Here is a 136,753-nt window from a genome sequence, read left to right as displayed (position 1 = left end):
TCCGTAACACACCTCATGGGTAATGACCCCAGCCACCCCCACGTTCCCGCCCTGGCCTCCCGGGTCCTCAGAGGGCCAAGCGTACGCCCAGATGTTCACACCCACTCCCCGGCCTACCCGTCACCACCGGCCCCACCGGCCCCCTTCCCCACAGGCCTCTTTGAGCCAGGAGACACGAAATACGAGGTCCACCGAAACCACACCCGGGACCCATCCCTGATGGAGATGACGGAGGCGGCCCTGCACCTGCTGAGGAGGAACCCCCGGGGCTTCTACCTGTTTGTGGAGGGTGCGTGGCAGGCAGCCCCTTGCGGAGCACGGAAGTGGGAATGGCCAGGGCGGGCCGGGCATCGTCCACCTTCCACGCGCCCTGCCCGCAGGAGGCCGCATCGACCACGGTCATCACGACGGCAGGGCTTATCTGGCACTGACGGAGGCCGTGATGTTCGATTCTGCCATCGACAAGGCCAGCCAGCTCACGAGCGAGAAGGACACTCTGACCCTTGTCACCGCTGACCACTCCCACGTCTTCTCTTTTGGTGGCTACACGCTTCGAGGCAGCTCCATTTTCGGTAGGCCCAGGAGGGTGGCAGGGTTTCCTCAGTTATGTGGCAGAAATTGCTCCGACTCTCCCTTTCCTCATCTGTCAAACGGGGCAACACAGCAACCGCCTTGGAGGGTTCTTGTGAGGATGAAGCCGGCGAGGCCCGAAGTGCCTCGGTTTGCTAGGTGTAGCCCGCGGAGGCCCCCTGGCTGCGGTCAGGCCGATCACCGGGTCCCTCCTCCCTGCAGGCCTAGCCCCCCGCAAAGCCCACGACAACAAGACCTACACCTCCATCCTCTACGGCAACGGGCCCGGCGGCTTCGCGCTCAAGGACGGCCCCCGGCCCAACGTCAGCGACAGCCAGAGCGGTGAGTGCAGCGGCGGGCGGTCTGGGGGGAACTCGAGGGAGGGAGCCGCCGGCCGCCCGGCGGGCCCTGACCCACCGCCCCCCCCCCCGCCCTCCGCCCAGGGGACCCCTCGTACCAGCAGCAGGCCGCGGTGCCCCTGCAGTCCGAGACCCACGGCGGCGAGGACGTGGCGGTGTTCGCGCGCGGCCCGCAGGCGCACCTGGTGCACGGCGTGCAGGAGCAGAGCTTCGTGGCGCACGTCATGGCCTTCGCCGCCTGCCTGGAGCCCTACACCGACTGCGGCCTGCCGCCCTCTGCCGGCCCCAACGACGCCGCGCCCCCGGGCCCGGCCGCCGGCCCGCCGTCGCTGCCCCTGCTGGCCGGGGCGCTGTTGCTGGTGCTGGCGGGCGCCGCGCCCTGACCGTGACCCGCCCCACCCGCCCCCGGGCGCCGCCGCACCCCGCCCCGGGCCCCCGGCCCCAGGCCCCGGCCCCCCCGGAGCCCCCGCCGCGGGCCCCTCCCCCCAGACCTTCGCCTGCCGGCAATAAACTCCTCTCGGCCCCGGGGCGCCTCGATGGGGCGCCCCGGAGCCCGGGGTCGCGGCCTTCCTGGGCACCCACGGTGCCCCTGGGCTGTTCGCAACTCCGCCTCGACCTCCGTGTCAGGGTAAGGACGGGGCTCTGAAGGCCAGGTGCTGCCCGGCAGATAGCCCTGCGTGAGGACCAGGGGGGCACCATCCTAGAGGCGGCCCCCACCCCCCCCCTCCCCCCGCAGGCCACAACTTTGCCCAGACCCCTCGCCACGCCTGCTTCTTCACTTCGGTCTTCACAGCACCAAGGATTCAGGCACGTCGGGGCTCCCGGAAAAGGGTGGTTTCCTGTCACCCCGCACCTGGGCCTGCAGGCACCTTGCTGGCTGAGGAGGCTGCTGGGGCCAGGAGGCGGTACAGTCAGTCCTCCAGGGGCACCTCCTAGGGAGCCCAGCGGTCCTGCTACACAGAGAGGAGATGGTGACACAGAATGGAGAGACTTGTCCCAAGTCACTTAGGTACTGATGTTCACCCCCTCAGTGACCATCCCAGACTGGGAGACCCAAGGATCGGTTGAGGCAGGCGGCCCCAGAGCAACCCTTGCCCCCTCCAGGAGGCCATCTGGGTGATGGGCCTAGATCTGTGAAGAGATGAGATCCCATTTCCCCCGCCCGGGGGCCTCTAGTCTACTGACAGAGACAAAGCAATAATCAAATAAACCGTTATAATACAGTATAATGCTGGTAGTGATGTGTTCTAGAGAGAAAAATCATTAGTATGTCTGTGAGTGAGGGGACGTGGTGGATAATCCAGATCAGTAGGTCAGGGAGGGGCTGGCTGCCTGAGGAGCAGACAGTGGAGCCAAGACAAGGAAGTGAGGGCTTGAGCAATGCAGAAGGAACAGCCGTGCAAGGGCCCTGAGGCAGCAATCAGCAAGTGCTATTCCAGCACTAGCTGGACCAGAGTTGGGGTGAGTGGGGTAGGGGGTAAAACCTGAGGGATAAGAGATGGGAGCAGGTAGGTGGGGAGTTTGAACTTTATCCAAGGTGTGGTATGTAAATTGGAAGGCTTTTAGCAGGGGCATAATGTGACCTGACTCTTGGAAAATGACACTCTGATTATTTCAGGGATAAGAATCTTATTTGGGGCTCCTGGGTGGCTCAGTCAGTTGAACGTTTGACTCTTGATTTCGGCTCAGGTCATGATCTTGCGGTTCATGAGTTCGAGGCCCCCACCAGGCTCTGTGCTGACAGTGCAGAGCCTGCTGGGGATTCTCTCTCCCTTTCTCTCTGCCCTTCCCTTGCTTGCGTACACATGTGCACTCTCTTGCTCCCTCGCTCTCTCTCTAAAAAATAAATAAACATGAAAACAACTTAATCGAAGAGTAACTGACATACAAAATTGTATTCATTTCAGGTATACAACGCAGTGATTAGATATAGATGTACAATAAGAAATGGTCACCACAGTAAGTCTAGCTACCGTCTGTCATCACACTGAATTGTTATAATTCTTATTTACTAAAATCTTGATCTCACACTGTAAAACATCAGTTTGAAGGCATGGCCCTCAGGGCAGTTTATTTCAATTTTGGATTTTAGTGGCTGTCACAAAAATATGGGAGCTGAATGGGAAAAGGGCATCATTAGCTAGGCTTCCTAAACCATCATATTCATGGTTGTTTTTTTTTTTAATCTTTATTTGTTTTTGAGAGAGAGAGAGAGAGAGAGAGAGAGAGACAGAGCTCGAGCAGGGGAGGAACAGAGAGAGAGGGAGACACAGAATCCGAAGCAGGCTCCAGGCTCCGAGCTGTCAGCACAGAGCCCGACGCGGGGCTCGAACCCACGAACCACGAGATCATGACCTGAGCCGATGTCGGACGCTCGACCGACTGAGCCACCCAGGCGCCCCAATCATGTTCATCTTTAAACTCCATCCACCAATTGGGCAAAGACTTAATAAAAATCCAGCTGCTCTATTTCTGTCTTCCCTGTTATCAATTAGTTGGTTTTACAAGCCAATGGAGAGGTGCTGCGTGTTTATACTTCATAAATGGGTTCCAAACCCAAGGAAACTCTACATTTTAAAACTCTGCAGGTTTAGAGGCACCTGGCTGGCTCGGTCAGTAGAATGTGTGACTCTTGATTTCGGGGTCAAGAGTTCAAACCCCATGTTAGGGGTAGAGTTGACTTAAAAAAATAAATAAGATTAAAAAATTTAAAACTCTACGGGTTTAAAAAACAGGTTATTCTGGATTGAGTGGTAATTGTTGCACCATTTTGGGTATTCTAGAAACCACTGAATCACACACTTGAAAAGAATGAATTTTACGGTGGGTAAATTACATTTAAATTTTTTAAAAACAGACAACTTCCAAGTTCTTTTTTTTTTTTTAATGTGTAGGTTTTGTGGGTCAAACACATTGTTAGCCACAAAATCACGTGTGCATGGAAACATTTTCAAACATTTGTTTTAACGTCTTTCCCTGGAGGATGTTCACCAGGGAAGGTGAATCTGTTTTTTCAATAATTTACTGGGTGCCTAAAACGGATAGCTCTCGTCTCCTCAAGAAATGTCAGCACCCCAGTCTTTAAGAAGGAGGGAAAGGGAGGAGGAAAGAGAGGGGGAATTCACAACAGCCCTTTCCCATTGTTTGTGTGGCCTGGAAACTTTCCTGGTCACACCCGATTTTATTACCAAGTATCATAAAGATTCTGCTTTACTAGAACAACCTTGGTTTTTGTTTAACTTTTTAAAAATATTTATTTATTTTTGAGAGAGAGAGAGAGAGAGAGAGAGAGACAGAGCATGAGTGAGGGAGGGGGACACAGAATCAGAAGCAGGCTCCGGGCTCTGAGCTGTCAGCATAGAGCCCGACGAGGGGCTCGAACCTATGGACCGTGAGATCATGACCTGAGCTGAAGTCAGAGGCTTAACTGACTGAGCCACCCAGGTGCCCCGAAAATCTTGATTTTTTTAAAGTTAACACCACGGAGGGCTCCTGTGCCCTTGGGCTTCTAGTTCTTTCCTGCAGTGGTTTGACAAGGTAGGCCAGTGAGTGTTGTAGGTACAGCTCCCTCTACACTTTTTCCTCATCCAGAATCCTTTTTAAAAAATCCCTTCTCAGTAGCTGTTCCATCAGCGGGTGCCTGACAGTTTTCCCTGTGTGCAATTGTTCTTATGAAACAAGGCATTCATATATCTTCTCTACTCTGTCTTTCCTTTCCTGACTCTCTCTCTCTCTCTCTCTCTCACACACACACACACACACACACACACACACAAAGTGGTTTGTGTATTTCATTATTGAAACAGAACCCAAGCAAATACCTTAAGCTGAGATGTATAAAAAACCACACGGTAAACCTCCCACACTGGGTAATTTGCGCTAACACCTCCTTCCAATCTGTGGTAGTGTTTTCTCTACATCTTCCGACAGTATTTGCTGACAAAGAAATGCCTTTCGGTTTGTCGACAGATCATTTTCTGTTCATTGTTTCTGCCATTTTTACTGCGGCAGAAAAAAAATAAGTGTTTGCCTGGTGGTAGGTGTTTTTTGTCTCGTGCTATTATGCAAGAAACTTTAAAAGAGCTTTCCAAATATTTATCATTGCTTAGGGAAATATCAAAAAAGTACTGAGTTGAAAAGCACATAACTTTAAACGTCGCTGGGAAAAGCATTGCGGAGGTTTGTCTCCGCGTTCTGAAAGCTTAGTTGTTAGATACCTTGCTTGTCCATAAGGATTTCGTGCTCTATTGAGTCGTGTCTCAGGGCGCCAGTCGCTTGGGGCAAAGCTTCACCAGTAACGACGGGGGCAGAGTTGTTTCAAACAGTTTGGTTTTGTTTAGTTTTTATATTTGGGGCTGATTTCCCATCAGGTGTGCACCGTGGGTGAAGATGAGCACCTATCAGGAGAGAGGACGGTCGCGTCTGCGGTCCCTTACCTCGTGTGGATTATTGGTGTTACTGGCTGTGTCTTTACAGGGCTCTTTCGGAAGCTACTTGGTTGTTGTGGGAGATTCGTTTGTTTAAAACTAGATCATATTATCCCTAAATCCACTTGGGCAGACACACTAAACTCTCACACATCACCATCCACTGGAAGTGAGCAAACGGGGAGAGGGTGTCCCTCACTGGGCACCCTCGTTCTCTTCCATGTCGGGGGTGTTCGCCCCGCTGACGGGGGAAAGGTGCCAGCACGGAGCTGGATATTAAATATGAACATCCAGACTCCCGTTTAGGGTGCCCCCTGCCCAGGGTCATGGCAAGTCCCCAAAGGAGATAAAGCATATTAAGGCCCAACATACCGTAGACACTCAGGAGGACTCAGTGTCCCTTTAACCTGATGCCCTGAGATCCAGATGGGGGGCCAGGCAGGCTGGGACCCCGGATAGGACTCAGGCTAAACAGCTCCCTTTGCCGTGGGTGTGTCAGCATTTCCGGGGCTCAGACAGGGTCTGGAGGGCACCACAGGTCCAGTCTCCTCTAGACCCAGGGCCCCCAGCTCATGGAGTCCCCTTGAGCCCCTGTCCCTGCGCCTGGCCCAACCCAGCTCAGGGGGCTGATACGGGATGTGTCACGATGGGGAAAAACAGGCATGCTGTCTCTCGGGAGGCCTCAGACGGGATGCCAGATGCGCCCTCGTCCTGCCCTTGAGGCTGACATTACCATCTGATGCGGTTAGCCAGCCCCCACCGCCCCCCATTCCAGAAGCAGGTCTCCCCACCTGGTCAGCATCTACATGACAGGCTGTTGCCCTGTGAGGCTGACACCCCCGATTCCTGCCTCCCGGCGGGGCCTCCGGAGGCCTCCAGGAAGCTGTGCAGGATTTTAAATTGCACCCTCGGATCTAAAGTGGCCCCAGGGCCTGCTTACTCCGGCTGAACAGAACTTCGGCATTTGCTACCAGCACACACGCCGGGCCAGAGCACTGACGACAGGCAGCCGAAGCTCCCCTTGGTGTAACCTTGTCGCTGGGGGAGCCCGGTCTGTGCCAACGTGCTGGGCACAGTGCCTAGGGACCAACTGTGTCTCCTCCGCTGCCCCTCCGGGAGGAGACGGCCGCCCTCCTCCCGGCTCCCAAAGGGTGAGGCCGCCCACCGTCCACCCTCCGCCGGGAGGCATCCAGGCCCCGGGCACCCTGACCTTGCCCTTTCTTCGCTCACCAGCGTTGCAAGTTCCGTCCGGCACGCCCCTCCCTCCCTGCCCTGGGCTCCTCGGGTGAGAGAGAAGTGGCCACGTTCAGACCTCCCCATGCAGATCCCCGTCAGCAGCCCCGGCGACGTTTCGGTCCCGCAGGAAGGTGGGAGGGATTTTTTTTATTATTTATGCAAACTACAGACAAGGAGAGATGCGGCTTAACGGCACCATGTGACAGTGGCTCCGGGACTTGAGCTGCCTGCCGCCCAATGAATCAGCCTGAGCCACCGCCAGAGGCTCCCAGGCGGGCGGCCGCTGAGGTGGGAGAACGGGCACCGCCTCACTCCCCTCCGTCCGACCTGATGAGCTCATGCCGGGCTGCTCCAAGGGCCTGGGGCCTGGGGGCTGAGCCGTGTGCCCAGGCGGCCCTCTGGGCACCTCCAGCCCGGCGTGGGGTGACAGGGAGGGCAAGAGGGGAGCCCTGTGGCCAGAGCAGTCCCAGAACAGGGACCCTGCCAGGACACGGGCGGGGGGGGGGTGGGGTGGAGTCCAGTTCATTAGAAGGACTCTGCAGGAAAGGCCAGGCCAGTGCCCAGCTAGTTTTCCCCAAAGGGAAGGGGGCTTGGGATCTGGCGGTCCCCATCCCTGGCAGCTTTGCGGGCGACGCCAGTGACCGGGTGAAGGCTGCACAGGAGACGCTCTGCTCAGATCCGGACAGACTTGGCTCAGTGATGTGCCGTCCAAATTCGGGTCGTCCAGGCTCGCGCAGAAACTGCGGGATGGAGGCGGGGGTAGGTCAGTGGGACTGGTGCGCCCTGCCCTCCCCCCACCACCCTGTCCTGCTGCTGGGTGGCCGGAGGGGACAGTCACAGGGCTACAGACTGTGCTGGGCCTCTAGGCCAGCCTGGAGCCAGCAGAGGGAAGGGGAAAATGCTCTTTTTAATCAATCAAGAGGAAGTAGGTTTCTCAGGTCACTTGGAGGGAGGGCGGAGACATCCAGAAGGGGAGAAAAGAGAGGAGGCACAGAGAGGGACCCTCTGCCCTCCCCCCAAACCTTCAGTAAAGTCTGTGACTCTACCCAGTTCCATGTGGGAGGTCCCTGGGGAAGGAAGGGATAGGGGGCAGCCCGGCATAGGGGGCGTCGGGGTGGGAAAGGAGGCATGAGGAGAGGCCTAATCCCCCTGAGAACATATCCCCAGAGCTATTTGCATATGGAAGACCCTGGGCTTTCCAAACATTTTTGGCATAGGAGCTCAAGCCATTTAAAAATATTGCATCTAGGGGCGTCGGAGTGGCTCAGTCGGTTGGGCGCCCGACTTCGGCTCAGGTCATGATCTCGCGGTTCGTGAGTTCGGCCCCTGCGTCGGGCTCTGTGCTGACAGCTCGGAGCCCGGAGGCTGCTTCGGATTCTGTGTCTCCCTCTCTGTGCCCCTCCCCAGCTTGCACTCTGTCTCCCAAAAATAAATAAAACATTACAATTTTTTTTAATTTTTTTTTTCAACGTTTATTTATTTTTGGGACAGAGAGAGACAGAGCATGAACGGGGGAGGGGCAGAGAGAGAGGGAGACACAGAATCGGAAACAGGCTCCAGGCTCTGAGCCATCAGCCCAGAGCCCGACGCGGGGCTCGAACTCACGGACCGCGAGATCGTGACCTGGCTGAAGTCGGACGCTTAACCGACTGCGCCACCCAGGTGCCCCTACAATTTTTTTTTAAATATTGCATCCAGCAGCGCCGAGGTGGCTCAGTCGGTTGTGTCCGACTCTCGGTGTCAGCTCAGGACACGGTCTGGCAGTTTGTGGGATCAAGCCCCACGTCGGGCTGTGCGCTGGCAGCATGGGGCCTGCTTGGGATTCTCTGTCTCTTTCTCTCTCTGCTCCTCCCCCACTCGTGCTCTCTCTCTCACGGTCTCTCTCTCTCATGCTCTCTCTTTCTCTCTCATGGTCTCTCGCTCTCTTTCTCATGGTCTCTGTCTCTCTCAAAATAAACATTTACAAATAAATTAAAAAATATCGCATCTAGGATACTTCACAAGCGGGGGCCCCAAGGCCCCCAGAGCACCAGGCATCTGGAGTCGGCACAGAAGCAGCCACAGGAATGGCAGAAACTTGAATCTGGTCCCACTGAGCTGTTTAGAAAGGCCCGGGGCTTCTGGCTGGTCAGTGGCACCAGGCACCCTGTGGCCCCTCCTGGGTGCCACAGAAATCCCGGGGCTGCCGACCCCCCCCATTCTCTCTGAGACCGTAGGCAGGGAGGCTCAGGCACACCTCTCCAGCTGGCTCCCAGTCCTCCCCGGATCTGTACCGAGCTGGCACCCAGGGAGCCCCAGACGGAGGGTGCTCCTGGCATCCTTGACCTGAGGTCTCAGAGTCGGGCCGAGCCTGCTGGGGCAGCAGCCGTGCAGGCCTCGGCTCGGGGGGAGAGGAGGGGCAGGGTGGCTCACATCAGTCCATCGCAGGCAGGCCAGCCCCTGGCACACACACCCCCCCCCGGGGCTGCCGGTGATGGCCCCGGGACCCAGAGAGGGTGAGTCACTTGCCAAGGTCACCCAGCAGTGACCCCTGGGCTCAAGGTCTCAACGCCACGGATGGCAGAACCAGAGCCGCACCAGGAACCACGAGGCGCTCTGCACGCGGGCGCGAGGTGGACGCCTGGAAGCTCTTTCCCTGCTATTAACTGCTTGGCTGAAGACTGCTTTCCGTCATCCCAGCGAGCGGTGCTCAGAGGACGCCCTCACCCCCCGGGGGACGGCTGGGGCCAGCCCTACCACAACCCGTCCCATGGCTGCCCAAGGGGCCTTCTCTGCACTCACGGCCTTCACTTAAGACGGGGAAACTGAGGCTGGGTGGGCAGCTGTGCTGACCTTGCCGGCCTCCTCAGTGGAGCCGCTGGCACAGGGGCCGGCAGACCACGAGTGGCCAGCGTCTGCACCACGTGCGTGGTTCCCTAACAGGGCGCTCAGACAGCTGGCACCGAGTATAGGACGGACGCCCAGAGCTCAAGAGGACGCGGCGGCTGAGTGGCGCCCATCAGCTAACGTGTGCGGCGTGACCTTAGGCAGGGCCCGTGGCTCCCCTCGGTTTCCCTGTCCCTGTCACCCTGGCACCTCAGTGGGCTGCAGTGAGGATGCTCTTAGGGTGTGTCTGGAAAAGCAGTTTGGGAAGCAGCGGGTGACACACAGTGTCACGTTTGTGCCAGGCTGGGCCACACCGTGGCCCTGGGTTTCGTGGCTGTGTCTGGAGTTCACGGGCCCCGTCCAAGCACCAGGACTCTGTCCTTGGGGTGCCCGTGGCTCCAGCTCCCTCTGACCTGATGATCTCCCTCAGTTCTCCCTGAAGGGCTGTGAAGCCCCGAAGCCCCAGGTAGCAGCGACGTCTCCGCAGGTAGCCCAGCAAGGAGCTTCACGGCCTGGCGGCCCACGGTCCTGCCCGCAGGGTGGGCGCACCCTGGCTAGAATGCACACTGGGTTTGAGGCCCCCCGGCCAGCAGCCAAGTCCCACAGGCTTCCCGCTGGACCAGCCTCCAGGCCAGGAAACTCGACTTCCCCCGGGGGCCCACCATCCCCGCCCCGCCCCCCGCCCCCGCCACGCCCAAGTCCCTCTGGCTCCCTCAGCAGGGCACAGACAGAATGGGGAGGTCTCACTCCCTAGGCTCTGTCCACCCCAGACCTCCCCTGAGCTGGATGGGAGACAGGAAGGCTTGATCTTGGGTGGAGGTGGGGAACTAAAGAGCCACCGGGGCACAGGGGGCAAAAGCGCTGGGCCTGGGGACTCCGATTCCAGCCAGGATCCCAGGTCAGATGGATGGGCTGGTCACGGGGTGTGGAGGGTCCCAGACACCAGGCCCCACCCAAGCGGGTGGCAAGGAGAGAACTGGCTGGCTGTGCCAGCCACCAGAGGCACATTGTAGCGTGCCAGCTGCTGAGGGATATGGTATACACATGCCCAGGCCAGGGGGCGAGGGGCTTGGAGGGGATTTGGAGGTAGGTCCATAATCACGGCTCCTCTACCCGACCCCTACTCCCTGCACACCCCACCTCCACCTTCGAAGGGTGCTCTGCCCTGCTCATCTCCTGAAGAGTCCCTGCCCCTTGGGGGAACTTGGCTCTTCCTATGGGGTCCTTCTAAGTTCCTGCCACTTCTCCGCAGAGCCCTCCCCAGGGCCACACAACGCCCGCCCTTGTACTCTGCCTCCGTCAGCTGTGGCACGTGTGTTTTCTGTCTCTCATTCCCCAAGGGTGGTGTGCCCGAGGCTCAGATAACAGGAACTTTTTAAATGTCACTCAAGGCCGAGATGGGGAGGCTGTCCTCTGAGCATGACAGGAGCTGGGCTGGCAAGAGATTCTCCACTGTGGTGGGAGATGGGGACAGGCCACGCGGGGCACAGCCAGGGAGGGGCGCCCCCTCTAGGCTGTCCCAAAGTGAGAGAAACAGACGAGAGGAGGAAAGGCAGGAGGCCCACGGTCCCCCACTCACTGCAGACACCTGGATCCCCCAGTGGGGCTGCCCCATGCGACATTCTCCCCGCACCCCACCATCCTGTGCATGATGGGGCAGCCCTCCCTCCTCCCCCTCCCACCATGGGCGGGGCCTAGAGCCTCACGGCCAAGTCACAGGCCAGCCCCTGACATCTTTTCTCTTTCTCTCATCCCTGGAGCGTCCACTCCAGACCGGAGAGCACGACTCAGTGTTGTACAGAGTGGCCCCGACCTCCATGTAAGCGTGTCTCATAGCTCCCCTCTCTTGGACACACTGAGCCCAAGGCCTGGCCTGTGATAGCTACACTTTGAGGGGAAGTGAGTCCCAGTGTCATGCTGGAGCACAGACCAGCGGGCTTGGTGTTCTGGCCCCCACGAGCCTGGTCTGGAGCTGGACAGGAGCCTAGGCGGGACTCTGGGGGAGGGAGGTGCAGGTGGTTGGTGGGAAAGACAGAAGAGCCAGGGATGGGGGACAGGAAGGGACGAGAAGTTCTTCTCTAGGGTCCCCGCGGTGCTGAGGGCCTGAGCTTCCCCACAAAGGGACCCCTTCAGCCCAACCTGCTCCGGAGGCCCCTGAAGAAACCAAGACAACGGTACAGCAGTTTATTGACCAGACTTAGCAGCAAGAACAGATTGAAGGTGGGGCCTGTACAATCCACCCTGGCCAGGGGGTCTGGCTCCTTAGAGCCAAGACTGGGGACCCCAGCATCTCACCCCCATGGCCTCCTGGAGCCCAGCCCCATCCCTGCTCCGGGCCCCTCCGGAAGTGAGGGATAGCAAGAAGGCCAGGTCCTGGAGGCCTTAAGGTAGGTGGCGCCCAGAGCAGACCAGTGCCGGGTCCATGCCTGCCCCGGCAGCTGGCAGGGAGGCAATTCGTGCAGGGCGGGTGGCGAGGGCGTGCGGGCCGATGGCCAGGCTCACCACACAGAGCACTTGTGGGCAGGGTTCATGGGTGAGTCCTTGGGGCAATGGAAGGCCCGGCCAAACTCCTCGAACTGGGACACGCTGCCCAGCACCCTGGGGCAGGCAGGAGGAGAGACCCAGCAGGTGTGGGTTCCAACGGCCACTACCCCCCAGCTTCCCCTCCCCATCCCCACCTGCTCCCACCCCAGACACAAGAGGATGAGGCCCAGGCAGGCAGGCCCACCTGTAGTGCTCAGGTGCGTGCTTGTCGGTCAGCACCTGCAGGTAGATGGACTGTGACCGCCGCTTGATGCACCAGTTCTGGGCCCCATGGCGGGGAGGGGAGGGGAAGAGAGGGGGAATTGAAGCCAAGGAGTCCATTGAGCAAGCCTGGCAAACCTCCCCCCACCCCAGCACACTAGGCCTTGAGCCCTCATCAGAACCCATGGGACCATTGCCTCTGAGAGTGGCTGATGAGAGGCAGGCCGAGAGCTATGTCCCCACCCCTGCCCACCCCCCACCTGGCCCCCACCTGGCCCACCTGGGCAAAGGCAATGAAGAAGAGCTGGTTGTGCGTGTACTTGAGCCGGTGCAGCGGGTGCTCCGGGCCGTGCTCCCGCACCCACTTCTGATAGGCCTGGGGGTGACAGTGTGGAGCTGCGGTGCCCCCAGTGCGGTGACCTGACTCACCCTCCACCCAGTCAGCCCCCTCACTGGCCCCTGTTCTGCACACCACCCGCCATGCCGAGCCCCAGGCTCCCTGCCTTCCGCCTTTCCTGAGCTGTGCTCCCTCCTGGGAAGGCTAACCCCAGGCAGTCCTCCTTGCTCTCCCCAAAGCAGCCTGGGAGTCCCTCCTTTTCCAGTGGACCCTGCGCCAGTCACAGGCCCCGCTCCCCCAGGCCAAAGCGCCATGTGATGGGGAGGCTGGGGCGCCCACGTCCCTCGTGGAGTCCTCATCAGCCCCCATCCTTCCCCCCACAGGAACGAAGGGCCAGGCGGGGGCAGCTCACATAATAGGCCAGCTTGAGGCCGCCCATGTCCGCGATGTTCTCACCAAGTGTGTGCTTCCCATTCACCTGCCGAGAAGGGAAGGGGCCGGGGTCTGTCTGCCGCCCACTGGCCTTCCTCAGGCCTTGCCACCCTGGGCCCCCACCCACACTCCCCTTCCCTCTCCCAGAGGATTTAGATGCGGCCCCGACCCCTTCGTGCCCCATATGAGTCTGCGTGAACTCCTCCACGCACCCACGTGAGTGCGCATGCACACCCTGGGCATGTGAGCTGGGCCCTGGGCACATGTGTGAACACGTGGGCACGCATGCTCCTCGTCCACGCCCAGCCGGGCCTGAGGGGCAGCAAGGGCATCTTACGCGCTGGTTGTAGACGGTGAAGTTGTCATACAGGTGCACGATGCACTCCGCCTTGCGCAAGAAGCGGCTGTAGGAGGCCTCCGTCCACCAGTGCAGCAGGTTGCCTGAGCGATCATACTGGCCCCCTGTGGGCAGCGGGCAGAGTGGTGGAGACGGACTCTCGTGCCCAAAGCCCCCTCTCCCACCCACCCACCGGCCAATGGGGACAGAGGGGCTGTGGGGTCTCAATCCACCCAGCATCGCCTTGCCCCCCCGCTGTCTGCCTTTCCCTTCCCCCGACACCCCCTCTGGCCACCCTCGGGCCTCACCCCAGTCGTCATAGCCGTGGGTCAGCTCATGTCCAATGATGGTGCCGATGCCCCCGTAGTTCAAAGACCTGGGCCCACGGCAGCAGCGTCAGGCCCCAGCCTCACCCGCCCTCCGAGAGCTCCACGCTGCTGCCTGGGCCCTGGAAGGCCCCGGTCAAGCCAGAGGTGGCCTAGGGAGGCCACAGTGGTGTCCCCACGGTCTTGGGGCACTCGTGCCTTAGAGTCCTCATACAACATGTAAAAGGGGCCAACGATACCTTTGCAGCTGCTCTGTAGGAAATAACCTCTAACAGAGCTGGGACAGGGGAAGAGACCAGGTTGGAGGAAGACATGAGGGAAACTGAGGCACCCCACCTTGGATTTGGCCTGTTTCCTCATCACTAAGCCACTTTTGAAACCCCTAAAGAAGCCTCAAACCAGGTAAGGGGGAACTCAGGACATTTAAAAGAAAGAAAGAAAGAAAGAAAGAAAAAAAACCTACACATTTTTCTAAATAACCAAGGATGAGGTAAGACTATGGGGACCCAGGATCTGCCACTGTCATGACCCCTGGGCCCAGCCCGGATCGGGACAGTCCCGGCAGCTTTCATGCACCCAGCAGACAGGGCTGCAGAGCTGGCTCTGGCTCATGCTGGGTTGGGTACTCACTGTGGAAAGTCAGGGTCATAGAGCGTGGGCTGCAGAATACCTGCCGGGAACACTACAGAGAGGGCGTGGTCAGCAGGAGACTGGCCCCGCCTCCAGGCCCCGCCCCTCGCGGGGCACGCCCCCTTACCCATCTGGTTCTTGTTGGGTAGATAGTAGGCATTGAGGGCCTGTGGTGGGAGCAGCCACCTGTGGAGGGAGGTGGGGGTCAGCTAGGGAGGCCCACGCTCCCCCCCCCACCTCCCAGCCCCCTCCTTCTTAAAAGCTACCCTAGTGACCCAGCCTGTGGCCACGCCCCGCGCCTCCTCCAGGCTGAGCCTCCACCCTCACGGCCCCCACCACCACCCGCCCCGGCCCCATGACCTCTGCACCAGCATGACTTTGAGGCGGTTTGCCCCCCCCCCCCCAAAACCACCACCCGCCCGCTCCCAGCCTCCTGGCCTTGGCTAAGGAGCCTCTCCCCATGGAACCTCCCTCCCTGACTCGCCAGGCTCTGGGCCAGGCACCCACGTGGATTTGTCCACCTCCTGCCGGATCTTCTTGACTGAGAGCTGGATGCTGAAGCGGATGCTGTTCAAGATGTTCTTGAAGTAGGTCTTCTCGTGGACCTCAAACTGCACAGGGGATGGGCAGCGCTCAGTGGCAGGCGACGGGCATGGCCAGACCAGCGCTGGGCGGGCCCCACGTCCCCCCAGGGGCCATCAGCCGAGGGTCATGGTTCCTTCTCTTCGGTCGTGGTGGGCCTCCCTGGGGGTCTTGGCCAAAGGCCGGGAGAAGCCCAGCTGGTTAGGCAGGGGGGGCCAGAGGCAGACCCACCTCGTACTCCTTGTCCACAGCCTCGGGTTTGAGCAGGAAGTCGGGGTAGCCTACCATCACCATCATGTACTGGAGCTGTGGGCGAGAGGGCAGCCAGGGCCTCAGGAGACAGCCCCCACCCCCCAAGGGAGAGGCTGTAGTCTAGAGGCAGGGCTCAAGGACAGGGGAGACCAGACCAGTGAGGCCAGCTCCACAAGGGGCATCTCTGCCTCTTCTGTCACTCCAGCCTGGCATGCAGTAGGCACTCCATAAGTGTTCGTGGAATCTACAGATGGGAAAGGGTCCACTTCACCTTGGCCCGAGCAGCTGCCTTGGTCTCAGCATCCATCCAGTCCAACTCCTCCAGGCGCCGGCCCAAGATGTACTTGATGTCTTCCACAAGCTGCTGCACCTATAGGGCCAGGGGTCAGGGATCAAGGGTCAACCCAGGAGGCCTTAACTCTGGGCCCCCAGCACCTGGCACGAGGGATACTACTGATTCAGTACCACTTCCCAGGCCTAAGGCTTGGTCCTGAGCGCCAAGTGGGACCTTGGAGGTGGGGATCCAGGCCTGGCCCCCCTTACAAAAAGCCCACAGTCTGGAAGCACAAACTGCCCCAGCAACAATCTACCGAGCATGGCAGAGAAGGGGGGGCAGGAGCCTGAGGGGCTAGCCCTCCTGTGGCTGATAGATGAGGTAGGCTTCCTGGGGGAGGTGGCCTGGCAAGAAGTCTGGAGCTTCAGAGCGCCCCTATCTGCAAGGGAATATGTGGGCTCCCCATTCTCGGAGCAAGGCCATGGGAGGACTCTACGCCCTGCCCAGCACCTGCACCCACACCCAACCCCCAAGCCCAGGGCAGCCTGACCTTGGCCTTGCTGGCAGCTGAGAAGTGCTCATGTACAAAGAGAGCTCCAAGCGCCATGCCAAAGTGCCGGTTGGCCTGGCCCAGGCAGACACGGGCCAGCTCCTGTGGCTTGTCACTGCCCTCCATCTCCCGTGCCAGCTCGTGCAGCGCCTCTCGGAACGGTGGTGACAGGTGCTCACTCAGGACCACCACTACGCGCCACACCAGGTAGTTGTGCAGGATCCTGAGGGCCAGGGGAAACGGCTGGGTGTCCACACAGGCTCATACGCAAGGGCCACCCACGGGCTCCGTGCCACGCCACTCCAGACCCCTCAGCCTGGGGCTACACCCGGCACCCGCACAGGAGCGGGGCTCACTCCAGATCCATGGAGCCGGAACCTGGAGTGGCCTGAGCCCCAGTCAGGGAAAAGGGCCCACACGAAGCAGGACACATCTCTGGCCCCTGAGACGAGTGCCCGATGCTGACCTGCTATGCAGTAGGAGGGTGGGCACTCGGGGTGACTGTCTGCCTCAGGACTGGCCTTGGGGGGCTTCTGGGCAGAGACCAGGGAGGCGCTCCCCAAGGTGGCCCTGGGGCAGCAGAACTGCACCCACACCTTCCGTTTCTGGAGTCCGGACTCAGTCGGCCTCACTCTCCCCAGATGAGGAAACCGCAGCTCAGGGAGCTCACAAGCCCTGCCCAGGGTCCCAGAGAGAAGGTGGGAGAGCCACCTCTGCACCTAGGGATCTGGACTCCTATTCCAGTGCTCTTCACATGCCTCCCCAGTGTGGCTACCGGACGGAGGTGAAACGGGAATTCAAACCTTACCAAGCAGACACATCTGGGGTGCGGGTGAGGGACGTGGAGGGGCAGGTGGGGAGGGGGGGTGATCAGCAGCTGTACCTGCGGGGTGTGGAGCGGATGAGCTGGGACACCTGCTGCATGTAGTCTGTGGCCAACAGCACCACCTCCTCATCCTCCGAGAAGTCCTCCTGGAAGATCTGGTCCAGCAGCCACTTCCACTGCAGCTGTGGGGCCGAGGGTGGGGGACAGTAGGGCTGGGTGTTGCAGGGAGCACAGAGGACGGGGAGGGAGTCCGGGAGACGCACGGGAGGACACAGGAATCCATGGCCGTGGAAGGCCTCGCCCCACCCTGGGGAACAACGGCCCTGGAGTCCCAGCATCAATGCCTCCGCCCCGCGGCGGGCCGCACTCACGTGAGGGGTGATCTTCTGCAACTGCCCCAGCGTCACCTTGTTGTACATGGAGCTGACATCCCGCCGGAGGTCATCGTACTCTGACACTGTGATCTGGAGGCGGAGATCGGAGTTGACAGGGCCCTGCGTAAGGGCGCCGTCCCCTCGGCCCATGGCAGTCCCCCCCCCCACTCACGTGGGCCCATGGCAGCCCTCCCCCGCCCCCGCTCACGTTGGCCAGCCGCTGCTCCAGCTGCAGGATCTCCTGTGCCTTCTGCTCCACGGCATCGGCCCCCAGCAGGCTGAGCAGGCGCTCCATGAACACCCGGTATGCTGCCAGGATCTGCACCAAGATGGGACATTTTGCAGGGGGGAGGGGGAGGGGGGGTCCGTGTCAGGCCCTAGTCCATCCCTCCTGGAGCCCCAGGCCTTCCCTGCAGTCCCACCCCATGCCCCCACACCTTCTCACTCTCCTCATCCTGCGCTAAGTACAGGGTCCTCTCCGGCAGAGTGAGCCCATCCTGGTCAATCTGGGGAGAGTGACGGGGGTCAGAGGTCAGAGATCAGCGGGCAACATGTCAGGTTCTTGCACACAGACTGAAGTTCCATCCAAATGCCCAAACAGAGGACGTAGCAGACACCTACTGTCGCCAGCCCCAGGAGCAGCACAAAAGCGCATTAGCCCTCCTTCCACCCAGAGAAGTTGGTGGAAACCTCCACCCCTAATCAGTCTCGCCTGGAGATTCGGGGAGCGGAGGAGGACCCAGTCCCCCCACCCTTCCTTCTGTAAGCCTTCAACCTTCCCCACCTGTACGGGGCACTCTCGGAGCCCACACCGAGAAAGCCGAGGCCCCTGGCATTCTGGCCCGCCCGAGCCCACTGGCACACCCCTCCTTGCGAGCTCTCACAGCCTGCCACGGGACTGGGAAATTGCGGCTCCCGCGGCTCCGCTAAGCACGGCAATTACTCGAGGGAAATTACTTGCGCCCTCCTCCCGCGCTGTGCGGGTGCGCGCTCCCCTCCCCTTGCCCTCCCTCCCTTTACGCATAGGTCGCCTTGCGCTGGGGGCGCTCGTGCGGGGCCGTGGCGCCCCCGGTCCCAGGCTGCTGCTGGGGGGCGCGGGGAGGGGGACGCACTCACGCGGATGACGTAGCGCGAGGAATTCCTGTCGTCCAGGCTGACGGTGAGCGAGAAGAGCGCGGCGGCGCTGTACACGCCTTGGGCCTTGTACAGCAGCCGGTTGAGGTCCCAGAGCGCGGCGGCCCCCGGGAGCTCGGCGGCACCGCCCAGGTCCCAGCCCCCGCAGTCCTCGATGACTTCCAGCATGGGCCGTGGGCCGAGCCGCTCGATCTCACGCATGTCGAGGCACGAGCGGAAGAAGGCGCGCACCTTGCGCTGGGCCGCACCCCCCGGCCCACCCCCGGGCCGCGCCAGCAGGCGCCGCAGTCGCTCCTCGTTCTGCTCGCCGATGGCAGCGATGGTACCGTAGGTGAGCTTGTCGTCGGGGATGGCGTGGCGCCGCAGCCAGCCACCGCACGCGAAGGAGTAGAAATCCTGGCACGGGTCTATGCTGGCGTCCAGGTTGGCGGCCAGGAAGCGGGCGGCGCGCGCGAAGGCCTTGCGCTCCGGGCAGCCCTCGGAGCAGGCGCCGCCGCCGCCGCCCGCGGCGCCGGGACCCAGGTACTTGAGCGCCAGCATGGCGGCCAGGATGGCGCAGAGGCCGGCGGCGAACACCAGTCCCGACAGCAAGCACACCTCGCGCCGGTTCCAGCGCGGCAGCCCCGCCCGGGCCCCGGTGGCGCTGCGCCCCGCGCCCAGCGGGAAGCCGGGGGGCAGCGAGGCCCCGCGCGCTCCTCCCGTGCCGCACCGGCTCACGTATTTGACCTCCTGGAACTCGTCGTAGTGAGCCGTCATCGAATATGGGGTCTCCATGGTGCCGCTGACCCCGCCACGCAGCCCTTGGCGATCTCAGCTACAGGATGCGCGGACCGTCGGCCTCCCGGCGAACCTCCGCATGGCTCACGGGCTGCAGCTGCGGGAAGGGTAGACGCAGGTTCAGAGAGGCACTGGGCCCCCGACGGGGCCCACAAGCACGACTGGAGGGGCGCAGGCCTAGGTCCAGAGGCTGGAGGCCACCCCGTGTCTCCAACCGCTAGCGGGTCTGGGGCCTGGCCTCCCCCAGCTACTCAAGAATGAGTCAGGGGAAGGCTCAGAGTGGCCACCACCTCCCACACGCACAGTGTCGTCCTTTTTTTTAACCTAACTCCTCTCCCACTGCAAACACATGCCTGCCGCGTATTTGGGGGGTCCCTGATATAAAGTAGGGGAGCAGCGTGCACGGGGCCTCGCACACAGTAGGCCTTCAATGAAGGACTGTTTCTCTTCCCTTTGCCTTTCTCGTCTGCGACCTGCTACAGCGAAGGCCGGGTGGGGGAGGGGGAAAACGGAGACTGGAGAAAGGAGGTGCGGTCAAGGGCGCGTCTACGCGGCCCCAGAAGCTGCACTGGAACTAGACGTTCAAGAAAGCGGCTAAAGAACCAAACTTTGTCCTCGCGGATGTCCGTAGGGCCGCCCCCAGCCCCGTCTTCTATTCGGTGGCCATAATGCCACCAGCCCCTTTCCCAAGCGGTGCGCTCCAACCGGCCCCGCATCGGAGAGAAACCCCGACGGCCTTAAGAAACTGGAACCGGTTCCGTCCCCCGCCCCTCCGTCCCCGCCCTGGGCCACTCCTGGCTTCAACAGGTTTTCCTCGGAACCCAAACTTGAGTGAAGTTTCACCCCCGGCGCGGAGCGAGCTGACCCCAAACGCCCCATACTCTGGGCGCGGAGCCTCGCCGCGCAGTCCGCGGAGCCGGAGAGCCGAGCCCGGGAGTCGCAGCCGCAGCCGGAGCCGGAGCTGCGAGGACACAGACAAAGCCTGGAGGCTCGGCGCAGCGGCGGCGGCGGCGGCGGATGTGGCCGCGTTGCTGGCCGCGGCGGCAGCGGACTCGGATGCCACTTACCCGGCAGGTGCGCGCCCGGGGCCGAGCTGGAACTGAGCGGGTCGAGCCCGGGCCGGAGCCGGAGCCGGAGCCGGAGCGGAGCCGGGCGGGCGGGAGCTCTCTCCGTGCGCCCGCCGCCTCCTCTGCCGGCGCGCCGCGCAGCCCGCCGGCCCCGAGGGAGGGGGCGCGCCGGCGGCTCCACCCTCCTCCGCCCGCCCCCCGCGCCCCCTCCTTCTTCCACCCTTCATCCCAGCTACCTGTCAGCTCGGTGGCAGCTCGGGGGCGGGGACGGCGGCTGCGGGACACGCTCCCGAAGGTCTTGCGCAGGCTCCGGGATCGGGGATTCCAGGTACAACTGTGTCCCGGGAAGAGTGAGGGCGCCTGCTATTCCCAGGAAAGGGTTCCCCTTTGATCTGATGCCCCCACTCCCGCCGGCCCGAAAAGGGCTCAAGCTGGAGATCAGGAGGTGCGTGGATTGTCCCAGCCGAGCCCACAGGACTGGAGACCGCCCGGGGAGAACTCCCAGAAAGACTATGGGGTGTGCTGAAATAGCTCCTGCACGCTCCTAGCAAGGTGCCTGGCACTGAGCAGGCTTCAATACGGGGTCTTTCTGGTCTTCTCCCTTAGCCCTGACCTTACCCATGCCTGGCGGGAGGGCATCTGGGGTTTTGGTTGGCCATGCAACCAGGAAGGGGGCCTCAGGGCTGAAACTGCACCCTTCCCCCAATCCTTGGCTGGCCTCTGCCCCCACTGCTCTGGAAGTCCCTGGCCAGGAAGAGAGAAAAGGACTAGAGAGTCATGCGTGAGCCCCTCCCCGCTGAGAACAAGGAGGGAGGCTGCTCTGCCCAGCAGCCCTTGTCCTCAGATGTAGGCCTCAGGCCCCTGCCATGCGTGCCATGCGGACTGGTGGAGGGAGGGGACTGGCTGGTGGGGGGGGGGGGGTTTACCCACCACCTTCTTCCCTTACAACTTGCTTTTTTAATGTGGGACCTCCCTCCCACGGCCCCCAGCCCCTGAAACAGGGGTCCGCTTCTGCCTGGCTCACCACAGTACCCTCAGGCCCTGGCCATGTGAGGCACAGGGATCTCGGGGCTTCTTGGACTAATGCTACTGTCTCTCGAGTCTCTCTGCTTTCTCATTTCCTATCACAGGACCCTGCAAGGCACCAGTGCTCCCAGACCTGCCAGTTCCAGCCTGTAGGACTGGCCTCAACAGCGAGACAGTCCAAGACTGCCATGGAGCCCCAGCTGATAACACGGACAAGACAAGGGCTCAAAGGACCCATCACCTTGTCCCCTCCCTGGGGCTTTTCAGCAGCCTGGGTCCTGGGCCCCTGGCCCTGAGTGGCCTCCTCTGCCCCCATGCTGCCTCTCCTGTGTCTGTCCATCCATCCGTCTCTATACCACTGCTCTGGATACTCTCTGCCTCCACCTCCGGCCATCCCAGGGTCCTCCTCTGCCCCACGCATTCTTCCTGGGTCCAATTAATTCTACTGAGGAGAGGTGGAATTATGTAAAATGTGGTGATTCCGTAAGGGAGGAGGGGAGGGCAGGGCGGTGGCAAAGTGGTTCTTTGTGCTTTTAATCTGCATTTTTTCCCTCAACGTTCCGTCTCCAGGAGGATAATTTTCCAGCCTTTTCAGGCCCTGATTGGTATCATTTCTCCAGCAATGACAGCTTTTATTTTCCCTGAAATGAATGCCGTGAAATTTCCAAGAAATATAAAAATGGATATTGTCTCAGGGAGCGGACTCTCTTCCGACAGAAAGGCACAAAGCAAACAGGCTTCCCTGGGGACCCTGCTGTGCCAGCCACTAGGGGGTGGGGGACCTGAGCCCTCAGCCCCTCCTCCCTGCCAGGTCAGCTCTCTGTCGGACCCCCTCCTGGCCATCCCTCTCCCGGACTCCCAGCTGCCATTGATCTGTTCCTCTGCCTCCCCGCTCTCGGCCAGGCCACCCTACCTGCCCGCCTCACTCCATCTTGCCTGCTCTGTTCAGCACCGCACCCCCCACAGGACACCCAACCTCAGAGACTCCCAGGACAACCCAGCCCCTGAGCAAGGTAACCAGGGCCCTCCAGAGTGGCCTGGGGATTGGGCCCGTGAGCGCTCAGTCCTAGACCCCCCTATACAGCCCGCCAGCAAAGAGCGACCAGGCCCTTTGCTTCTTTGCCCTTTGTCCCTTCTCAGAAAGAGAAGCTGAGTGCAAGTGGGGGAGGACACCAGGGGTCTAGCCTCCAGCTCCCGTGCACCCTCCTTGAGGCATCCAGTTCCAGCTCCCCTCCCCCCCATCCCCCCCTCACCCGATTGTCAAGGTGACCTCCTGACTGAGAAGCAAGAGAATGACAGGACACAGCAGCACCCAGCCAAGCCCGGAGCCAGGCAACGGGACGCCCAGCTTGCGGGCCGGGGAGGCAGGAGCTGGGGAGCATCTGCCCCCAGAGCCGCCTTGGAGAGAGAGAGAAGGGCTGAGGGTGTGCCAGGAGTAGAGGGGAGGGGTGCGGGTTGGTCCTGAAACCCTCACTTCAGCCCCTTCCCTGACCGAAGACCAGATCCCAGCCCACTCCTCCTGGGTGGGCATCACCAGGTCTGGGTTCCGGGGAAGGGTTCGCGAAGACCGCCCACGCCCTGGGGACCACAGTGGTCCCACCAGTGACACATCTGTTGAGCCTTCACTAAGTGAGGGGCAAAATGCTGCACTCCAAGGGGGCTGCCAACCTGAAGCCAGGCCGGGGTCAGCCTGGAGCCCAGCCGTGATCAGAACCGTCGCGGCGCCCCTGTGGCCTGCATGTAAGTGGGGATAGACTGGGCCTGCCACTCCAGTACACAGGCCTAGGAGCCCCTACCCCTGCCTGTGCTCTGCGAGATGCGCCCCCCCCCCGCCTCCACCCTGCCCACCCAGCTCCCCCTCTCCACCACAGACAGCTCTGCAGTATCTTCTGTGTCCTGGAAAACGCCCCCCAGCCAGCTTCCTGTCCTCTGCCCAGCCTCCCAGTGCTCACCCCATCTATTATTCACAGCACAAAATGGATTTTTAATTTGAGAAATGAAATGACTCTCCCAAGTGGCCGGGGTGGCGGGGAGGGGGCGGGGGAAGGCCAGAGCCTCTAGGCGGCCACCACGGTGCTGACTCAGACTCTTGTGGGAAAGCTGGGCGCCCACAGCAGACCTGGGGGACCCCAGAGGCCCACATGACCCATCACCCAGCTGCTACCTTCATTCTGCCCTGTCGCGGTGACTCCATGGTGTGAGGGGGTGCCTATCTTTCCTGCCTGAGCTCCCAGTGGGGTATGCTTTTGGCCAGAGAGGGGGATAGGGAGGGCTGGACCTGCACCCCACTTATTTCAGATGTTTGGACCTCAAGGGTAGCACTTGGGCTTTTTGGCCTGGTGTATCTCCCCCCCCAAACTGCCTGGCCCTCACTAAGCTGGGCTCAAGAATCACCCCCATGCAGACCCCTAGCTGAGCTCTGCTAGGTCCCAACGCCATGGCATGCCCACTCCAACCTGGACAGCTGCCCAGCCTCCCCACGGGCCGTGGGCTCCCGGTGGCCCTCCTCACCTCTCACGATAGAACTCACATACCTAGTGTGCCCACGAGGCAGTGACCTCTTTCCACCCTTCTCTGCCCTTCCTGCTCTGTCTCCCCACCTCCAACCTCTCTCTTTTTCTGGTCACTCTGACCTAGTTTCATTTCCTGGAACTTAGCTGCCTCTCATGCACCTCAGGGCCTTAGCACTTGCTGTCCTGCTACTGAAACACCCTTCTCCCGTCACCTCTTCCTTTAGCCAATTGCCACTCATCTTCTTGGGATGTCAGCCTCATTTGTCTGGTTGGGTGCTATGTCTGCAGGCTGGGGGCTCCCACCTACAAACCTGCCCAGGCTCTCAGAGCCTCCACATGCTTCTCCTTGGCCCTGGGACCCATCAGATGACAAGAGGGGGCCACTCCTTCCCCCTCCCACACACACACACACCCGATGCTCCCCTCACCTGTTCTCCCACTACCTGGTCTGTCCCACGATGCACAGACTCTTCTCTGGGGTCACCTACCAACCTCTGGATCTGTTTTTTCCCTTTCTTAAAAGAAATGTATAAGTACATTCTTGTTTTAAGAGACTTAAACTACACAAACGGACAGAAGGCAAATGTGAAATCCCTCCTCCATACCTGTCGCCCTCCCAGGCCTCCCCCACGTAAGCCCCTCACTTCAGCCTCCAGGCCCACATGGGCATCACTCTATTTCTTTAAATGAATGGGACACCACAGATGTGAGGGTTAGCACCCTGCACCCACTGGCCCGCAGCACCACTTCCCACCCAGCCTTCATCAGGGTCACATCCCCAACGGGAGGACGCAGGTTGTCTAGGACGCACAACCCGTCTGGTCATCAGAGACTGAGGCCTTCCATGGCTCCCGGCCTCTCACCCGCCCCCTGGGCCCACCCTGCCCCGGCTCCAGCTCCTCTCCGTCACCAGAAGGCTGTCCCAGCTGGTGGCGTGGCTCCCCACTCAGCCTCCAGCCATAGGTCCTCCCAGCACCTGCCTGCCCCAGGGGCTCACTGCACTTCAAGCCGAGCTCATCTTTAATTTCTCCTCCTCCCCCTCCGCATTCTGTGCATCAGGGACGGTCCCGTCTCAGGCTTGGAAAGGCTCCTTACTTCTTCCTCTCCTTCCCATCCAACCTGTCTCAGTTCTAGTCCTCAGCCCTCCTTTCCTTGCTGGAGGAAAGTGGCGTCTTCCTTCCGCTTGCTCACCAGGTGCTGCTCTGTCCCGCCCATTCCCGCCCCACACCCTCTGTGACCCCTCATCGCGGTTTCCGGGGCCTCCTCGGTCTGGCCTCAGACCCCCTTCCAGCCTCCTGGCTCGTGCTCCCCTAAATGTCCCTCCTTTCCAAGGGATTGAACCCCCACTTCTGTGCCTTTGTTCTAGCCATCCCCTCAGCCTGAATACCCCATCCCCAGCCCTCCTGTCCTTCATCAGTCCCCTCTCCAGGATCCCCTGATAGTCCCCCTGGCTGGGCAGGTCCCTACCTGAAGGAGCCTGCCCGAGAGTCTCTCCTTGCCGGAGAGGTCTGTGCCCCTATGTGCCCAGCCCAGAACCTGGGGCATGGACTGGGCTGGATGGAGCAGGCCCATGCCCCAATCCACAGGGAGGTCCTAGCCAGGCCCTATGCCCAGCCCCACTGCGTCCCTGTGAGCCCCTCTGTCTCCTTCCCTCCACAGCCCTGCTCTCCTACAAGGGACAGTTAGTGGCCTCGGCCACTCCCAGCGCTGTGGCTGGAACCCCCATAATAAAACACGTGGAACCCTCCTAAGTGCCAAGCTTTGTGCCAAGCATTCCACCTGCTTTACCACACTGAGTCTTAGAAACCCCCTGGGGGCCCCGTCACTGACCCCAGTGCACACACAGGAAAATGAAAGGCAGACACGGAAAGAAAGGTGCTCCAGTTCACCCAGCTCACAGCCCTGAAGTTGACCTTTGAACCTATCTGCTGCATTCAGTATCCTGGGGGCACGCACACTACCAGCTGGGAGATGAAGGGACAGGCAGGGCACTTAGAACCTGAGTGAAGGCCCAGCTGTGATCTCAGCCCAGGAACTGTGCTGAGTGGGAGGTGCTGAATCCAGGGGACCAGGCAGGTGCCAAGGTGGCTTTGGCCAGAGACCTCAGGAAGAAACTCAGGGCCTGCAGCCAGGCCCTTGGCCTCCCTTCCAGATGTCCCCACCTTCAAGGGCTCTTCCTGGATGTCTCTGTCTGAAGCACCCAGTTGTTTTCTCTCTGTTGCCCTGGGTACATCTTGTACAGCATTTGTCCCCACCTGACATTATCTATGACTTGGCATTCTCATGGTCTCTCTTTCTTAGCTGTGGGGACCCTGGATTTTTCCCATCACCCTGTCCTTGCCCGAGTGTCAAGACCTTGACCACAATGCAGTTGGGGGGGAGGGGGGGAGAGCCAGATTGACAGAGTCAAAGCAGAGTGGTGGCAGCGGGGGGCAGGGAGGAAAGGGGGTAGAGAGTCTGAGGCCTGTGGGTCTCTGGTTCTGACAACCAGGCCCCTTGGGTTTACTGTTTGATGGACAGGCCATGACAGGGAGCTGGTCTCCTATGCAAATAGGGGGCCTGGGTGGCTCAGTCAGTTAGGCGTCCCACTCTTGATTTCAGTTCAGGTCATGATCTCAGTTTGTGGGTTCGAGCCCTGCCTCAGGCTCTGTGCTGTCAGTGCAGAGCCTGCTTAGGATTCTCTCTCTCTCTCCCTCTTTCTCTGCCCCTCACCTGTACTCTCTCTCTCTTTCTCTTTCTCTCTCAAAATAAATAAACTAAAAAAAAAAAAAGATGCAAATAAAGCCACAAGTGTTTGGGGCATATAGGAAGGTAGGCCCCAGAGCCTGGGGTACTTCCTGTCGGGATTGCCAAGGGCCCATCGCCTGGGACTTCGAGAAGGGGGGTGGGCTGGAGCTGGGCAGAGCCCAGAAAAGCCAGCAGGACCTGAAGGACCTCTTCCTTGCTTCACAGGGTCACTGGGCCGAGCTCCCCTCCCCCCAGCACTCCATCATCATTTCAAGTGATTGGAACCGAAGGAGATCGTTAGCTAATTAAAGCCGAGGCCACTAATTGCCCCTTGTAGGAGAGCAGGGCTGTGGAGGGAAGGAGACAGAGGGGCTCAGAGGGACGCAGGGGGGCCGGGCATAGGGCCTGGCTAGGACCTCCCTGCAGACTGTGTTTTGGAGGGGGGCCCTGTCACAGACTCCCTGAAGTGGAATTGTGGGATAGAGGACAAGAGTGCCCGAATCAGAGTTCCCATTGAACACCCGCGTGTCACGGGGAACATCCATGCCCACCTCTACCCACAGCCAGCCACCCAGGGTTGTGGGCTGAGGTGGTGAGTGGCACAAAGCCCCCACAGACATCCCGTGGATGCAGCGACAGGCCAGATCTGAGGACAGCCAGCAGAAGACCAGGGGCCCCAGCCCCACACTGGCCCCCCAAGCAGGAAGCCTGGCTGCCAATCTCTGCCTCCCCGCCTCCCCTCGCAGAGATGCCAGCAGCTGGTATACATCCACACGTTCGACAGTACCAGCCTCACCTGGGGCTGCCCAGAGCCCAGCACCAAGCTCCCCCCACCCCCACCCCCACCCCAGCAGGGTGTTCCAGGACCTTCCATAGAAACTACCAAAGATGGTTATTCGTTTTCCATTGCCATGTAACAAACTTCCACAAACGTAGCAACTTAAAACAGCAAATTTATGATCTCAGTTTGTGTCGGTCAGAAGTCCAGGCTCCACGAGGCTGGGTTCTCCGCTCGGGGCCTCACTGGGCTGAAGTTGGGGTTGGTGGGGGCTGAGGCTTCTCACTGGTGGGGGGGCAGAATCAGTATAGAACGAAGGTGTCCCTTCTTTAGTGGCTGTTAACTGGGGGCTGTTCTCAGCAACTAGAACTCAGCTGCACCCCTTGCCTTGTGGCCCCTCCACCTCCAAAGTCATCAGTGGACAGTCTCCTTGGCACTGAATCCTTGTCATGCTTCGAATCTGTCTTCCTCACCTCCACCAGCCAGAGAAATCCTTTAAAGGGCCCGAGTAATGAGGTCTAATAAGCTCCCTCTCTTAAGTTCAACTAATTCGGAATCTTAGTAACAACTGCAAAATCCCTTCATAACAGTACCTGGATTTGTGTTTGCTTGAACGATGGGGAGAGTGTACACATACACTAGGGGCCAGGAAAACCAGGGGGCATCTTAGAATTCTGCCTCCGACAAAGGAGCAAAGAGCAAAGGTAAAAAAAATTGTTTAATCCTCACAGCAATTCTGGGCGTAGATGCTACTATATCTCCATTTTACAGAGGCAGAACCTGAGGCCCTGAAGTTAGGTGACAGTCGCAAAGTCACACAGCTGGTAAGTGGCCAAGCTAGGATACTAGGGTAACACAAGGTCTGATCCAGGCCTTACCTTGTGTTCTTGGGAAAGTGAATAACTTTCGCTTTCTCCTGAAACGAAACGTTCTGAGGCCCATTCCCCACCAACCAGGAAGCCAGATTCCTAGACCCACAGGGGATCAGGGGGCTCAGGCCTGGCCCCTCCTCAGCCAATGGGCAGGAGGTGTGCCTGATGGGCACTCGTGGTAACCAATGAGATGAGGCGGGGCTGGGGTCTCTGATGTCAGCCATCTAATTGCGGCCATTCTGGCTTCTGCAACCCAAAGACATAATATTACCCGGCACGGAGACTTATGGTTGCCAGGGGGCCCCTGACAGCCACAGGAACCCCAAGATTAATGGCCAGGAAATTGCTGTTCACCCGAGCGGGTTGGGCCCCTTAGAGCACAGAATAGGGGCTTTCAGACTTTTGCCCAGGGGTGAGGGTGTGTGTTGGGGGGGTGCCTCTCCCACCTCTAAACTCGGGCTCGCCCCTCTCAGGGGCAGGCTCCCGTGGGCTACAGCTCTGGAGGGGGAAAGGACCGCAGAGGCGGCTGTGGCAGCCCTCTCCCCCTCCCCATGAGGAGGACTATCAGTCAGCCTTGGCGCAGGCCCCCCCCCCCAGAATCAGCCTCCCCCGCCCCCCGCCCCCGCCCCCATGCTTCAGCGGCCTCCCTCAGTAATGGGGCTTAATCATAACATGCATTAGCTAGGGCCTGCTGCCTGCAATTACCTCTTCAATCAGCCACCCACCACCACCGCCCCCAGCCTCAGGCCACCTGTGGGGACACACCCCTCCCCAGCCCTCCCCGGCCCCCTCCCCAAATGCAGCACAGGGGCTGCAGGCTGTGCCCACGGACCAAGAAGTGACCCCTCCGGCCGCAGTGGTCTGGGAAGGGGGAGGCCAGTGGACAGAGAGCTTCAGCTCAGGGTCACAGGCAATTATTTTAAAAGCCTGTTGAAAACTGTGCCGGTTCCCAGTGCAGAGGGCTCATCCTGAGGGTTGCGCTGCCCCAGGTTGAGGACACGCTTGCATGCACACACAAGTGGTCACACACACACACACACACACACACACAGATGGGCATGTACCAGGGCACATGTGGACCCTGAAGATATGGGTACTGGCTGTCTCCAAGGTGCAGACGCACAGGGAGGCCCCACCTGAGTGACCAGCCCTCCGCCATCGGGGTGCTTCCCTGCACAGCTCCCCTCTGCCCTGTCCCTAGCACAGACCCACTCGTGTCCCGTGGCTCCCCATCCCCAGACCTGGGGCACAGGGGCCCTGAGCTGAATCAGAGGACTTCCTATGCCTTCCTGCCTCAGAGCTGGGGTGGCGGCTGGAGAAAAGGGGGAGAAAGACCTGGCGGGGACAGTGGAGGAGGGGACTGCTGTTGTGCGGTGATTCTCTCTAATTGCTGTTTTGCTGAGAGGTAATTAAAATCCCTTTTTATTTCACACGTCAGAGCCCTCACCAGCCTGTGGAGAGGGCGCAGGGGGAGTCCAGGAGGTGGGGGCAATAGAGGGCCGGGCTGCCTGGCACAGGGAGGGGACGGGGAGGTGGCCCTTCTGAGCCCAGGCGGCCAGCCCAGCCCACCTGCCAAGAGGCCCCATGGCGGGAGTCCCCAACCCAGCCCCTCCCCCAGCGGTGAGCACCTGGGGTCTAGTGCTGGCCAGGATCTGCGCGGCCCGCTGCAGCCAAAGAGGCCATGAGAATGAAGTCAGTGGCATCTCCAGAGTGCCTCCTACATGCCGGGCATTTTGCTGAGCTGCCAACTTGCAGAATTGTTGCAAAAATCACTACTCGGTGGATACCACTGTCATCCCATGTGTATGAAGCGGAGACTCAGATCAAGAAACAGCAAGACCCCCGGCCTGTAGGTGCTGGAACTGGATTTGAACTGGTCTGACCCCAAACTCAGAAGCACTGTGTCAACCCACCCACTCCAGCCCACACAACTGTCCCTTCCTACAGAGCCCACCTTGTTCCACGGCCCTGCCCTGCCCCTGCTCAGAGCCCTTGCCCAGGCCCATGCACCTGTACCTTGCCTGCCACTCTGGACTCCACGGTCCCCTGCTGACAGGTCCTCTGGGGCAGGAGAGCCAGGGTTTGCCCTGTCCCTCAGGACCTGTGGACATGCTCCAGATGCCTGGCAGGGCCAAGAGGCCATGGCCAGACCAGAGCCGAGGCCAGTGCCCAGCCAGAGTCAGGGCGGAAAGGAGCAAGGCCCCCGCCTTCCCCTGAGCTGGCCGGGGACATGGGTGGGGCAGGCGAAAGCACCCCTTGGCACTGGACCCCCTTTCTCTCTCCTGTTCTTCCCCTTCCCTTGGACCTGGAGTTGTATCACCTTGTCCTTTTCATCCTCCCCTTCTCCACCCCACCCACACCACCATCACCACCCACCATCATCGCCATCATCAACGTCTCTGTCATCATCACCATCGTCATCATCAAGTACTTGCCACTCTGCCTGATGTGTGTGGGGAGTGGGGGGGGGGGGGACGTTGGGGACTGCAGAGGAAGGACCAAAGGGGTCCCGAGACCCACTAGTAGGTGCCTCAGCCTCTCAAGGGCAGGCATGGAGACCCCTGTTGTCCATGTAGCTCAGCGCAATGACATATCTATACACAACTAGATGCAGAAAGGGAGGGAGGGCAGAGGCACAGATTAGGGGGACTTTCTTGGGTCTGCAGAGCGAGGCGGGGTGATCTCTACTGCGTGGAGCAGCCAGGCCTGGGGGTACGGAAGGGTCTTTTCATCTTGTATCCCCAGTGCACAGTGCTGGCATTAGGAGGTACTTAACGTTTAAGGGATGAAAGAATGAATGAAAACATTTTCAGGATTAAAACTGTCCCTTAATAGGACATGACACCCAGTGAGGTAGCCCCCCATCACTAGAGCAATAGGATTAAAACCTCAGGCTCTGGTGTCAGACTAATCTGGATTAAAAGCCAGAGCTACCATTTCCTAGCTGTGCACAGGTCACTGGGCCTCTTTAAGCCTCAGTTTCTTTACCCAAAAGTGGAGCCAAGTATCTGTCTGAGACCCTGAACAAGGAGGTCAGGGGAGAGCCTGGTCCCATGACCAAGCCCCCAGCCTGGAGAGTGGCTCAGGTGGGCAACTCCTGTCTAAGCACCCCCAGGAGGGAAGGCGAGGGCCAGCCAGAAGCTCTGAACCTCTCTCTCCCCCGTCCTCTTCCAGGCACCCAGTGACCTCCTCCCCACACCTCACTTCTCTCCACCGAGGAGCAGCTGGGCATAGCTGATCCCAACAAGACCAACTTCCCGGCCCGCTGCCCAGTGCGGTGAGACACCCCGTTGGGACAGGGCCAGGAGACGGGACAGAGGGCAGAGACTTCAGGAGCAAGGCTCCTGAGGTATCTGGGGGTCACTGGGACACCCAGGATGGGGGCTCCATGGAGGCCAGTGGAATTTCACGCCAGACATAGGTCCTCTCCCTGATACACACTGAGCTACCTTGCCCCAGCCCTTTTTGTCTCTGAGCCTCATTTTCCTCATCTGTAACATGGGAATATTTACAGGACCGACCTCTCAGGTATGTTGTGATGTTGTGAAAGCCCCCAGCAGTAAGTCTGGCATAGACTAGGGCCATACACACGCGCGCACACACGCACACACACACACTGGCGGCTGACCATTCCCTGGGCGTTGCTGGCGTCTCTGGGGAGCCCTGGAGCCCCCTCCCTCCAGCCCTCTTGGCACATCTGTGGCAGGCAGTACACACGGCTCCCCGCTCCTGTCAATGTTCCCTGCCGGCTAATGGGCCAATTTTTTAGCATTACGGAGATTTGGCCAATTTGGCAGCCCTGAGAGAGGCGCAGAGAATGAACCGTTGCCTGGGGGCGGGGCGGGGTGTGGAAGCAAGGAGGGCAGAGGAGAGGGCCTTGGGAAGGGGAAGGGGTGCAGGCAGCCCACTTCTCAGACGGCTCCCCCGCCGGGCCCCTCCAAGTCCTGGGCAAGTGGGGTGGAGCCAGGGGGCAGACCTCTCCCCCTCCGCTCCCCCTCCTCCCACCCCTGCATAGGCCCCGTGCTATGCACTTTGCATATATTTTCTTTTAATCCTCCAATAACCCTATGCGGCCAGTTCTATTATTTGCTCCAGCCTTCCTGGTGTGGAACTCGGGCTCAGAGCTTGCCCAAGGTCACAAAGCCAGGAACTGATGGAGCTGAATGTGAGCCGAGGCTGAAAGCCAGGACTTTTAACCATGAGTGAGATCAGTTTTTAGCTAAAGGTGCAGAATTAGGCCAGGACACCTTTCCCCCACCCCATGCACCACCCCCCAACACACACACACACACACACACACACACACACACACACACACTCCAGGAGTCTCAGCCTCCCAGGCTGCTCAAGAGTCCCACCAGGCACACGTGGACCCTATGTCTTTTCCCCCCTGACTGAGGGTACCTCAGTTCCAACACCCCTAGACCCAGCATCTCTGCAGGAAGAGCCCTGAGGTCCACAACTGCCAGGCATGGGCAGGGATCCCAGCCCAAAGCTGGGCTCTCCCCTCCTACCCAGGCTGTGGGCTGGGGCCCCCATGCCAGCTGTGGCTTCTGGAGTCCCTCCTGGGGTCAATGCCAGGCTGGAAGTGAGCATCAGCTGTGCCCTCTACCACACACTCTGGGCCCTTTGGGAGCAAGGAGGCAGATCTGCCAGGGAGGATCAGGAGGGGAGTGGAGTGGAGGGGCAGGGGAGGGGACTGCCTCTGAGCAGGGGGAGGGGCTGCTGTGCTCTGTGCATTAAGCGATCAGAGAGCACAATATTTCATTGCCGGCAATCGCAGCCAAGACATCAACTACTTGGGGAGAGCAGCCTTAAAAGCCTTTTGATTTTATTTCTTCCACTTCATTTTTTTTTTTTCCTTTCCTTGCTGGTGTCCTTGACAATGCCTCCCTTCCCCCTCTGCTGCCCCTTCCTCAAAGCCCTGTAGGAGGCCCAGGAGCCTGAGTAAAGGCGGAGGCCAGGGGCCAAGGGCCTGGGGGCCTGCAGGCGTGCATGTGGGGACACGTGTGTGCACACGTGTGGCTGGGCTACTACTGTGGCTCCCTGTGTCCCTATGTGTGCAACCTGGGCGCCACTGTGTGCCTGTCTGGAAGCATGCTCCACGGGCATGTACCTGTGTGTCCAAGTAGGCCCCGTGTGCACATATGTGTGCGTGCCTGGGTGTGTACGAGCACGCGTGGACCTCACTGTGCACGCCCTCACCAGAAAGCTCCACCAAGGTAAGAGACGTGGGGGGCAGGGCCAGGGGAGGGTGGCAGATTCAGAGGGCAGAGAGGACAAGGGCGGGGAGGAGGGATGGAGGGGTCGCACTTAGGAGTCAGCCCAGTTGGGCCGAACCGTGGACCCAGCGGAGACCTCTGAGGCCCAGGGCGTCCCCCAGAGGAGTGGCGCGTGAACACACAGGTGCGCACACCGCGGGCGCCAGCAGGCACTCACTGCAGAGGCCGGAGGGGGCCGGGTCGCCGCGGGACTCCTGGCCGGGCGCCCATGATGTCAGCGGCCGTCCGTGACGTCACCGCCCCGCCCCCGCCCGCCGGGAGCTCCATCTCCGCCCAATGGCAGGCGGCGGGGAATCGCACATCTGTCTTGTCGGGAATTAGTTAATTGAATCAAGCGGCCCGAGCTGCCGCAGCGACCTCGGCCCTGGCCCAGAAGGAGGCTGAGCTGCCGGGAGGGGGAGGCGGGGAAGGCTCAGCCTGGAGGCCGGCGTGGGGGAGGGGGCCTACCTAGACTGGAGCGTGGAGACCGAGCTCCCTCGGGAATATGGGTCAACGTCCGGCTCAGCCCCTGCCCCAACCCAGCGAAGACCGGGACCGAGGGCCTGGCGCCAGCCGGTGGAGCTGGCAGGCTGGGTGCGGCCCGGGCCTCGGGGCACAGGGCGGAGGGGTCTCTCCCTCCCCCAGGCCGCCCCTGGCCCGCCGCCCTCGGGCCCGCAGGCTCCCCCTCTCCGGGCACCGGCCCCTCGGGCTTGGCCCCTCCCTTCTAGCCTCGCCTCCGCCCACCGGTGCCGAGAAACGCTGCAAATTCCCGAGCCCGGGGCGCACGGTCTCCCCACCCCCGCCCTCCCCGGAGCGCGTTCCGGGGCATCTCGGGATGAGTCGCCGCCGGGCCATTTGTCCCTTCAAGCGCCAAGCGCCAGGGAGATTTCCTCCCGCTCCGAGCTCCATCCTGTCCCCCTGGCCCTGTGTCCCCTCGGGGGAGGGGGGAGGCCTCCGGGGACCTGTTCCGAGGTCTCCCTCCCTCCCTCTCCGCACACCTCCACCCTTAGTCACCCTCCCTCTCTCACTCGTCCCTTCGATGTGTCGATGTGTCAAGAACCTGGCTCTCAGAGTCGGGGCTCCAGCCCTAGCCCTGCGTCTTGTGAGTCTCTTGCCAGACTTGAGCACAGAACCTCTCTGAGCCCAGTTTCCACAACTGACACTGGGCAACAATAAAATGAACCTAGCTCGTTGGGTAAAATTAAACAAATGCAAAAGGCATGGGACATATCTGGTTCTGGTAGCCAGTGCATTGTAGTTTTGTAAGCGGAGGAGGCAGAACTATCACGAAGGGGTGGCGTCTCTGGAAGAGTCCCTGGGGACTTACTTGATGCCAGAAAGCACGGCACTGAGGCCTGTGGCCATCTCTAGGGCCAAGGCGTCTGGGTGGGGCCGCTGCTGGGGTCCTTCATGACGGGGAGGCCCAGACACACTAGGCTCCCCCAGGACCCAGGCTTTACCTCCCTCATCCCATCCAGGCCCAACAGTGCCCCACTGGCCTTCTCTCATTAATTCCACACCTTGGCAGACTCCTTAGAGTTCCATGGATTGTCAACTTTATCCTAAGTGCTTCATCCTTGAGCAGTATCATCTCCATTTCACAGAAGGGAAAGTAGAGGTTCAGAGAGGTTAAGTGACTTGCTACAGACTGCACAGCTATGACCTCACATAGCCAAAATGTGAACCCAAGTTCTCTGGCCTCAAATGTCAGCCACTCTCCACTGCTCTGCCTCCCCCTCCGAGGACCACTCAGTTGCTAGGAGACAGCAAGCCAGTGGTTACTATGGGAACCTGGCTGATGTGGAAAGTGGAAAGAGTTGGTGTCCAGACAGCAGTGGGAAGGCTCCAGGTAGGCTCCACAGCCCCTTCCTGCCCCTCCCATGAAGGCAGCGCTTGGCTTTCAGCTCTGGGGTCTGGGTTCCAGGCAGCAGGTGCTCAGTGACAAGGCCAGAAAGAGGGGTGATGATAGCAGGTTACTCTCGACACAGCCCCCCAGACCAAGAGCCCTGGTGGAGGATGTGGCCTCAGCGATGGAACTGAGGGGCAGACAGGCCAGGCCAGAGAGCCTCTCACTCCTTCTTCCCCCAAATGGCTCCAGTCACACCAGCTCTGCTGCTGAGGGCAGTGCAGAGCTGGGGGGGGGGGGGGGGGGGGGGGGCGGGGGGGGAGGGCAGGACCACGGTGGGGAACAGAGAACAGAGCCGTGGTGAGTGTTCCAGACATGAACGAACACCTCCGTGTTCTCATCTGTAACGGGGGTGACTTGAGTCCCTCGCCCCCAGCTACTGTGTTGAGAAAATGAACCAAGATACAAAGCACCATGACTGACAGACTTCACTAGCTGTGTGGCATTGGGCAAGTCGCTTAGCCTCTCTGAGTCCCTGTAAAATGGGGTAATAACAGTACCTACCTCATAGGGATGTTGTAAGGATTATGTGAGTGAATCCACGTAAAAGGGCTTTGAACAGGGCTTTAAGGAACTATATATAGTGTTGGCTGGTCTATTTTTATACTAAATGCTCAACAGTCCCCAGGGTGTAGAGGTTCCTCTGGACCCCGCTCCTCTTTTGTTTCTCTTCCTGTCTGAGGAGAAAAGCTCCTGGTCCCCCCTCATCCCTTGCTGAGCACTTTGAGGAGGAGCAGAACCAAGACACAGGACTCGCAGAGGCCTCAGACCTCCCCTACTCAAAGTTCAGGGACTAGGAGCCTGGGAGGCTGGGGTGGGAGGGAGGAAGGAGGCGGCGCTGGCCGCTAAATTTGTTCATCCTGACTGTCAGTCCCTTAATCTGATCCCCGAGGAACAACGCAGAGGCTTCACTCTGGATGACAAACGAGGAGGGGAGAGGCCTGCCCTGCCTGGACTCTGGGTGAGTAATGGCCTTGCATTAAGATATTAGGCCTGGACGAGAAGAAATGTGCTCTCGCTCCCTCTCTGCTCCAATAAGGTCGGGGAGAAGAGGGGGCTTCCTGAGAGCCAAGCCCTGGGAAGGCTGGGGGCTGCTGAGGGGGTTCAAGAGAAGATGTGGGAAGTTGTGGGGGGGGGCACACACAGAGAGAATAAGAGACATAGATACAGCAGAGACAGAAGAGACGGGGGGAGGGAGTCAGACAGTAATAGAGACACAGGCTCGCTGAGAGACAAGGTTGGGGGGGGGCTGAGAGAAGGAGAGAGGGACAGAGAGACAGATAAGGACTTGGGGGGTGGTGTGTAGAGAGGCGAGGATGCCATATGTCCCTCTTACTGGATCCTGAGCCTCTGGGCTGGGGAGCCACTGGGGGGGGACATCCTACTGGCTGAGTCTGGGGGCAGGGCCTCTGGCCACATGGAAAGCACCCTTCCCCGGGCAGCCCACTTCTTGGGGGAAAGGGGACCAGACCCCAGTGTTCCGGCCCCAAGCACCAGTGCTGCTTGAGAAGCCCCTCCCTCACCCAGCCCCAGGGCCCCCATAGCCTGAGTCCCATGATGCAGGGCCTGAGAGTTGGAGGGACCCCTGGAGGCGAAGAAGGAGCCAGGCCCAGAGCAGAACTTAGAGACGGCATGGCTCAGAGTTGAGGGGCCAAGAGCCAGATGGACCCAAGAGACCACGGGGCAGCCTGTCCCTCTGTCCCCATGTGCAGCCTCCCCCGGCACCCTCGGAGCTGTGCTCATGTACCAGCTCAGACAGCAGACCTTGCCTGCCTGGATTCAAATCCTGCCTCTACCCTTTCTGCGGTGTGCCCCCCAGCAGGCTGTGTGACCTGGCTGTGCCTCACATGCTCCATGCCTGCAAAGTGGGGTGATTATGGCCCCTGCTGCGCGAAGCTTCTGTGAGGGATCCCTGAGTCACCCCCTGTAAGATGCATAGAATGGACCCTGGCACTTGCTAACGGTTCATTGAACTTCACAGATTACGGTTGTTTTATTTCCCCCAGGCCCCAGCCAGGACTGTGTAAACGAGAGGATACCTGCACCCCCTTTAATCCCTCAGCGGGGTCTCCCCAGTGGGGAGACCAGACCTGGGAAACATGGCTCACCTTGGTAAGCCATCAGCCTCTCCATGCCTCAGTTTCTTCATCTGCAAAATGGGCATGCCTTTAGGCCTAGTGAGGCTAGTGCATGTAAGCACTTAATAAAGCCTGCAGCGGTGGGGCTCAGATGGCCCAGCCCTCTGCTCTGAGGACCTCCCTGACCTGGCATGCACATCTGCATGGTCATGTACACGTGCGTGCACACGAGCTGGGGAGCAGTGAAGACGCTCCCAGAGGAGACGCTCAGAAACGATGATGAGGTAGGGGAAGCCCCCGATCCCAGGCCTAGGGGCCCCGTGTACCGGGGATTAGGGGTAGGAAGCCTAGCACCCCACTCTCTGCGCCCCCTCCTTCCAACACCACCTTCACCAGCAGCCCTGGCTTCTGGTCCCACTCAGCTTCCCAGAGCTGCACTCAGATGCTCCACTTGATTTAATGCTCTGCCAGCATCATTTTGAAATTCGTAGTAATTGTTAAACAAGGGGCCCAGCAAATTATGACGCTCGAGCTACACTTTGCTCCCTAGGGATTAAGCTCCCAAGCGGCCCTGGTCTGTGGCTTGAACAGGGAGGGTGATTCAGAAAACAAAAAGGGGCTGCCTTAGGAAAAGGGGGTGGGGGGGGGAGGACAAGGCGGAAAGATCATGGGAAGGGCAGAAAACGCAGGAGGTTCACCTCTCAGCCCCAGAAGAACGCCAGGCAGCGCGGCGGCGCCCTTTTGATGGGTGGGCCTGAAAGAGGGGACTTGGGGGGGAAGGGTCAGACTCCCATCGGCTGGGGGTCTACTGGGTTGGTCACAGTCAGAGATCTTCCTTCGATTGCTCCAAGGTCTCCCCCCACCCCGAAGCCTGGGTTCGAGTCCCTTGTCCCAGATGTGCGACCCTCTGGTTTTACTGAGCCGTCCCCCCCCCCCCCCCCCCCAAGCCTCCTTGGGACCTGGTGCAGGGCTTTTCTGTCCTTCAAGCCCCGCGTCTCTCACGGAGCGCCACCAGGAGGCGCCCCGCACCTGCTCTGCCCTCCGGAGCCGGGACGCCGGGCCCATCAGTCGGGAGGAGGGGCTTCCTGAGGGCCCGGGGTCGGGAGAGAGCGCCGCTTACAGCCGGGGAGCGGCCCCCGGAACGAGCGCGTCTTCGCAGAGCCGCGCACCCTTCTTCTCTCCTGAACCCCCATCGGGTGGCGGGTGTTCCACCAGACACGTCACGGTGCTGTTCCCCCCCACCCCCACCCCCTCCGTCCGCGGTCCGCTGCTCCGTAGCTCGGGTCGCTCCTCCAGGCCCCGCCCGTGAAGTCCTGGGCCTTCCGTGGAGCACAAGGCCAAGTCCGGGCCTGGTTGGGGCCACACGTGCTGAGCCTCAGATCCCTCCCAGAAGGTTGGGTGTATTAGCTAACTGTCCCCAAACGTGTTTTGTTCAGAGCGGGCCAGCGCCTGTGTACCAGCTTGAGGGCGGGCCTGGAATCAGTAAAATTTAACTAGCTCCTTCCCCGGGCGTTTCGAGTTACTGAGATGCCATCCAGGAGCCCTCTGCCCTCCAGGAAGAAACAAAGACCCTAAAGTATGATTTTACAAATATGTGTTGGCAGTAGATAATACTGCCCCAATTGCTTCAAAAATTGAAGCAATACAAAGTAAAAAGCCTTCCTGCCATGCTGTCCCCATGTGCCTGGTTTCCTCCCACGTAACCCCAGATGGCTACTTTTATTAATTTACTGTATAGTCTTCTAAAGAAAATAAAGATCTATGCTCTTATTTTCCCTCTTTTCTTACACAAAAGGAAGCATACTATGCACGCTGTTCTGCATTTTGTTTTCACTAAATGTATCTCAACATTCTTTCCGGAACAGTAGATCCCTTGTTCCCTTTTTCACAGCTGCATAGTATTCCACTGTGTGGCTGTTTGCAGTTGATTTAACTCCACCCTTTCTCGATGAGTCTCTGGGTTGTTGTTGCTTTTTTTTTTTTTTTTTTTTGCTCCTGTTAACAACAATGCAGTGAACATCCATGTACCTCCATCATTTCCTAAATGTGCTTTTGCACCTATCTGTAGGATAAAATGCCCTAAGTGGAGAGCCAGTTGTGGAATAAGAGTGCTTGTAATTCAGGTAGGGATTGAGCCGGTGTGTCGGGTGCCTCACACACAGCGACAAGACTGTTTTTCAGCAGCCTCACCAACAGAGTGGACTGTCAGGTTTCTGCATTTTTGCCACAAGTCTCCTTGTGTCGGGTGCCCCCAGGAAGCCTGCCTTGACCTCCAGACTGTGGCCCTACCACCCTTTTCCCCCCCGCACTCAGGCCTTCTCCTTCACAGCACCTTAGGCGTTTGAGAAGACTTACATATTATGTCATTTTCAGTGTTTGCCTCTAGGCGCCATGCAGGCAGAGACTGTATCCCAGTTCCCAGCACAACACGGGCACCTCAGAGGTGCTGAATACCCCTTTGTTGGCTGGGACGGCCCCCTGTGAGCACCGGACCCGAGGAGGCACTTTGCCTGGGTGGCCTCAGCTGTGCCTCTGAACCACTTTACGAAGGAGGCGCAGACACTAGTCCCATTGAGCAGACCAGGAGACTGAGGCTCAGACAGGAAGTGATTTGCTCAGGAACTCAGAGCTGGCCAGTAGGGAAGCCCCTTCTCCTCAGCCCTTGTCCCTCCTTCTGAGATCCTAGCTTTACTTTTTCCCTCCTCTGGCCCATGGGAACCCCCAATTTCCAGAAGCAGTCGGACCAGGTCAGGGTAACTCCAAGCTCGGGGTCAGCCCCCTCCACACCGCCTGCAATGATGCAGAGCCATGCTGGGGGCCGGCCTGAGTCCCGGGGGGCCTCTTCTGCCTGCAGGCTCAGCCCCCCTGTTTGGTGGCTATGCCAGGGCTACAGTGACCCCCGTGACTATGCAGCCATCAGAGCCCCTTCCCTGAGGCCCCACGGCAGCGCTGGCTTTGTGCCCGACTGTCACTCTGTTCCCCAGCGGCTCTTTGCGGCGGCTGCCTGCCTCCCTGCCTCCCATTAATCATGTGTGCAGGATTTATTTTCTTCAGCAATTTATTTCAGCAAATGCAATCTGGGTGTGCCCGCAGGTGGGCAGGGTGCTCTGTTGCCGCCAGAGTCACGGAGCCCGGCTCTATTGTCAGGCTGGCAGGCGTGATTCGCCACCGCCCCCCTCCCCGCCGTCAGTCAGCAGGCCTGGCTGAGCCCCGGGGTGGGACAGGAAGGCCCCCAAGGACCGGCCCACCCCTGCATCACCATGACCTCAGCGTCCCAAGCAGCCTGAAAGAGCTTGCCTCACTTTCTTTACTGGGGCTTTGCTGCCCCTACCAGGGTTAGCTGGTTAACGGGGCCAGGAGATGAGCCCCCAATATTCCCACCCTGAAACAGTCATCCAGAGGCATTTCCTGACCTGGGGAAGGAAGGGGCCCTCCCCCCCGAACCCCTCCTCCCTGGCGATGCTGGACAATTCCTATGACAGTCACAGAGCCGCCCCTGTCGCCACACCTATAACATGTGTCCTCCTTCCTGTGTTCCCTTTGGTCACTCTTGGCCTCTTTCTCTAGGCTGTCAGCAGGCTGAGGCGGTCTGGAGCTGAATAGCCCTGAGGCAGAACAGGAACAGTGGTGGGGGAGTGAGGGGGGTCTGCTTTGTTATGATTTCAAGTGCTGAGTTAGTGCCCCCTGGTCGTCTGTCCACTCGTAGCCTTGGAAGCAGAAAGGACCGGGGGCAGCAGTGGTATGGGCGATCTACCTGGCACTGGCCCTCACCAAGCCGTCAGCAGCCCCTACCCATGCCTCCCACCCCCGCAGCATCCTCGGGGGTGCAGGCCTCAGCACCTGCGCACCTGCTTCCTCCCTTGGTATCCGTTAGGCCCAGCGCCTGGCCTGGCTACCTCTAATGCTGCAGATAATTCCTCCTGTCGCAAAGCCATTACCCTGCAAATGGGCCGCGCTTTAGTGTGTGTGTGTGTGTGTGTGTGCGCGCGTGCGCGCGCGCGTGCCCGCATGTATGCAGGAGAGGGGGCGGCTGCAGCAGGCAAAGCGCCTTGTTTATGCCTTACCGCCATAATTGTCTCAGGAGATTTATTGGCTGCACCCTCTGCAGGCCCCCTCCCTCCGCCCCCCAGCCTCTGGTCCCCTGCCCAAGCTGCTGGCCTCTGCTGGTCCCCAGGTGATGGGGCCTGGAGCTCCGTGTAGGGGGCACAGGGGGCAGGATGTGCCCAGCTGGAATGTGGTTACGGAGGGGCCCTGATGTGTGTGCACTCCCTTCTACTCCATGCCTGGTAGCTGGACTCAGACAACGGACAGTGGCTGAGGCCCCCCTGACATGGCCTTCCAGATCTCAGGGGCCCTGGGGGTGCAAGATGGGTGCTGGAAGGACTTTGGTGTCAGGCATCCGGGCCTTGATTTCTCCTATGCCTCCTCGCTCCCACTCCTCCTGGCCCCTCGTCTCTGCCGGCTACTTTGTCCATCATTGCAGATCTCGCCCACCCCCAGATGTCATCACAACTGCTCCACCTTGTCCCCTCCTGCCCCTCTGGGGCACAGCCAGGCCTCCTGAGGAGGGGGCCAAGCCCTCCATCCTTTCAAGAAGAGCCTTCCACCTTTGTGTTGAGCCCTGGGCAAGTCCCGGCAGGTTGACACAGTCAGAAGGCACCTGTGGACTCAGGAGGAGGCAGGGCTGGGCAGTGGTCAAGGGTGTGGCCTTCAACAACAAGCGGGACTGCTTTTAGTCTCTGCTCTTCCAGTTTCTATTGGTGTGGTCTTGGGCACACCACTCAGCTCCTCTGAGCCTCAGTGGCCTTATCTGTAAAATGGGCCTGATAACACTTACCTCAGTCATTATAAAGTCATTGTAACACATCGAACCACAGGAAATTGCCCTATATTCAACCAATTTTTGGCATTAATATTTATTGGATGAAACACTGCAGGAACAAACTTTGTATCATTGATAAGTTTCCTCCTTGTGCCCACACGGTTCTTGTTACATTCTTCATGTTTTACATTTGGCTAAATGCTACCTGCTGGTTTTAAAGAATTCAAGCGAGGCAAGGAAGCACAAAGAAGAAAGCAAAAAGCAAAACAAAATAAAAATAAATCTCCCTATCAGAAATAGCTGTAATTAATGAATAACCACCATTTCCAGTAATCTCTTTTTGCATTGATGCGGATAAGACGTTTAGAGAGATAAATTGATAGAACTATTGCTATAAAGGGACCTGATTGAATATTTTAAATGTAATGTATTAAATCTAATTTCGGTTTATCTTAACAAAAGAAAATAAACGGAAGTAACACTGAAGGAAACCACATGACTCCAGTAAATATCTCTTCATCAGAAAGACCGTGTTTTCGGGGCGCCTGGGTGGCGCAGTCGGTTAAGCGTCCGACTTCAGCCAGGTCACGATCTCGAGGTCCGTGAGTTCGAGCCCTGCGTTGGGCTCTGGGCTGATGGCTCAGAGCCTGGAGCCTGTTTCCGATTCTGTGTCTCCCTCTCTCTCTGCCCCTCCCCCGTTCATGCTCTGTCTCTCTCTGTCCCAAAAATAAATAAACGTTGAAAAAAAAATTAAAAAAAAAAAAAAAGACCGTGTTTTCTAAAAAGATCATCTCATGGTAACAAAAAGATTTGAAAGCAACAAGAAAAATTATTGATTAGGGATAATCGATCATGTAGGAGAAGAAGAAATGTGAATATTACAGTCGAAATCGAGGGCATTAAATTAGCAAGTTTCAAAGAAACACAACTGACAGCAAAATAGAGAAAAGGGAAGGAAAACGTATGGAGAGAGACCACAGGGAAGAAAGACAATAGACACAGAAGAGAGGAGGCAGGCAGAACCCTGGAAAGGGTTTGCATTCTTTCCCCCACAAGGCTGAGCAGTGGTATGCAAAATTTTGCACCTTTTCAACTTAAAAGAGTTTTGCCTAGACACCCTCCTTCTCTAAAGGTTTCCATCATGTTTAAATGGTAAAAAAAAAAAAAAAAAAAAAAAAAAAAAAGACAATTTCTGGCATGTTATAAATATTGACTCCCCCCCTTTTTTTTTAGAGAGAGGGAGAGCAGAGTGGGGAAGAGAGGCAGAGGGAGAGAGAGAGAGGGGGGGGGGGAGAGAGAGAGAGAGAGAGAGAGAGAGAGAGAATCTCAAGCAGGCTGCATGCTGGGTGGGGCTCAATCCCATGATCCTGGGATCATGACCTGAGCCAAAATCAAGAGTCAGAAGCTCAGCTGACTGAGCCACCCAGGCTTTTAGATAAAACTGTTACAGGTCTTAGGGAGCCTGGGTGGCTCAGTCGGTGGAGCCTCCGACTTCGGCTCAGGTCATGATCTCACCGCTTGTGAGTTCGAGCCCCGCGTCGGGCCCTGTGCTGACAGCTCGGAACCTGGAGCCTGCTTCGGATTCTGTGTCCCTCTCTCTCTGCCCCTCCCCTGCTCATGCTCTGTCTCTCTCTTTCTCTCAAGAATAAATAAAACATTTTTTTAAAAAATGTAAAAACTGTTACAGGTCTTTTCTGAATGGACCTGACCATTTCGAAGAACGGAATGGCAATTTCACACGGTGCAACCGGGGAGGTGAACCGCCCAGCCCAGAGCCGGCCTGCAGCGGCACTCACCCCAGCAGCTGTCGCAGCGGAGCTCGAGCCTGCGTCCTCTATAAACCCAGGTGACCTCGCGCTTCTTCGTTTCTGTTTTCCTGGAAATTTTTACAAAATTCCTTTGAACTCTCCAGCTTCTCTCACTAAATGAAAATAAGTTGGGGTCTCTGATTAAAACAGAAAGGCGGATTCTCCCCCCCGCCCCCCAACCCCCCAGGGATGCCAGTGACCAAGGTAGAGGGGTGGTCCCACAGGAGAAGGGAGGACCGGCCTGGGAGGAGGGGAGTGGTCAAGCCCTTCAGAAGAGGCTGACGGGAAAGGGTGGTGAGAAGGGGTGGAGCCCGAGGAGATTGTGGGGTGTGTACAAAATGCTGCGTTCTGAAAGGGGGGTGTGGGAGTGGATTGGATGCACCCACGCTCTGTGGCTCCTGCCCAGAATATTGGGTGAAAAGCGAGGTGGGAGGCCAGGGGTCTCGCCAACCTCAGAGAGCCCCACGTGCAGGTTCTAGGACATTCCCACTCTCAGAGACCCATTCAGCCTGCGGGGGGGGGGACAGCCCCTGCCTCAGCAACCCCCACCCCAGGCAGCAGCCTTGCCTCTCGCTCTTAAAGTCAAGTTCAGCCCAGAGGGAGGGGGAAGGTCACAGCAGCAAGTAGAGCTGACAAGCTGAAGGAACCAGGCAATCCACGAGGAAGGCCCCACAGGGCCAGGGAGCCCCCTACACAGACACCCTCGGAGCGAAAGGCCACACACAGCCTGGGGAGCCCCACCCCCCACCACGGCCCTGTATCCCATTCTCTCTTGTCCTCTGGGCTCCCACGTCTCCCGTGCTGCCCTGCGGGATCAGGCCCTCTCTGCCCTCGCTGTGTCCATGCAGGGAAATAGCATCCTATCAATTCCGGCACATTCATCAAGTGCTGATCTAGAGCAATGTCGATAACTCCCGCCAGCCCTTTGCAGGAAGCCTGACAGGTGTTCTTTAATTCTCCCAGAGAGATGGCTGTTATCATCCTATTTCACAGATTGAGAACTTGAGGTTGAGAGAGGATGATGAGTGTTAGTTTCCTGGAGCTGCCGTCACTGGCTTCAAACAACAGAAATTTGTTCTCTCACAGTCCTGGAGGCTAGACGTCCAAAATCAAGGTGCCGGCAGGAGGCACCTGGGTGGCTCGGTTGGTTAAGCATCTGACTCTTGGCTTCGACTCAGGTCACGATCTCATGGTTGTGGGATGGAGCCATGTGTTGAGCTCCGGGCACCACGCTGGGCTTGGAGCCTGCTTGAGATTCTCTCTCCCCCTCTCTCTCTGCCCCTCCCCTGCTCATGCTTGTTCTCTTCAGAATCTGCATCAGAATCTGGCTTGTGGCCACTTTTGTGCCTAGCAGGCCACTTTGGATCATGGCTGTGGGTCCCGCTAGTCTGTCCAGAGACACTGCCCCTGAAGGTGGCCTGCTCGGCTGTTAGCTGAATCTGCTTCCTGCCCTTTTGCCCATTCCCCCCGCAGGGGCCAGGAGATCAGGAGGGTTTGGGGTGGAGGGAGGGGTGAGCACATCATGGCAGAAGGGGCCTGAGGAGGGATGAAGAGGAAGGTCATCCCCAGAGGACAAGTATAGAGACCTCTAGGTCTAGCGACAAGTGTCTGGGTCTCTCCTTCCCGTTTCCAGAGGCCCAGGATCCCCCCACCATCCTCGGAACACAAAAGCAGCCTCTGTGCCGGTGGGAAAGCTACAGGGCTGGAGCTTCCTCACATGGACCTGCTGGACTTTTCCAGAAATATCAACAAAGGTCCAAGTTTCTTTCCATCCCTCTTTTGAAGCAGGAGCTTGCGGCTGAAGCGTTGCCTGCACCTGTGGGAGGGGTCGAGGTGGGCGGCTGTGACCACGGGGGGGGGGGGGGGCGGGGGAGGGTGTGGGTGGAGAAACCGGGGGCTGTGGATGCCACTAAAAGTCGCCTCCAGGCCTTCCTTCACCCTAGACAGTCATCCTGCCCCTCCCGCTCCCCAAAACAGGGCAGCAAAGAGGAAGGAATGCGGGAAGAGCAGAAGGGGGAAGTCCCCAACTCTGCCGGGTCCCAAGATCACCAACCGTGAGAGATGCTCGTGCCATCCAGCCCCCAGAAGATGTCACTTGTCTCTCCCAGCTACGCTCCAGGGAGAAGGACAGCACTGCACAGACTGGACATAGGTGTGCAAGGAGGGGGCCCCAGCCCCTGCACAGGAGGAGCTGACGGGGGAACAGGAGACGCCAGGACTGCTTGGGACCGGCTGAGGTTCATGTGCAGGAGGCAGGTGATTTGACGCTGGAGCCTGAAGAGGGGCCAGTACTGACCATCCATTTCTTCAGTTGTTTAACAAACACAGTGTGTCAGGCTCTGTTCTAGGTGCTGGGGACACCACAGGGACGAGGCGCAAAGCCCTGCTCCCCTGCGGCAGACAGACGACAAATAACCAAGCTCACAATTGCAGAGGGCTCTAACCAGATTGTTGGGGAATCTCGACTGGCTGGGAAATAGACGTGAAATTGTTTCATTCTTCCAGGCACTGCCCTGGGCAGAGGCTGCTTTCCGGCTGGAAGCGGCAGCTCCTGGCCAACACCCGGCCAGATTCTGAGCCTTCTCCACCTGCCAGGTTAGAATCTTCTCTTTCTGGGCATTGCCCGGTGAAACCCCAGTTTCTCGCTTGATGCAAACCTCTTCTCTCCTCCATGTGCTCAGGTGGACCTTCAGAAGCTCTATGCCGATGAGCTGGTGGGTGGAGGGCTCCCCTGGCCCTCAGTTCTCCACTGTTGCGTAGGGAGAGAGAGAAAGAGGAATCTGCTCCCGATGTGTCTGGGCCAGGGAGCCCCAGAACCACGACTCCTTTTCTGTGAACAGTACCAGGGGTCCAACTTGCTCACCAACGGAGTGTTCACTTGGGGCACTCCCCGTGCTCAGCAAGGCCCCACACTTGGTTTAACATGCTGCTGCCATGGTCTCGAAATTCTTAACAATTGTGGAACAAGGGGCCCTGCATTTGCATTTTTCACCCAGGCTGTTACAACGTACGTAGCCGGTCCTGCCTGCCAGACATGCGTGTTACATCTGCGTCCAGCTGGCCACATCACTCCACACTGCGCTCCGCCCCCAACGCTGCAACAGTCCCCAAAAGCCTGAAGCCGCAGACTCATCCACTCTCCAGGCCGGCTCTCCGGGCTGTGGGCACACGTGAGATTGCCCTCTGTACGTGAGGGACCAGGAACCTCAGGGTGCGGGTATCAGCCTCTCCTCACTAGGCAGCCCCCACCCCACCATCCTCAGGAGCCCCCCGGGCCGGACGGCAGGTCCCCTGGCTAAGCTGAACTCCAATGGGACACTGAAATGCCAGCCTCTCCCTCCTGCCGGCTCCCTTGATTCCTGAACAAGGGATTCCTTCATCCTTCCGGGGTCCCTGCCCTTCCTTCCAGCTCTGCTGCAGATGTGAGAGAAGATGCTCTCTCCCTCAAATCTGTGCAGTCCCCAAGGCTCTCCCCCACCGGCCCCCACCTCTTCTCCTCTGCACGTGGGCGAGGGCCTTTGGGGAGGATGTGGGTCTGACAGGGCCCGGCCCTGAGCCCTGCAGTGACAAGGAGGTCGGGGAGGGTCTGCCACTCGACTAGCCTGTGGGAGACCCAGCCCCTTGGGACAGGCAAGTCCCCACCAGACAGCCGGCAACAGAGCAGCAACTGCTGTGAAGAAGGTGCCAGAGGGGATGTGGCAGAGAAGAGGACACGCTGTCGGGATGGTGGCCATTCCAGTGGAAGAGGCCGAGGACGACCAGGAGGACCAGTCACCAGTAATAAAAAAAGTTGCACGAAACGTGGGTTTCGACCTGGTTCTCAAGAGGCGACCTGAGGAAATGGATGAAACTGACCAGACTTGGGGTATATGTGGAGGAGAGGGGAGGGGAGGGCAGAGGAGGGGAGGGGAGGAGAGGGGAGGAGAGGGGAGGGGGGAGGGCAAGGAAAGAGAGAAGAGGAGAGGAGAGGAGAGGGCCCTGGCTGGTGGGGGGGCGGGGAAGGGTGCAGGGAAGTGGCAGAGGGAGGCGGGGTTGAGTGAATCACCATCTGTGCTGTAAGGCCCCTAATTTTCTCTGTCAGTGGCGTTGGGGCAGGAGAGGCAGTAAACAAACCAGCAGCTTCTGGTCTTTTTGGGCCTCCCACCGGTCCTTGAAGACCAGCAGAGGCAGAAGGGGGGGCGGGGGCGGGGGTGGGGTGAGGTGGCTCAAAGGCTCCGGCCTGGCCCGCCTGGCTTTGGCAGGATCCAAGTGGCTGAGGGACCAAGGTGCCAAATGCCAACAAAGCGTGCCCCTCCTTGTGGCATTCTCCAGTGAGAGCGGCCACAGGGGGCTCCGTCTTGGGGGGAGCTCGCTCCAGGCCTTAATCTCTCCAGCTTGGACGCCGGCTCCGAGGGCGGTGTTGGCCTCTCCGCCCAGGGGCCTGTGAGGCTTTCCAACCACCTTCTCTGTTTTCTGGGTCCCCTACCTTGGCGGCTCTTTCTTGGAACCACAGATCATTTGCTTTGGACACTTTCTTCAAGTATAGGCTGTGTTGAGAGTTAACACCCTCTCTGCCAAGAATTTGGAGATGGTGGATAAGAAAATAGATAGCCCCAGGGTTCGTGGGTGGCTTAGTCACTTGAGCGTCTGACTTCGGCTCAGGTCATGATCTCAAGGTTTGTGGATTCCAGCCCCACGTCGGGCTCTGTGCTGACAGCTCGGAGCCTGGAGCCTGCTTCAGATTCTGTGTCCCCCCTCTCTCTCTGCCCCTCCCCTGCTTGAGCTCCCTCTCTCCCTCTCCCTCTCTCTCTCTCTCTTTCAAAAGTAAATAAACATTTTTTTAAAGTTAAAAAAAAAAAGAAGATAGGTATCCCCTATCTAGACAAACACCCTCTTGAGATGGATAGATAGTCTGATGAATACAAGTAATTTCCAACTTTGTAATATTCACTCACAATAACCCATACTCAGACACTATTTCATGGCATTCCTGAACCAGAGGGATTGTCTTCATGAGGTGCGGTGGTAACGGGGAGGGGAAGGGGGCATACACAGTGGTGTGCTGGGTAATGTTGACCTGGCTCTTGCGGGGCGGAAGGCAGGGAGGCTCTGATTTGTACTGGGTGCTGGTTTCCGTGGTGTAAATCCTCCCGCAGTGGCTGGTTTCAAGCTACCAATATGATGTCACCCAGTGCAGACTTGGGAAGAGACGTCTATGTTCAGCCCTCCAGAGCCAACATGAGCAACTCCAGCACAACACTGGGTGGGTGGCAACCTCCAGTGGGGCTCCAGCAGATGGAAACCTCTTTGTGGCCAGCGCCCAAGGATGGGGGGAGTGGAGAATCAAGATGATGGGACATCTCGGTGATCAAGGAGGAAGAGAGTTCCAGAGAGGAAAAAGAGGCCACGCACATTCTCTGCTGGCCAGCGGCATAGGAGGAGGAAGTTGGAGAAGCTGCTGGAACTGGCTGCCCCCCTTCCCTGCATCTCACCCATCACCCCCGGGACCCCTGGCTCAAGGCTCTCTCTGCAAGTCTGGGGCTCTGTCTTACGAAGCAAGGCAGGTTCCGATCGGAGGCTCGTTCACCTGCGCAGGAGAAAGGGCTGGAGAAGACACGACACTGTGTTACAGGGGCAACGTCATGGCAGAATCTGGTCTGGGAAGGCACCAGGCCTGCCAAAGTCACCCTGGGTCACCGGCATGAATTGGGGTGCCAAGATCCTTTTTCTGGGCCCCAGGACATTCTGTGGGGGCAGAAGGGCACCTCCTCTCTGCCCCAGGTGGGAGCTTGGTCCCAGGAGAGCTGCTCGTTTGTGGCCCTTCCCGTGAGACTCCAGAAGATTCCCTCCGGCCAGATCAGGGTCATAGCAACTGAGAACAATGCTGGACAGGCCGAGCGAGCACTGCGTAGGGGCAGGGGGTCTGGGAGAGCGTCAGAAGCTGCTGGGGCCGGTCCTACCCAAACTGGGCCACTGGTGGGGCCTTTCATGTCTGCCTTCCTCTCGGGGCCTGCCTTTGCCTCTTCCCACCCCACCACCCCCAGTGCGGCAATTACGGCGCTAATTAGGGCGCTTTGATCATCTTTAGAAATGGCTACATCGGGGAGAGACGCTGCCAAGCAATTAGGGGCACAGGGGCTGGGAGCTCGGGCACCTCCTCAGGGGGTGGGGCTGCCGAGGACCCTCACACACCCCCTGCCCTCCTCCCTCCAGGAGTGTGTGCCCCCAGCACAGTCCTAAAGTCCTCAGGGAATAGAGGCAGATGGGACTACCCCCCGCCATCAGAGCCTCGGAGACAGGGCCAGCCCCTGCCCACCAGCCCCCCTCTGCCTGGCCCCCAGCCCAACTGTCAGCTCTTCTGGCCTGTCCAGGCCCCTTTGATGGAGCCGCAGAAACAAGGGTTCCTTTGACAGAAGGGGGGCCTCAGAGCTGGGACCGTGGGACTTCAAAGGTGAGGGTCGAGCCCCCATCCCGATCCCTCCCCCAGCCCTGGCCCCCCTCCCGAGTACCCCCCCAGCCTGTCCTCTATATAGCCCCCCAAGCCCCAGTCCCCTGTGGGCTCCCGGGAGTTAAGGGCCAGGTGAGGGACCGACTGAGGGAAGCGGGTGGTTTTGATGTACGAGAACAGAGTCGGATGATTTGAGGGACACGAATTCAGGGCCCAGGGACAGAAAGGCAGTGGGAGGCAGACACCCAAGGATAAGCACCTGGAGGGCAGACTCCGAGGGGGAAAGAGGACGGGGTCGCTCGCCCTGGCTGTTGGTCACCATGCTGCTGCCTGTGTTTCTGCTGCTGCTGCTGCCCTTCCCAGACCTACCGTCTGTCGCTGGGCACCCACTGTACATGCGCCTGCCCCCCAGCACCCTGCAAGGTGAGCCCGGGCTGCTCTGAGGGGGCGGCAGAGGTGGGAGGAGCTCAGAGGAAGTGGGGTGGGGCTGGCGAGCATGACCTTGCCACCCCCACTCATTGAGGCCTTTGGCCCCCTCTGCCCACCCTGCAGGGAGAAGGGGCCAGAAACGGAGGCACGGGTGGGAGAGGGAGGGGGAGGACCAGGGTGCACAGGGAAGGGGACCTGGCAGCCACTGCCAAGGGGTATGCTTTGGGGAAGGTTCCGGGTCTAGCAGGAGGAAGGGGTCCAGGCGGGCAGCTCCTTGGCTATCTGGGCCCAAAGGTAGGCAACTCGGTGACAGTTATTTTGTCCGTAAGCCTGAGTTTTGTGATGTCTCTACCTCTGAGGTGCTGTTTTTCCTTCAAGATGTTTAAGGCAAGTCCCTCTTTAAAGATTCCAGCCCAGCTCAGGTCCAATGGGTTGAGAATCTGGGACCATCTGCTCCGAGCGCTGGGCCCTCAGGCCCCTGGGGCTCTCTCTCCTCCCCATTCTGCCCGGTGCTCCTGGAGACTGACCTGCTTCCCCCTGTCTCCCAAGGCAGGCTCAGGGCTGGAGCCTGAGGTCCTTCCCCAGCCATGCATGATTGTACCCTCTGTCCCAGCAGCTCTGTCAGCCCAGGGGACGAAAGCGCTGCAGGCTGCCCAGAGGAGCGCCCAGTGGGCAGTAAATCGAGTGGCAATGGAGATCCAGCACAGACTCCACGAGTGCAGAGGCTGTGCCAACCACACGGTCCCGTGCCCGGGTGAGCTCTCACTGACTACCTGCGTCCGTTCTCCTGTCCACCCCATCCCTTCCCTCCAGACTTGACTCCCTCTCGGAGACGGAAACTAGGTGGGGCTACAACAGAGATGATGCTTAAGAAGGTCTCTCCAAGAGGCAAGAGCATGCCAGGCATGGGGCACAGCGCGTGCCAAGGCAGGAGGGCAGGGACAGTGAGAAGTTTATGGCCACTGAAAGGACCCTGACTGCTGGGGGGGGGGGGGGGAGGAACAGAAGGGAAGCGGCAGGGCAGGGAGAGGGCCCAGGCTCTGCCGGGGGTGCGGGAAGGTGGGAGGGTAGCAGTGAGGCTCAAAGGTCTGTGTCTCAGCAGGACCCGGGCGTCCTAGGCCACAAGCGCAGGATCCAGCCACCCCAGGTAAGGCTGAAAGGGCTCGAGGGGGTTAGGGCTGAGGGCAGGGCGAACCCTGGAGGAGCCTCAAGGGTCAGGGCGGCAAGGACTTGTCCCTTGTGACTCCGATGCCACCTTTCTAGGGCCGTGTGGCGAGCGGCGCCCGAGCACTGTCAACGTGACGCGTGCCCACGGCCGCATTGTCGGAGGTAGCGCTGCGCCCCCGGGGGCCTGGCCCTGGCTGGTGAGGCTGCAAGTCGGAGGGCAGCCTCTGTGCGGCGGCGTCCTGGTGGCGGCGTCCTGGGTACTCACCGCGGCGCACTGCTTCGCGGGGTACGTTGGGCCCCAGGCCGCTGACCAGCCCAGATCCCTAACGCTTGGTCCAATGCTTCCTTCCGGGGTCGTCGGGCGGGCGACACGTGCGAGGGCCGGTCTCTGCTGCCCCCTGGCGGCGGCCACCGCCCTGCCCAGCTCTGGGGCCTCGAGGCGCCCACGCCGCCCAGCCAGGGAGCCGCTATCAGGGGACCACCCGCCCGGCTCGGGGGGCCTCCTGGGGACCGCCGCCTCGCCCTGGCCCACCCTCCCTGCCCCGCGAGTAACAGCGGAGAAAGAGCCCGGCGTGCGGGCTTGCTGGGTGGGTGGTGCCTGTGGGCGGAGGGCAGGGTCTCCAAGGGACCCGCTGCACCCTTGTCCTGCGTATCACCCGCCGCTCTCCCCGCAGCGCCCAGAACGAGCTTCTGTGGACGGTGACGCTGGCCGAGGGCCCCCGGGGGGAGCAAGCGGAGGAGGTGCCGGTGAACCGCATCTTGCCCCACCCCAAGGTGAGAGGACAGTTCCCAGGCTCTCGGAGTCGGGAACAGCACCCCCACCCCACGCTTCATTGATATTGCGCCGCCACCCCCTCCGCAGTTTGACCCGCGGACCTTCCACAACGACCTGGCCCTCGTGCAGCTGTGGACGCCGGTGAGCTGGGCAGGGGCCGTGCGCCCTGTGTGCCTGCCCCAGGGGCCCCGGGAGCCCCCAGCCGGCACGGCTTGCGCCATCGCGGGCTGGGGGGCCCTCTTCGAAGGTATGGGGCAGGCCCGGGCCTGGGTGAGGCGCGAGTGTGAGTGGGAAGAATGGGGTGCTGGGGTGATGGAGTTTGGGAAGGCCGGGGGTGTCGCGAATCTGACTTCCTTGCTTCGCAAAATGCTGCCTGGTCTTGCAGGGGGGTAGGAATCAAGGAGGGCAGGGCGGGGGAGGGGGGCCCCCCCGGAAGCGACACTCCTGCCCTGAAGGCCTGAGCCCCCTCCACCGTTTCCCTGTAGACGGGCCTGAGGCTGAGGCGGTCAGGGAGGCCCGAGTGCCCCTGCTCAGTGCTGACACCTGCAAAAGGGCCTTGGGGCCCGAGCTGCACCCCAGCAGCATGCTCTGTGCCGGCTACCTGGCCGGGGGCATCGACTCATGCCAGGTATGAGCCCTGATTGACTGGAGGGTGCTGGAGGGTCCTGGTTCCCCAGGGAAAGAACAGCCTCTTTCCTTCCACAGTCAGGCTGTCATTCAACTTGTCTGAGCCTCTATGTTCTCATTGCTAAAATGGGTACAAGAAGTAACCCCAGGAGAATTCAAAGCTGCCTGCCAAGTGTAAAGCTGGCATAGGAGGGGGCAGGTCAATGTAGTACCCTCTCTTTTGACTCGGGTCCCGCAGGGTGACTCCGGAGGCCCCCTGACATGTTCTGAGCCTGGCCCCCGCCCCAAGGAGGTCCTGTACGGGGTCACCTCCTGGGGGGACGGATGCGGAGAGCCAGGGAAGCCCGGAGTCTACACTCGAGTGGCCGTGTTCAAGGACTGGCTCCAGGAGCAGATGAGCGGTGAGCGCCCCATTCCTATTCCCCCCTCCCCGAAGTGTCCCGCTAACAGCCCTGGAACAAGCCCATCTTCACCCCGCCCGCCCCCAGCCCCTTAGGGCGTCAAGAAAGCCGGTCTCCCTTCAGGGGAGGGCTGCGGACGCTAGGCCCCAAAGCCAGGGCTGAGATGGTCCCCGTCGACCCCTGTAGCAATCCCCTCCAGCCGGGAACCCAGCTGCCGGGAGCTTCTGGCCTGGGACCCGCCCGCGGAGCCGCAGGCAGACGCCGCCCCGCCGTGCGCCTTCTACTCCCGCCTGTGCTCCGGGCCCGCGGTCGCCTGTGCGCGTCTGGCGCAACAGCAGTGCCTGCAGCGCCGGAGGCGATGCGGTCAGTCCAGTTCCCAGGGCTGGGCCGGGAGGGCAGGGGACCTGGCCCACGTCTGACCTCCGCCCGGACGCTTGTCCTGCCCGCAGAGCTGCGCTCGCTGGCGCACACCCTCCTGGGCCTGCTGCGGGGCGCTCAGGACCTGCTCGGCCCGAGCCCAGGGATGCGGCGTCTGGCCCCAGCCCTGGCTCGCTCCGCTCTGTCGCTCCTAGAGCCTCCCAGGCACCCTGCCCGCGAGCAGCGGCTACACCCAGGTACCCCGTGCCTTCATATTCCAGCCCCCGCACGCCGACTCCGCGCGGCGGAGGCGATCCCCTAACCCCGCGTCTCCCCAGGATCGCGGGCTGCAGGCGCGCGGTTCCCGAAGCGGAGACCAGAGCAGCGCAAGGAAGGGAACGGTAAGGGCGCCCCCTGCCGGCCTTTGCAGGGAGAGTAGCAGGCCAAGGGCGGCCAGTCCCCTGCGGGGATTCTCCCAAGGTCCGCTCTGGGAAGCGGTTACCCACCCATGGGGCAACCAGCAGACTAGCTCTCCCCTCCCGACCCCTCCCCCTGCAGCAGGGAGGATGACTCTTTGGGAGCACTTCTGGCTTTGGGCCGCCCTCAGGGTCAGCAGAGACCATTTGCTGAACTTCAGTTTCCCCGTGTGTAGCATGAGAAGAAATCTGCCCACTGGGAGGCCATTCTGGGGTCCTGGTGGGAATCCCTCTCCCAGCTCCTTGCTGGTGTCAGTTTTCTGTTATTCCCGGGACCTCTCCCCTTCCTTCAGGCTGCCCTGGGTTGGAGACGCTGCAACAGAAGTTGGCCACCCTTCAAGGCACCCATGCCTGGATCCTACAGGTCCCATCAGAGCACTTGGCCATGGACTTCCATGAGGTAGGTCCTCAGGCTTCCCACATTCGCTCACAGTGGCCTCAGAAGGCTGACCTGGGTCAGCCCTAGTAGGTAGGGGGGACAGAAAGGGCACCCTCCACAGCAAGAGGGAGGACCTGCCAGCAGCTTGCAGTGGAGGCAGGGGTGTCTTGGGAGAAAAGGGTGGGGAGGGCAGCTGTGTGTAAGCTGGGTGCTAGGTGGGGTGGATGGGAACTTGTGAGGGAAAGGTGTGAGTGGAAGGGTGCGTGGGGGTGTCCAAGTGAGCAGAAGTGTGCAGGATCGGGGGCTATGGAGGGGAGTGGATCTGGGTGAGAGTTTCTGGGGGCCACAAGGGGGGAGACCCAGTGAGGTTGTGAGCCCCGATTCTCCTTCTGCAGGTCCTGGCAGATCTGGGCTCCAAGACACTGACCGGCCTCTTCCGAGCCTGGGTGCGGGCAGGCTTGGGGGGCCAGCATGTGGTCTTTGGTGGCCTGGTGGGCCTGGAGCCAGCCACGATGGCCCGCAGCCTTCCCCGGTTGCTGGTGCAGGCCCTGCAGGCCTTCCGCTTGGCCGCCCTGGCAGAGGCAGAGGGACCTCAGATGGGTGCAAGGTAGAGTGGAGGGCACCACCCACCGAGCCCTCAGATTCCTTCGGCCCGGGGGCCATGAACCACATCTGGACCCCTAACCCCCCGTCAGGACCTACTGCTCCCAGGGGCTCCTATGATGACAAACTGTCACAGCCACAGTTGGCTGGGTGTGGGGGGCGGGGGACCTGGGTCCGTGTGTCTTCCCAGATGTGCCATCGGAAAATCACAGCTGCTTCAATAAACATTATTTATGACCTACACAGATGACTCTGGAGCTTTCTTGGGAACTGGATGAGTGGATGTTAGACAGGGCCAGACAGGGCCCTGCCTCCAGAAGCAGTTGGCGGAGGTCACAAAGACACTGGAGAGAGGCTGCTAAGCCCCCAGCTCAGCATACTGTCTGCCCCCCCAAGAAACAGCCACAGCTGAGTGTCACCACTCCCCTAGGCATGACTGACCAGCACTGCCCCCAGTGTCCAGGGCCCCTACCCAGCCCCCAGCCCTACCGCTCGCTAATTGCAGAGAATTCCAGCCTGGGATCTTTGCCTCATGTCCTTGGGCTCCCGCCCAGCAGCCAGTCCTTGTCCCCACCCCCTTGTCACCTGCCTTGGGTTTTCTACCCAGCAGTCATGCCCAGAGGTGTCAGATTGCGTTTCCGGCCGCCTCTTCCCTTCACACTCCCCCCCTCCCAACCCAGCACCTGTCCCCTCTCCTACCCACCCACATTCCCCAGCCCTGTAGACTGGAGGGGCCACCACAAGACCTAGTCAGAGGGACAGGATGGAGGGGCCGGTGTTAACGCTGGGGCTGCTGGCTGCCCTGGTCGTGTGTGGTAAGAGTGGGCATCACCCTGCCCTGAAGGGTCCCTCAGGACTTGCACCCAGGGTCCCTGCTGCATGGTCCCCTCCTACTCCTCCCCTGCATCAGGCCCAGCTCCCACCCCAACTCTGGAGGGGGTTGACCGCCAGGACCCCTTCCTGGGGAGTGGTTGGGTCCCCCCAGCTCAGCCCAGCCCCATGGCCTGGCAGGATTTCACGGCAGCCCCCTTCCCGGTCCCCCCTCCCAGCACCCCATCCCTCTTCCTGTCCCTCCCCAGGCAGCTGGGGCCTGAACGAGGAGGAGCGGCTGATTCGGCACCTGTTTGAAGAGAAGGGCTACAACAAGGAGCTCCGGCCTGTGGCTCACAAAGATGAGAGCGTGGAGGTCTCGCTGGCCCTCACACTCTCCAATCTCATCTCTCTGGTGAGAGGCCCCTCTGTGGCTGGGCTGGGGACCCGAGGGCGGGGACAGCTTCCTGGAGGCCTGGCTGTCTCCTGGACTGGGATGGCCACGGAGGAAGCTCAAGGTCCCAGCCTGGCCCGTGGTAGCTCCTCTCCCGGGGAAGCATGCTCCAGCGTTCTCCAGGTTCACTGCTGCCCACAGGCCTCGAGCCGATGCCCCTGCCCCTCCAGCTTCAGCTCTGGGGTGTCCCCCATATCAGACCCATGACACACTTCAGGGGTGTCCCCTCCCTGCTCCTTGGTCTGCCCAGCCCCTCCTGACTGTGCGTGCTTGGGCCAGGAGTCTGGTCAGGCCATTTGCTGTGGTTTCCTCCGGGGGGTGGCAGGAAGTAGCTGCCTGGTGAATGTGTGCAGGTGAGCAGTGCGGGCCCTAGGGGACAGTGCTCTTGTGTGATTACAGAAAGAAGTTGAGGAGACCCTCACCACTAACGTGTGGATTGAGCACGTAAGGAGACGACCCCACTCACAGCCGGGGGGGTGAGGGTGTAGGCCCCATGCTTCCTTCTGCTTAGGGATCTCCAGGAGGGGATCCTCCTGGCCTCCAGGAGGAGCTGGCTCCTACCCACAGGCCCAGCTGCCCTTCCCACCACCTTGTACAGCCACAAGCTCAGATGGAGACTTCCGGTGAATTGGGATTCTTTACCTATGGGAAGGTTGTCACGGTATTCTGACTTTATTAGAAAACACTCTTCTGCCATCCATCAGAAGTTCATAATATAGACGTAAGTCTTCTGTGTCCACAATGAAATATGCTCCCTTTGTTGTGCAGTGTACGTTCTACACAGCTGTCCGTGACGGACATGAGTCCTAACTCTGCACCCACCTCCCCCAAACTTCTTTTGTCACAGTTCCAAGACCCTGTCCAGTGTTCCCCCAGGGAAGTGAGGAGAGCAGGGGGAGCCTGGACAACAGCAGAGCTGACTGCTGACATACCTTTCGGGTTCCAGGGCTGGACGGACCCCCGGCTGCAGTGGGATGCTGAAGAATTTGGAAATATCAGTGTCCTGCGCCTGCCCCCTGACATGCTGTGGCTCCCAGAGATTGTGCTGGAGAACAAGTTGAGCCACAACCCTCCCTGGCATCCCCTCGACCCTCCGCCTCCCCCAACTCTGCCAGCTCCCAGCTGGCTGGCATTCATGGTGGCCTCTGTCCTTGTCCCTCAGCAACGACGGCTCCTTCCAGATTTCCTACGCCTGCAACGTGCTCGTCTACCCTTCGGGCTACGTGTACTGGCTGCCGCCCGCCATCTTCCGCTCCTCTTGCCCCATCTCCGTCACCTACTTCCCCTTCGACTGGCAGAACTGCTCCCTCAAGTTCAGGTGCACCCACTTCTCCAGGCAGCCCTCACCCCCGGGCACCCTGCCAGGGGCTGAGAGAGGTGCTCGAGGCACCCTCAGTCCTGATTAGAGCTCCCCCAGACCCACAAGGGCGCCTCTGACCGTGAACCTCCTGTACTGGCCTTTCTGCCCTCAGTGGCCGCAGCCAGTGGCTGAGGACCACCCTCTCCCCGCTGCCCTCCCCAGTTCACTCAAGTACACGGCCAAGGAGATCACCCTGAGTCTGAAGCAGGAGGAGAAAGAGGGCCGCTCCTATCCTGTGGAGTGGATCATCATCGACCCTGAGGGTTTCACAGGTGCTGAGAGTAGCAGCTGGTGGGTGGGCAGGCCCCTCAGACGCACACCCGTGGGTACAGTCACACCAACGCCTCCCCGCCAGAGATGCACGTGGGCACACACGTGTACACCTGGAAGGTGGACATACAGGCACACTGACGGGCGGGGAGACCCAGATGCGCAGACACATACCGACCCACAGAGAAACACACGCAGACGTACTTAGCGACGCAAATCTAGCACATTGAAAGGAAAGAAATCCCCAGGAGGGGATTGTGTCCCAAAGGCAGAGACAGACACTGGCCCCACCCTTCCTCTGCCCGGGCCAGAAGACCCTCCTGCGTCTGGACAGGGTCCCTAGGGATGGATGTAACTGACAAATGAGGGGGGTAGTTAGTCTTCTGTTCCCAGGAAGCCCAGAGGCGTGGTTGCGGCTTTAGCCACCGATCCTAATGTTGTGTATGCTGCCCCCTGCCAACGCCCCACACTCCTATCTATGACCGGGCTCAGGTCTTCTATGGGGCCCCCACCACACACCCCTGTTCATCAGAGAAAACCTATGTCACACCTGTCCCAAGGCGGCTACATCACCAGGGTTTGGGGCGGGGGCATTGGTCTTACTCTCACCACGTCATTATCTCTAAGACTCCTTGTTTGAACCACACACAGCCTCAGCTTCTATATTTTCAAAACAAAAAAAGCCCACACTCCCAAGGCAGAATTTCCCCCTTGCAGATTGAAACTTCCTTCCCAAGCCCCAGGGAAAGACGCCCACCATCAGAACCTAAACCCTCCTCTGCGCGCGCCCTCGGGCTGGCTCACTCCACCCAGACCCCCCACCCCACCCCCACCCCCGTCCTTCCCCGCCGCCCCCCCAACCCGCCCCCTTGCCTGGCCTGACACCGAGGTGTCCTCCTGCCCTCCTCAGAGAACGGGGAGTGGGAGATAGTGCACCGGCCAGCCAGGATCAACGTGGACCCCGGTGTCCCGCTGGACAGTCCCGGCCACCAGGACGTCACCTTCTACCTCATCATCCGCCGCAAGCCCCTCTTCTACATCATCAACATCCTGGTGCCCTGCGTGCTCATCTCCTTCATGATCAACCTGGTCTTCTACCTGCCGGCTGACAGTGAGCCTGAGCCTGCCCCAGCCCCTCCCTGTCCCCAAGGGCATCTGCGCATGGGCCTCCCCAGCCCTCCCCTCACCTCCTCCAGGAGCCACAACGGGGTCACCACTCCCGGGGCTCCCTGCCCAGGGTCCAGGCATGGGGGGGGGGGGGTGGCCAGCCAAGGGGAGGGTTTTGTGACCATGTCCGATATCCCCAAATGGACAGTCCCCCTTGGACCCTGCTTCTGCTGCTCACAGCAGGCCTCCCCAGAACCCTAGGGAGAACCCCTAGACCGTCTCTCTGAACAGAAACAGGTCTGTCCTGGCCACCACGTGTGACCATGGGCCTGACACACAGAAGGCCGTCCACTTTGAACGAGTGGGTGGAAAACGGGATCTCCAGGAAGCCAGGCATGGAAGCGTGCAATCTACGCTCACCTGGTTCTAGAAGGACACGTGTAATCTTCGCTCACTTGGTTTCGGAATCGTTTCAAATGCTTACTGTAAGCAAGGCACAGTGAGCCCCAGGGACAAACGCAATCTAGCCTCTGCTGCTGGCAGAGACTGTAGAAGCCACAGAACTAGCACAGGCTGAGGGGCAGTGAAATGGGGGAAGCTTTCCTGGAAGAGGCGCTGCTTGAGCTGGAGGTGGGTTGGTGGGCACCCTGCAGATAGAGAAGGGGCCCCGGGGCAGGGTTGGGGACCTGTGACCACAGTGGCCACGGCCCCACATGCTCAGGACCTCAGGTGGGAAGAGCTGGGCAGTGCCCGGCTGGGGTCTCTGAATGGAGGACTAGGAGTTAGGGTATCATTGGTGCTATGAGGATGTCCCAGAGCTTTCTGTACGGGGTGGGACACACAGATCTGTGATTTGGGAGGGCTGCGTGGCAGGGAGCTGGCCAACTGTGATAGCCGGTGTTCGCTGAGCGCTTGCCCAGCTCCTGGCAGAGTGAGGAGCGTTTCACGCTCTCTCACTTTGTCCTCACGACATTTAGTGGTTGAGACAACTGAGGCACAGAGAGGTTAGGCTACTTGCCGAAGGTCACCCAGCCAGTAAGTGGAAGAGCTAGGTGCCCTAGCTCCAAAGCCCATGGTGTCGATCAAGGTACCGTGGCATCGCGAATGGTGGTGAGGGGGCCACAGTGGGACCCGCTGGGGTCAAGACCAGAGGTAGCAGCTAAGTCCAGGCTCCCCCAGGTGGCGAGAAGACGTCGATGGCCATCTCGGTGCTCCTGGCCCAGTCGGTCTTCCTGCTGCTCATCTCCAAGCGGCTGCCCGCCACGTCCATGGCCATCCCCCTCATCGGCAAGTGAGTGATGGCTATGCCACGCCACGCTTCACCCACCCCGCCCTACCCCTCGCCCTCCCCCGCCCCAACACGCCCAGCACGCCTCGCCCTGCCCCGTGGGTTCCAGGCTGAGTGTGTGCCTACAGGTTCCTGCTCTTCGGCATGGTGCTGGTGACCATGGTCGTGGTGATCTGTGTCATCGTGCTCAACATCCACTTTCGCACACCCAGCACCCACGTGCTGTCTGAGGGGGTCAAGAAGGTGAGGGGCCTAGGCCAAACGCTGGAAGTTGTCTGGCCGTCCCTCTCCAGGAGAGCGTGCTCACACAGGGGAGTGCCACCCAGCCGTGCAGAAGCGCCATGTGCTGCCACCCACGCGGCGTGGACGGCTCTCCTAGCACACGGGGGCTTGGAAGGAGCCGGACACTAAAGAGCACAGGCCGCACAGCTTTCTCTCCCGAAAGTTCAAGGTCAGGCAACAGCCAGCCGTCAGTGATAGAAATCAGGATGGTGGTTACCCCTGGGGGTGGGTAGGAAGTGACGGCAGGAGCCACTGAGGGAACCCTTGGAACGGTGTTGGGTTGATATCTCACCTGGGTGGCGTTTACGCAGTTGAATGCATCTGTAAAACTCCATCTGGCTCTACACTTAAGATTTGCTCAGTCTGCTGGATGTGTTACACCCTGATTATTTTTTTTTAATTTTTTTTTAATGTTTATTTATTTTTGAGACAGAGAGAGAGCATGAATGGGGGAGGGTCAGAGAGAGGGGGAGACACAGAATCTGAAACAGGCTCCAGGCTCTGAGCTGTCAGCACAGAGCCTGACACGGGGCTCGAACTCACAGACCATGAGATCATGACCTGAGCTGAAGTTGGACGCTTAACCGACTGAGCCACCCAGGCGCCCCTACACCCTGATTTAAAAAAAAGAAGGTGAGGGGGACGCCTGAGTGGCTCAGTCGGTTGAGCGCCAACTTCAGCTCAGGTCATAATCTCACGGTTCGTGGGTTCAAGCCCCGTTTCGGGCTCTGTGCTGACAGCTCAGAGCCTGGAGCCTGCTTTGGATTCTGTGTCTCCCTGTCTCTTGCCCCTCCCTCGCTCATGCTCCGTCTGTCTCTCAAAAATAAAATAAAAATTTTTTAATTAAAAAAAAAAAGGTGAGGAATGTGGGGGCAGCGTACCCAGGAGGGGGCTGTCCTTGCCTCTCAGCCGCTGCAGGGCCACTAGCTGTTCTGGGATGTGAAGGTGCCTTAGCAACTTGCTTGATCTTTACCATTTGAAGAAGAGAGCTCAGCAGTCAGGGCATTTTTCTTACTTTTTTGTTGTTCATATATAATTCATTTTCAACAAATGAGTTGTGCTTTGTGCTGTGAGTAATGGGGAGAGTTGGAAGCAACCTAAGTGTCCATCAGCGGGGGATCGGGAAAATGGATGACAGCGTCAGACTCGGGAGTACTCTGTGGCAGCCGGGCAGAGGGTCACAGGCGCTTGGGTGTGTGAAGGTGACCCATGTCTGTCAAATACCTTTCCTGTGCCCCCCTGACCTGCCGCAGCTCTTCCTGGAGACCCTGCCCAAACTCCTACACATGTCCCGCCCGGCAGAGGATGGGCCCAGCCCGGGGGCTCTCGTCCGGAGAAGCAGTTCCCTGGGCTACATCTCCAAGGCCGAGGAGTACTTCTTGCTCAAGTCCCGAAGTGACCTCATGTTTGAGAAGCAGTCGGAGCGGCACGGGCTGGCCCGGCGCCTCACCACCGCACGTGGGTCCCCGTGTGGCCTGGGACTTTGGCCCGTCCGTGGGAGGTGGGCTGGGGCCAGGACTCATGCCCTCCTCTGGCCTGGTATCCACAGGCCAGCCCCCAGCAGGCTCTGAGCAAGCCCAGCAGGAGCTCTTCAGTCAGCTGAAGCCAGCCGTGGATGGGGCCAACTTCATCGTCAACCACATGAGGGACCAGAACAATTACAATGAGGTGAGTAGTCACAGGCCTGCCACACATCGGGTGTATCCTGTCTTAAGGGGGCTCGGTTCCACGTGAGACACGAACCCACCTAGATGAAGGAGTTCACAGTGGGTGCAGACTCCAGGCACCCTGGGAGGGACAGCCCCCGCCTAGAACCCCAGAGCAGCACTCTGGGCCAGGAACACAGCTCCCTTAGGGTCCCTTCTTTGTCCGGGCTGCCAACCATTTTCTGTCCCTGCTCAACCCCAAGTCTGATACTCCAGACATACTCAGACATTTCAAAGGCAGACTTAGGTGGTTGTTCAGCATCACACAACTTTTCAAACTTCTCTCTTGAGAAAGGGGCACCATTTTCCAGTTCATGTAGGGGCTAGCTGGGAGGGGTGAAGAGGGAGGAGAGGGGATGATTTACCGTCCTTAGCCCCCTGAGAGAGACTCCAGGCACCCCCAGGTCCTCTTCAGCCCCTGGAGCCCTCCAGTGGGGTGTGGAGGGACAGACAGAGGCCTTGACTTCAGGGGGGCCTGGGCCCTGCTGGGGACACACCAGCACATCCCATCCACCGCAAGCCTGAGGCAAGCCCCGCAGATACACCGAGGCCATGCCTCCGTCACCGGCCCCAGCTTGGGCTGTGGGTCTGTGGTTTGAGGCCCTTCCTCACCCCCACTGTCTCCGTCTCCCTGCCCCCAGGAAAAGGACTGCTGGAACCGAGTGGCCCGCACAGTGGACCGACTCTGCCTGTTTGTGGTGACGCCCATCATGATGGTGGGCACGGCCTGGATCTTCCTGCAGGGCGCCTACAACCAGCCCCCACCTCAGCCCTTCCCCGGGGACCCCTTCTCCTACCATGAGAAAGATAAGCGCTTCGCCTAGGGTAGGCCTGCTCTGCCCTGCTGGCCCAACTCCCAGGGAGCTTCGGGTTTGGGGCGGGTGTAGTCATGTGGACAGGGATGTCTGAGAGAGGACAAGCCCTTCCTGGGAAGGCCAACTTCTGGCCCTGAGACTCGAGGCCAGCTGGTTCTGCAGGGCTGGGGCCGGAAGAGCTGGGCTTTCCTGAGATTAAGGAAGGAAGAGAGACGCCCCACTCCTCGACCACGGTCCTCTGTAGCTGAAGACAGGAGCTGCCGAGGAGGTCTGAGAGTGGACATCAGCTGGCGGTCAGGGCAGGACAATTTGGCGGGGGGGGAAGGGGGCTGGCTCAGGGGCCAGGGAGGATGCCACTCAGGCCAGCCTTTTAGGACCCCTCTGTGAGGAGTCAGAAGGCAGAGGCCACTTCTTGCCTCCCGTCCCCCGGGTGAGGCTAGAGCAGGTGGGATCCTGTGCCTTCACTTCCCTGCTCCCTAGCCACCCTCCTCTCAACTACCCCTCAGTCTTCAGCTTCTGAAGCCCCACCTGGAGCTGAGGTGGGGACACCTCCCTCTCCAGGGCTCCTAAGGAAGGAGGCTTTCAGCAGGGGTGGGGGCACCAGAGTTGCAAAATGGCCTTCCCTAGCCCTTTCTGCCTTGGTGATGCTGTCTGGGTCCCTCAGGGAAGCCGAGGACCAGGACACTTCCACCCGGAAGTGTTGGGCTCAGCACCCACAAAGACCAGAGGTCAGCTTATCAACCTCAGGTCATATGCGCAATCCTAGAGCCCCAGAACTCAGCCCTCCCCCAAGGAACGTGTCCCCTCTTGGACACCTATTCTCCACCCCAAAGTAGGGCTTCCATACAATATTCGGGACATACGTTTACCAAAAAAATTAGTCATCGTGTATCTGAAATTCAAACTTAACTGGGAATCCTGTCTTTTTATTTGCTAAATTTGGCAACTCTACCCCCAAAAGAAGCCCCCAACAATCCTGTCTCAAGGGCCAAAGGCTGAGGCTGCAGGTGCTGGCTGGGAGACATGACAGCCTACCTCCAAGACAGCCCCAGTGATCCCCACCTCCTGGTATCCACACCCTGTGTACCCTCCCTCCACACTGAACCAGGCTTGGTCTGTGTGACCAACGGAACGAGGCAGAAGTGACGGTGCAGCACCTCTGAGATCAGGCTCTAAAAGACACTGTGGCACCTCCTTGGCTCCCCACCCCCATCACTCTTGCTGAAAGCAACTGAAAGTTGGATCTCTCATTCTAGGGAAGCAGCTGGTATGGTGAGCAGCCCTGTGGAGAGGCCCACACGGCAAGGAACTGAGGCTCTCTGCCTGCAGCCACATGAGTGACCTTGGAAGTGGATCCTCCAGCCCTGCTGGGCCTTCAGATGAGATCACAACCCTGGTGAACATCTTGGGCACAGCCAGTTCTTGAGCCAGAACCACCCAGCTAAGCTGCTCCTGGATTTCCGACCCTCAGAAACTGTGTGGGATAGTAAATGTTTGCTGTTTTAAGAGACAAAGTTTTGGGGTGCTTTGTTACACCAGCGGGGTGACCTTGGGTGAGCCACCCTCATCTATTAGCTGTTTTCTCGCCAACAAAATGTGTGTATCGTAAGTCCCGTCTGTGAGGGGCTGTGAAAATAGAATCTGCTAGTGGGCATAAAGGTACTTACACGTGTCCTACAAATGTAAGGGGTGGTTATTTAACTCATTCCTCAGTTGTGAGCCTGAGTCACAGGGGATGGGCCTGTAGTCTCCCACATCCAAGGCTGACAGGGAGTCTGTGGGCAGACTGGAGCAAACACAGAGGGCCCAACGAATCGTCTCCTGGATGGACACACCGAAGGTCTTCACAGATCAACCCGTCTCCCTCAGAGGGAGTTGGTGACCTCATTGGCCCAGGTATACATAAGGCGGGATTTTTTTGTCTGTCAAAGGAAATGAACAAAAGACAAACCACCTAGCGTCAAAACTGACCCTGGTTACTTCTGCCTTCCAATATGAACCGTGCACAGGTTCAAGGTACGAATCTTTAATTTTGTCCCTCTGGGTAGGGAAAGCGGCTTGGACTTACACCCATCAGGTGAGCAGGAAGTCCGAGACTTCCCTGGAATCGCCCTCTACGGGAGGGACCCCATCCAAGCCCCAAGAGGCCCTGAACCAGACCCCTCAGCCACTGTCCTTGCTTCTCTCTGCCACACGATGGCACTGTTGCCAACTGCCAGGTGAACCCCGGTTTCAGGCTCTGCTCAGGTGGCAGCGACCCTTCCGGAGAAACCACCCCAAATGCCACGCCCGATCAAGGGTGCCCCTTGCCCAGTTTCCCAGGGTCACAGAACGGCCCCCAATGGCACCCATTCCTCTAGCACTGCAGCCCCAGGGTGCTGTCTGCACCGGTCCCCTTTATAGGTGATATGGAAGTGATAGAGGTGATATAGCTCCTTCCTCCCCAGGAAGTCACACCCACAAGGGGCCAGCTTCCTGTGAAACCAAAGGGTGTCCCTACACAGTCTCCCCAGGCCAGCAAGGCTACTCACCCTCCTTCAAACAGTGATGAATCTGTTAGGGATGCACTGGGCTTCAAGGAACAGAAACCCAAAGAACTGTGGTTCAAAGAAATAAGGCTTCCTCTTCACGAGACAGTGGTTGGCTCGTTGGCTCGGCTGTCCCACAGAGCTCCCAGGGACCCCGGCTCTGTGCTTTCTGCCCCGTCCTCCCTCCTTGGCGTGTTGGCTTTGTCCTCATGTTGTCGCCCTGCTCACAAGCTCACTGCCGCAGATCCACACTTCTCATCTGTGTTCGAGGCAGGAAAGGTGCCAGACATTCCTGACCCCTTTTATCAGGAAGCAAAAGCTCTCTCCTGGAGCCCCTTAGCCGATTTCTACAGATGTCTCATGGGTCAAGATGTTATCACGTGGCCACCCCTTCCTCAAGGGAGACTGGGAGTTGAGCATTTCACTTTTCCAGCCTCCAGAATAGAAGGTGACAAAGGGGGAGTGGCTATGAGACACAAATGATGTCTACAGAAGATTTTTCTCTTAAAGTTGCCCCCCTTTAACCCCTTCAGGACAAAACCACCAGCTCCTCAGCTGACCCGCCCTCCTGAGAACACCAGAGAGACCTTACCTCTCTCCCACAGCAGAGAGAAGGTGAAAAAACAGGAGTTGAAATCTCTTCATACGTAGGGAGGCGGCATAATTCATACCAGAGGGAAGTCACGCTCCACAATCTTCCTTTTTCCTCCCCAACACTTGTAGAGAAGGGGAAAGGGAAAGTTGGAAATGTTGGAGCACCAGCCAGACCACCACTGCCTGGGGCAGAGGGTTTGGGAGGTGGTGAATAGGTGGTCCGTCACTTAGCAGGAGCCATGAATGGTCTTGCCTAAGTGTGGTCTTGGGGGAGGGGGAGCAGAGAGGGGAAGAGGTTCTGCTCTGCAAAATGGGTGAGGGACCCGAATCTGGGGGGGACCAAAGGGCAAACTGGGGAGAAGGGGCACCTGGCTTTGTAATCTCCAGGGAAAGGGGGCTGCTACACACCTAGATGCACATTGAGAGCAACGCTTAGGGGTGGGGCCCTAGAGCAGGACTGAACACAAGGACACAAGTAGATGACCAGGGAAGGCAGGTGCCACCACCACTGTCCCCTCGACCCCAGAATCCCGGTGAGGACAGACAGGAGGGATTTGTGGCTATGGAGGCTGGGGTCTGAGCCAACCTCACACACGGATCTCCAAGGACTGAAAGTAGCAGGCTGATTTCCAATGTACTGACACATTGGAAATGTGGAGAAATGCTGGAGACCTCATTTGTTTGTGGGGGAGGAGGTAGGTGGCACTTTTCCTCCAGCCCTCAGAGGCCTCCACCACCCTGTCCCCCAGGATGCCCAAGGGTGGGTAGCACTTAGTCGAAGCTGAGTTCTTTGTCTTGCAAACTTGCTGGGACGTCCTGACCTGTCTGCTTAGAATAGATGGTCAAACGACAGGTGGCCTGAGCCCATGGTCATGGTCACAGCCAGCAGCAGGGACCCTTGCTCCTAAACTAGTCTCAGCCCCACCCTTTCCCTGACCTCAAACTACAAAGCCGATGGAGTGTGTTTTCTGGCCCTTCTGGGTCCCCTCATCTGACTCTCCGGGGGCCACAACCTTGATCTTGACTGCCTGCCTTACTGAACTCTGAGTCCTATGAGCCGCTCAGGCTTATCCCTGCCTCCTCGCCTCCTCGCAGTCCCCTGAGAGTCCCCTGCAGCCCACCTAGCCTTGTGCCTGCCACATGCTGGACACTCCCTTAGTCTGTGGATAATTTAATAAATACCGAGGCCACACTGAGGAGCCCCTATTCAGGGGCTGTTCTGTTCCCAAGAGCCCCAAGCTCCAGACCCTCCTCAGCCCTCCTTCCTCCAAAGCTTACCAGGCCTGTGTCCTGTGCCTCAGAGTCTGGAAGGGCCCTGAACTGCCTGAAGTTCAAGTTATCTGAAGGACCCTGAAGAACACCCTAATTTGCATTAAGGTATCCAAGCCCGGGGGACCTAGTGCATCTCCCTCTTAGGCTTGTCCCCAGTGTCCTGGCCCATTGGAGTAACCCATGAAGATGTTAGGCTAATGGGACAGGTTCATGGTCCTCAACCATGTCATGGCTCAGGTCCAAAACGCCCCTCTAAACCTCCCCAAATCCTGACCCGCCGGAGGGAGCAGAAGGAGGGAGCCCAATTTGAGGCGCTTCCTCGCACTCTGCCTCCCTCCCACACCTGTCCGTCCAAGGCTGTGTCTCCAGTCGCCCCACCCCCCCACCCCAGATGGAAGGACCATGGGCTGGGCCAACGGAGTCAGAGAGCGGGGATGGAGGCTGAGCCATCTCTGTTGGGGCAGATGGGGCCCCTCTGTCCCCTCCCCAGCCCAGGTAACCCGAGCCTGGCATTTTGTCCATCTTGGAACAGCTGACGCTGCTGTGGTCAGACAGCTGGTGGGGCCTAGCTGGCCTGGCCAGGCTGGCTGGGGTGGGAGCATGGGCTGTTACATGAGACCCAGAGTCCACATCTCTCTACCCTGAGCCGGAGAGCTGCTGTCCCAGCCGGCACTGTAGAGCTGCGGCACCATGTACAGGGGCCAGGGGCTGCCGCTCCTCCTGCCGCTGCTGGCTGTCTGCCTGGGTGTGGACCAGGGGCTCAGGAGCCTGGGGAGGCCTGGAGTAGAGATCCAAGGCCTCAGGGGATAGAGGGTCTGGAGGGCTATTGAGACCTGCCCTGCACCTCTAGTTCCCTACCTCTCCACATCACACCCTCTTGTGACCCCCCCCCCCAACTCTTTCTGCCCCAAAGCCCCTGCACCCGGGCTCACTGCTGTCCGTTGCAGGAGCCCAGGGCCGGAACCAGGAGGAGCGTCTGCTCGCGGACCTGATGCACAACTACGACCCCCACCTGCGGCCCGCGGAGCGCGATTCGGACGTGGTCAACGTCAGCCTGAAACTCACCCTCACCAACCTCATCTCCCTGGTGAGCCACAGGCTTGTAGGACGGCAGGGGAGGCGGAGGCCCAGTGCACCTGGCCCCCGGGACCTGCTGGGGAGAGGAAGGGGCTGGCTCTAGCAGCCAGGAGGAGGAAGGACGCCACAGGGGAGAGGCTGGGGAGCTAGAAAACTCCGGTGAAGGATGCCCAAGAGGCTGGCGTCCTGTAGCGCCCAATGGGGGTCTGTAGGGACTAACATCCAGAGACGGCAAGCAATGGGGGCTCAACCCTCTGTTCTGAACCCCCAGAATGAGCGAGAGGAGGCCCTCACCACCAATGTGTGGATAGAGATGGTAAGAGGCCCCCCTGAAGTCCTGTACCCTGGATCAGGCCCCCTCCCTGGGGTCCCAAGGCCCTTGGAGCTGCCTGTCTTCCCCCACCCCCTCCCCGCCTCTTCTGGGGAGGGGGTGACTCCGCGGAGAGCAGGGGTCTGGCAACCCCGCTCGCCCTGCAGCAGTGGTGTGACTATCGCCTGCGCTGGGATCCGCAAGACTACGAAGGCCTGTGGGTGCTGAGGGTGCCGTCCACCATGGTGTGGCGGCCGGATGTCGTGCTGGAGAACAAGTGAGGAGGAGTGCGGGCAGGGGTGGGGGGACAAAACGATACAAAGGCAGGGCCCGGTAGGACAAGGGGGGCTCTGGGGAAAGGTGCAGACCGGGCCCCCTTTTCCGGGGCCAGGAAATACTGGATGCGGCAGGTGCTGCCGAGGGTAGGGCCTGGCCAGCAGACCTGACTCTCGACCTGGCTCACTCCAACTCCTCTGGGCTCAGTCGTCTGCTGGGCTGCGGCCCTCCCTCCAACGTGGGGGTGAGGGTGGCTCCCATAGAAGCTGTGGTGATTAGGAGGTGGGATGATGAGGCCTGAAGGTGGGTGCCGCAGGGAGGTAGTGGACCCTGCGCCCGGGAGGGGCTGGTGTCCCCAGGCCCCATCCACGCAGGACGCGGGCAGGCCTGGGGTGTGGGACTTGGCCGAGCCGGGGCCGCCGGGGACGTGAGCCCCCAGCCCCGGGGCCTGGCCTGTGCGCAGCGTGGACGGCGTGTTCGAGGTGGCCCTCTACTGCAACGTGCTGGTGTCTCCTGACGGATGTGTCTACTGGCTGCCGCCCGCCATCTTCCGCTCCTCCTGCCCCGTCTCTGTCACCTACTTCCCCTTCGACTGGCAGAACTGCTCCCTCGTCTTCCAGTGAGGCCATTTACCGGGGGTGTGGGTGCAGACCTGGAGAGCCGCCCTAAGAGGAACCTGGCTGGGGAGGGGGTTGGACGCGAGGCTTCTCGCCAGGGGTGCAGCTCCCTCTCTCTGGGGCCTCTATGCCCATCTCAGGCCCAGACACCTGCAGGTGCCCACGTCCCTCCCGGCTAAGCCGCAGTCCCCTCGCTCATCCTCCTTTGCTGCCTCAGTTTCCCTGCCTGTGCCCCAAGGGAGGAGTTAATGACTGGGGTGGGTGGGCAAGAAGGCATACACCTGCCCGCGAGGTACCAGCATGCACACACGAGCGCCACCCCACACGAGACGCTACACCCCACTCCCCATGGAGAGGTGGAGGCGCTCTCACTTTTCTCTTCCAGAAATGGGGGGAAGGAGGTCTGTGTGAGTGGGTTCCCACGCTTTAGAGAAGCAGTCTTTTCACAAGGAGACCCTCGGTAACAAACAGACCTGAGAGGTACAGACTGTGTTTTCTATGTGCTAACCATTGGCCCTTCCTGCCCTGGAGGCAGTGAAAGGGAGGAACAGAGTGGCCTTGGGCTCTTAACATCCATGACGCACACTGAGCTGCAGCCTCCTGGCCCTTCAACAAAAACTTCCCTGACCTCCAGGGAGCCCGGGTCCCCTTCGTGCCCCCCATCTCATGGCCAGGGCTCTGCGGAGGGCTCAGAAATTCCTAGCTGTACTTTTTGAAGCAAGACCGCCCACGGTTGCCCCCAGATGACTGTGTACGTGACCTCGTAGGTGGATCTATACGCCCTCAAATGTGTCCCCCTTCCCAGGTCCCAGACCTACAGCACCAATGAGATCAATTTGCAGCTCAGCCAGGAAGATGGTCAGACCATAGAGTGGATTTTCATCGATCCTGAGGCCTTCACGGGTAACCTCTTCCCAGGGCCCCAGCCGCACCTGACCTCCAGGGCAGGGCCAGGCTCGGTTCAGACCCCCTCCCATGTAACTCAAGATGAAGGCTAGACTAAACCACACAAACTAGATTTTTAAAGACCCAGCAGAGTTCTGATTTCCCCAGGATAATGTCTCTGGTTTTGGTGGGAGGAGGATCAGATATCCAATCTCCCTTTGCTGCTTCCATCCCTCGGTGGCACTGCTTTGGGCCCCGGATGGCCGCCCACAGCTGGGTCACAGGGGCTGCGGGGATCTGCCCAGCCTGTGCTCCCGGTGCTCACTCTGGCCCGCTGCCCACAGAGAACGGGGAGTGGGCCATCCGGCACCGGCCGGCCAAGATGCTGCTGGATGTGGAGGCACCCGCCGAGGAGGCGGGCCACCAGAAGGTGGTCTTCTACCTGCTCATCCAGCGCAAGCCCCTCTTCTACATCATCAACATCATCGCGCCCTGTGTGCTCATCTCCTCGGTCGCCATTCTCATCTACTTCCTTCCTGCCAAGGGTACCTGGAGCCCGTGGGAGGGGAGCCACGGCCCCGGCCGGCAGCACAGGGGCTAGCTGGGAGGGCACAGAGTGGCACCACCCACGAGACCACCTGTCCCGGGGACAGGAATGGGGTGGGGGAGGAGCCCCATGGCAGGGAACTTGAGATCTGCTCTGAGGGTCTCTCGGTTACGGGCAGCGGGGGGCCAGAAGTGTACCGTCGCCATCAACGTGCTCCTGGCCCAGACCGTCTTCCTCTTCCTTGTGGCCAAGAAGGTGCCCGAGACCTCCCAGGCAGTGCCACTTATCAGCAAGTAAGGCTGGCCCTCACGCCTACCACCCCCTCCCGCCCTCCCCTTCCTGGAACTCGGGGCACTACCCTTCTGCCACTCCCACCCTCCCATCCTCAATGCCAACCCCTCACCCTAAGAGATCTGGGGGAATCAGCTGCTAAGGGTGGGGTGCGTCTGGAGATGGAGTCAGTGCCAGCGGGCCAGCCCCACCTCCTGCCTACCTGACCCTGGCAGGTACCTGACCTTCCTCCTGGTGGTGACCATCCTCATTGTTGTGAATGCCGTGGTCGTGCTCAACGTGTCTTTGCGGTCCCCCCACACACACTCCATGGCCCGCAGGGTCCGAAAGGCAAGGCCCCTCTCTGCCCACCCCAGCATCCTCCAGTCCAGTCCACTCACATGCGTCTTCCTCTCCACCCCCTTGCCCTTGCCTACTCACCTGCCACATTCAGCAACGAACCTGCCCTGTGTGTATCTTGAAGCATGTGGATTAATCCAGACGGATTAATAATAATATTGAGTGCTTGCTTTGTGGCAGGTGCATCATACATACTAACTCATTTGATCTTCATAAAACTCCTAGAGGTGGGTATTAGTGCCACCTCCGTTTTACAAATGAGGAAACTGAGACACAGAGAGGTTCATTAGCTCACCCAAGGTTGCATGGCTGGGAAGGAGAAGCAAGATTCTACCCAGGCCATCTGGCTCTACCCAGATGGCTCCAGGCCATCTGCAGCCCACCTGCAGCAGTCAGCTGGGACCCTTGTTGCAAATGCAGATTCCCAGGCCCGCCTCAGGCGTCCGGGGCTGGAACAGCAAGGGTGGGGCCAGCCTGTGGCCTCGTGCAGGCTGTGCAGCAAGTACCCTGGTGATTCGAATGTGCACACAAGTTTGGGGACCTAGGCTCAGTGCCTGGCACAGAACAGCCAAGCTGTACCAGGGTCAAGCCACTGTCCCTAAGGTGCTGCCGCTGGGCCCCTGGTAGCTTGAGCCCTCCATGCCAACCTTCACTCTTCGCTCTGAAGCCCAGCCTGGCTGCCCGCACGTCCAGGTCTGCCGGCTACTAAGCTAAGCGCCCCAGAACATCCTCTCTCCAGGTGTTCCTGCGGCTCTTGCCCCAGCTGTTGCGGATGCACGTTCGCCCACTGGTCCCAGTGGCTGTGCAAGACACGGGGCGCCGGCTGCAGAATGGCTCCTCTCCGGGATGGTCAATCACAGCTGGGGAAGAGGCTGCTCTCTGCCTGCCTCGCAGTGAACTTCTCTTCCGGCAGCGGCAGCGCAACGGGCTGGTGAGGGCAGCGCTGGAGAAGCTAGGTGAGGCAGGAGGTATGACACTGGGGACACTCCGGTGCTCACTCTGGCCTGCTATCTGACGGGGAGGGCTATCTGTTGGCCAAGGCACCGGACACAGCAGGTGAGTGTTGGTAAGTGTCCAGCTGGGGAGAGAGACACTAGGGTCGCTCAGGAGAGGCTACCCTCTCAGACTATTTCTTCTCCACTCGATTCCCAAACCTTACCCTCTCTCAACAGAGAAAGGCCCGGAGCCAGGGCAGAGCCGGGAGTTGTGTGGCAGCCTGGAGCAGGCCGCCCCGGCCATCCAGGCCTGTGTGGAAGCCTGCAACCTCATTGCCCTTGCCCACCACCAGCAAAGTCACTTTGACAGTGTAAGGGGAACGGAGCACCCGGTGAGGGACTTGGACTTAAGATGGGGGCAAGATGAGCGGAGTGGCCATGGCAGGGCAGTGGGAAGGAAAAAGTGGAATGGGGACATCAGTGCCAGGGGCCTATGACAGAACACAGGTTAAGGCCTGGAAGTAGGTGAGAGGGACCCAAAGAAATGGAGAATAAGAGGCCTGCTGGCGGGCCAAGGACGGCACAGTGATCCAGGGCAGGCTTGGTGTTCCTGCCGGTCATCCCACACCTGCCTCCCGCCCTCAGGGGAGCGAGGAGTGGTTCTTGGTGGGCCGCGTGCTGGACCGTGTCTGCTTCCTGGCCATGCTCTCCCTTTTTGTCTGTGGCACCGCTGGCATCTTCCTCATGGCCCACTACAACCAGGTGCCCCCTCTTCCGTTCCCTGGAGACCCCCGCTCCTACCTGCCCTCGCCTGACTGAGCCAACCATCGGCCGCCGGCCACGTGGAGTCTGATTGGCTGTGTTCTTCAGTGGCTGAGATCATGAGCGTGCTCTTGGGAAGTGCCCTTCATGGCCATGTGAGCCAACAGGCCCTGAGAAAAGCATGGGAAATAAAGAGACTGAGCTGGAGTCCTGGAGTGGTTGAGAACGGCTGTGGGCGGGGTGTGCTGTTGGGATCAGCATCCGCGTGGCACTGGCTACCTAGTCCTGGCAATTCCCTCACTTCGGCAAAGCATTAGCCACTCCCATCATTTCTGAAGCCCCAAGGACTCTGTTTTTCACAATGTCCCCAGCTAGGCAAGGCCCCATCCCTCTAGGCCTAGGCCCCCTTTCCTCTTTACGAGTTCCCCACAGGTTCCTAAAGGAAGGAAGTCAAGAGAGATGTGAAGAGGAGCAGGCGATGTTCTCTCAAAAGAATGGCAGTAGCCCGCTCCCACTGGCATCTACCTCCCCTGTCTTCTGGGTGCTATGAGTACCCAACACTCACCTGCACCAGGCACCTTTCCATCCATACACATTTTTTATCATTGATCACAAAAGATTTCAGAGTCAAGAGCTCTTTACATCATCATGGACAAGCAAGTCACTACTCCCCCCATGTTTCAGATGGGCAAATTGGGGCCCAGAGTAACAGGGGCTTCTCAGAACACTGGTGGCCAAATAAAGTTTGGAGTCCAGAATTCCCAACTCAGTTTTAGACGCTCCAAGGAGGATTCATTCCATGGCCTGGAGAACAGACCCCTCTTCCTTCTCTTCTCAAAGGCCAGGGCATTTGCACTGGTGTCCAAGGTTGGTTAAGACAAGGAAGAGCTAGGCAGAGAGGCTGGGAGGTAACAGGGAACTTCTGGGCTTTGCCTTCTGGAAGGAGACCCTGACCAGCCTCGCTTGGCCCCATTTAGGAAACAAGATGGCCAGCTGAGGGCTTCCTGGGAGAGAGGCAAGGCCCTGCTTTGGAGAGTACAGCTTCGGCCAGAGTTCTGATTGTGATGAAACAACTTCATCTGTAAATTTGGGTACAGATTTCAGTTCCTATCTACCCTCATCAGAGGATCAAAGGTGCAGATCAAAGTGATTCAAAAATGTGAACATGCCACATGAAGACCTGACCATGGGACATTGTTGGGGGAGGGGAGAGGACCCCAGAAATAACCCCCCTCTCCCAAGTACAGGGTGCCCAAGTGCAGGGTGGCTGGCTTTGGTGCTCAATCACCAGCAGGTTCATTCCATTAACTCCAGTGTAGGTGCATGCTGCCCCTATGTATTTGGAGTAGAGACTTAGATCCTGGAGGCAATTTGATGATGGTGGGCCCATCTGTGGTTCTCTTTAGCTCCTCGCACAAGTAAGCAAAATTAAAAATACTACACTTATTGAGGGTTGCTGTGTCTAGCGCCTGGCACTGATTATCCCGTCAGATCCACACGGCAACACGAAGAGGCAGGTACTGTAATACAGTATGGACAGTACAGAAGAGGAAACAGTCTCGGGGAAGTTAAAACACAGTCCAGGATGGTGCAGCCGGCACAGGGCGTGGAGTCGGGATTTGTACGAAGCAGGCGGTTCGGAGCCCGCACAGTCAGCGACGCGGCTCTGCCTCTTCCTCCCAGCCGCCCGGGAGGGGGTCGGGACCCTCCCTCGGACGGAAACCGTTTCCTTGGAGCCACCGGGAAGGCGGGCAGGAGGGCGACAGGAACCCGGGTAGGGCTGAGGCCCGCAGCCCGCAGGGACCGCGAAGCCCCAGCCTCCGCGCAGCCGCCCAGGGCGGGCGTCCCGGGATACTTGTCCCACACGGGGCCAGCGCGCAGACGTTCCGCTGCGCCGTGCGCAGCCGGAAGTGATCGGGCCCTAAGCGGGAGGGGACCTGGCGGAGCGGAAGTCACTCCGTGAGGCAGTGGCGACGGCGGCGGTGAGAGGATGAACAACAAGTTCGACGCGTGAGTGGCGCGTGGCCGCCCCCCGGGGCCCCTTCCCCCAACCGTTCCCTGCGCCCGCCCCCACCGGGGCTGGAGGCGACAAAGCTCTCCGGCGCCGGCCTCCCTCCCGGGCTTGGGCTGCGGGCCTCCCCGGCCCAGGCGGCCAGCGGGGACGAAGAGGGGTCTGGGGAGGCGTGATGCAGGGGCCCCAGAGACTTCGGGGTCGTACGGACCGAGGGCGGAGCGCGGGGTCCCGGGGAGGAGGTGGCCGTACCGCCCGGAAGGAGACTTGTGGACGCCCCGCCCCGGTGGGTGCAGGTTGCCAGCGGCGTGGAAGGGCGGAGACCGCAGCGGTTTGGGTGTTTCCGCAGCCTGGCCTCCTTGCCTCTGAATCCAGCTTTCCACACACGCTCTAGCCTAGGAAGGTCACCTCGCTTCTCTGACTCAGTCCCCTCATCTGCAGAGTGGGGACGGTAACAGAGTCCAGGTCGCAGAGTTGTGAATACAGAGAGGTAATGTGGCTGTGGCGCCTAGTGGCTGCTCAGTTACGGAATTCTCCGTCTTCCTGAGGCTCCTTCCCACTTCCTTTCTCCTCCCCCTTTTCCCTTCTTCCAACACACTCACCAGGAGCTTCTGTTTTCTTGCCCCGCGAGCGTACTTGCCATTGCCCCCTTCTCCCATTTCTGTATGTACCCTATCTGGTTCCTCGGTCCAGCATCAGACAATTGGAAATGCAAAAAGGACATGCAGAGTATTTTTGCATGTTTCCCCTCTAGCGATTTGTATCTTGAGGTAGTTCTTACCTCTCTTCCAGACGTCTAGGAAATCTGTCTGAGCCCCAGAGACCTAGGTTTCCAGCCCCAGACCCGCCAGTTACCAGTTATTTGACAGTAGAAGAGTTACCCGGCCATTGTTACCTAAACCACGTTAGTGGTTAGTGCCCGGCTGCTGCTCTGAGTGTGGTAAGGACCACATCACACTCAGCAGTGCTTAAAGGTACATTGGTAATTGCTAATAGTGAGGAATAAACGTAAAGTGGAATCGCTGTTGATTTAGGTTGTGACCCGCTGCTGATGGGACTTTGGGTTTTTTCCGGTACAATGAGTGCTGGTTTGCAAATTGAGGAGTCCTAGATTCCAGCACTCTCCGCAGCTCCTCGGGAATGTCTCCTGGTTGCTGAGAAGTCTCTGCTGCTTGGAAGAAGTCTTTGGCTGAACGTTTCCCCAGCCTGCTGCTTAGCTGAGCCCATTTCAGTAGGAATGGCCACCCTGCCCTCCGCTCCCCTATGTATACCCCTCGTCTTCATCTCTGCAGCACCTAACTCCGGATCTAAGTCCCTATGGGATTCTGCAAATCCTATAGCTGTTCTTCCACTGAATTGAACAGGTCAGAATTTCATCTTAGGAAGGTGTTTTTGTGGGTCATCTAGCCCAGTCCCATCCGAATCGTTTGGATTTGGGGATTGCAGTAAGCTAATTTAAGAATGGTAATAATGGGGGTGCGGGGGGGCGCCTGGGTGGCTCAGTCGGTTAAGCGTCGGACTCTTGATCTCAGCTCAGGTCTTGATCTCAACATTGTGAGTTCAGGCCCCACACTGGGTGTGACACATACTTAAAAAAGAAAAAAGCGGGGCGCCTGGGTGGCGCAGTCGGTTGAGCGTCCGACTTCAGCCAGGTCACGATCTCGCGGACCCTGAGTTCCAGCCCCGCGTCGGGCTCTGGGCTGGCTGATGGCTCAGAGCCTGGAGCCTGCTTCCGATTCTGTGTCTCCCTCTCTCTCTGCCCCTCCCCCGTTCATGCTCTGTCTCTCTCTGTCCCAAAAATAAATAAACGTTGAAAAAAAAAATTAAAAGAAAAGAAAAAAGAAGGGTAATAATGGCTTCCATAGGCATCTTGCTAGATGCTTTTCATATATTGTTTCTACTCTTAACCCTACAAAGGTTTGTTGTTTAACCTTGATTCATGTACCTCTTGGCAAAAATTAACCTGGGTCATTTTCAATTAGTTCTAATTATTAACTGTTCCTTGTAGTATGCCCAAATTTTTTAACCTCTCTCTTCTAGCTGTGTAGGAAAAGAACCAAAGCTTTCGTTGATTTGAAATTAGCAATTGGAGACCTCACTCCTGCCCCTGGTTTTGCTTTTGTTTTTGTTTTTCATGTGAAAAGTCTGAGGTGTATTAAGTTTATTTAAGTAATGTTTGCGCTCAATGTGGAGTGTGAACCTGTGACCCTGAAACCAAGAGTCACATCCTCCTCTGTCTGAGTTAGCCAGGTGCCCCAAAAGTCTGCAGTTTTCAGACCATTGTTACATGTTTGGCTTATATATCTATATATATATCTACCTAAATATATAAAAAATATAAAATATATATTTTTTAGATATATATATAGATATATATACACATATATATATAAAAATTTTTTTTTTAATTGACACCCAAATTAGTTAGCATATAGTGCAACAATGATTTCAGGAGTAGATTCCTTAGTGCCCCTGACCCATTTAGCTCACCCCCCTCCCACAACCCCTCCAGTAACCCTCAGTTTGTTCTCCATATTTGAGTCTCTTATGTTTTGTCCCCCTCCCTGTTTTTATATTATTTTTGTTTCCCTTCCCTTATGTTATCTGTTCTGTGTCTTAAATTCCTCATATGAGTGAAGTCATATGATATTTATCTTTCTCTGACTAATTTCACTTAGCATAATACCCTCCAGTTCCATCCACGTAGTCGCCAATGGCAAGATTTCATTCTTTTTGATTGCCGAGTAATACTCCATTGTATATATATATCTTCTTTATCCATTCATCCATCGATGGACATTTGGGTTCCCTCCATACTTTGGCTATTGTTGATAGTGCTGCTGTAAACATGGGGTGCATGTGTCCCTTCGAAACAGCACACCTGTATCCCTTGGATAAATGCCTAGTAGTGCAGTTGCTGGGTTGTAGGGTAGTTCTATTTTTAGTTTTTTGAGGAACCTCCATACTGTTTTCCAGAGTGGCTGCACCAGCTTGCATTCCCATACATGTTTGGCTTTTACACTCTTCACCACATGGTTCCTAAGGACTGTTCCTAAGATTCCAGTTTGCCAGCATCCTAAAAGTCCAGCGCCCGGAGTTGGGTACTGTAGTCTAAACTGATGCGCTCAGGTTAAAGAAGAGCTCTAACCTCCTCTATTTTGTGGGCCCGACTTCTATGAGCGTAACCTAGAACTATAATTGCACCCCACCCCCCACATTTATCAAGTCAGTTAGCTACATTGTCATTGTTGCTGTTGACATGTGAAACTCTAAGATGCTTTCACTGTTCTGCAGTCCCAGCTGCGATGAGCTTGGTTTTCAGATCTAGATGCCATACTTGATTTTCCCACTGTTCTCTCTTCGCTAGCTTTTGGCCACTCTTAAAGTATTGTCTGAACCTCCTGTTTGGCACTCATCCTATTCCGCTTTGTATTGCTTTGATTTTAGAAGTCCATTCATTAAACATGTTTGTTTTCTGCCTCTGTCTGATGCTGGACATGTAAAGATGAATTAGACCAAGTTCCCAGATGCATAAGGAATCGGTCTGGTTAGAGAATATGAGCACAAGCCTGGGTGGAAGTTTGGTGAGCTGACTTGGAGCCACTCAGTCTAGACAGCCTTAGAGATGCTAATTGCTTGCCTGTGTCTATGGAGCACAGATTTTTAGTCCTGACTATTTTGGCTCGAATCCAGCTTCAAGTTGGGAAGAGTAGCCTCTGGAAGATGGGATGCAAGTGATTTGCCTTAAGTGAAAGCTTAGTGGGCGGGGTGGCGGGTTAGCTCTATTGTTATTAGAAATCACAATACAAGATGAAGGTGCGTTAGGATTTCCTTTTACCGTCTCCAAAGGGAGTCAGGAAGTGTGGTCCAGGGATCACAGCACTGTTTGTTTTTGAATGTAATAATTTTTGCTCTTTTTTTTCTTTTCTGTTTCCTAGTAGTGATTAGCAGCAAAACCACTAAAAAGAAAGGAACTTCTGCTTTTCTTGGGGCTAGTAAAAATGAGAGATGCTGGGGTGACTCTTCAAGATTTAAAGGGAAGGGACCCTAGAGGATATAGTGGAGGCTGGGAGCTGAGAGAGAAATGGTTTGAGCCCTGGGGTATCCCATAAAAAAGAGAATTAAGAGCTGTCTTGGGCCTATGCCATATAAAAACCTATGAGATGTTTTTGATCAGGAGCCAAAAAATTGGCTATGGCATCATAGTGGGGACAAGTACAAACATTTATATGGTGAGGTTCAGAAGAGGGGAGCCTGATCCAGCCTAGGGAGAGATTAGGAAGTATTTTTAAGAGAAAGTGGCCCTCATCCCGAGTCCTAAAGGACAAGTTAAGTAGAGGAAGGGGGCCTCTCTGAGAGGAGACCACATGATGAGCACAACAGAGGGGTGAGATTGGAGAACTCAAATAAGTTGGTAACGCTAGAGTGGAAGGAGTTTGTTGGGACCAGGCAGGAGGTGATCTTGGCACATATACCCACATAAGGACCTTTGTACCATGCTGAGGCCCAAGTGTGTGTATCTATCTTTTCTCCTCAGTGAGGTGCTTGGGGACAGGTGCTCTGTAGCATCTATACAGTAAGTGGCTTGGTAAAATATGGGACTTGTATGCTGTCCAGGCTCCTTTTGGAAAGTAAAGCAAACCAGCTCAAGTGTAATAAAGGGGAAGGCGTGTCATAAGCACAGATAACGTTCTCCCAGAAGTCTGGGGAGGTCACACTTAGTCAATGAGGTGGTAGCATCACCAACAAAACCACTTTCCTCTCCCACCTGATCTCTGCTCCATTCCCTTTCTCCCTACTGGCTTTCTTTGCATTTGCTCATTGTCTTTCCTTCACGGCTTTTCTCATATGGGTCCCATAGGATTGCCCCAGCTCCCGAATCTGTGTGATCTTTGATCTCCTAGATGAAAAGCTGAGGAAGGAATCGGCTCATACTTTTGAACAAGACCGCGAGGCATTGGTTATTGGCCAGGCTGGGCTGCCCTTTGTTCAAGTGCCCTTTATAATCATGTCTTGACCAGGGTGGGGATGGGGACATTGCTGGCGTGGTGCGGCGCACCTGAATATATCCCACAGCTAGGACTGTGAAGTGGGCAGGAGGTGCACCTCAACGCATGGTTAGTTTGTGCATTCTAATATTTATTGAGTGTTTTTTATGTGCGGGGCACTGAGATTTGTGGGCCAAAAAGAAGCAAAATGCTTTGCAATATGTTTCTGTAGGTATGCAAGGTAATATCTGTGTTATCATTTGAGCATTTCTAGTTCCTTTCTTGAGAATTACCCAGTTCCATTTGACGAGATAGTCGCTAGGGCCAGAGGTGATTTTGAAGAAGATCCATGATAAGCTAATGGTCCAGCTGTGTACCAAATGGCATTCTTATTATCTTTGTGAATTCACCTTCTTACTATCTTTTTGTCTGAATGCAGTGAAGTTTCTTTTTTAATTTTTTTTAATGCTTTTTGTTTATTTTTGAGAGAGAGAGCAAGCAGGTGAGGGGCAGAGAGAGAGAGGGAGAAACAGAGTCTGAAGCAGGCTCCAGGCTCTGAGCTGTCAGCACAGAGCCCAACGCAGAGCTTGAACTCACAAACTGGGAGATCATGACCTGAGCAGAAGTCGGACGCTTAACCAACTGAGCCACCCTGGTGTCCCATGTGAACTTCATTTTTTTTTTCCAAAGTTTATTTTTATTTATCTTAGAGAGAGAGAGAGAGAGAGAGAGGGAGGGAGAGAGAGAGAGAGAGAGAGAGAGAGAGAGAGAGAGAGAGAATCCCAAGCAGGCTCCACACTGAGCTGAGTGTGGGGCTCGATACCACCTCCGAGATATCACTACTTCAGCTGATACCAAGAGTCGGATGCTTAACTGACCTAGGCTACCAGGTGCCCCTCCTATGAACTTTACATGTATCTGAAAGCCTTAGGGTAGTTGCACTGCTTCTGGAAGGGGAACACCTACTATACATTTGACCAGACTTACTAGGCAAAAAGACATTCATTCCTTCTTTCAGTCATTTCTTTTTCTTTTCATTTAATATTGATTCAACATCTTGTGTTATGTGTTAGGGCAGCATCTTGCTTGTCCTTGGTGCCGGAGATACGGACATTGATAAAATGTATCCAAGAGATCCGTCCATTTAATAGGAAAAACAGACCTGGGAAGAATGGCACCTTAGGCTGAGGGGTAGTGTTTGCACATAGCACAACTGTGGGACTATGGGTTGCTTTGGGAGATGGGAAGGAAAAGAGGGTATCAGTAGGCAGGAGTCAGATTCTAGAGGATTTGACATTTTATCTTTGCTTTATCCTACAGGGTGGGCATCAAAAGGCAAGGGACAGTTGGCAGTTTTAAGCGTGGAAGTTAAATGATCAGATTTGCATTTAGAAAGATGCTAGTGGCCATATGGAGGATGGATAGAGAGTGGAGACGATTTGTGTAGGGGAGACCATTTAGGAATTTATTGTAATAACGAAGGTGACAGAGAGGGCCTAAGTTAAAGCAGTGGCAGTGGGGACTTCAGATAGAAGGGATGGTTAGAAGTGGCAAGAAATCTGGTTAAGTTTTTTAAACATCATTCGAAATGCCAAAGCAGTTATATAACCCAGAAACTCTTCTCATTATTGACTCATATTTGGCAAAGAAAACAGTCCCTTAAAATCTACTCCTGAAATCATTGTTGCACTATATGCTAACTAATATGGATGTAAATTTTAAAAAATAAAAAATAAAACAAGTTAAAAAAAAAAAACAGTCCCTTAAACTGCTTGCCTCTTTCTTCTTTGCCTATTAGCAAACTAGAAGACAGTGGTTTTTTTTTTGGAATTCTTCCTACTTCCCTTTTTACACTCCCTTGCCCTTCCCTCATCTCATATACATCTCATTGCCTGTATTTGAGTGACTTGGGGGGTGGTTATATGGTGTAGTTCATTTGACCTGGTGGCTTTGTTGGGGAAGCAAGAATCAGCTCGGTCGTCACCTAACATTGTTTTACCTTCCCACTCAGATTGAAAGACGATGACAGTGGGGACCATGATCAGAATGAAGAAAACAGCACACAGAAAGATGGTGAGAAGGAAAAAACAGAACGAGACAAGAGTCAGGGCAGCAGTAAGAGGAAGGTGAGTTTTGTGCTGTATAGATATAGTTGCCTTTGGACTTGAGACTCGGTTATCTTGTGGAATCTATGTGAAAGATACCAGATTAACTCATGGTGCCCTATTTTGGAATATCTGCTTTTGTTCTCAAAAAAAGATTGTTGAATCACTGGCGTTCATGTTGGGAGTTAGAACTTTTCCCTTGCCATAGGATCTTGAGATCGTGCCTTGCTTTCCAGCATTCACCCAGCATGAGGGATTAACTGTGGACTTGAATGAGACTATCTGTTAGTTCTAAGCTGTTGCTGAGTATTTCAAATCCTACACATCCTTGAAATTTTAGACTGTTTAGTCCGTAATAATCTAAGCTGAAAGTGACTTGGAAAGGAAAAAATTTAGAGAATGAGAGACTGATGGGTCAGGTTTTTTTTAATATTAAAACTTGTTTATCTGACAAGATTGAGCATTGTAGGTGCTAAAAGAGCACAAAGGTGAATGAGACTGTGGATCAAGGGGCTTACATTAAGTAGTAGCAATATTAATAGTAGCTGACACTGAGCGCTTACTATGTGCCAGGCACTGTGCCAAGCACTTTACACCTATTAACTTATTTGACCCTCTCAGCAACTCTACGATACTATTGTCTTCATTTTGCAGATAAGCAGCTGAGGCACAAACAGGATAAGCAGCTTGTCTGCCCAGGTCACTAGCCAGTAAGTGATAGGGTGTCATAGAGGAGGCATACTTGGCCTGGGAGTACTTGGGTGAGATAAGATATAAACATAAATACCTATAATAGAAAAAAAAGTTTAAAAAGCCATAGGAAAACAGATAAAATGTTAGAGGAACTTAGAATCCACTAACCACTGAAGAAATTTACAGTGTAGGGACACCTGGGTAGCCCAGTTCAGCTCAGCTCATCATCTCACAGTTTGTGGGTTCGAGCCCCACATCAAGCTCTGTGCTGATAGCTTAAAGTCTGGAGCCTCCTTCGGATTCTGTATTTCCCCCTCTGTCTGTCCCTCCCCTGCTCACACTCTGTGTGTCTCTCTCCCCTTCCCTCCCTCCCTCCCTCTCTCTCTCCCAATCTCTCTCTCTCTCTCTCTCTCTCAAAAATAAACAAACATATGGGAATGCAAGATGATGCAGCCACTCTGGAAGACAGTATGGAGGTTCCTCAAAAAACTAAAAATAGAACTACCCTATGACCCAGCAATTGCACTATTAGGCATTTATCCACGGGATACGGGTGTGCTGTTTCGAAGGGACACATGCACCCCATGTTTATAGCAGCACTATCAACAATAGCCAAAGTATGGAAAGAACCCAAATGTCCATCGATGGATGAATGGCTAAAGACGGTGTGAGATATATACATATATATACATATATACATACATGTGTGTGTGTGTGTGTGTGTGTGTGTGTGTGTGTGTGTGAGAGAGTGTGAGAGATGGAGTATTACTCGGCAATCAAAAAGAATGAAATCTTGCTATTGACAACTACGTGGATGGAACTAGAGGGTATTCTGCTAAGCGAAATTAGAGAAAGACAAAAATCACACGACTTCACTCATGTGAGGACTGTAAGAGACAAAACAGATGAACATAAGGGAAACAAAAATAACATAAAAGCAGGGAGGGGGACAAAACAGAAGAGGCTCATAAATATGGAGAACAAACTGAGGGTTACTAGAGGGTTGTGGGAGGGGAGATGGGCTAAATAGGTAAGGGGCACTTAAAGAATCTACTCCCGAAGTCATTGTTGCACTATATGCTAACTAATTTGGATATAAATTTTTTAAAATAAAAAAAAATAAAAATAAAATAAAAATAAAAAATTTACTGTGTAAGCAGAATCATGGGCATATTGCAGGGAATTAAAGATGTAGCCTTTTTGTGGAGGTGGTAAGGGGTGACACTATAAAATGTTTTCTCAATCTCAGATCGTGTGAAAAGTGCCCCAGATTAACACACCTTACTGAATTCACAGGCTGTTGTCCCTGGACCAGCAGAGCATCCCCTGCAGTACAACTATACTTTCTGGTACTCCAGAAGAACCCCCGGCCGTCCCACTAGCTCACAGAGCTATGAACAGAATATCAAACAGATTGGCACCTTTGCCTCTGTGAGTACTTACTGGTTTAATGTAGTGAGCCTTGGTGGTATAGTCATGCCTGTACTTCTATCATTGTGTTTATTTACCTTCTGGTAACCTGTTTAGGGTTCTGCTTTCTTTATTTGACTGACCTGAGTCCCTCAGGTTTGCTCCTTCTGAGATTCCTCATTAGACATTCATAGGTAACATACATAGGTATCAATAAGTATGGCATTGACCAGAAGTAGACAATACAAAAATACAGGTTTGTTTAAATAGATATTTGTTGGGTCCTTACTATGTGCAAAGTGTCATGGGGATACAAAATTTTATAATACATTGTATATACTTTTATGAAGCTTGACGGTAAAGATGAGAGTAAAAATTTGAAAGTTTCTCTTGTATTAAAAACCTCCTGGAGCGCCTGGGTGGCTCAGTCGGTTAAGTGTCCGACTTCAGCTCAGGTCGCGATCTCGCGGTCCGTGAGTTCGAGCCCCGTGTCGGGCTCTGGGTTGATGGCTCAGAGCCTGGAGCCTGCTTCCGATTCTGTGTCTCCCTCTCTCTCTGCTCCTCCCCTGTTCATGCTCTGTCTCTCTGTCTCTCTCTCTCTCTGTGTCTCAAAAATAAATAAACGTTAAAAAAAAAAAAAAAAAAAAAAAACCTCCCATTAACAGGGCACCTGGCTGGCTCAGTCAGTAGAGCATGGGACTCTTGATCTTGGGGTCAAAGAGCTTACTTAAAAAAAAAGAACCTCCTATTAGGATTTTGGATATGTTAGTAACTATGCATAAAGTAGTGTCTTTTTCCTGTGTTCAGGAAGAAAATTAAATCCTGATAATTGTTTTTGTAGGTACTGTCAGAGATAGCCCAGCTGTGTCTTGTCTCCCTCACAGGCATCTAGGTGTGTGTGCCCTGAGAGTTCTCTGCAACTAAAACCGGTTTTGTTCAACAAAAATTATCACACATTTCCTATGTGCTGTATATTTGATCTCTGGGCAAAATCAAATGCAGGATTTGTTATTTTCTTAAAATTATTGAGGATTTTTTTCCTATTTAAAATGTAGACACTGGAAAAGGAAACTATAACAGACAGCAAACATTATAATAAATTCGTAAGAGGTGATAGGAAAAGAAATGAATTCTTGACAAAGGAAACAATAGAAATAAACTTTTGAGAATATCAATGCCTTCCTAACATTCTTGAATCTATCACAAAATGTTGGTGACCTGCCATGTGGGAATATTAGACAGTACAGGGAAGGTAGCAGCTGTTACGTTATGAACAAATGGATGGCCACTTGGGGTCAGAGACTACGCTGGGGAGGAGGAAGTTTTCATTCAGGGTTCTATTCAGTTATTTGGGGGGTAATTAGGAATATTCCTAGTGTTTTTGTTTTCCTCTTAACAAAGGTATCTATGAATTCACCCAACTTGCGCACAGAGGGTTTTCTTTTTTCTTTTTTTGGCGTAAATGTTGAGTTGACTAGAGCAACATAATCGGCATTACCTGGGGTCACTGCCTTATCCAGACTCACTGGATGTGTGATGACAGTGTTTAAAGTTGTCTGTTGTATAATTCAAGGCATTAGGAAATGTCTTCTAATACCAAATTCCTCACAGAGAAATAATCATATTATGAAAACTTAATGAAATCCAAAGCAGTATTTCCCAGTGGTCCTTAATCCTAATAATTGACAATTTTTTTTAATTTTGGGGCGCCTGGGTGGCTCAGTTGATTAAGCATCAACTTCAGTTCAGTTCATGATCTCCCAGTTTGTGAGTTCAAGCCCCATGTCAGGCTCTGTGCTGACAGCTCAGAGACTGGAGCCTTCTTTGGATTCAGTCTCTCTCTCTGCCCCTTGCCTGCTCACACTCTTGTCTTTTATTTATTTTTTATTTATTTATTTATTTTATTTTTATTTTTGGGACAGAGAGAGACAGAGCATGAACAGGGGAGGGGCAGAGAGAGAGGGAGACACAGAGTCGGAAACAGGCTCCAGGCTCCGAGCCATCAGCCCAGAGCCTGACGCGGGGCTCGAACTCATGGACCATGAGATCGTGACCTGGCTGAAGTCGGACGCTTAACCGACTGCGCCACCCAGGCGCCCCACACTCTTGTCTTTTAAAAAAAAAATTTTTTTTTAAGAAAAAAAAGCAGTACTTGATGAGGGAATTAGGGGTGGTTGTTATACTTTCTCCCTAACCTCCCCACCTCCAGTTCCTAATCCACGGTGAACCACAGGTTCTAGTGGCTGTATCTTGTTTCTTCCCCGTGTGTCAGAGTGAGAAAAAAATTACTGCTCATTGTATGCACGTGACCACTTACTGTCCCTGATCACCATATACAGTTAAACATCGCAGTTGTTGAGATGAGACCTTGCTTCAGAATCCTATGAATGGCATTGCTTCCTGACTTCTTTGTAACATGAGACATTTCTGTGTTTCTGTTGTCTAGAAGAATTGAAGCAACAGCCATTTCATAAAGCGTAAGGTCTGTTTATCCTTAGTTGCTGTCCACATCTAGAAGTATGACCTGAATCTGTGTCGACTCAGTACCCATTTTCAGCTGCTCCTCAGCAGTGTGTTGGCAATTTCCAACTGTCTTCACACTGCTTCACGTTTCTTCTTTCCTCCTAACGCGTGCCTCCTCACTAGCCAGTACTCTGTGGGTGTCCTCTGCGAGTTACAGAGGACTAGGGAAGTAAATGGGAATAACTTGATGAGTAGGAATAAGCATGCATCTGATAGAGAAATAGATCTAGTTTTCTAACAGGATGGTGAAGGAGGGGCAAAGAGAAACAAATTTTCTAGCTAAGAAGAAGAACTTAATCCCCAATATAAGAGGCTAAGTTCTTTTTGGTTTTGGCTGTCCTGGCCTTAGCAGCAGCCACCACGGTTTACAGTAATGCATGTGGTAGATTCCATCGCTTTTGCACAGTAACCAAACACAACTAAAATGTATGCATTGTAGTTAATGCTGTATCTCCCAAGAGATAGTCTTTGAGAAATGATCAAACTTGAGGTTATAAAATAAGTCATGGGTGGGGAGGGCACCTGGGTGGCTCAGTCAGTTAAGCATCTGACTTCAGCTCAGGTCATGATCTCACAGTCTGTGAGTTCGAGCCCCATGTCGGGCTCTGTGCTGACAGCTCAGAGCCTGGAGCCTGCTTCGGATTGTGTGTCTCCCTCTCTCTCTTTGTCCCTCCCCTTCTTACGCTCACTTGCTCTCTCTCTCTCTCAAAGATAAATAAACGTTAAAAAAATAAAATAAATTAAGTCATCGGGATATGACATACAGCATGACGACTGTAGTTAATAACACTCTATTTTGTTTATTTTTTATTTTTTTTTTTCAACGTTATTTATTTTTGGGACAGAGAGAGACAGAGCATGAACGGGCGAGGGGCAGAGAGAGAGGGAGACACAGAATCGGAAACAGGCTCCAGGCTCTGAGCCATCAGCCCAGAGCCCGACGCAGGGCTCGAACTCATGGACCGTGAGATCGTGACCTGGCTGAAGTCGGACGCTTAACCGACTGCGCCACCCAGGCGCCCCCACTCTATTTTGTTTAAAAAGTGACTTGGTTCAGGACACCTGGGTGGTTCAGTCGGTCAAGCAATCAACTCTTGATTTCAGCGCTGGTCATGATCTCACAGTTCACGGGTTTGAGCCCTGCATCGGGCTCTGCGCTGTGTCAGCACGGATCCTGCTTGGAATTCTCTCTCCCTCTCTCTGCCCCTCCCCCACTCATGTGCGCGCGCGCGCGCGCACACACACATGCTCTCTCAAATAAACTTAAAAAAAATTTTTTTAAGTGACTTGGTTCTTAAAAAAATACATTCAGGCTGAGGTTATGTGAAACTTAATATGCCTCAAGACTGAAAGAATTCCACCGTGTCGGGGCTTCTGGCTGGCTCAGTCTATAGAGCATGCGACCCTTAATCTCAGGCTAGTCAGTTCAAGCCCCATGTTGGGTGGAGCCTGCTTAAAAAAAAATAATAAAATAAAATAAAAGGATTCCACTGTGTAAAACAAGGTCCTCTTACATCATGTAATGATTATCCTAGGGCTTCCACAGTGAGGGCTTCTGGCGGAGGCTGGCATTTTTTTGCCTAAAGAGTTTATTCTTGTATCAACAATAGGATATTTTTCCATGCTTTCCTTCCCATGCAACATGCCTTCCGTCTCACTTCCCCTAGTGAAAATGTATCCTTCAAAAAGTAGAGTCTGTAGCATAGTATCTTCCATGTTTATGTTCTCTTAGATCTCACATTCATTCAAAGAAAAAAGACCCATCTTTTGTACTCTGGGACCTTCTCTCTGCAGGTGGAGCAGTTCTGGAGGTTTTACAGCCACATGGTCCGTCCCGGGGACCTGACAGGCCACAGCGACTTCCATCTCTTCAAAGAAGGAATTAAACCTATGTGGGAGGTGAGCACTGAGGATCTTGGACCACTTTTCTGAGTGGTTTTGTTGTTGTTGTTGTTGTTGTTGTTGTTGTTGTTGTTGTTGTTTCTAGCCCTGCCAAGGTTAAAAGTATTTAAAGTCTTCTCTCAAAGCTACATCACTATTTGGTGTATCCTTAGGGCCAGGACTTGTAGGAAAAGGCACTTGTAGGAAAAGGCACTGATGTCGTTGCTTGTCTATGTGGGTGGTTTACAGAGATTTTTTTTTTTTAATCACTAAAAGGGTATTATAACAATATTGAAAGACTTTTTAAAAAATTGCCTCTGGGGCACCTGGGTGGCTCAGTAAGTTACACGTGCACCTTCGGCTCAGGTCATGATCTCACAGTACATGAGTTGGAGTCCCGCATCGGGCTCCGCACGGTGCAGAACCTGCTTAGGATTCTCTCTCTTTCCCTCTCTCTCTCTCTGCCCCTCTCCCACTCATACTTTCTCTCAAAATAAATAAACTTCAAAAAAAGAAGTACCTTTGTTCCCATCAAACTGGTTGTGTGTGCACGTGATTGAAGTGGATAAAAAGTAAGCTTGCTTACAGGCAGTAGCTGGAGACCCAGAGCTGAGCTCTGTGAACCCTGCTGTAATCCGTCTTCTGTTGTGACGCCAGGGCGTTTTTCTAGAAGACAAATGTGAAAACACACACACACACACACACACACACACACACCCAGCTATAGGCCCTGTGCCGCTCTGCATTGCTCACATGACCTTGCAGTCACCCTCCAGGCCTCATCTCCCAGCGTGGCCAGGCCTTCCCTCCAAGTGCAGCTCGCCTTCCTCTTTTCATCCCCCTGACACACAGTCTCAGTTTGTACACAGACAAGTTTTTCTCAAAGCCTTCACCTGCTTTACCTGCCTAATCCATATGTCGCTCAAGACCCAGCTTAAATGTTTCCTTTTCTTGAGTGTTTCTGACTGTCTTGCTCCTCTTTGACTTAGTGTATCTCTTATCAGACTATATTGCTGCAGTCCATTTTCTTGGCTCTCTGTTCTTCCACTAGACCAAATCTAGGTAGAGACTGTGTCTGTGTACTTGAGACCTGGTGACACTTGGTAAACTTTTAGCGGATGAAGGAAGGAATGATCAGTATTTGAAATCTGACATCATTTCATTTCGATTCCTAAAGTAGTTCCAGAAAAAGAGGATTTTTTTTAAAAGGTCAGTGTAGCCATTTATTGTAATGGCTTATACCAAGGATTCCCCCCTCCCCTCCCCCCCCATTTCTTGTCTCCCTAGCCCTACCACCGTTTTTCCTATAAAATTGAATAACTGGAAAGCGACAGAACTTCTTAGCATTCAAGGGATCCTTGGCTTTTTCTTGCCTTCATGCAAAAGTAAAAGAGCTGTGAAACCACACTTTAACTTTAATGCTTTCTCTCTTACACAGGATGATGCAAATAAAAATGGTGGCAAGTGGATTATTCGGCTGCGGAAGGGCTTGGCATCCCGTTGCTGGGAGAATCTCATCCTGGCCATGTTGGGGGAACAGTTCATGGTTGGGGAGGAGATCTGTGGGGCTGTGGTCTCTGTCCGGTTTCAGGTAAGCCACCCCATGGGCGGGTCTGCTTTCTTGTGTTGCCTTTGCTCTCTTCAGTGCCCCTGGCTTGCTTTGACCATTGCTTCTGTTCCTCCTGTAGGAGGACATTATTTCAATATGGAATAAGACTGCCAGTGACCAAGCAACCACAGCCCGAATCCGGGATACGCTTCGGCGAGTGCTTAACCTACCTCCCAACACCATTATGGAGTACAAAACCCACACCGACAGCATCAAGTACGTGTTGGGGGTGCTTGGGGGGCATGTCCCTAAGCTTAGCAGAAGTAGGTCCTTAGTTGGGCCCAGAGGAATATGGTCATACAGGAGCCTGACTTATAGAGAAGGGACAGACCAGTCTTCCCCTCTAGTGCTTCTGGCCACTTGTAGCAGTTCTTTGCTGGTGAGGCTCCCTGCCCGCCTACACTGTGGGGTGCTTTGTATCAGAGAGGGCCCTTCTGCAGAATCCCAGTTGCACTGCCTGGGCTTGCTTTATTTACACAGGCTGTCTTGTCTTTCATTCACTAACCACTATCTTAAAATGAAAGACAAAGTGCTTTTCCTCTTCTTGCTATTTTTTAAGATAATTTCACTGAACAGTCAAGTCCTCCTCCCTGTCTGCCCCTCACCCCACTTTTGCATGTCTTTTTAACTTCTTAGCGTCAGTCTGTTTTCTTTGTCCTGGGAAATTGACTTCTTATTGGGAATGATGACTCCACTTCCTTGCGTGTAGAGCTGAAATTGTAGAGGAAGCAGAACAGTGTGTTTGTGAGAGTAGAATCTAAGGGGAAAGCAGGAATGCCAAAGGGGAAGTAAGCTTTGCGATCTGCCTAGGACTTGGGGTACCTAGAGCTGGACATCCACAAATGAGAATCACTGGTTAGGATTGCTCCTTCAGTGATTGAATGTCATAAATAAATTCAGGTTATTAGGAAGAAGTCGTGGGGAGTGGCTGTTAGGTTTTCTCAAAACTAGAGGGAGAGCTAGCCAACTAGGAGTCAAGACTTTTAGGTTTAACTCTCTTCTTTGACTCCAGTATCAATATGTGCCTTTGGCAAGTCTCTACCGCTCTGCTTCAGTTTCCCCATCTGTAAAATGGGAGATAAATAATACTTTACCTAACAGGGTTGTTGTGAGGCTGATTTAATCTTTGTAATTGAAGGTCCTCAGGTGGAGAATGCTCTTACAGGGCCAAGTATTATTACTGCTATCATCGTCATCATTAGTAATAATATCATCATCATGTTATTCTTACTAAAGACTAGTAATGAGCCCAATGATGGTGTTCAGCAGGCAGACCATTTGGGAATCTTCTTCCCATGCATTCATAGACAGTGTGGGTGGAGTTGGTTTAAACTAGCTAAATGCCAGTTTTTTCCTGGGAACACTGCCACAAAAGTTGGTCCATAATCAAATGGCTGCGTGTGACTCATCATAGCCACCAACAGGCGTTAGCCAGCCATGGCCCTGGTTGCTTGCCTTAGCAGTCTGGAGTTAGCATTGTTTTTCTCTAGGCAGGTTTTCCCTATTCTTTGTTCTGGGAGAGAATAGTTTCTGCCCTCCAGCCCGACACAGTCCAGGCTGGTGAGATCCATACCTGCTTTTTCTAGGACTCTTATGTTCAAGGTTCCCAAATGCTCCCCCCGCCCCCACTTCCCCCCAAAGTAACCTTTTCACCTGGATAGGAAAGGGAAAGAGGTATTTTTCAACTCTCCCCTCTCCACTGTTCTCCCTCTCTAATACCCTGAGGCGGTTCTTCCTGACTTTTGTAGAAAGGTGTAAAGTCCTTATGAGTCTAGGAGAGCCCGTGGGCTTTTTGCCTTAGTTGGCTGCTCGCTGCTTTATCAAGAGATCTGCCTAGCACTCCAGCCCTGCAGCTACAGGGACCAGAAAACCCTCCTTGATTCCCAGATGCTACTTTCCCTTGCGTCTCCCTCTCTTTCCTCTCCCAATGTGCCCACCTTTTGCACTTCCACTAGAATGCCAGGCAGGCTGGGCCCCCAAAGGCTCCTTTTTCAAAACCTCTGGAAGCCGCGGTTGAATGTGCCATGACCCTCTCCCTCTCTGGATGGCACCATCATTGAAGCTGGCCTCATCGGAGTCTCTTGTTTTGTTGGCGAGCTACCTGGAAGATCCTTCTGTCCTGGACAAGAGGAATTGGAAGAGCATTTTATGTTTTAAGAACAGGCTGACACGCAGCAGCTACAACAACAGCTGAGATCACTTAATAAATGGTGCTAAACTAGCTTGTCTCATGCTCTTGCTCTTTACGGTGCATCAAAGAAGTGGCCTTTCAGACTGACTGTCACCTTATTAAGGAATGGCACAGACTTCTCCATGGAGGGCCATCTGGGGAATGCAGCCTCATTTCCATAAGCCCATTGTAGTGTCACATGGTATTTTGTTCCAGTTCTGCTGAGGTCTGACACAATGAGGTGACATCTCGCTCTCAAAATGAGACCCCATTTTCTGGTACTTGAATTGTAGTTCCCATCTGGTCACGCTGATAACCAGAACAGAGTGATTTCGGATTCGAATTCAGCTTGAAAGTCTGTTAAGGTTGGAAAGGGGGATCCTTGGCCTTTGCTTCGCTTTGTTTGCCTTTACTTCAAAGAAATCTCTTGCTCGGAGGTAAAGCCCTGCTTCTGTCTGTGTGTGGCTGTGTGTCTGTAGTTTCCTTGCTTTGTGTTAACAGGGTTTCCTCACTGTGCCAAGCTGCCCAAGCCACAGGCTCTTTGCCAGCCTTCTCCCTTCTGTTTTCCGTTTAGAACCAAATCATCTTCCTCTTTGAGCTAGTCCTGCTTGCAAGGTTTCAAGGTTGTAGCCCTTCTCCCAGGGTTATTGTGCATCAGGATCCAGGGCGGGGCAGTGTCTTCATCCTGTAGGAGTTCGCTCCGTAGGCTGGCCGACTGTGGGACATACCGGCCCCTCGTTGCTTTGTGGCTTGGCTTGTATGCGCTGCAGCTCGGCCTTCAGGCGCCTAACCTGCATGTAGAATTCCAGCAGGCCTCATGTTACTTGAGGTCTTCTTGGGAGCTACTACCAAAACCAAAAAGGAACCGTTTTTATAGAACTTGAGGTCAGGTTGCCTAATAGCATCTGGAAGGTGGCCGTGGGGGTAATGTGGAGTTTTCCAAAGCGGCCGTTCCGTTTTGGCAGCAACACCCGTGCTTACACATTGACCACCAGTCTCCATATGGCCCGGGATCTCACAGAACACACACTGGGACTAGCACTCAACATTCCGGAGGTGTTTGTGTCATTGTTTCTCTGTTTACTGCGTATCCAAAATTGGTTGAAGTACCTAGAAAATGGGAGATTTGTTGGCATATGGAAATGCCTATTCTCTATGTTTTCAGCGCTTGTCGAAGAATTACTTTCTATGGCCTTTTCCCTCTTGCCTTCCGATATTATTTACACGTATTGACCTTAATTTCAGCTGTATAAACCGGTCCAGGAGATGAGCTTGATGTCACCTTCTAGAGTAAGAGTTGATCAGAAAGCACCAAACCTACCCTGCGGCCCCTGTGATCCTTACCAAAACGTAAACCGAAATCAGAACTGTTCTGCTTTGTTCTAGTCCTTGTGGCTCTCCCACAAGTGTGGCTTGGTTGAAGCCAAGGAGCAGCAGCTGCTGAGACTTGAGAATTCAAGGGAAGTGAAGGAAGAAAGGGCCAGCAGTTGCTCTCCCCCGAGTTCTCTGGAGACGAGGGGGCTGCTGGAAATGGCAAGGGGCATTTTTTTAGGAGTAGCTTAGGTTTCTGAGTCAGGTTTCTCCACCTTGCTATGTTTCAGTCCAGTTTTCAGTGTCCTTTTTCAACTGTTTGGTTTTTCCAGCCTTCCCCTATTCACCCTGCTTGTGGCCTCTTCCTGCCGCCCTCTTAGGTGAGCTGAGGCAAACGCTGATGCGCACAGTGCGTGGTGAGCTGCTTCGCTGCAGAGGGGACGCCTGCCTGCTGCTTCCTATCCCTGTTCACTGCCAGTAGTTTGCCCCCGAAGGGTGAGCAGGTCCCGTTGAGAAATGGGGAACCTGTTAAGTTGGGCGTTAGCTCAGGTGCATGGCTCCTTTTAATGAGACCAGTCATAGCTGAGCTTTCATAGGTTTGGGTACTTGCGGACGTCAAGTAACTAACTGTATCCTCTTTTGAGGAGAAGTCTCATAATGCAGCCAGACTTGCAACCACCAGGGGACCACCAGGATAAAACTTGGCACAGAGCCACATAAAGCAGCAGTGTCTTTTGTGAGGAAATTCCTCTTTGGAATAGTCCCATTGAGTTCCTTTGTGCGTCTGGCCTGGAACGGAAAAGGGGAAGACAGGGCCAGCTTCACTCAGTGGGCCACAGTACTGGGGAGTCTGACCAGACCCCTCTGCAGAGGAAGTTGAGGGTAGGTGACTTCTCTTTATTACTTTATTCCAGAGGAGAGATGGGTCAAACCTGGGGACTTTGCTTTACCACGTCTAGATACCACTGTATGTAGACATTGAAGTTTGTAGGCAAGAACCAACCAGCCCTTCCTCTGACGTGGCTAAATCATGGGATTGTAGCCTGGTGGCACCAGGTCACACCAGCATAATTGCTGGCCTGGCTTTGCGTCTAGGAGATGTTCCCCCATACTGATGCTCAAAGCCAAGAAAGCCCAGGCTAGCGGAGGCGGAGCATGTCCATGAGTATTGAGGGCCAGCTGCAAGCGAGGCTGTGAACCAGGCTTTGAGTGGAGTGGGGGCAAGTACAGTTACAGAGAAATGAGATCTCGGCTCTCAGAATTTGCTTTCTGGTAAGCGAGCTGGGACAAGAGTGGTCTTTAAAAGACTGTCACTTTGTCATTTGAATCTGTTCAGAATCCCCTGTAGACTCTGCTAATCTCAGAGTAATTTTTTTTTTTAAAGAAACTCCATTCATTCATTGGACACTTGTAACATTTAACTTGTTCTTTCTTTACCTTTAAAAGAAGCAATTTTTAATATTACCTAGTATGCATAGGATGTCAGATGGAGAATAGTTAGAATATGCGCACTTAGCTTTAGGTGGTTGACTTGCCTCTTAGCCAAGCATTGGCCTACATAAGTGTGATTGTTCCAGTGACTGTGGCCAACTGTTTGGTGTCCATTGAGTCCGTGTAAGGAAATTACTAGACCCAGCCTCTTCATGTGGAGGTTTAGCACCTGAAGAAGATACCTCTGAAGAAGACGGGAGGGCGGTTTCATACTGGAATGGATTAGAGGGAACTCTGAAATCTGTAATTCTGCAGGTTCTTAACACTGAGAACTGTTCTCTTTGGACTAGCATAGGCCTTTCTGGAAACAAAAGGATAAATGAGATGAAGCTTCAACACAGCCACGTAATTTGCTGATGCCTAAGTTGCTTAAAATAGGATTGAAATCTCACTATTAGAAGGAAAGAGGGGTTTCCTAGGTCGCTGCCCAAACATCGGATTTGCTTTACCCTTAATCTTCATGTGGAAGGAAGAATGAAATAGCCTTCTGATCTCACTCGTGGACTCAGGACGTTCATCGCATCAGCATCTCCAGAAAGGGCTGTGGAACAGATGTCTTGCTGTGGAGACTGAGTTTGTGAATTGACAAAGACTGGCACGCTTGATCAGCGGTCTTACGTATTTCTTCAATCGTTAGCGTGTATTAGTAGCTTTGGTAATACTCTCTAAAGACACCATTGCCTGCAGATCAGCCTCTTGTTCTAAGAGATCATTAACTTATCATTGCTCCTGTTCAAAAGGAAAAAAAGAACTAATGAAACTGGTATAAGTATTACCTGCAAGAAGGAATTTGTTGTACCAGGTCTCTGTATTTAAATCCCTCCCTACTTAAAGAAAACCTACCTGTAGAAGGCCTGGTGATGAAGTATATTCTATTGGCCATAATATCACACCTGTAGTGAGTGACGCGTGTTGTCACCCAAGATACTGTCATTCCTTTAAACTGAGAATGGAATAATTGCCAGTAAGGAATTTTAGATTTACAAGCATTGAATTACCCATTAGATAATATGTATAAGTTCCCAAGGAATTTACCAGGCAGTCTGTCCCTAATAGAGCTGAAAAGTGGCTGGGGCCGAAAGGTAGGACATCAGCTTCTCTGAGGAAACTTGAAGTGGTTTAGGGCTTCAAGGACACGTGAGGGATCTGGTTTTCTCCTGGTTCTTTGGCCAGCAGTCACCAACGGCTTGTTCTTCGTGGAGCGGCATCCAGAGAGACTGGGCACCCTGCAGTCCTGTTTCTTACTCCTTCCTAACCCCAATCACTAAATCAAGTTAATTGGCATGAAAGTTACAAGGATCATTGAGCCCTAAAAATTTGAGCTGCTATGACCTACACAGTGTAAGGTAGTAATTACATGGGCATTTCCAGAAACGGATGGCATCTGATACAGATTTGGGGTGTGAGTTGGGAGGGGTCCTACAGTTGGAAATGAGAGCAGAGAAAGCGCTTTAGTTGCTTCATTGCATCTCCAGCCATCATAATGCTTCTGGGCACCTGCCTTTACCCGCAGAGTGAGGCCTGATGGAGAACAATAGTTCCTGCCACCTGCCCTCACGCCCCCAAGGGCAGAAAGCCCTCTACCCCGGTGATTGGGGGTGGCTCCAGGGAGGATTGAGCTTAGCTCTGACCTCCTGGGCCTCCCTGTAGACTTGAAGCAGCAGGTAGGAGGACTGTGGCAGTTGCTTGAGGGGACAGGGCCAGACTTCGCTAGTCAAGTCAGCCAGGAGCAGTGCCAACTGGCCGCCACTGCTGATGTGAGGGCAACGTCTAGAGGGGGAAGCCTGACCGCTGCTTCCAGGTACTGGTGCGCTCCGCCCGACCTTGAGGTATCTCAAGTGGGATGTGGGGTTATCGTGTCTGTGCTCTCTTTGTTAAAAAGCTGTTGATCTGAATGTGCTATTGTGTTTTTTGTCTCTGGTTTGCCAGGGCCTGGGAGGAGTTTCATGGCCTGGTGAACAGCAGCGGCCGCTGATCGGACGCTCCCCTCTGTCTCTCACACTCAGGGTAGGGCCTTGTCTACCTTCTCTGTAACCTTGTGACATACCTCTCAGCCACAGGCCCCCTCTTCCCAAGGGCGTGCCCTCTCCCCGTTTACCCCCAGCCTTGCCTCTGCCAACATGGAGCCTGCTCCAGCTTCTCCTCTTTGACTGGTTGTCACAGTCTCAGAGAAAAGCACCAAGTCCAGAACCACTAGATCGTCCTCCCAGGGTCACGTGTCTCCCGGTGGACCTCCGGGAGGATTGCTTAACTTACCGTGCCCGTGTTTTCGTTTGGAAAATGAGGTTCCCCAGACTAAAGTGTCTTCGATCTCTTCCAATGCCAACATACCATGATTATAGACGTGCCACAGATCCTTTGTCTTTTGCCCAGACGTGGCCGTTTCAAGCCATCTGGCAGTGTCCTGTGACTGACAGGACAGTTCCATGGGCTCTGGTGTGGGTTAGGTGAGAGGTATGTCCCTTGTCTGCTGGTGGTGTCTATCAAGTGTGAGCAAACAGTGGTAGAACCTGCGGGTCTCACAGTGAGAGTGAGCTGGGGCAGATGCAGGGGCGTGCTTGACTAGACAGTCACATGTCACTGGAAGGGAGAGGCCCCGGGAAATCGAAGGCTGGGTCAGCTGACACATTGACTTTAAGAACATTTGTGTTTCAGTTAATGAAGAGAGTGCCAAGTCCATGTGTGTGTCTCTAGCAGAGGGAATTGGGTCAATTTACTCTGGATGAGAAGACAGTAACTGCATGTGCCTGCGCTGAGAGCATAGTCCTGGGCGTTAACTACCCTCCCACCCCGCCACCCCCATCCCTGCGCAATAGAGAATTGCTAAAATTGGAACAGAATGTGTCAGCTGTAGTAGCCGCTTCAGAACTCCCCCTTCCCAGGAGGGAAATGAGGCTTTTTCGAGAAAAGGAGATCTGCATCCCTCAGACAGCAAGAGAGGATGACACAGAGGGACAGAGCAGGTGACCCGGGGTCTGAGTACTCTGCAGAGCTGAGTGATCGTTAGATAAACGGTCTCAGAAGTCCTGCACACACAGATGATGCCAGGCATGTCTTTTTTTAAAGCTTAATTCCTTTATTATAAATTCAATTTTTAGGCATACTAGATTTTTTAAATTGCAATTTAAAAGTTTTCTCTGTAAAATATAGTTAACAGGTCAGAGGTGGCTGCTAGTATATACAAGGAGGGATGAAAAACAAGCATCGGCTGTAATGTTGGGTGTACACTGAAATGCAGGCTGAAAACGGCAGCTACTTAGAATAAATAAGTCAGATTTCCAGAGGCCTGGTGCTATCATGCAGTTGTTTTAATCATTTTAATAACATTACCATATTTAATTATTTCTAGGATATTTTTTGGTTTTGTTTTCAATATCCCTAAAATCAGGGTGCTCACAGTGGATGTGATAAGAAAGATTTTGGACGTAGTTTAGCAACGTTTACTTCGTAGAGTACAGAAAACGATGGTATCTTTAAGAATCAATAGCATCTAAGTTCCATCGGGGGAGAAAAGGCTTTAAAATGAAATTGGAATAATCAGAATGGGGGAAAGCTGTCCCTCCCCCTTCACTAACACTGAATCCCTTGGGAAAGAGATCTCTGAATTGCCTTGAAATCCTGTATTTGCATCGTTGCCGTTTTGCGGTCTCTTCTTTCTTGTTTTTGTTGCCCCTATATCTTTTTTATCTGGCAGATGAAGAAGCACTTCATGGTTTAGGTGTTCTCCTGCGTAAAGCGCAGCCTCGGAGGTCTAATACTTGGAGTATTAGAGTCTAAACAAAAAAACCAACTCATGTCATTGTCTTAAAGACTTGAAAAAGACTCTCTATTTCATCCCTATCACGTTACCCCTGAAGGGGTGCTCTCAGCTGCTACGCTAGCTCTGAACTGCTCTTTTAAAGGTTCCTACCACTTTGGCTCCTCGTCCTCTTCACCTTTTCTTTTCCCCCTCCAAGGAGACCATGATCTAGGAGGAACTAAAAACTGCTATTTAAGTAATTGTTCTTGAACCACAAATACTTCTCAGTTGATCCGATATTTTATGTTATGACATATAGCTGCTAATATTCTAGAACCATTTCATTTGATCTGCATTACAAATCAGTATTGCCCTTTTAACCATGACTTCAATGGAAGTCCCAGTTAGCTGCTGGGGAGGATTTAGGTTACTTATATGTCTGGGCTGGCATGCACAGAGCAATGATCTGTGTTGTTGGGGAATGAAGTTGGCCCTCAGTGGGAGATTAGAGATGGAAACTTGCCCCACTGAACCTAGGAAGGGTTTGTAGTTTTATTTAATATACAGGGAGGGAGAGGGGTGGAAGCCAGAGCTGGCCTGTGGTGGACAGCTGGTAGCCAGAGAATGTTCCTCTGAAGACTGTACGGAAGCCTGTAGGCTGGTTTGTGAGTGCACTCTCAGATCCCCCTCCAGAGCAGAGAGTCAGGTAGGGCTCCTACTCGGTGGCTCAGCTCGCAGTTTTCCCTTGAGGACCCGGAATCACTGTGGCCACTTCCTGCAAGAATGGAGAGGCATTCCTTTGAGGAACCAACCACCTTGCTCCTGTGTTATCCACCCTCAGGAGCTTGCCTCACCCTCAGCTTATTCTTCCCAGAGTTGGAATTTGTCCTTTCTAGAGAAATACGAAATGGCAGAGCAGATTAGAAAGCTGTTACAGAGTATTTGGGTAACAGTTTTCCCCCCAAATGCCTGGGAATGTGAAGCTGGAAGCCGGTTTGGATGGGGCGCTGGTATTTGTGTCCTGCTATCAGGATAAAGAGTCATCCCGTAGAGAAAGGTCTTTTTAATTTTTTAATGTATTTTAGAGAGAGAGAGTGTGCAAGCAGGGGAGGGGCAGAGAGAGAGGGAGACATAGAATCCGAAGCAGGCTCCAGGTTCCAAGCTGTCAGCACAGAGCCTGATGTGGGGCTCGAACCCATGAACCGTGAGATCATGACCTGAGCTGAAGTTGGACGTTTAACCGAGTCACCCGGGCGCCCCGAGAAAGGTTCTTTTTGACCCCTCTCTAGTATTGTGGGTCTTTTAGCTCCTGGGTCCTGTGCCCTGGAGTGTAAAAATCCTCTGGGATAAATTAAGATACAGGGAAAAACTGATGTCTGAAAAGCCCCCTTAAATCAATACACTGGGCTTAATATATTTATATATAATTTATATTTTTATTTCATAAATTCATAGATGAGGATGTAAAATTTTTATTTCCTTCTAAAAGGTCTCTTGAAAAAACGAAAACAACAGAAAAGCCTTCCCGGTCGCCCATGCTCCATCACAACATTGCTAGGTGGCTAGAGGGGCTAGCTTTTAGGAGCTCACTCTGGATTTTCTAAATTATAGTTTGCTTTTATGAGAACAGAAGCCCATCTTTTTTGAAAAGTTAAGCGTTGCCTGTGACCTGCCACTCCCTTTCTTCTTTCTTCCTTCTTCCTTTTTCTGTCTCTTAATCTCTCTGGCACCGCAGCCTGGGGTAATGGACATAACCAAGGATTAGTTCTCAGCTGGTCTGAGATGAACACATTCCTCAGACGACATCTGGCACCGAGCTGTTCTCAGCCCACTTTTTTTTTTTTTTTTTAGAGAAGCTGGACCAGAGCCACCAGTTGCCACCAGCCTGTCATTGTCATTGTCATTGTCAGCAGCCTGTCACCCATTCTCGTTGCTCTTTGTTTTCCTCTTTAAATCAAACTCTGGGGGAACTTAGCTAGATTGTCCTGGCTTCTTATTCTTCTCCCCTTTTCCACATTACAAATAAACCTTAGAATCTAATTGTGATTTCTTAGATTTTCTGACCGTGAAGAGATCTAGGACAGAAATGATGAGAATAAATAGTAAACATCTAGATGGGAAAGTGTTGTAGAGCTCTTCAGTTTACCTGCCACAGAGAGAATTTGTTTGTGGCCCAACCCCCAGCACAGTACAGGGACTCTTCCAAAAGATAGAGGTGACCTGTTTACAGTGATGAGTTGTCCAGAAAGTTCTCTCTTCTGTATCACTAATGGATGAAAAGGCTGGGTCCAGACACTTGCCTGCTGTCTCTCTTACTCCAAAGACAGATCATTCTCCCACTGTTAGAAAATTCTGTGATTCTACCTTCCCACACCCTGCCTTTCTATTCACTCATTTTCCCCTGCTGGTTGACTTTTGCTCTGTGGCGAGAGAGGGAACTGGGTAGAGGGCAGAGGGAAGAAATGGGACAGAGCAGACTGTTCCTTCCTAACCACTCCTGTGTTATTAGAGAGGTTCTCTGACACGTAGTCTCAGTAGTACAGCGCATCATCCCCAAGGGGACTGGGAGATCACACACACATGGCCCTTACGCTTGCTTTTCTCTGTTTTATAGTCAGAAATGTTCCTTATCATCCTTTGCTAGTTACAAGTGGCACCTCGGTGGGATCTGTCCTTGTGAAAGCCCTTTTAAAAAAGATGATCACCCCATTAAGTTTTCTTCATGTTCAGTCTTCCCCTCCTTAGATCAAAATACTCAGTAGCCATTGATAAATGAGCTACATAGTCATGCATCCAGTTATAAAAATACTAGTGGACTATTGAGATGATATCAGTTTCTTCCCAGACAGAGTTCGCCTCCAGTTTCCCCTCTCAGTGTACTTGTCTACAGTCATTCATCTTGGGTAGTGAAGGCAGCCGACCGCCATCACAGGGGAGAGCCTGGTAGCCAGTTGCTAACTGGAAACTGCCATTTGTCTAGGCTGAGTATATTCTTCCAGAATTACCCCAGACTGATAGCCATATGCCCAATAAATTGTAGCAATATTAAAATGGTCAGTTAAAGCTAAAGCTTCTAGAATGTCCTATCAAAACTAAAGGGAAGTAATGACTCAAAAATCAGGTTAATGAGAATTCCTGTTTCAGAATTTCAGGTATTTGGAAGTCTGAAGCTCTGGGCTACAGCAGAGGGCCTTTAAGGCCCTTTGTAGCCCTGAGACTGGGGGCTTCAAATGGCAGTGTGGGCTGCTGAGATGTTGGATGTCTAGTGTGGAGCAGGAAAGGTTTCAGGTGGGTGGCCAAGCCTGCCCACATCCCGTAGAAGGCAACTGAGAGGACGCCTCTGATGATGTGTCACATACATCCATGCTTCTCTTTCAAGAATTCTAGCTGAGTGTCTTAAGGGTACTCAGATTCACTTCGTGGAACACCCTTTTACAAGGAGCGATAAGTTTTGAACTAAAGATTTTTCGGTTGGTTGGTTGATTTTTTTAAAAAATACGTGATACAATCACATGGATTTTTTTTTTTTTTTTTTAATGTATGTGTGTGTTTGTGTGTGCAAAAGAAAGGGGTTTCCCTCCCACTCTCACTCCATCTGCTCAGGCTCTGCTGTGCTCCCCCCCCTTCCCCCGCCTGCTGCCCCACGTAACAAATTGTTGTTGGTTTCTTGTATAGCCTTATAGACTCAATGTCCATACAAGCAATGTGAACTCTGACCTTATTTCCCCCACCCCCACTTACACAAAACGTGGCGTACTATGGGCACACACTGTTTTGCACCTTCTCAGTTTCTCCTGGAGAGCTTTCCGTATTAGTGTGAGCTTCCTTGGCTTGTTTTTTTTTTTAAGCTGCCCAAGTGTCCCATTGGATGAACGTGCCATAATATTCATATTTAACCAGTGCCCTTTTTATAGGTGTTTGGGTTGTTTCTAATTTTTGGCTCTTGAAAACAGTTGAGTTGAAGTGTTCAAAGGGACTTGGGAGGCGGTTTGCTATGTTGGCATTAGATTAGCAAGGGAGGGAAGTTCTGGGGTAGGTATATCAGGAGGGCCCTGGAGCAGCTGAGTTCAGGCCTCCACCCCCACTCCCATCCCCTGCCCCATGTGTGTGCTGTTGCCTATAGAAGATCTGTGTATTGAATGCTCTGTTTTCTCCCATTTTTTTCTTTCAGGGACAATTCAAGCTTTCGAAATACAAAAATCACATTGTGAAAGTACACGAGCTGGCAATAATCCTTTTCTGTATGTGTGTGTTTGTCCGCAATGGATGGGAGGTCTCCAGCCGGTCCTTCCATCTGCTCACTGAAGGGACGTCCCCGAGCCGTGTGCTCCCCTTTTGCACTCATTCCTGGAGGACAGATTCCGCTAGACACCCTCCAGCATCGCTGACTTTATAAAGCGGAAAAACAGAAAACGTGACTTTGTAATAGACAAAACTTTTTTTTTAATGGGGTTCTGTGGGGGGGTGGAGTTCAGCCTTTTGTTTTGCTGTGTGCGGTCCAGATGCCTGTCGGGCGTTCTGTGTGCTCTCCTCTGCTGTACGAAGGGCATCGTGACCACGTGTACAAGCCAGAGCTGTCGACCGAGAGTTGTCAGTATTATGAATGTCTGTGCGTCCAGGAAAAGCTTTTTGTTGGAGAGTCCCGGAATGGCTATAAATGCTCTCTTCTAGCTCTGCCATTAAGTTATTGGGCCATTTTGTTTATTTCTCTCCCCTTTTCCCCCAAGCCCACCATTTTCTGAAAATGTGTTAACTGATTTTGTATAGTCTCCTGCCTTATGCCCTCCAGTTCTACCCTCCTGTGGGACTCTTTCTTCTTAGGCACTGCTGCACTTAGAATTTTAATCCAGTGGGCCACACTGGTTTCACCGAGGCAGCTCAGAAGGTATGCCTTGGTAAATCAAACTGGCGCAGAATCCAGTTTGATTAGGAGCTAGGTTATAATAGCGGTTCCAAGTGCAGGATTTGGAGCTGAGGGCAATGTCTGAAACCAGATGAGCAGGGCCTGTGTGTCCAGCCTGCTGCATGACCCTCGTTGAGGAAGGGAAGCAAAAGCTTGGTTGTTGCCCAGTGTGAACACTTAATATGGTAAATTCTATGATCCCAAAACTGGGGCATCTGAAGAGAAGGTGACCGTGATGGGTGGCTTTCTTTGCATGGCTGTGCCTGTCTGCAGTGGTTGAGGAAACCTGCTTTCGGTCCTTGTCACCTGGTAGATAATGCTAGTAATGCGTGCTGACCCATGACGTCCAGACAGAAACCTCTGACAGGCCACTGCAAGCATGCTTTAAAAAAGACCAGTCAGGCATCAGAGAAGCCTGGTGATCTGACTCCAGAAGGACTGAAGTCAGAGAGGTCAAAAGAGCACCTAGGATTGAAATCAGTACTGAGTACGAGTCCCACAGCAGCCTGCAGGGAGCGCTGTCTTACTTGGCTCTTGTGAGCAGAGATCGCAGTACCTTAAATTAAGGCCTCTCCTAAAACCTGTCCTTGCCGGCCAGGGCCTTCGCCACCTGGTCTCAGAGAAGTCCTAGGAGAGTAATAGGCGTTTCCTTATTGTATTTATATTACTCTCTTCCTACTTTCCGAGTCCTGAACCCCCTCTAATTACCACTGTCTTGGGATGCTTTTTCCCGAAAGAATGGGAGTGCAGGAGCCAAAAGGGAGGTGCTTCCATTACAGGTGAAGTTAGATCGGATAAGAAGATCTAGCCATGATTTAAACTCCAGGAGTATGAAGAATGAATTGTAGTGCCCAGATAATTGTGAAGGGCTCAGGCAAACAGAGGAGCAACATTGGCTAAAATGGGGAGCGAAGGCTGCCTCCTTGAGTATTTGTCTAGACCCCAGGGAGGGCTTCACGTTTGCCTACACTCAGATTTGCCGTGAGAATTCCAAAGAGAGCAGGCATTTGGATTTGCCCTCCTTGGGGCATCTACCTGTTGTGTGTGTGCAAGCAGGTGCGTATGTGTGTGATGTGTTCGTGAGGGAGGGTTCTGTCAGGCTGAGTGCTTGGGTGTACTGTCCATAGTTTTGCGCTTTTTTTTTTTTTTTTTTTTTTGTCTCGTTCAGATTTTTCAATCTCTCGTGTTTTCTAGAACCGCTCATGTTTTCCTTCTTCCTTGGCATTGCAGTATTTGAAAGTTATCTTTTCCCATCAAAAGATGCTGGCCCTGTGCTGGTCAGAACGAGAGTTATTTCTCTCAGGCAGCGTCTTACCCGCAGGGCTCTCCCGGATATTCTGTCCAGCAGTTTTAAGTGGGAGGTTGAAGAGTCAGTTTAGCCAAACCACCCATTTTCCAAACTGGCTTGAGAGGTCCTTTTACTTCCTTTTGACTCCATGGGCCTCTGCTACACTGCAGTATGACACGGCAGTGGTTATGGTATCACCTACCCTGGGGACAAAGCGGGCAAAAGGTGCGCCCAGACCAACCTCACCAACGTGGTAGGTTGCTGCCTGGAGATGGGGAGTCACCTTCCACTTTGCACAGGTGGGCTGTTGTCCCCTGACCCCTCTGCTGGATTTTCCGTTTGAAATTGGCCCCTACTCTCGAGGGCTCTTCTCATTTTATCCTTCTATTCATGTGTGTGGGGTTTTTTTTTTTTTTCCTGTGACCTTGGCAGTGGCAATAATTATCCACCTAGAGAGAAGCTTGTGGTCCGCGATGCTCCAAGAATGAACTTCCAAGAATTTGCCAGTGGAGGGGCAGAGGCTGTGACAAAGTGATTTAGTGTTGCACTTTCAGAGCGATTGTCTACTGCAGTAATAAATGAAAACTATCCGCAAGAACCAGGTTGTGGACTCTTAATGAAGGGAAATGGGGCACTGGCGGTGGTTGCTGCGAATTCTGCTCTTGCGTGCGTGGCTCTTTTAAGTCCATTCCGGCACAAAACGTGTAGGACAGTTCAGACAATGCAGTATCCTTGACATGTGTTCTAAAAATATTCTCAATTTAAAATTTTAATATCCAAATACAGTTTATTTTAATTCTCAACTTGGGGTGAGGACTATTGGAACAGAAGGAAATTCAAAGGATTAGAATTTGAGGAAATCCCCAAGTGCCCGTGTGAAAAACCATGGGAGAAAGAGACGTTGCAGAGCCTCAGTCGTTGTTGATGAAGGATTTAAACGATACAGTCTTGGGACTCCGTTTCAATAGACAGAAGCTTCCTGTGTCTGTCAGTCATGGTCCAAATAGAAGACAGAACCCACGCAAGTCATGTTAACAATAGGATAGGATTTTTGACAGTGAAAGAACCGGGAAGTAGCAACTCCAGGAAGAGCTGCCTCCGGATGGGTGCTCGCCCGGTGCTGGTGTCGCTGGGGCACAACAGAGCGGCTCCGGGGGGGTCAGAGGGGTCAGAAGTGACGACTGGGTCTGGCTGTGGCTCTGGGAACGTGCTGCTGCTGCTGCTGCACGGGGTGATGCTGATGGGGACAGGAGGGAACAGGTCCCTTTTCTTCCTCCGGCACTGAGGCCTCCCTCAGGTGCATCCTGCTGGAGAGGCCCAATGGGATGCCAGCTGGCAGAGCAGAAATGTCAGCAGAGTTCCGTGCCCAGCATCACACAAACAGTTAAAAATGCTGGGCGTGAGGCTGAGAAGAGCTTAGTAATTGGTAGAGCCTTCCCCTTTAGCCACACAGCATCTGCACACACCCCTTGACATACATTTGAGCTTTAATACGATCACAAAAGCTACTTACGGTTTCTGCCCAAGATGTAACTGATTTTTTTTTTTAATTTTTTTTTCAACGTTTATTTATTTTTGGGACAGAGAGAGACAGAGCATGAACGGGGGAGGGGCAGAGAGAGAGGGAGACACAGAATCGGAAACAGGCTCCAGGCTCTGAGCCATCAGCCCAGAGCCCGACGTGGGGCTCGAACTCACGGACCACGAGATCGTGACCTGGCTGAAGTCGGACGCTTAACCGACTGCGCCACCCAGGCGCCCCAAGATGTAACTGATTTTAAGAAGATGGACGCACTCTCTCCCAAACTAAGGAAATGTAAAACCCAACAATCAATGTATGGATCTCTGGGCCATGTCGATTCCTCCCATCCAGTCACAGTCTTGTCTGAGGAGAATATAGGATAACAGAATGAGACCTAAGCCCTACACGGTAGGGGCGCCTGGGGGGCTCAGTCAGTTGGGTATCCATCTGTTGATTTTGGCTAAGGTCATGATCCCAGAGTCGTGGGACCAAGCCCCACATCAGGCTCTGTGCTGAATGTGGAGCCTGCATATGATTCTCTCTCCCTCCCTCCCTCCCTCTCTCTCTCTCTCTCTCTCTCCCTCCTCCGCCCCTCTCCCCCATTCTCTTGCTCTAAAAATTTTTTTTAAAAAGGGAAAAGTAGACTACATGGCAAAGTTAGCTTCCAACAGAAACAGCATGAGATAATGAGAAGGAGTGAAAAGGAACATGTGTGTGTGTGTACACACAGAACAATCTAGAAAGAATATGTAGAGTGTGTTGTGAAGCTGGAGTTGATATTTATAACCGCTGTTTCCACTACCTGGTCTCTAGTTCCTTTGCCCTCAGCCAGGAGGATCTCAGCTGGTCAGAATTCTTTTGAAATGGTTGATCCAAACCTTCATTCCTAAAGGGTCTGAATTAATTGTCCTGCCTTTATTTTTTTTAGTTTTTCATTCATCGTTGCTATTTCTGAGAGGGACCTGCAGGATTTTCTAGGTTCCAGCCACGGTCTTCCCTGCTCCTGTTGTATCGCAGCACCCAGACTTCCCTCAGTAATACTCTCCAGCCAGTAGACTAATCCCCGTACTAGCTTGTTGGTTCAGTGTCCTGATGAGCCCCAGATAGCCAGGTGAGCCTCAATATGCAACCCAATGGAGCCATCGCTGGGCGCCTGGGTGGCTCAGCCTGTATGCGTCTGACTCCTGAATTGGCTCAGGTCATGATCTCACAGTTTGTGAGTTCGAGCCCCGCTTCGGGCTCTGCACTGATGGCACGGAGACTGCTTGGGCTTCTGTCTCTCCTTCTCTCTGCCCCTCCCCAGCTGTGCGCATGTGCATGCACGCACTCTCTCTCTCTCAAAATAAATAAATTAAAAAAAAAAAAAATGGAATCATTGCTGTGTTCCCTGGTAGAAACATTCCTGCTCTGAAAACCAAAATCTCCAAGTCAGCAGAGCCACTTTGAGTGGACCCGTGAGAGGAGCCACTCCCACTCCCATCCCTGGATTCCTGGACCCATGAATTCTGGTTGGGGGAGGGTAGTAAAGGCAAAGCATATACCGCAGCCTTTAAGGCAGAACTCTGCCCTGTGCTCGCTTCGGCAGCACCTATCCTAAAATTGGAACGATGCAGAGATGAGCACGGGCCCTGTGCCAGGCTGACACGCAAATTTGTGAAGCGTTCCAGATTTCTCTCTCTCAAAAAAAAACCTTCGGAGGGAAAAAAAGGCAGAACTCTGCCCTTTCAGGATGTCGTGTCCCCATGGCATTGTAGCTGAGTCTTCCATGGGCCATTTCACTCTTCCATTTATCCAGCTGTTTCTGCGTGGTGAGGGATGCGGTAAAAACCCGTGAGTTACGTGATCACAAGTCCATTGCCTGACTTCATTTGCTGTGAAATGAGTTTTTTTAATTAAAAGTACTATGCAGGATGCCATGCTGGTAAATAGGCATTCCATCAGTCCACGGACGGCAGTGCTGGGAAACGCATTACGGGCAGGGAGTGCAAATCCACATCCAGGAGACGCATCCACTCGGTTTGCCAGAGGCCAATGGAACCAAATCCAGCCCTCTTGCTTTTCTTTGAGCTCCGTCCCCTGGCCACCGGGATGGCCTCTGCGTTTGGGTATTTCTCATCTCCCTTGGTCTCTGCCCCTGGGCCCTGGGTCCGCTTTCCCTGAGCGACAGTCCCGTGTGGTGCCAGTCGAAAGTGTCCCCCGGGCCTAGTTCCACATGACCCTGACGCTGAACTGCCCTCTAAGACCATTCTGACTCAGGTTCAAATGTCCCGGACAAATAATCATCTCCACCCCCGCAACTCATAAAAGTACAGCTCTCTGACGTGTCTGCTGCAAAAGAACAGAGTCCACAGTTGGCTTCTGCAGACCTCAGAATGTTCCTCCAACACTGGCCTCCTGCCTGGGAGCCTGAGCAGTGTGGTGCGCGTGGTAGAGACGAACAGGAAGCCTGAGGCGGTTCCCTCCCGGAGCTCACAGTCGGCAGGGGAGAAGCCCCAGGACGCAGCAAGTGGGGTGCAAAGGCACGCGTGCAGAGTGCCGTGGGGCCACTCTGGGGGGCTGTGGCGTCCCAGGAAGGCCGGGGAAGAAGCAAGGCCTCCTGGAGGATTTGGGGCTCGAATGCAGTCGGCGGGTGCCCGGGCCGGCGGGCAGGTAACCCTCTCTCACCCGGACTCTGCAAGGGCAGACGTGGGAGAGGTGGGCTCCGTGCCGGAGGCGTTCCCGCGGTGAGGCTGCCACCGCGTGCAGTAAATGGTCCCAGTCGATGAACGGTTCGTCGCACGAGGCGCTGGGATCACTTCGTACACATGCTTCGCTTAGTCTCCCAGCGACCCTGTGGAGAGATTGTTATGGTCCCCTGTTTACAGATGAAACAGCAACTTGCACAAAGTCATGTGTCTTGTAAGGACAGAGATGGAGGTTGACCTTGGGTCAGCTGAGCCCCGAGTTCCAAACCTCCTCATGCAGGGAGGCTGTGGCTCACCTAGTGTGCAGGCCTTCCTTGGACTGATGGCACACGGTCGGGCCCAGAGTGGACCCAGGCCCTCTGGCTACATACTGGCCCCTGCTGCTGCAGGGTGGTCCCCGTGGGGGAGAGGCCCACCCAGCCGGCCACAGAGAATCAAGAGAAAGCAAGCAGGGTAGCTTCCCCTGAGGCCCCAGTAAGGGGCAAGAGGGCATAGTCGTGTGCTGGCGGGGTGACGTTTGTATCCTTCCCCTAATCCCCCGCCATCCTTCCAACCCCAGACCACACCATGCAGGTTCCACAACCACGAATATCTGCCCAGATTATTCTGTCTACAGTAGCCCATCACCTCGTCAGAGCCTCTGCACTGGCTTTGCAGGAAGCGAATTCCCACCCCGAGAGCAAAGCATCCAAGTCTCTACACATCGCCCCAGCCAGCAAACCCAGACAATGAGGTTTGTACCCAGGGACTGACCTGATCGCTACCTTGACCTCCATCCGGGCAGGCAGGGGCTCAGAGCACCCCTCCACCGACCACACTCTCAATCAGCAACCCGAACGGACAGAGAAACCTGAATCAAGGAGGTCCAGACCACGAGCCCAAGAAGGCAGGTGGACCAACCAGATGTTCCGCAGCCGGCAGATCTTCCTGCTGTCCCCGGCTGGAGGATGGCTAACGACGCCCCAAGAGCCAGAGGCCCGTCTCAGCCTTGGCCTCATTCTGCCCTCCCCAGACCACTCTTGCCCCCCTTCAGGAAGGTTCCTGGAAGGTGGTGGGAGTCCTACAGAGGTTGAGCACATGCTGGTCCCCCACCCCCATGATCTGTTTTCTCAGTTCTCTTCTCCCTCCTTGAAGTGTCTGCCGTGCCCAGCTCCTGCCCCCCCCCCCGCCCCCGGGGCTGTGGTCCTGGCCCCCCCATTGCTGTCACTAATTCAGCTGCGTGTATGCCTTACTCTTCCCCCACCCGACCCCATGCACACCTTCTGTCTCTTGATGGTTTCCACTTGGCCCTTTTGACCTCCAAGCCCCTTCATTTCAAAAGCTAGGGGGCTGGCCCCTCCCGTGTGACAGAATGGCCAGAGGTCCCTGCCCTCCCCTAGCATGGTGCTTCTTGGGAGACTTTCAACAGGCAGCCAAGGTTGGGACCACAGTCTCGGAGGGGCCTCCTGCCCTCCTTCCCACCTGCCGACGTCTCCCTAGCACCCCCAGTGTCTTCCCCTCATGTAATCAGTGTGTTCCCACCGGCCCCCCCCCTCCAGCCTCCACAGTCCCACCCCAAATAGTGGCTCACTCTGATGTGGAGAACAAGGTAAAAGAAATGTAGAAGAAAAGAAAGAAAGAAATACCCTTTGCAGCCCGCTGACAAGTGCTTGAGACAGAGTGACCTTCCTCCGGGAACACAGCTGCCTCAAGTTAATACTTTGCTAGAGGCAAAAGGCAACCTTAGCTCGCCATTGGCCCGACCTCCAGGATCCTCTAAGGCTTCTCTAATACATAAAAAAATACATAAACTTTTCTATAATAACTTCATATAATATATAAAAGCGTTCTTTATCTCTACCCCTGCCCTAAGATACATGCTAGCCCTCCAAACAGATGGCCCACTGATACACATCTGCAGGGTCTCATGACTGAGGTTTTACTAGACAGGAGTAAATAACCGTATCCTAACAGAAGCCAGCCCCTCGAGGTCCTGGAGACCTTGCCTCCAAATTCCTTAGAGACTTAACGCTCCCTAAACCCGCCCTCACTTGAAAGTATACAGTCAGTCACGCCCCCAGTGCAGCTGTAGCCACAGGTCCTGTCCCGTGCTTTAATTAATCCACCTTTTTGCACCAAAGATGCCTCAAGAATTCTTTCTTGACCATTCACTCTCGAACCCCAACATTTCACATCAACTCGACTGAGCCCAACACTGCTGACTGAAGGGCTGCCCGTATTTCTTCAGTTAGCGCCCTCCTAGGTCATATTTTGGCCAGACTGAGTTCCTAGGGTGCCCCAGATACACCCTTGTTCTTCCTGCCTGCTGTTGGAAACCACCCCCCCCCCCACCCTTTGCCCACCTCTATCACCCTTCCAATATTGCTTCCTCCAGGGAGCCCTCCTGGTCCCCTCCCGCCTGAATTACAGACTCCTTGCACTCCTATAGCGCTGGGCACATGCCAGTGCCCTTGTCTGTTCCTCCTGCTGGGGGTGGGTTCTGTGATAGCAGGTGCCACTCCCTTGTCTCAGGGGCTGAGTTGGAGCGGACACCCGCAGATACTGGCTGCCCAAAGAACCTTTGCCAAAAGCAGATGAACAAAATGCCTTAGTCATGGTGGTATTCTGCACAGCACTGCTTCTGCCCAAAGAACTCATTTGACAGCAAATGAAGTGCAGCTACGGGGATTGTGCGAGAGGGCTTCCCTGGTCTTGTGGATGGGCCACCACCCTGATGCGGGGCGTGAGGCTGTTGATTTCTGTGTTTGAGTTTTGTACACTGGGGATTCATGAATTCTTGCTGCTTGTAGTAGTTGTTCGGATGATTCGCTTGGATTTCCCAGGGATGCGGATAATCTTATCTTCTAATAGTGAAAGGGTTCCTTTCTCCTTTCAGATTTGTATATCTCTCTCTTCTCTTCCCAGATTGCATTGGTTAGCACCTACAGTACATTCTTTTTCTTTTTTTAAGAATTTTGTTTATTTTTATTATTTTTTAATATTTTATTTTTAACTATTTTGCGAGAGAGCATGCACGCACGTGCAAGCAAGCCAGGGACAGGCAGAGAGAGACACACACACAGAGAAAGAGAGAGAGAGAGAGAGAGAGAGAGAGAGAGAAGAGAGAATCCCAAGCAGCCTCCATGCCCAGCATGAAGCTCAACACAGGGCTCGATCCCACAACTATGAGATCACGACCTGAGCTGAAATCAAGAGTCGGGCGCTTAACCGACTGAGCCAACCAGGCGCCCCTCCAGTACATTCTTAAATCGTGTTGCTACTAGTGGGCTTTTGCTCTTGCTCCTGACTTGGCGGGAATGCATCTAACAGTCTCCATTAAATACCATTCTGAGGGGCGCCTGGGTGGCGCAGTCGGTTAAGCGTCCGACTTCAGCCAGGTCACGATCTTGTGGTCTGTGAGTTCAAGCCCCGCGTCGGGCTCTGGGCTGATGGCTCAGAGCCTGGAGCCTGTTTCCGATTCTGTGTCTCCCTCTCTCTCTGCCCCTCCCCCGTTCATGCTCTGTCTCTCTCTGTCCCAAAAATAAATAAAAACGTTGAAAAAAAATTTTTTTAAATACCATTCTGAGTTTGGAGCTAAGATATATTCAATCCTGTTAAAGAAGAGAACAAAAAGTGTAAACGTTGCAGGGCAGAGCGCACGGATTGTGAGAAATAGGACCACGGACCCAATCAAAGGGGGGATTCGGAGACTCGGAACACAGCGAAGCCAGGCTTTACTCAACATTCTTGCAAGAGAGGGTGTCTGATGGACAGGCACACTCAGGGAAATTACAGCAGACAATGTATCTCCTAGCATGCAAGTCCCTCCCCTGATTCCTCATTGGATGAGCATTACAGAGGCAAGCCCCTCCCTTGATTCCTCATTGGCTGAGTACCACAGAGCTTACAGACTTACCCAGAAGTAGCCTATGCCCAGGTAAGGTCAAAAATACATTCCTTGAGGTGATGCACAGACTTCAGTTCTTTGGCACATACTCAGGCAAAGCCCTCGAAAAACAAGCCCACTAAATGAAGAGGGGGAAGAAGAACCAGGAAGTGAAGTGTCTAAGGGTTTGGGACTGCACTGAGGTGGGGGAAGGGGGCTCATACATATTTCCAATATGTAAACCTACTGTTAACTAGACAGCACAACTTTCATTTGGTATTTCTGAAAATAAATCATCTCACTTGCTTCTCACATGGATGTACAATTCTTTTAGCCAGTTCCCTTTATATAATGCACCTTTGGTTTATTTCTAATCTTTTGCTAATCGGAAGAAACCTGCAATAACTAACTGGCGTATATCTCTATCATTTTGCACATGTACAGTCTCTGCAGGATAAATCCCCGGGATCGGAACTGCTAGGCAGGGTCAGAGTAGAAGAAGTTGATAATCAAGGCCAAATTTCTCACCAGCTTACACGCTCACCAGTGATGTGCCTGTTTCCTCACAGCCGCACCATGATATTGTGATTTATAAGAGATATATATATATATTTGGTCATTCAGACAACCAAAACATATTTTGCATATATGTTTGGGTTTCGCTCTTGGCTCATAGCTCCCAAAACCTTTGGAATTTGCTGAGCAGTAAGAGTGATGGGAGCATCTTTTGGTATGACCCTCAGTCTTTGTCCTCAGTTCCTGAAATCTATTCACAGCCACAAAGGTGAATGGGTGTCTTGTTATTCACAAACCCTTTTCTGGGGTATGTTAATGAGCGGCTTTAGGAAAGCACCTAAATCTGAGGGCTGGTTGCCTGGGAAACCAGTGTGACTAGATGGCTTCCAGGGAGGGAAAGAGGCTGGGGGCTGATCACCAAAGGCCAAGGATTTGATCAATCGCACCTCTGTAGGAGGCCACCATAAACCCCAAAAAGGTGGGGCTTTGGAAAGTTTCCAAGCTGGGGATGCTTCCTGGGGAGCCAGGAATGTCGGTCCCAGACTCCTCAGGGACAGAAGCTCCTTTCGCACAGAATTTGCCCTATGTATCTCGTTATCTGGCTGTTGATTCATATCCTTCAATTCCTCGATAATATGGGGAGTTAACAGGTTTTCTGAGTTCTGTGAGCCATTCTAGCAAATGAATTGAACTCAAGGAAGGGTTAGTAGGGACCTCTGATTAAAAGCCAGTCGGTCAGAAGCATAGGTAGCAACCCGGGCTTGTGATTGGTGTCTGAAGAGGAGGGCAGTCTTCTAGGACTGAACCCTGCACCTGTGGGTGCACAGTGTCAGAACTGAGTGGAATTGTAGGACACCCAGCTGGTGTCTGAGCATTGCTTGCTGGCTTGGGGAGCTCCCGGGGCCCCCCCCCCGCCCCCCACACACACACACACACTGGAATTAGGAGCAAAACACAAATACCTATCAAATGTGTATCCTATAAAACTTTTTGATTTATGCTAATTTTGATAAGTCAAAAAATAGCTCCATGTCATTCTTATGAGTGAGACTGAGTTTCTTTCATATATTTAAGAACGATTTGTTTTTGCTTTTCTAATCATAAATATATGATTAATGGTCAATAGACCATTTTTCTATTAAATTGATGGATCGTCTTTTTCTTATTGACTTCTAGTAAGTAGTTCTTGGTGTATTAAGGAGACCATCCCTTTGTGATATGAGCTTGACCCGTGCAAGGAGTCCAGGGAGGCTCACCCGATGTGATGAGATGAAGCCGCCATTCTGTTGGTGGCCGAGGATGGGCAAGAGAATCCAGGATGGGTTGTATCTTCTTAACAAGAAAATCTGTTTATGCAGGTAAGCTTGGCCCTAAAGTGGCTGCCGGCATAACTGACTGGAATCTCTAGGGTATAAGAAGACAAGGTGCCATGAGGGCAGTGCGAGCATTTGGCAGAAATGGCGAGCATTTGGCAGAGCCCCATCCTCTCAGTGGGAGGAGCTACAATGTGTCTTGCTTGTGGCAGCTGCTGATAGGTCTTGCTCCGCTGTCTCCTGTTCCTCTGGACGGTGTGAGCAAGGGTTCTGGCCATGATCTGTCGACACACTTAGTTCCTTTCTCTGTCCAGTAATCACTGTCTCCTACGGACAGCCCTCCACTCTGATCTGCCGGGTTGTCGAGTGCTTTCATCTGCTGCCCCCCCCAAAAAAAATCACAGACCAGCAGAGGAATAAGTATTCTTTTCTAGATTGTCTGGTTGTGCCCAAGACGTTTTCACATCCAGAGTCTTGCTGCTGTCTTTTTCTTAATGTGTATTTTTGGGAGAGAGAGAGCAATAGCGTGCACGTGAGCAGGGGGGAGGGGCAGAGAGAGGGAGAGAATCCAAAGCAGGCTCCAGGCTCCGAGCTATCAGCACAGAGCCCCATGTGGGGCTCGAACCCATGAACTACGAGATCATGACCTGAGCTGAAGTCGGACGCTTAACCGACTGAGCCACCCAGGCGCCTGATGCTTCTATCTATTCAAGTTGGCCAGTCTTTCTTTTTGTGACTTCTGGAGTTTGAATCCTACTTGAAAAGGCTTCTCCAGATGTACTGACAGAGAAAGGCAAAGGTTGGGAAGAACCACAGGTCAGCGGTGGAGAGATGGGAACCAATCGTACCGCCACAGAAGGGATTTCAAGGAGGGCCTGGCTTGCCCCAAACCAGGAAGGAGCAAGTGCAGGCAGGGGCTCCAGGTTCAGGAACTGGCCAAGCTGGTGAGGTTGCAACCGGAGAGCACAGACCAGAGAAGGGTGCTGGCAACCGGTACCTAACGCGATCGGCCGACAGGCCACAGGAGGCAGGAAGAAGGTGACTCACGGCAGGGCAACAGGGTGGGCAGACAGAGTAGGAGATTCAGAAAAAGACTGGAAGGAAAGGGCCACCTGTACGTGATCAGCAAGACAGCGGTTCCAGGAGATGGCAGAGACCGGAGGGTGGGCAGGGAGAGGCGGCTGACGGAGGGGAGGCCGAGGACCCACGAGGGGAGATGTGTGGGGGCAGAGATGTCTTCCCTGGTGAGGACACAGGATGAAGCCAAAGGGAGATCACAGCCACGGTAAAGCTCGCCTGCTGGCCGACACCATCGTTTAACTGGACACACCTCGTCCCTGAACGTGCGCCCTGCTCACCGGTATCTGAGCCCAGGCACCCGAGATTCTAACAAATCACTGTCCTAGCTTAAGTCCCTGTTACTTTCCTTGATACGGAAGGCGGCGGGGGGGGGGGCATGAATTAAGACAGGGAGCCCCCGTGGCTCTTCTGAGCCTGGCCCTCTGATTTCACAGCCTTTGTCTGAGGCCTCAACTAGCGCAGAGCAAGCAGTCCCCTGAGCAGTGGTCACCTTAGATCCCACGCAGCCTCAGGGCGGATCTAGGCGCCAGCCTGGGCTCAGAAGTGTCACTCCAGCAGCGTGTCAGCTCACCTGGACTCCAGTGTGTGGTAGCAAAGCATCTGCCAGGTCAAGGGCGCCTGCAGATGAAAGCCGGCGTCTCCGAGAACTTCAGCTTATGGAAGCCTTCCTGCAACGTGCAGCGTTTCTTACTGCCGTCAAAGAGCCCGGTAAAATGCTAGGAGCTGCTGGAGTGAACCCTACAGTGCCGGGTTAGAGGAGGAGAAATCAGCCTGAGAGTATGTTTACTTAGCTGCACACACATATGTACACAGAGAGAGAGAGACCGCAATAGATACAGGCGTGTGTAAACAGCATCGGCGGGTCTTGCTGATACCATGGGCCCTGACAGGCTGTGACGAGGACACTTCACCTCTGAGGTCCTCTTCCCCAAATCCACAACCTGTCTGTTTCCTCATGAGAAAAGATCAGAAAAGCCCACAATGAGGGATAGTCTACAAAATTCCAAAACACCTGACCTATTTAGTAATATTCAATGCTATTCAAAGTGTCAATGTCATGAAAGACCAGAAAAGACCTGGAAACTGTTACAGATTAGGAGAAACCAAGGAGACATGACGCCTAGATGTAACATGGGATGCTGGACCAGAAAAAGGACGCCAGTGGAAAACCTGGGGAAACCTGGATCAAGTCTGACGTTTAGCTAATGGCAGTGTACCAATGCTAATTTCTTGGTTCTAATCAATGTACCGTGGTTATGGGAGACAGTAATATTAGGAGAAGCTAGGTGAAGGGTGTATAGGAATTTTGTGAACTATCTTTGCAACTGTTGTGTAAATCTACACAATTATTTCAAAATAGGGGTGGCTGGGTGGCTCAGTCAGTTCAGCGTCCAACTCTTGATTTCGATCCCAGGATCATGGGATCGAGCCCCACGTTGGGCTCCATACAGAGTGTAGAGCCTGCTTAAGATATTCTCTCTCTCTCTCTCTCTCTCTCTCTCTCTCCCCCCACCCCGTGCCCATCTCCCTAATTCACGCTCTCTCAAATTAAAACAATAAACAATTTAAAAAAAACAAAATAAAACTATTTCAAAATAAAAACTCCAAGGGGCGCCTGGGTGGTTCGGTCGGTTAAGCGTCTGACTTTGGCTCAGGTCATGATCTCACGGTCTGTGGGTTTGAGCCCTGCATCGGGCTCTGTGCTGACAGCTCAGAGCCTGGAGCCTGCTTCGGATTCTGTGTCTCCCTCTCTCTCTGCTTCTCCCCAGCTTGTGCTCTCTCTCTCTCTCAATAATAAATAAATAAACTTAAGAAAATTATTTTTAAAAAGTCCAAAATCTTGCATGGGGGGTGATTCTTGATTTAAATGCCTCCATCTTGCTCCAAGGTGGGGCCTGGGATCCTGCTTCTCCAGAGCAAGTTCCTGAGGCTCCATCGGTGCCAGTAGCAGGGCACTGGCAGACAGGCCTCTCACTCTACCCACCAGGCTCCCCTACCCTGATCCTTGTCCTAAGTCAGCACACAGCTTGCAAGTGCTTTTGGTTCCCAGCTCTGACTGGGCAAGTTTAGCCTGACAAGAAATGAATGTGAGCCCCGCTTGGTACGTGGGAAACATTTTGTGACCTCAGGTCAAAAGAGACCACGCTAGGGGCACCTGGGTGGCTCGGAAGGTTAAGTGTCTGACTTCGGCTCAGGTCATGATCTCACAGTTCGTGAGTTTGGGCCCCACATCGGGCTCTGTGCTGTCAGTGCAGAGCCTGCTTTGGATCCTCTGTCTCTCTCTCTCTGCCTGTCCTCCACTCACGCTCTCTCTCCCTCTCTCAAAAATAAATAAACATTGAAAAAAAAAAAAAGTGAGGGGCACCTGGGTGGCTCAGTTGGTTGAGCGCCCAGCTCTCTGTTTTGACTCAGGTCATAATCTCATGGTTTTGTGGGTTCAAGCCCAGGTGTGGTTTGCGCTGGCATAGAGGAGCCTCCCTGGGATTCTCTCTCCTTCTCTCTGTCCCTTTTCCACTCGCACTGTCTCTGACTCTCTTAATAATAATAATAATAATAATAATATTTTTTAAATGATCCAAGCGACTTAAAAAAAAAAAAAAAAGACCATGCTTACGAGGCCGAATAGGACCCACCCCCACCCTGGCCACAGCAGGAGGAAAAGTGTTTAGGACCTCAAGTGGCAGGTGGTAAAAAAAGAAACCCCAACGAGGAGACACGGCTCCCGAAGGACCAGCAGAAAGGAGACAGGTGGGCAGCCCCAAGACTAGGAGGCATAACCCACTTTGCCCATCAAGGAGCCCCTCCTGATCCCCCACTCTGGGTGGGCTCTGGGTGGTCTGCACACGTCAGAGCGCTGGAGTCTAAATGAAGGAGGCATGATGGGCCAGTGGTCAGACTGTCCCCTCCCGGGTTAAGGCATGCTAAGGTGGTCACAGATCCACCGAATCACGGCCAACAGGCAGGAAAGGGGCACCGTACCAACACTAAGCTGGGTCTCTAGAACAACTATTGGCAAGATGTAAATCCAAAATGAGCCGAGGCTTGCAAAACTCACCACACGCCATATAAAAGACCGTCGGATTGATGATCAGAGCATAAAAGGAACTGGGGGCAAATGGTGTGAGATTAACAGGGGAAGAACAAACTGCCTTCTCTGTTGGAAAACGGGTCAACCCAAGGGTAGACCAGATGGCTGTAATAGAATCTGGGAGTCAGAACTGAGGACGACGGGCTGACCTCTGCTGCCTTCTGGAGCTGCCCTGGCACCGGTGGCAACGGGCAGCCTGCCGGTTTGGCCCCGAAGGTGCTAAATGTCCAGGCTCTGAGCCCCGGGCCAACTGGGAAATGCTCACGGCTTATTTATAAAATGATGGCTCAGTGGTAAGTTTTTCCAGACTGCAGCTGCCAGGAAGGGGTAGACAGGGGTGCTCTGAGACCCACCGTGAGCTACACAGGAAATTCCTCAAGACACAAGTCAACGTGACGTAAGATATCAACTGGTCCCGCACCTGTCGTGCCTCTGCCTTCTCTCCCAAGACCCAGAGGCCCAGGGCTCACTAAGTACCTCCTGGTCGTGCCCTTCCTTCCACCGCCCTTCTCCCCTCCAGGCAACCCGGCGCCCCTCCCCTGTGCTCAAGCCTCCCTTCTCACCGGACAACAGCACCATTATCAGATGCCCCTCTGCACACACTTTTTCCTGCTTCATCTCTACCAAACACACTTCATCCCTCTTTCTAAATGATTTCTTATTTTTAAAAAAATGCTCATTTGGGGGCACCTGGGTGGCTCAGTCGGCTAAGCGTCCGCCTTTGGCTCAAGTCATGATCTCACGGTTCATGGGTTTGAGCCCCACATCAGGCTCTCCGCTGTCCTCGTGGAGCCCGCTTTCGCTCCTCTGTCCCTGTCTCTCTTCTCTCTCTGCCCCTCCCCTGCTCACTCACTCTCTCTCAAAAATAAACAAATACATTTTAAAAATAAGTAAAATTTAAAATGTTCATTTGATAAACTGTGGGGCATCCATACAATTGGTTATTATTCAGTGATAAAAAGAAATAAGCTATTGTGGTGCCTGAGTGGCTCAGTCGGTTGGGCGTCCTACTTTGGCTCAGGTCATGATCTCGCAGTCTGTAGGTTCGAGCCCCACATCTGCTCTGATAGCTCAGAGCCTGAAGCCTGCTTTGGACTCTGTGTCTCTTTCTCTCTCTCAAAAATAAATAAACATTAAAAAAAAAAAAGCTTCTATCGGGAGTGGTTTGACTTTCATTAAATGCTTCTTCATAGATATCAAGTGATCTTTTCTTTTCCTTTGCTATATTAATGGGACAAAATTCATGAATAGGTTATCGAATTTTTAAAAAATATTTATTTATTGGGGTGCTTGGGTGGCTTAGTCGGTTAAGCGTCTGACTTTAGCTCAGGTCATGATCACTCAGTTCGTGGGTTTGAGCCCCGTGTTTGGCTCTGTGCTGACAGCTCAGAGCCTGGAGCCCCTGGAGCCTGCTTCGGATTCTGTGTCTCCCTCTCTCTCTCTGTCCCTCCCCTGCTCATGCTCTCTCTCTCTCAAAAATGAATAAATATTTTTTTAAGTTTGTTTGTTTATTTGTTTATTTATTGGGGGGGGGGGAGGGCAGAGAGAGCAAGAGAGACAGAGAATCCCAAGCAGGCTCCGCACTGTCTGTGCAAACCCCAACAGGGGGCTCGAACTCATGAACCGTGAGATCATGACCTGAGCCAAGATCAAGAGCCAGACACCTAACTGACTCAGCCACCCAGGGGCCACAGGTTATCGAATCTTGAACCATGTCTGCATTCCCAGAACAAAGCTACTCGGTTGTGAAGGTTCCTTACTGAGGTCAAATGCAGGATTTGATTTGGTAACATCTGCACGCAGTTAGCACCCCCGGCCAGACTGCTCCGAGGGTTCCCCCTCCTCTTCGCCATTTATTTATCTTCTTCTGCACTGCTTTGTCTCTTCCCAGCTAAAAACGACTTCCCACGCCCCCACCCTTCCCTTCCCAGCCTCTGAAATGAATGGTCTAGGCCAGCAGGCACCACTACCTCACGCCCTCTCTCCCGAAGCCCAGAAGCCACTTCCCGTCCTCCGCATTCTCCCTGGCCTCGGGCGACCTCATCTCACTCGGCTTTCTGGGTGGGCTTCTCCGCCCCGGGGTTCCCTGCCCCCACTTCTCCGTTCCTCCCAGGACCACAAGTCAAATCCTCCCCTTCTGCCCCTCTTTCTCTAGGCTCTTCCCACCATCAACAGGATCTCGGATTAACGTCCAGGCTCTTGCTTCCTCTCCCCACCTGCCCGCTTGACATGAGATGTCACTGTCACCCCATATTCTGCAGGTCTGAAAGAACCCGTCACCCCATGTGGCCTGGACTTGGGGACAGTGGCACCCCTCTGTCACTCCTGCAAGTCCTCTTAATTTTCTTGGGCACGCTTCTCACAGAGCTGCCCTTTCCCCTTGGTGCCTGGAAAGCTCTCTTACTAGCACTGATGTCACTATGTAGCTGAGCCTTTGATACATATTCTCATTCTGTCCCTCCAAGCCCCGAGAGCCTGGTAACAGTGATTCCATTTTACAGATAAGGAAGCTGAGGCTTTGGGAAAGGAAGCAATTTACCAGATCAGGTATCCAGTAATTTCGGAGCCTAAGAAGAGGTGGGGATGCCTCAGGCACCCCTTCCTCAGCGGACCCTTCCCTCCAGGGTCTGTCCCAGGTCCCTGGATGTCTCACTGTCTGGTTTGTCTCCTGCTCCATTTTCTTCCTCAGCTGGTGATGAAGTCAGACACCCAAACACTAACCCACAGCCCCGATCTTGGAGGGATGTTAGAGAATTAAGGACCAAGTGGTCAATGATGGTACCTGGCTAGTTTAGTCAGTAGAGCATGTGACTCAGTCTCAGGGTTGTGAGTTAGATCCACATGTTGGGTGTGGAGCCTATGAATAGAATAGAATAGAATAGAATAGAATAGAATAGAATAGAATAGAATAGACTAATAAATCTTAAAAATAGAAAAGGACCAAGCTGTCAAAATCCTGTGGCCCCCAAAGTCTCAGCCCCCCCTTTACCATAGAAAGGTGGCTTTTGGGGAGGTGGGATTTCTTGTTGCGACTCCCCATTATCTAGAAAAATAACTTCAACATAGAAGTTTAATACCTGGGGGCAAGCGGTACAGGACAGGTGGAGTGGACACAGGCTTTGGGGTCAGGAGCTTGCTAGCTATGTGGCCTCACACAGCTCTGACCTCAGGTTCTCATCTGGGAAGGTAGTGATTCTCTACCCCCTGAAGCTCCGTTAGGATCAAGTAAAGTCCCGAAGAAGCCGGGGCAGTGCCGGGGACGTAGTGGGGATCAATGAGCCGCAGCGATTACCAATAAATGTTGGAGCTAAGTGGGGGCCATGGTTCCTGTGACCCAGGAGAGCGGAATGTAAGGGGCACGGCAGCGCCATCTGGCGGTTACTCCCCTTTGCTGCATTTCGGCCCTCTTCAGGGAAACCTACAGAACAAGTCAAGGCCACGGATACCCCTGTATCCAGCGGGGCTGGCCTCTGGGGGCCACTGAGAGAGGATAGGCAGGGCTTGAGCTATATGGGTGTCACCTGGAGTGTCCAGGTCCTGTCTCTTCCCACCTTCCCACTAGACGTGAGATTTTAATGTCACCCCAGATCAAACAGGTCTGAAAGGGAGCGCATCCTCCCCATTCCCCCTTCCAGAAGTCTCCTTCATCTTCCACGACTTTTCAACAGAGGAGAAATTGACTAACTCCGCAATAACTTCTTCCGCTTTTAAATGATTCTTCAAGTAGGGGCGCCTGGATGGCTCAGTCAGTTAAGTGTCCATCATCCGCTCAGGTCATGAACTCATAGTTCATGGGTTCAAGACCACATAGGCTCTCTGCTGTGAGCACAGAGCCACTTCAGATCCCCTTTCCCCCTCTCTCTCTGCCCCTCCCCTGCTCGTTCTCTCTCTAAATAAATAAATAAAACATTTTTTTTTTTAATCCTAAAAAAAAGAGGGGCACCTGGGTGGCTCAGTTGGTTAAGCTTCTGACTCTTGGTTTCAGCTCAGGTCATGATCTCACGGTTCAGGGGCTCAAGCCCCACATCAGGCTCTGGCAGTACAGAGCCTGCCTAGGATTCTCTCTCTCTCCCTCTCTGCCCCTTCCCTGCTCTCTCTCTCTCTCTCAAAATAAAATCAAAAAAAAAAAAAGAGAGAGAGAGAGAGAGGGGGAGAGAGAGAAGAAAAAGAACAACACTAGCACCCACCACAGTAACAATTAATGCTAGCAAGAAACATTATGAAGGTACACACTAAAACTAGTAAAAGGGGGCAAGAAATGGGAATCTTACATGGTCTCAAAGTTTCACCCCACCAAGCATTTGTCAAACGCATAGGGAATAAGAGAAATTTACAGTGTTAGAATCTGGCAAGTACCACCTCTATCAAGTGGACTGTTATTACCACCAGTCGTGGGACAGAGGAATATCAGGTGCCACCTACTAGGTGTGTTTTTTAAAAACTGTAAGATATTTCAAGCACACATGGTTATTTGATATATGTATACACTGTGAAAGAATTCCCCCTAATTAAACACATCAGTCACCTCACTTAAGTGTTACCTACTTTGTGTGTGAGAACGTTTAAGTTCCGCTCCCTTAGCAAATTTCATTTACAGTATGTAACCACCCAATTTCTGTTCCGGTTGGGCGCAGGGACGCGGGGATTCCTCACCACGACCACTAGGCGGCACTGCGGGTTGTTAAGTCCCCCGCCCGGCGCGAGGTGTGAAATCCTCTACCGCTGAAGCCGGGTTTGTCCCGGCGGAAGAGAGAATCGGGACCTGAAAGCTTGCCAGACCCCACGGCCTCCTGCAGTCGGGGGGCCAGGGGTGTTGACGTCCGCAGTCGCACTCACCTGGAACGGCGGAGACAGGGGGAGACGCGCCGCGCGGCTCCTCGGCTGCGGCCTCGCGGGCGCTCACCCGGAGGGTCGCGTGCGGAGAGTGGGCGGGGCTACAGGGGCTGCGCGCTGGTTCCGCGCGGCACTGACCCCGGTGTTTTAAGCTAGGGCGCACCCCAGGCTGGAGACACCCCGGAACAGCTTATTTCTAAAATAGAGGCTCCCAGGCTCCGCCTCCGGAGATTCCGGTTCCAGCCGGAGGTTGCTGAGAAGACGAAGACCGCACCCCGTCTGCCGGAGTCCGGGGAAGCGGAGCGAGGCCGTGTGTGTGAGCGTCTTAGCGCTGCTGGCGGCGAGCGCATAGTGGGTGTCCGTTAAAGGGGAGCTTTTATTATTTTCAGGGTTAGCAGTTAGCCGTTCAAGCCCCTGGGACTGTGTCGGCACAGAGTAGACACCCGATAAATGGCTGGTGAAGCAGCCAGTTCTGGGAGCAAATAGGAAGAGAAGGCGAGGGTGCTAGATCACTCAAATTACCAGGTGGGCAGGCACAGATCTGTTTTTTCTTGACATTTTAATTAAGAAAGTAGAAGTTCAGGGGCTCCTGTGGCGCAGTTCGTAGAGGTCGCCACTCTTGATCTCAGGGTGGGGAGTTTAAGCCCCACGGTGGGCATAAACTTTATATATTTTTTTTCAGATATTTTATTTCTTTTTAAAAAATTTAATGCAACCACCAGTAGAATAACATTGCAATAACGTTGCAGTTGCTAGGGGAAAAGAAAAAAAAAAACAACACTTGACTTTTATAGCAAAAGAGAGGAAAAGAAAAACCAGGGGGGGAAGCCTAAAGTACAATGACAAAGTAACTTCAAACATATTCATTATCAGAATGCATTTACATAGGTTTAACTCTTCTGTTACAAGACAACGGTTTTTTCAAAAGGGGGCGGGGGCGCCTGGACGGCTCAGTCAGTTAAGCCTCAGACTTCGACTCAGGTCATGATCTCAGGTTTGTGAGTTCAAGCCCCTCCTTGGGCTCTGTGCTGACAGCTCAGAGCCTGGAGCCTGCTTCCATTCTGTGTCTCCCTCCCTCTCTGCCCCTCCCCCCTGACAATCTCTCCCTCCCATCTCTCTCTCTCTGTCTCATAAACAAACATTAAAAATAAATAAATTAAAAATTTTAAAAAGCAGGAGAAGCACAAGGCCCTTAAAATGAAAACAAAGTTGAACAGGTCATATGTAAACATGCTGTGATCAGGGAAGGCAAGGTTAAGTGAAATACAAAACTCCCACTTCAATTATTCATTGATTCCCTCTCTTTCCTCCATCATCACTATTATTTTTTTAATGCCACCGTGGCTCAGGCACTGTCTTGGGGACCAGGGATCCAGAGAGGAATGGACTAAGCCTCCCCCAGGTACCCACCCCCCAGTGGGAAGGAGAGATGTATTCATTACAACAGGGGTTACATCCACCTTAATGCGTGTTAAAGCCAAGGGCAGCTGAGGAGGAAGGCTTGCTCTCCTCATCTGGGTCACGCCTACCTGTTCTGTGTCTCTCTCCTGCTCCTTCACCTTCATGCTATGCATTTACCTCGATGCAAGACTCACCTGTCCCTCCCCAGCCGGAAACAATCTCTACCTGTGGTTGTGGGCCCTGCCCCCGGCCACTTCCTCCAGTGGCTGAATGTAATACACAATAAATCTTTCTCTTTTCACCATTTCCGCTTAGCTAGAAAAGTAAACAACACAAGGGCTCTCTGGGTGGGCACCGAAGAAGCGTCTACAGTTACCTGGCCAGGTGAGGGGTGGCTGAGGGCCCTCCAGGTCCACTTTATGTGAGAAGAGACTAAACACAGAGGTGCTGACATTTGCTCTGGATACTCACCAAGGCCGTTGTAGTCAACTCCCTCTAGAATCCTGGGGGTAAAGTGTCCAGAATGGCTTACATGTCCCAATCCTTACATCCCTGAAGATGGAAGGCGAGGGCTCAGGGCAGCGTGGTCCCATCACATGCCAAGAGGGGATATTTTGTCCCTGTGGAATACTTCTCCAAAGTCCCCAGGGTCAGGGAAATGGGGACAATTCAGACTGAAGCTTGCTTGTGTCTCACTGTTCATTTATGTCCACAGGGCAATTGTTCAGCTAGGCTGAGGCTCCAGAGGAATCTGCCAGCTGCCTGCCCATCAGCTCTTGGTGGTGAGTAAGCATGGAAGTGCTGGTCTGGAGGCACTTGGGTGGCTCAGTTGGTTGAGCGTCCGACTTTGGCTCAGGTCACGATCTCACAGTTTGTGGGTTCGAGCCCCGCATCAGGCTCTGTGCTGACAGCTCAGAGCCTGGAGCCTGCTTCGGAATCTGTCTCCCTCTCTCTCTGCCCCTCCGCTGCTCACACTCTGTCTCTCTCTCCCTCTCTCTCTCTCAAAAATAAAAATTAAAAATTAAAAAAATAAAAAAAGTGCTGGTCTGAAGAGGAAAAGGATGGGGCACCTGGGTGGCCCAATCAATTAAGTGTCTGACTCTTATTTTCAGCTCAGGTCACGATCGCATGGTTCGTGGGTTTGAGCCCTGAGTCGGGCTCTGTGCTGACAGCAAGGAACCTGCTTGGGATTCTGTGTCTCCCTCTCTCTCTTTCTCTCTCAAACATAAATACATGCATACATACATTTACAAATATTTTTAAAAATTTTGATAAACCACATCAGGCTCCATGCTGACAGTGTGGAACCTGCTGGGGATTCTGTCTCTCTCCTCTCTCCCTGCCCCTCCCGCTCTCTCTCTCTGTCAAAATAAATAAACAAACTTTGACAACAACAACAACAACAAATTTTAATGAAGAGGAGGAGAAGGAGGGGACTGTCAGCAGAGGAGGACGCCCTTCCTCACCCCAAAATCCGGACCTAGAAATGCAGAGGGCTGGGAGCAGATGCAGGCCGAAATCCAAAGGCCCCTGAGGCCGTCTTGAGGGGATGGGAGGAGGGAGGACCAGGATCCAGGATGAGGGTAGATTGGAGGTCAGGGAGGGTGCGTTCTCCAACACCTGGGGAACTTGATTTGGCCCAGACTCTCCTCACGGAGGGTACTGCCTATGGGAAGGCAGGAAGTGAGGGAAGCTGGCCTCTTGTCAGTCTGGCCTGGCTTGATCTGTGGCCCCTGATGTCTGTGCACCTGGCCAGGTGACTTTCAAGACGCATAAGGCCAATTCTGTGGAATGAGCCTGACGCCAGGGAGATTTGCAGTGAAACCTTCATGCTACAGGTCTCTACCAGCGTGATGGCTGTGTCCTCAGATTTGCCCCTTTTTCTTTTGTGCCGGGGTTTCAACCTGGGGTCCATGGGCCCGCCCAGGCAGCTGTGGAGAGAATCCAGGGGGGTTGTAAACTTGGATTGGAAAAAAAATTACATCTTCGTCTTCGTTAACTTCCAATGGAAATCTAGCGTTTTCTTCAATTGTGTATGCCAGCAACCTAGCAGGAATTGTATCATTGCGGGGATCTTGAAATACCATTTATGTTACTCTGTTTTTTGTTGTTGTTGTTTTTTTTTTTTTAATGTTTTATTTATTTTTGAGACAGAGAGAGACAGAGCATGAGCAAGGGAGGGGCAGAGACAGAGGGAGACACAGAATGTGAAACAGGCTCCAGGCCCTGAGCCATCAGCACAGAGCCCGACGCGGGGCTCGAACTCACAAACCGCGAGATCATGACCTGAGCCAAAGTCGGATGCTCAACCGACTGAGCCACCCAGGCACCCCTATGTTACTCTGTTTTGAAAATACTGACACTATTATGCTGCTAATGGATTAACCCAGAAGCACCACGTAACACACTTTCACATACTTTAATCATTGTATTTCAATAAAATTGGTTTCCTTTGTAGTTCTATGTGGGTTGTCTTTCTCTTCTGCATTTAAAAATATTCTAGAAGAGGGGCACCTGGGTGGCTCAGTCGGTTGAGCGTCCGACTTTGGCTCAGGTCATGGTCTTGTGGTTCGTGAGTTTGGGCCCCGCGTCGGGCTCTGTGCTAACAAGCAGCTCAGAGCCTGAAGCCTCCTTTGGATTCTGTGTGTGTGTGTCTCTCTCCCCCTCCTCTGCTCATGCTCTGCCTCTCTCTGTCTCTCAAAAATAAATAAACGTGGGGCGCCTGGGTGGCGCAGTCGGTTAAGCGTCCGACTTCAGCCAGGTCACGATCTCGCGGCCCGTGAGTTCGAGCCCCGCGTCGGGCTCTGGGCTGATGGCTCAGAGCCTGGAGCCTGTTTCCGATTCTGTGTCTCCCTCTCTCTCTGCCCCTCCCCCGTTCATGCTCTGTCTCTCTCTGTCCCAAAAATAGATAAATGTTGAAAAAAAAAATTAAATAAATAAATAAATAAACGTTAAAAACCAATTTTTTTTTTAACTATTCTAGAAGAGTCCATAGGTGAACATGCCTGCAGGTCAGGGCAGGAGGAAGATCAAGTGCCCCAAATTCCATCTTCTTTTGTTGTTTCTGTGTCCCTGAGAACCCAACTGACGAGGCCCAGTCAGACCCAGAGGGAGCAGTCTCCAGGCCCCATCTGTAGGGGTGAGGGAACTAGAATGACCACCCACCTCACCAGGCCCCCCACCCCTGCCCCCTGGGTCTCCAGGGGCCCCTTGACCCCACAAGCATGCTGGGAGAGGATCCATCCTGAGAAAATGACAGCCTTGGTGAGTCAGTCTAAAGCTCTAAACCCCGGAGAGGACGCTTGTTCTGTCGGTCCACAGTGGCATCCTGGGAGGGGGCTGTCCACCCCCAAAGTCCCGCACATTACCTGTGTAATAGGACCTTCCATAGCTAGAGGGCCCCAGTTGCCCCGGGAATGAGGGAATCACAGACAAGGCCCAGCCCAGGCCCAGCTCTGTGTGGCCGCGGTTGGGAGAGCAGCAGAGAACTCAGGGTGGCCAGCGTGCTCCCAGCTACTCAAGGGCCAGGTGGGGCCACTTCTGCATCGGAATCTCCCTCCCTCGGGCAGGGCAGTTCTGTGTGTCCTCCCAAACTTCAGGGTTTCCAAGAACTAAATCTGAAAGCCCTGAGGCAGCGGTGGTTCCAGAGAAGCACTACTGACAGGAAGCCCTTCAGACGTCCAGGAACGAGGGAGGGCAGATAGGAGACCCAGGCGCCCAGGGGTTCCACCAGCCAACAAGCCGGGAGACTCAGGAACCCATCTGCCACATGGTCTCCGGTGACCTCCAACAGGGGGCAGCTTTCTGAGGCTTCCTGGGGCCGTGCTCTCCCAACTTGGTGTAGGCCTCCTCAGACCATCACCCAGGTGTCCGAAAGAGCAAGTGGCCAACAGGGGACGGTGTTCAGCCCCAAACCAGCCTGCCTGGCCCTTTACCTGCCCGACCCCCAATGTGGAAATCTTAACCCCAGACAGGAATCACAACGTCAGAATCTGTGGCCTTTCAGCCTCACCCCATCCTAATTTCTGAGTGACGCCAGATCTCCTGGGCTTGGAGCACCACCCCTGCACTGGATTTCTCCCTCTTTTGGATATTTTACTGATACAAAATCAAGCATGAACTTCAAAAGACACCAGTAAGAAAATTCAAAGGCAAGCCACAGACTGGGAGCAAATATTCACAATACGTATATCTGGCCAAGCACTCGTATCCAGAGTATATAAAGAACTTTTACAACTCCACAATAAGACAAACAACCCAAAAGAAATGGGCAAAAGGTTTGAACAAGCACTTCACCAAAGAACATATACGGATGGCCCATAAAGACAAGAAAAACTGGTCACTATCATTAGTCACCAGGCAGATGCCACTTCAAACCACAGCGAGACACCATTCCTCACCCAGTAGAATGGCTACGATTTGAAAGACCAACCAGACCAAGTATTGTGAGGCTATGGAGCAAATGAAACAAGCACACACTGTCCCCAGGAATATGAATGCTACATCATTTTGGAGAACAGATTGGCAGTCTCTTCAAAATTGAACCGTTATACTTAACTTATGCCATCCCGTTCCTAGGTAATTAGACAGAAGAAATGAAAACGGATGTCCAAACATTCATATGCAAATTTCCACAGCAGCTTTAGGAGTAATAGCCCCAAATTGAAAAACAATCCCGAAGCTCATTGTTCTATTCCCTTAGGGGTGCTGTAACAAAACACCACAGACTGGGGGGGCTTATAAACAACAGAATTTTGGGGCGCCTGGGTGGCTCAGTCGGTTAAGCGTCCGACTTCAGCCAGGTCACGATCTCGCGGTCCATGAGTTCGAGCCCCGCGTCGGGCTCTGGGCTGATGGCTCAGAGCCTGGAGCCTGCTTCCGATTCTGTGTCTCCCTCTCTCTCTGCCCCTCCCCCGTTCATGCTCTGTCTCTCTCTGTCTCAAAAATAAACATTAAAAAAATAACAATTTTATATCTCACACTTCTGGAGGCTGGGAAGTCCATGGTCAGTGTGCTGACAGATTTGGTGTCTGGTGAGAACTTGTTTCCTGGTTCATGGATGGACATCTCTTTTCTGTGTCCTCACTTGGCTGAAGCAGGAAGGGATGTCTCTGGGGTCTCTTTTACAAGGCATTAACCCCATTCAGGAGGGCTTTATCCCCATGACCTAATCACCTCCAAATACCATCACATATAAATGGGGGGGTGGGGGGGGACATCAGCCTATCACACTCATCATGAGTGATGAGTAGATAAATCTCTCAAAACAAAAATTCATTGAAATATAAAATTCTAGAATAGGCGAAATGAATGGAAAGTGGCACAAAGAATCCCTCAACTATTGTTATTTAATGAGTGAATGAAAAAAAGGAAAGATCATTCTAGAGTTGTGGAGACTGAGAGTAGAGGGTCATTTCCCCAAGTTCACCCAAATTAGCAGGTGACTTGGCCCCTAGTACTTCGTCCTGGAGTTCTCTTTACTGGAGGACAGGCTGGGGGGAGGGCGGGGGGCTGCACAAGACTGCAGGGCTGGGTTCAGGATCAGACGTCAGATATACCTAGGTTTGGTCCTCTCCCGCAACAAGCTGTGCGCGTCTGGGCCAGACACTTGCCTCTCTGAACCTCAGTGAAGTGAGCAAATACCACTCACCTCAGGGCGGCGTGGGGCTTGAAGCTTGTAGGACGGGGCTGAGCCCTCTTCAGGGAGGTGAGGATCAGGGCAGAGGAATCATTCACTCCTTCTTTGTTGCTGTTTTTGTAATTAGGGAAAATGAAAGAAAGAACCCTGCATCGTTCAATAGTAGATTAAGTTGATTGCTTTTCTGTTACTTAGAGGAAGAAATTATTCTTTTTTTAGGTTTTATTGCGGGAGAGGGACAAAGAGAGGGGGGGACAGAAGATCCAAAGTGGGCTCCGTGCTGACACCAGGGAGCCTGATGTGGGGCTTGAACTCACAAACCCTGAGATCATGACCTAAGCTGACGTTCCGTCAGACGCTCAGCTGACTGAGCCACCCTGGCTCCCCTTCTGTCACAATCCCTCCAACTACACCCCACCTTCTTCCTATTTGTATACTTGTGTGTTTAACTGTATATAGTCTTACATATGTAGTTACATATGGTGATAGATAGTATATACATTTAAGTTTTCTTCTTACAGGGTCAGAGTTTATATCGTGTATATATCCACCCAAGTAACCATGACTCCTCCTTGCCTTTGATCTTTATATTTAGGTAGGTTTGGTACTCACCACCAGACCTCCTGCTATAGCTTCGGCACGCCTGGTCTTGTTTGGTTGGATTTATCCCTGGTTGGTGCTGTCTGGCACAGAAGAGGTTTGTTTTTTCTGGAAGAGGTCATGGTGCTGCATTCCCTGAGCGTCTGTCTGCATGATGCCTGATCTTTGCAGGAACGCTTTGCTGGGCAACACTTTTTAAAAGTGTAGTCATCTTTTTTTTTTTTTAATTGGATTTTATTGAGGCACAACATTGTCCAGCTGTTTGCTGTGGTGTCACGAACCACCTCAACACTAGTGTCACGTTCATGGCAGTAGCATTCACAACGGCCAAAAGGCGGAAGCAACCCGAGTGTCCATCAGCAGAAAAATGCATCAACACAAGGTGATCCGTGTGTACGAAAGACTCTTATTTGGTCTTGGTAAGGAAGGAATGCCTGGCACGTGCTGCTGCCTGGATGAAACTTAAGGACAAGATGCTAAGTGAAATGAGCCAGTCACCAAAAGAAGCACAAATCCTATGTGATCCTTCTGATATGAGCTTCCTAGAGTGGTCAGGTCCATAGACACAGAAAGTACGGTGGTTGCCACAGGCAACAGGGAGAGGAAAAGGGGAGCTGTTCTTGGTAGGTGTAGAGTTTCCGTTTTTCAAGATGAAAACGTTCTGGAATCTGTTGCATAACTCTGTGAATATACTTAATTCTGTGCTGTACAGTTAACAATGACAAAGACGATAATTTTTTTTTTTTAAACTGTATTTATTTGTTCTGAGAGAGAGACAGCTCAAGCAGGGGAGAGGCAGAGAAAGAAGGAGAGAGAGAATCCCAAGCAGGCTCCACGCTGTCGGCGCAGACCCTGATGTGCGGCTCAACTCACCAACCCTGAGATCACGACCTGAGTCAAAATCAAGAGTTGGACCCTTAAGTGAGCCACCCAGAAGCACCAAGATGATAAATTTTACGTTATGTGTTTTTCCAATTTTTAAAAGCATAGTAATGTAAGACAGGCACCTCCATTTTATTGTGTTCCTGGGCAATCTGGGTCAGGGGTTTGGGCCCAGGGAAGGTGGCTCTTCTCTGCTCCAGAATGTGTGGGACCCGAGCTGGGGTGACCTCAGTGGCTGGGGCCGGAGAATACCCATCTGAGCCGATTTCTTGACTCATATGCGTGGCGTCTGGGCTGGACAGATCTGGGTTGCGGCCGCGCGGATCTCCAGTCTGGCACCGCAGGGAAGCCAGACTTCTCACAGGGTGACTCAGGCCGGCAAGAAGGAGCACTCCCAGCAGGCAAGGGGTGGCCTTTTATGGCCACCTCTCAGAAGTGATGTCACGTCACTTTCATCAGAATCTTTTGATCCACCTGTCACAAGAACACACCCAAGTTCAAAGGGTGGGGACTTAGACCCCACCTCTCAATGGGAGGAGTATCAAGTCATTTGTGTTGTTGTTTTGATTGACTGATTTTACTTTGTAAAGATTTTTTAATGTTTATTTAGTTTTGAGACAGAGAGAGAGAGAGAGAGAGAGCATGCGCAGGAACAGGGGAGGAGCAGAGAGAGAGGGAGACACAGAATCTGAAGCAGGCTCCAGGCTCTGAGCTGTCAGCACAGAGCCCGACATGGCACTCGAACTCAGAAACCCTGATCATGACCTGAGCTGAAGTCGGACGCTTAACTGAGCCACCCAGGCGCCCCTAAAGATTTTATTTTTAAGTAATCTCTCCACCCAATGTGGGGCTTGAACTTACAACCTTGAGATCAAGAGTTGTGTGCTCTTATGGGATCATGTTTTAAAACCACCACAGGGGCGCCTGTGGGGCTCAGTCAGTTGAGCATCCAGCTTCAGCTTAGTTCGTGATGTCGCAGTTCCTGAGTTCAAGCCCCACGTGGGCTCACTGCTCTCAGCGCAGAGCCTGCTTTGGATCCTCTGTCCCCCTCTCTCTCTCTGTCTCTCCCCTGCTCATGCTCTCTCAAAAAAATAACAAAAAAACAAAACAAACAAAAAAAAACCATACCATTAAAAAAAATTACTAAAGGGGCACCTGGTGGCTCAGTCGATTAAGTGTCTGACCTCGGCTCAGGTCATGATCTCACAGTGTGTGAGTTCGAGCCCTGCGTCGGGCTCTGTGCTGACAGCTCAGAGCCTGGAGCCTGTTTCAGATTCTGTGTCTCCTTTCTCTCTGCCCCTCCCCACTTTACACTTTGTCTCTCAAAAATGAATAAACATTTTTTTAAAAATTTTTAAAAATAACTAAAATAAAACCACCACAAACATAAGTACATAAAAGTACACAGAGCGTGAGCATGCTGCTTGATGAAATGTTGCAGAGTGAAGCACTTCAGGTTACCAACCAGATCGAGACACAGAACACTACCAGGAACTCAGGTATCCCTCTTGTGTCTCCTCCCATCCGCTCCCCCCAACCCTCACCTCTGACTCCCAACGCTAAAGGTTAGAGGTGTAAGGGAGGGAAAAATACCTTCTAGGTTCTCAGCTGGGGCTCTGTAACAAAAGACAGATCAATGAGAGGAAAGCATACACGTTTATCTAACAAAAGTTTTATGTGACATAAGAGTTTCGAGTGACATGAGAGGAAACGAAGACCCGAAGTTAAACTTGAATATTTTGATGTTGAATCTGATGGTGATGAAGAGTGAAAAATCATGGGAAAATGTGATGAGACAAAGGGGTGTGAGCTCAGGGTGGTGAACCAGGGAAACAAGGCTGGTTTGTTCCCAGATACTTCTTGGCGTCCCGGAGATAAAGACGTTCTTCCCCTGGGTACGGGGAGGGCACCTTTACCTGGGGTCTATGACCTCCTTGGGAAGGTCAAAAAGTCCTTCCTGCACCTTTTATTTTTCAAATTCCTTCAGTTGAAATTATTCAATATGCCCAGTTGCCATATTTTGGGGTAGTGTTTCTTGAAGTCCATCAACAGCTATAAATATTTTTTTTAATTTTTTTTTTAACGTTTATTTATTTTTGAGACAGAGACAGAGCATGAACAGGGGAGGGTCAGAGAAAGAGGGAGACACAGAATCCGAAACAGGCTCCAGGCTCTGAGCTGTCAGCGCAGAGCCTGTCACGGGGCTCAAACTCACAGACCATGAGATCATGACCTGAGCCGAAGTCGGCCGCTCAACCGACTGAGCCACCCAGGCGCCCCTATAAATATTTTTAAACATGTCCCCCTGGATTCTCATCTCTGAATTCCTCTAAGATATATACCTACCGGTAGCAAAATGTGCGAATCACATGGTTGTGCCAGTTTACAGTCTCGCCAGTGGTGTATGAGAGTATTTATTGTCCACACCCAGCCAAACCAAGTTTTGTCCGCTTTTTTTTTTTTAAAGTAGGCTCCGCCCCCAACATGAGGGCTTGAACTCACCACCCCGAGACCAAGATCTACACGCTCCACTAAGTGAGCCCACCAGGCGCCCCTTGTCTGGTCTTTTAATGTTTACTAATCCAATGAGTAGGAAATGTTCTTCCATTGCGGTTGTAATTTGCATCTCATTTCCCTGATTACCAGTGAGGCAGAGCCTCGGTTCACGTTTATCGACCATTCAGATTGCCTCTTCTGTGACCTGCCTGTTCGTCCCAATGTCTGCGATTCATGATAGCAAATTTCAGCACAGACAATGGGATGTTATGCATGTGCCAGTTCCTTAAGCCTTTCTTTACTCATTATTGACAATGCTCAGTGCAAGGTGTGGACTGATCGGAACCCCCTGCGTTTTGGGGGGGAACGTCCAGAGATGCGGCCACTGTGGGAAATACTCTGGCAGCTTCCCAGAAATGTTACACAGAGTTATCAGACAGCCCAGCAATTCCAGGTCCTAGGAGTATCTCCAAGAGAAGTGAAACCAAATGTCAACGCAGCAAAGCGCGTGTTCCTAGCAGCATTATCCAGGCTAGCTAGAAAATGGAAACCGCTCAATGTCCATCAGCAAATGAATGGGTAAACAAACAGTGGTCCATCCACACAATTGAATATTGTCCTCCGTGAAAAGGAATGAAGTACTGATAAATTCTCCA

General features: G+C 54.3%; 6 protein-coding genes, 1 long non-coding RNA gene and 1 other non-coding gene across 15 annotated transcripts in view; 7 read left to right on the top strand and 1 right to left on the bottom strand.

Annotated features, from left to right (window-relative positions):
- Window positions 1–1,319, top strand: part of ALPI (alkaline phosphatase, intestinal) — a 6,405-nt gene extending 5,086 nt beyond the window's left edge. For both annotated transcript variants that reach the window (XM_047871034.1, XM_047871033.1), the window contains 5 exons: window positions 1–19; window positions 155–289; window positions 381–572; window positions 793–912; window positions 1,014–1,319. The exon at window positions 1–19 is cut by the window's left edge and continues 54 nt beyond it. In XM_047871034.1, the coding sequence (XP_047726990.1) occupies window positions 1–19; window positions 155–289; window positions 381–572; window positions 793–912; window positions 1,014–1,312 (765 nt within the window). In that variant the 3' untranslated portion in view covers window positions 1,313–1,319. The remainder of the gene's footprint in view (window positions 20–154; window positions 290–380; window positions 573–792; window positions 913–1,013) is intronic.
- Window positions 1,320–11,737: 10,418 nt separating this feature from the next.
- ECEL1 (endothelin converting enzyme like 1) lies at window positions 11,738–19,030 on the bottom strand. The gene is made up of 17 exons (XM_047871718.1): window positions 18,239–19,030; window positions 17,560–17,628; window positions 17,331–17,441; window positions 17,120–17,212; window positions 16,806–16,930; window positions 15,923–16,145; window positions 15,370–15,468; window positions 15,078–15,152; window positions 14,772–14,875; window positions 14,392–14,450; window positions 14,265–14,316; window positions 13,617–13,684; window positions 13,309–13,433; window positions 12,952–13,017; window positions 12,483–12,578; window positions 12,186–12,262; window positions 11,738–12,055 (listed from the first exon to the last, which is right to left on the bottom strand). The coding sequence occupies exons 1-17, from the start codon at window positions 19,028–19,030 to the stop codon at window positions 11,956–11,958; spliced, it is 2,334 nt and encodes a 777-aa protein (XP_047727674.1). The 3' UTR covers window positions 11,738–11,955.
- A 31,187-nt stretch (window positions 19,031–50,217) lies between these two features.
- PRSS56 (serine protease 56) lies at window positions 50,218–55,775 on the top strand. Its single transcript, XM_047871653.1, has 13 exons — window positions 50,218–50,741; window positions 51,364–51,501; window positions 51,850–51,894; window positions 52,011–52,200; window positions 52,589–52,688; window positions 52,777–52,936; window positions 53,175–53,317; window positions 53,555–53,717; window positions 53,904–54,080; window positions 54,167–54,331; window positions 54,413–54,475; window positions 54,844–54,950; window positions 55,325–55,775. Exons 1-13 carry the CDS (start codon window positions 50,639–50,641, stop codon window positions 55,538–55,540), a joined length of 1,770 nt encoding a protein of 589 aa, XP_047727609.1. The 5' UTR covers window positions 50,218–50,638; the 3' UTR covers window positions 55,541–55,775.
- A 520-nt stretch (window positions 55,776–56,295) lies between these two features.
- Window positions 56,296–63,633, top strand: CHRND (cholinergic receptor nicotinic delta subunit). Its single transcript, XM_047871793.1, has 12 exons — window positions 56,296–56,347; window positions 56,612–56,757; window positions 57,196–57,240; window positions 57,743–57,852; window positions 57,959–58,114; window positions 58,319–58,428; window positions 59,337–59,537; window positions 60,713–60,824; window positions 60,950–61,064; window positions 62,357–62,561; window positions 62,653–62,771; window positions 63,451–63,633. Exons 1-12 carry the CDS (start codon window positions 56,296–56,298, stop codon window positions 63,631–63,633), a joined length of 1,554 nt encoding a protein of 517 aa, XP_047727749.1.
- A 4,948-nt stretch (window positions 63,634–68,581) lies between these two features.
- On the top strand, window positions 68,582–74,114 carry CHRNG (cholinergic receptor nicotinic gamma subunit). The gene is made up of 12 exons (XM_047869743.1): window positions 68,582–68,763; window positions 68,966–69,105; window positions 69,367–69,411; window positions 69,573–69,682; window positions 70,145–70,300; window positions 71,104–71,201; window positions 71,528–71,728; window positions 71,909–72,023; window positions 72,237–72,351; window positions 73,100–73,316; window positions 73,533–73,666; window positions 73,941–74,114. The coding sequence occupies exons 1-12, from the start codon at window positions 68,709–68,711 to the stop codon at window positions 74,112–74,114; spliced, it is 1,560 nt and encodes a 519-aa protein (XP_047725699.1). The 5' UTR covers window positions 68,582–68,708.
- A 1,866-nt stretch (window positions 74,115–75,980) lies between these two features.
- EIF4E2 (eukaryotic translation initiation factor 4E family member 2) lies at window positions 75,981–106,774 on the top strand. Of its 6 annotated transcripts, none has more exons than XM_047869750.1 (8): window positions 75,981–76,067; window positions 83,068–83,182; window positions 85,151–85,285; window positions 89,582–89,686; window positions 91,107–91,259; window positions 91,357–91,493; window positions 98,179–98,256; window positions 104,160–106,774. In XM_047869750.1, exons 1-7 carry the CDS (start codon window positions 76,048–76,050, stop codon window positions 98,222–98,224), a joined length of 711 nt encoding a protein of 236 aa, XP_047725706.1. In that variant the 5' UTR covers window positions 75,981–76,047; the 3' UTR covers window positions 98,225–98,256; window positions 104,160–106,774. The 6 variants fall into 6 exon arrangements, with proteins under 6 accessions (XP_047725706.1, XP_047725701.1, XP_047725702.1 ...); XM_047869747.1 differs by lacking the exon at window positions 75,981–76,067 and adding an exon at window positions 76,568–77,432; XM_047869745.1 differs by lacking the exons at window positions 98,179–98,256; window positions 104,160–106,774 and adding an exon at window positions 95,403–95,615.
- Window positions 106,775–109,270: 2,496 nt separating this feature from the next.
- On the top strand, window positions 109,271–109,374 carry LOC125174191 (U6 spliceosomal RNA). The gene has a single exon (XR_007155318.1). It is a non-coding gene; the product is annotated as a U6 spliceosomal RNA (small nuclear RNA).
- Window positions 109,375–125,322: 15,948 nt separating this feature from the next.
- On the top strand, window positions 125,323–134,209 carry LOC125172155 (uncharacterized). Of its 2 annotated transcripts, none has more exons than XR_007154620.1 (3): window positions 125,323–125,431; window positions 127,197–127,263; window positions 132,715–134,209. It is a non-coding gene; the product is annotated as an uncharacterized LOC125172155 (long non-coding RNA). The 2 variants fall into 2 exon arrangements; XR_007154619.1 differs by having other exon boundaries at window positions 125,329–125,605.
- The last annotated feature ends 2,544 nt before the right edge of the window (window positions 134,210–136,753 follow it).

Source organism: Prionailurus viverrinus, chromosome C1, assembly GCF_022837055.1.
Source record: "Prionailurus viverrinus isolate Anna chromosome C1, UM_Priviv_1.0, whole genome shotgun sequence".
NCBI lineage: Eukaryota > Metazoa > Chordata > Mammalia > Carnivora > Felidae > Prionailurus > Prionailurus viverrinus.
The sequence above is the reverse complement of the archived record's forward strand: the minus strand, read 5'-3'. Positions and strand labels throughout refer to the sequence as shown.

Excerpts from the sequence above, each read along its gene's own strand:
- CHRNG (XM_047869743.1), top strand. The coding sequence starts at position 68,709 with ATGTACAGGGGCCAGGGGCTGCCGCTCCTCCTGCCGCTGCTGGCTGTC. Across the intron at positions 68,764-68,965 it reads GCTGCTGGCTGTCTGCCTGG|GAGCCCAGGGCCGGAACCAG; the intron begins GTGTGGACCAGG and ends TGTCCGTTGCAG. Across the intron at positions 72,352-73,099 it reads TGGCCCGCAGGGTCCGAAAG|GTGTTCCTGCGGCTCTTGCC; the intron begins GCAAGGCCCCTC and ends TCCTCTCTCCAG.
- CHRND (XM_047871793.1), top strand. The coding sequence starts at position 56,296 with ATGGAGGGGCCGGTGTTAACGCTGGGGCTGCTGGCTGCCCTGGTCGTG. Across the intron at positions 59,538-60,712 it reads CTTCTACCTGCCGGCTGACA|GTGGCGAGAAGACGTCGATG; the intron begins GTGAGCCTGAGC and ends AGGCTCCCCCAG. Across the intron at positions 61,065-62,356 it reads TGTCTGAGGGGGTCAAGAAG|CTCTTCCTGGAGACCCTGCC; the intron begins GTGAGGGGCCTA and ends GACCTGCCGCAG.
- PRSS56 (XM_047871653.1), top strand. The coding sequence starts at position 50,639 with ATGCTGCTGCCTGTGTTTCTGCTGCTGCTGCTGCCCTTCCCAGACCTA. Across the intron at positions 52,201-52,588 it reads GCGGCGCACTGCTTCGCGGG|CGCCCAGAACGAGCTTCTGT; the intron begins GTACGTTGGGCC and ends CTCTCCCCGCAG. Across the intron at positions 54,476-54,843 it reads GCAGCGCAAGGAAGGGAACG|GCTGCCCTGGGTTGGAGACG; the intron begins GTAAGGGCGCCC and ends CCCTTCCTTCAG.
- ECEL1 (XM_047871718.1), bottom strand. The coding sequence starts at position 19,030 with ATGGAGACCCCATATTCGATGACGGCTCACTACGACGAGTTCCAGGAG. Across the intron at positions 17,629-18,238 it reads CCTCGCGCTACGTCATCCGC|ATTGACCAGGATGGGCTCAC; the intron begins GTGAGTGCGTCC and ends CACTCTCCCCAG. Across the intron at positions 12,579-12,951 it reads GCCTCAAGCTGGCCTATTAT|GCCTATCAGAAGTGGGTGCG; the intron begins GTGAGCTGCCCC and ends TGTCACCCCCAG.
- EIF4E2 (XM_047869744.1), top strand. The coding sequence starts at position 77,386 with ATGGGATTCTGCAAATCCTATAGCTGTTCTTCCACTGAATTGAACAG. Across the intron at positions 91,260-91,356 it reads TGGTCTCTGTCCGGTTTCAG|GAGGACATTATTTCAATATG; the intron begins GTAAGCCACCCC and ends TTCCTCCTGTAG. Across the intron at positions 91,494-93,232 it reads ACCCACACCGACAGCATCAA|AATGCCAGGCAGGCTGGGCC; the intron begins GTACGTGTTGGG and ends CACTTCCACTAG.